This window comes from Leptosomus discolor, unplaced genomic scaffold (assembly GCF_034619465.1).
Source record: "Leptosomus discolor isolate bLepDis1 unplaced genomic scaffold, bLepDis1.hap2 HAP2_SCAFFOLD_104, whole genome shotgun sequence".
Taxonomy (NCBI): Eukaryota; Metazoa; Chordata; class Aves; order Leptosomiformes; family Leptosomidae; genus Leptosomus; species Leptosomus discolor.
The window spans coordinates 199,458-341,228 of NW_028237901.1; the positions used below are offsets into that span (position 1 = coordinate 199,458).

A 141,771-nucleotide genomic window follows, 5' to 3' on the forward strand; every position below is an offset into this window, starting at 1 on the left:
CTGGGGGTGACCGAGGCAGAGACCTGAGCTGTTCCAACAAAGAAGCAGGCGACTGGGACGTGAGTTCATGTTCTCACAGGTCTAGTGGGCTGAAGAGGTATTTGAATTTTCAAATAAACGCAAAAGGAGATTGCTGGCAGTAAAATACACCTACATCATGCAACAAGTTTTTTAAAAAATAAATTTCTTTTCACTCTGGAATAACTGAACCAAAAGATTTCTATAATGAAGAACAAGAACTGGTTGACACTAATTACTGACTAGTCAGTGAATATATTCTTTATTGTCGCACAGCTGAAAAACATTAATGAGCCTTCTAATTTTCAGCGATGTGATGGTTTAATGGAGGACGTGCCGAGACTCAATGGAGCCCTGTTTGCTAGCAGAGGTTTGGGACAGACTGTCACGACATGAAATCCTTGGCAACACAGCAACAGGTCTCACTTAATTTTTAATGACATGCTCTTCCATCTCCAGAAATTTTTTTAAACTGACTTAAAACTCAGATCTGAGTTGCTTGCTTTGTTCTCTAACATATAAAATTAAGCCCCAAGATCAAGAGGATGTCAACAGCACTTTTTAATTTTTTTTTTTTTTAAGTGAATCTTTTGTACCTAATACTCTAAAGGGCGTTTCAAGTGCTGGCACTCTCCAAATCTGCTTTTAAAATGGAAACCACACAGACAGCAAGTGCACAGGATGGCACAAGAACCGAACAAGAACACCTCATCCATTCAATGCATAGAATAAGCTTGCTTATTCTGTGCAAGGAATCCTCTGCCCAGGTGTGCTTGTGTCACCATTTCAGGCAACTGTACTAAATGAACATGAACCTTTCCATAAGACTTAACCATAATATAAAAAAATAAAGCTTGAAAAGTCAGGAGAAGATACGTAATCTACTGCAATGTCTTTTAATGATAGTTGATTTTAAACAAAAATTTCTTTTTTGTTTTTCTTTCTAGTTCTCTTCTTCTATAGAAGAGCACTCCCTCGCGGGCAGCGGCACAGCAGCAGCGGAAGGGAAGTGTCTGCCAGGGGTCACCCAGCGCCCCGGGACCCCCGTGGCTGTGGCACACAGGGCAACGTCACTGCTGGACAAAGCACCCAGGTCATCGTGGGTCATTGTCCCTACTTTTAACGGGTCTGCGTGGCAAGGTTTTGGTAGCGGAGGGGTTACAGAGGTGGCTTCTGTACAAAGCTGCTAGAAGTTTCCCCTGTGTCAGATATAGCCAATGCCAGCTGGCTTTAAGACGGACCCGCCGCTGGCCAAGGCCGAGCCCATCAGCGACAGCGTTTTTCGCCTCTGTGATAACGTATCTAAGAGAGTGAAAAAGCTGTTGTGCAGCAGTAATTGCAGCGAGTGAGGGGAGTGAGAATATGGGAGAGAAACATCCTGCAGGCACCAAGGTCAGTGAAAAAGGAGGGGCAGGAGGTGCTGCAGGCGCCGGAGCAGCGATTCTCCTGCGGCCTGTGGTGAAGACCACGGTGAGGCAGGCTGTCCCTCTGCAGCCCATGGGCGGTGGAGCAGATGACTGCCTACACCCCGTGGAGGACCCCGAACCGGAGTAGGTGGGTGCCTGAATGAGGCTGTGACCCTGTGGGAAGCCTGCACCAGAGCAGGCTCCTGGCAGGACCTGTGGCCTGTGGAGAGAGAGAAGCCCACGCTGGAGCAGGTTTGCTGCTGGTGACCCCGTGAGGGGGCTCACGCTGGAGCAGTCGGTTCCTGAAGGATGGCACCCCATGGAGGAGACCCACGTTGGAGCAGTTTGTGGAGAACTGAACCCGTGGGAAGACTCACGCGGGAGAAGTCATGGAGGACTTTCTCCCGTGAGGGGGACCCCACATTGGAGCAGGGGAAACATGTGAGGAGTCCTCCCCCTGAGGAGGAACGAGTGGCAGAAAACAACAGAGTGATGAGCTGACCCCAACCCCCATTCCCTGTTCCGCCCCTGCACTGCTGGGGGGGGAGAGGAGGGAGAGAAATCGGGATCAAAGTTAAGCCCAGGAAAGAAGGGAGGGGTGAGGGGAAGGTGTTTTAAGATTCTAAACATAGAAAAAATTAATCTCATTATGAAAACTAAGTGGTGCATGACATTGCAAATATGTAACTAAAAAAGTATTTTGTATTTTTAAAAAGGACTCAAAATGTCCTGAACACAAATAGGACAGGACTTCGGACAATCTTTATAAATACAACGACCACCCCAGTTCTCTGAAGTCTTTCATTATGTTGCTGTTTGCGGTCTTTTTCCCTCCATTTGAATGGTCGTTCCCCAGGCTGAATGCCAACAGCCACTTATTAGGTAAAACAAATCAGTACATTTATCTTAAACTTGTCAGTGCTGGAAGGTACCAGCTACCAGGCTTGTGGGAGTCGGCTCCTGGACCTACAAAAATAACCTTTATAAAGTGAGATATGGTTTAGGAAATGGTTAAGCCTTTATTTTCTACTATGCTTTATCCTAATAAACCTAATCCCTGAAAAAAGTCAGGACCTCAAACGCTAATTATTCATTTTGTAAAAATAACAAAGTGCCCAGCACTTTCCCAATGGAGGTGCTGAGGCTGGGCACAGCAGGTTTGGCTCTACTTTGAACCAAGCTTTAAGGAACCTCTCGCGGATGAAATGGCAAGCCACCCACCCTGCAGGAAACGCTCACTCTGCCCGGGCAATGCAGCTGCTGCTTGGCAGAAACACACCACTTCCACACCAAAACGAAACACCGACACCACTCCAACACGGTACACGTCCCCCAACCCAGCAGCTCCGCAGTAGGTGAGCATTAAGTGCGGAAGGGAAGGAGGTGGCACGGGAAACAAGCCTGCCCAAATGGCACAGCAGTGTGGGAGCAGGAGGGATTGGCACGCCATGGGCGATGGGTCAGGGAAAAGGAGGAGGAGGCAGCAGAAATGCGGCCGCTACCCAGTGCCAAAGGTGACCCGTGCCGGGGCTGCGATGCAATGGCCAGTAACCGCATCACGGCACTGGTGCCCGCACTGGATACAGCGGGGCCGAAAGGGAGCAGCTGGGGTGCTGGCCCCAGGCAGGCAGGCAGGGAGGAGCAGGCAGGCAAGGGCTGCAGGGCAGCCCAGCCCAGGGCACCCCACCGGCTGGCTGCCCCCCAGGCTGGCAGTGCTCCCGGGCACAGCGAGGGGCACGGCTGTGCGCCAGCTGGTGCAGCTGCTGGGGTGCGGGGGGACAGGTCCCATCGGCCAGCCAGGCACCGCTCCTGCTGTCTCCAACCCCCGGGTGAGGGGCAGGGCACGTTGGCTGCTTTGGGGCTCCTGCGCCCCCGGGTCACCTCTGCAGTCATATCGAGCCCCCACTCAGTGTTTTGGGAAGAGGGAAATGACAGGGAAGAGGAGAAGCCACGCTGGCGTTCAGCAGCTCTGCTGAGCCATGCCCTCACAGGAGACCTTCACAGGCCCAGAGGAAAGCCAACGCGGTGCTAGAGGCTTACTCGGAGCAGGCTCCCCGTGAGCTCAAGGTTGGAGGAGAAGGAGGACGCAGAGCAGGGGCCAAGCCTGGGCAGCAGGGGAAGGGGTTGGAGGTGCTTACTTCTGAAGTGGCTTTGGAACCCAGCCCTGGGGGTTCCAGGTGCCAGCCCAGGGGGAGCAGGCAAGGGTGGGGCGGGCAGGGAGGCAAAGGGAAGCTTACACCGAAGGCTCACCCTTTTAAAAGTAAACTTAAAACAAAACCCCAACCACAAGCAGCATGCACCGTGGAAATAAAACACCAGCCAACCCGCCCAAATGATGGCCTGCAACTGTCTCTGTGGAGCAGCTCACTGGTGCAGCTGAGGGGAACACTGCTCACCACAAAAGGACGCGAGCTAAAGAGTCTGAAGTAGCCAGCCAGAACCCTTTTGCATTGACTTTTTTTTTCAGATTGTGTGGCTTTCTTCCACAGTCACTTGAAAAAAGGCAGTTGGCTGAAGACTCGTGTCTTAAGCAAAACAGGCCACCTCCTATTGCAGGGCTCACTGCAGCCTTCAGCAGCTGCAGAGGCAGGAACAACAAGAAACCCAGCAAGTCACAGGCCACAGCTACACTTACTGCACTGAAATGTTAACGAGACTCCAGTGATACACTCCTCCAGCCAAAATTCCGGGTCATAAAGCACAGAAGACAGCCACTTCTTGGAGCGAGAACTGCCTTTCCAGACACGAGGCACTAACCTCCCCAGGCGCCAACCAACGGCCACAGCAGGTCTGCCCACAGCCACGCACATCCCCTGGGAAAACCCACCCAGATCAGCCCAGTGCTTTCCTTTGCCTGGAGCTCCTGGAGAGCAGGCAGGAGGTGCCCTCGCTGCATGCTCTGTGCAGCGTCAACACCAAGGAGATGGGCACTGGAGAGCAGCGCCAATCCCCCCACATGAGGTCAGTCACCCCGGGGGTGGATACACTGGGACACCTGCACTCCTAAACCTGGCTCTGCTCCTAGGTGAAGGAGGCAGGACCCACCCAGCCAGAAAGCTTTGTCATCCTTTTGCTCCAAAGCAGCAGTTCTTTTTGCTCCTACGTCTGCTGCCACAACAGGAGAGAGTGCCAAGAACCCCGGGAGGGTGAGCAGAACAAACGTCTGAAATCCCAAACACAGAGGAGGCAGAGGCACTGCCTTGCAGGGCTTCCCCCCAGAGCCATTTCTCAATAGCACGCTTCTCCTCCAGAGCACAGAGCAGGCTGTGAAATGCATCCACCTCTCAGACAGGAGACGAGCGCTTGTCTGCAGAGCAGTACAGAGCACAGCAGCAGCACAATCCAAAACCCACTGACTTTTAGCAGGTTAAAGTAGGGGAGAAATTTTGACAGACTGAATAGTTGCATGACAGCAATGAAAACAGCGGTCCAGAACTGAGGAAGCACTCACATACAGACCCTGAAACATTTTCCACATAGATCAGTAATAGTATTTCTCTTTTTTCTGAAGGCAGCATTTTAAGCATCAGGAAGGAGCTTTTAATGCAGACTAGATTCCTTAGTGCAGTGGTTTAATTTGATCACAGAAGTAGGAGATACAGCTGAAGGAACTTCTGTTTTTGAAGTTTTGAAAAACTCTGTTTTTGGAAACACCACCATCTCTCAAAACTATGCAGATCCACTTAAAATCCTTTTGCGTCTATCAAAATTTGTAATGATTTTGAAAACAGATGTACCGTCTCATTACACAGGTTTCAAGTGTCATCTAGTGGCTATTTTCCACTTTTATTTCAACTTGGTATTTAAAAATAACTTTCCCCCCTTTTTAAATTTTGAAAAGTTTGTTATTTCTATCACTTACTGTTATTTTATTATGCCACTCTGGCTCCTGCAATGGTAAGCAGATGCCCAAGTTTAAGCATTCAGATGGACTGAATCTGAGCCATAAGACAGCTGATTTCAGGACTAAAGAATTAAAAGAGAAAGAGAAAAAAAATCTTATCCATCTTGTCTATAGAAACAAAACAAGGCACAAATGTCAGTTCATGATTTAGAGCTTTTTCAGTACAACTTAATGACTTCTTACAATGAGAAAATTCTGATGCGTTAAAGTCCATAATAAAGTGTATAAAATCCACAGTGCCGTGTCAGGAGGTTTGTGTTTTACACTAACCCAACTGGTGATCTCACACAGGCCCAAAACTTCGATACCCAGCTCAGGTTGGTGATTTACCATATTACTCTCATAATGGGAACAATTAGTTCAGGTCTTCTGTCTCCCACCTCAAATATCCTCTTATTCGCCAAGAATAAGGAACGGAGCTGACCAGGTGCCCAGAAAAATGGCTAAACCTGCACATGCAATGCAGCGTGCCCAAACAGCCATCAGACCTGCACTGCATGCCAGGCAGACATGGCGGGAAACATGCAAAGCACATCAAATCCTGAATCCCATGTGTCACAAAGACATGTAAGTCCATTTATGCTGCAGCCTGCTAGAACTCGGTGACACGACGCGCTGTACGTAAGCCCTACACCAAATTAGAAGCCAGTTACATCCCTCGGTGAGTGTTTGATATTTGACATTTTGCTTTCCCCAGATCACGTCTGTCACGTAACTTTTCATAGGCTGTTACGGAAATTCAACTCTGCAGGCTTCTAAAATTTCCTGCTTGTTTAGGCCATGGAAGTTACACTACATATACAAGAACAAGCCCTTCTTTACACAGGAACTCGCATTAGTAAATCAAAACCAACTCAGCTGCCTCCAGTTCTTATTTCAGTCTCAGAGCTGTTGATTCTCAGTTACCTTAGGCTGCTTCCTCAACACCACGAAGCTCAGAGGATGCCAGGGGAATAAAGCTGTACTGAATGTTGATACTGATTGACAAGCAGCTGAATATGAGTCAGCAGTGTGCCCAGGTGGCCGAAAAAGCCAACAGCATCCTGGCTTGTATTAGGAACAGCGTGGCCAGCAGGAGTAGAGGTGATTGTCCCTGTCTACTTGGCACTGGTCAGGCCACACCTCGAGTGCTGTGTCCAGTTCTGGGCACCTCAATACAAGAAGGACATTGAGGTGCTGGAGAGAGTGCGGAGAAGGGCACAAAGCTGGTGAAGGGCCTAGAGAACAAGTCTTATGGAGAGCAGCTGAGGGAACTGGGGCTGTTTAGTCTTAAGCAAAGGAGGCTGAGGGGAGACCTTACTGCTCTCTACAACTGCCTGAGAGGACACTGTAGAGAGGCAGGTGCTGGTGTCTTCTCACAGGTAATTAATGACAGAACAAGAGGGAACGGGCTCAAGCTGCACCAGGGTAGGTTTAGGCTTGACATTAGGAAAAATTTTTTCACTGAAAGGGTTGTCAGACATTGGAATAGGCTGCCCACAGGGAGGTGGTTGTGTCACCATCCCTTGATTAAAGGTCATTTAGATGTGGTGCTTGGCCATATGGTTTAGGGGTGTCCTTGGTACAGTAGGGTTGATGGTTGGACTCGATGATCTCAAAGGTCTTTTCCAACCTGAATGATTCTATGATTCTAATGTTGGAATTTACAGCCATGACATATGTGGCTGCCAGTGTGTCACAAAACCCAGACTGATTTCAGATGAAAGAAACTACAAAGCTGAAGCCTCACAAGGCAAATCATTCACTACTTCGATTTAGGTTAAACAGATTTATGAGCTTAGAAATAGGACTAAGTTACTGCAATTTGAGTAGCTGAGCTGTACAGCACTTCAGCCTACAGCAAAAGCCAGGTCAAGCACATTTTTGGCTTATGAAAGTCACACGATAGGAGGATTTGAATGCAGAAGATTCAGTGGAGGAGGTTTCTGGAATATACCTACTTTACCTCACCACTGGGACAAGAGTATTCCCTGTGGAAGCTGCAAATACTCAGTTATCAAAACTTTCTGCTGAAACATATCCTTAACCAGTGGTCTGCTGCAAGGTCCATCCCAACAGTGCCAGACTAATGTTCACACCACAACACTCACCAGGTGTCCACATTCCAAAGACCGCCGTGACCACAGAGAGGCCTCCATGTGTGAAAACAATGTGCATGGTGTGTCCCACCACACACCTGGTCATGCACCCAACATGTAATGGCCAGCTCTTCATGCATCTCTGACTACACAAAGGGGGACACAGCAGTAGCTGGCAACTGACTGCAGTGGGCTATCCCACTACAGCCCCCGTTTGAGATACAGGCTTGCAGTGACATTACCCAACCTCAGTGTTCACAACTGAACACACTGTTAAAAGGCTCAGGCACAGAATCAGATGCTGGCCAGACACTGCTTATCCAGCTCACTCTAACATAGAGTTATGTCAACCACCATAGACGTTGGGAGAGGGCAGGTTTAGACCGGATACAAGGAAGAAGTTCTTCACCCTGAGAGTGGTGAGACACTGGCACAGGTTGCCTGAGGAAGCTGTGGCTGCTCCATCCCCGGCAGCGTTCAAGGCCAGGTTGGATGGAGCCTTGAGCAGCCTGGTCTGATGGGAGGTGTCCCTGCCATGGCAGGGGGTTGGAACTAGATGATCTTGAGGTCCCTTCCAACCCAAACCAGCCTATGATTCTAACCCAAGAAAGCTGCTGCCCAGAGTCAAAAGCAAACAAGGACTGCCTGGAGCTCAACATGTACCCTTCACTCCTCAATTTCTGCATGAAGGAAATACAATACTGGATTCACAGAGGCTTAATCTAAGATGGGATTAAAGATAGAAATATCAGCTTGAGTTGGAGGAAAATGAGGAAGCAGGCATCTTCCTGAACAGTGTGGTAGTACTAGATGCCACAGCTAACCAGCACACTCTTGAATCTTGTTACCTACTTTAAGTCACAGGTCACAACCTCAGCAAGGCCACTTTCTTCAGCTGACTACACTGATTCACAGTACGTAGACGATCTGCCCCATGTTATCAATAAACAACTTGCACCCTCTGAGCTCTATAAACTATTACCTCTGGCTTGACAGCAGTAAAATTTACCCACCTTCTTCCTACCAGGACTCCTTGATAAATGGCAACTGCTGCTCAAACCAATGCTAACTAGAGATGAAATACTTGAAGATTTTGAAGTATTCGCCTAACCTCTAGCAAAGAGATTATTCTTGGTGAAGATGTTACAGTCTGGAAGAGCTGCAGGCTGGAGGTGCCCGCCCGAGCCTGAGGACATGGGCTCAGGAACCCCCAGGACCCAGGAGGCCACCGTCTCCATGGAAAACAGAAGCACCACAGAGACCCAAGTAAATGAAAACAGAATGGCCACTCCCAGTGCTCGTCAGGATGCTGCTTCCCCATTTGCTTAGCACCTGCCAACACTTCAAATGTCCTTTTGAAGGGACCAAGTTTAACAAGTGCTGTCAAGCAAGTGGGAACTGCGAGCAAACCTGCCTGTGTATCCCTACAGCTCACAGCAGCCAGCTTCGCTTTCATTTACCAGCTCACTCAGAGCCACTGATGCAACAAACTTCATCCCCTAGTAAAAAGCTTTCTCAGGAGCTGTACGATACCAAAGTATTCCAAACACTTGAGCAACATAACCCTTTGCCTAAGGACCTCACAGCTTAAAGAGTATCTGATACACAAAGCTACACAAAAGAGTAACCAGCCTCCAAATTGGAAAAGGCTCCCAAAGGTGCTAGAGAGCTGAGAACTATCCCAGCTAATCACGTTAGATGTTATGATCCTGGCTATAGTTCAGAATTACACAAACAGAAAATGCAATCCCCTTCCAACTTGTCAGGGGCTTATCCACATGGACTTTGTCTGAAAATCAGAGGGTGATACAAGTATGGGAAGTGCTTTTCACTATCACCTCCTGATGGATCCCAAGTCTTGCCTCCTAACTCCTAAGAGACTTTAATTCTAAGAGGCTGGGGGGGGGCAGGGCCGGACAGGGGGGAGAAAATAACATAGAGGCATCTCATCTGAACACCTGACATGCCCATGCATCCACCAGGATTAGGACAGGTTTCTGCCACCTGCTCCATGCTAGATGGAGAGAGAGGGGGAGATAGGGCTGAGAAGAGAATGGGTTTATCCTGAGTTTCAAAAGAAATTTTCCTCCTTCTTTCTACACAGCTTTCCCTTTGGGTGGAACAGGGTGAGCGCTGAAAGGGCTGATATCCAACTGATAACGCATTTCAAAAGGAAAAACCTAACTTTCATAGGTTAATTCAGCTTATGCCCTCAAATAAAGTCATGGAACCGAATTTCTCATTATGACAAAGCTTGGCATAAGGCATAGTGTTTCCATATGAGCAGAAGTTGCTTTCACTTGGATGTTTACACAGCTTGCACAAGTTTGGAAACTTGGCTGTGAAAAGAGAGTTGAAAACACAGTGGTTATCTCCTCCCTTAGGTGTGCTCCTGGGCCCTTTCAGACCACTCTGAACTACTGGGGACCAGCCTCTTTGCCTTGCCAAGCTCTTCCAAGCCAGCGTATGGGACCTGATCCCACAAGTGAGGAACTGTTCTGCAGAGGAAAGAGGTGGTTGACAGTGCACATGCTTGTCTGTAGAGTGGGCACAGCAGAGCCACAGCATTGCTGTACGTGCTGCTACTGCTACGCAACAACTGCTGAGAGAGAACAGCAAGAGCTCCCGGTTACCCGTGTGGGAACACAGGAACCACGAAACAAGGACCTGCACAGTGGCCATGAACTTACTGAGACCAGGAAGACGCCTGTGCACGCACACCTGAAGCTTGGGAAGACAGGTCCTGAAGGTGTGTACATCAAATTCCAAATCTGTTCATTTTAATGTCCTCCCCAGCCTAAAATAGCTCTGTAATCTTGCTGCAGTACATGATATTTATTTAGTACTACATATACAATATATTGCTGTACAATGAAAAGCTTCTGGGCACTATAAACAGATAACTGTCCACCAGAATAAGGCCAATTTTAATTCCACTTAGCCAATTCTCTTTAATTCTCCAAGCGTTCTCAAAAAGGCCTCCATTGCAAGCAGCTGTAGATCATCAGCACAATCCATAGTCCAACACATTTTGCACTGAAAAAATGTTAACCTAGAGCATGAAATGTTTCGTGCAAATGAAAGTTAATCATCTGATAATACCAGAATACCTGAATGTAGCGATATTGCTTGTTTTCCTGAACATCATTTCTTAATAGTGCATCAAATGGGTAAGAAAAGACACTGTTCTTTTATTTTCAGCCCTGATTCACCCAAGTTTCATCATTCCTTAGAAATACTCATGAAACTAGAAAAAAAAATTAAGCAAAAACATTAAAGCAAAGTCTTCAATAAGGAGAAGCGTACATCCAGCTTCTTGTGGCTAGAGAGAGGGCAGTCAGAGCAAGGCGAGTGAACATGACCATCAGAAAAGCAAGAGCTGAGCAGTCCAGGAACCACAAAGCTGAGCAAAAAAGGAAGGCAGGGGGGCGGAGGTAGAAAGGGAGACAAGGAGACCCAGAAAAGACAACTTGAAATACAAGTGTCAACTAGTCTTCAAAAGCCTTTGTGACTTCTCAAGTGTTTATTCAAAGGAAGGTGTCTTCATGATATGTCTTGCAGCAATCAACCTCTCCAGCAAACACCTTCTGAAGGCTGCCGCGGCAGCTCTGCTCAGCCAAGCACAACGCTGCAGTCCAGTATCACCTTCACGTATCCGAGTGTGCTGTGCCTGCTGTTGTTACAGGCAGCTGGTAACATGCTCCTAAGTCAGAGGAGGTGAGAAAATATCTTCTGTTTGCATATATTCTTCTTAACTGTTACTCATCTCACACCTTAGCCCTTATCGAAGAGCCACACCAATTTAGTGTCCAACCATCCGAGCTGCAGGAATGATTCAGCTAAGAAACAAAGGCAGAAAACAGAGGATGTTGAAAGAGTTCTTTGTACGAAAAGGACAAAATCCTACTGCATTTTGAATCTCCTGTGTGAGCAGTGTGCGTGGCCTTCGCTTCGGCTCTGCTGAACGTTGCACCTCCCAACAGGTCTTTGCCAAATGGAGGGGTACGGCTCTGCATAACTGAGGTCACTGCTCTTTGCCCAGGGCCTGCACAGGGGGATGTTTACCAGCCTTCACCCCAGAACAGCTGACAATGAAGAGGCACCAATACAGAGGGAGCTCAAGGAAAAAGAAAAATAAAGAAAGGCCCTTTCGGTGTTGTTCATCTATCAAGATACTTGCACTATTTATAGGGTAGGTAGAAGACAGAATCTTACAGAGAGAACATCTTAAGACCAGAGGAGATTCCAGGACTGAGTCAACAATTGTATGGTTTCAAATAACAGTCATTATGAACTCCGCAGTTTGGCGTCTAACTCTGAAGCTTCAAGGACTTGCAAGATATTTTTTGGGTTTCAAATAATATAACCATCGGACAGTTACTTTAATTAAAGTCAAGAATTTTAAAATCAAGAATTTAAATGAACATAATTTGAAGAGCTGAATCTTTAATCAGTCACTAGATAGCATGAAACCCAAGAAAAGAGGAGCTGTTAATAGCAGCACCTCTTTGAAGGCTATTTTTATAAACTCTTGTGAATTTTATTACAAATAGCTGATAATCCACACCCCCCCAGCACTCTTATGCTAGGCCTCAGCACACTTAATGTCTCTATCAACTAATCCAACTGCTAACACCAGTACTAAATGAGCCTTTTACTACAATGTAGGGACATCCCAGATGTTCTCTAGCTGGTTTTGAAATCTGAGATAACAAGCAATAAAACAGAGTTATGTTTATGATCCACAAGACAATGTTGAGCAAATCAATTCCGTTACTGTATTTCATTAACATACCTGCATTTGGGGGATTTAAAGGGGAAAGCACAGCCAAGACAAGTAAGTAGGCATGAAATTCTAAGATTGAGAGAGAGTTGCTTTGCATTAATCTCAATGTCATTTAAAAGAAAATGACTAAAGCCATTAATTGTAAGGTATTTCCAGTGTCATACATCTGTTGGTGCATGTCAACTCTTCATACCAGTGCAAAATGCTTCCCACCTGCATGGCAGAACAGTCTTCAAGCTTCATACTGGGAAAAGAATTACAGAGATGTAGTGCAATAATGGTGATTTTGGCCTCAAATATCAGGCAACTCATTTCTATCTCAATATTCTTTTGTTAGTTCACTGAATGGAAAATACAGTGGACTCAGTAGACTTTGAGCACAGAACATATGCAAACACACGGTTTCTATGAGGCAATGTGCATACAAAGTGGGAGATGGAAGGGAATCAAGCTTGCCCACCAATCCTGTCAATGTTATTTCAAATAAACAAGAGCAAGCAAATTTCAGAGCAGTGAAGCAATTCAGAAAACACAGCAACAATGACATCCACAATGAAGCATCTTTAAGTAAAATGAAAATGGTAATGTTTCTATTTGCTTTATTTAAAAAAAGCATCAAAAATGTTTGTTTTCACTTAGCAACTATTTCTGCTTCTTCAGCTCTAATTACTAGCTTGCAGTTACTACTTTATCCAGTGAAGTACAAGTCTGACCTCTAGTGACTGCAATATGCAGATTGAGTGGGATTAACGCCGTAACTTCGCCGCCCCCCCCCCCCAACCCCCCCCTTTTTGACCAATGAAATATTTGAATCCTGATGATTCCTGCTAGCAAGATAAGGCGGGACAGACAAAAATCATGTAAGAAGGTTGGATTCATACCATAAAGAGAAGCTGATCACTGGAGTTTATTAAAGGGGTTCTCACCAAGAATAAAATCAAGCCAGTCCAATTTGGTTTTCTTTGGTACCGTGGAAGCCACATGGTTTGCTAGAGGAAAGCAAACAAACAAAACCCCTGCATCTTACAGGGCTGCACGGAATACTGAAGACAGGCAAACCACCCTAGGTAAGACAGAGACAGTAAATGACAACAACAACCACCCAAACAAAAAGCCAACCAAACAAAAAACCCCAAACATACACACACAGGAAACCCATAAATAAACCCCACCAACCTGCAAGTGGGATTTGCTCTTTCTTAGGATCTGAAAGGAAACACGGAAATTTAAACAGCAAAAAAGGAGATCCGAGGAACTGGATTTTCAAAGGGAGTGTATGTTCAATTTGAGGTTGAATCAACTGGGGAAAAGGAAACCCTCTCTTCACAAATTGTAACTATGTATTGCAAAAGCGAACATTTGGCACCCCGCAGTTACAGGTTAGGGCCAAGAATGTTAAAGCACTATTGGATGAGCCATTTCTTCAGGTGCCCTGCAGATGACTGAGGAAATGGGTCCCCAACGCTGATCCTCTTAACGATCCTCCTCAGGCCATGGAATACACTTGGAAGGCTGAAAAGCCCCCCTGGGAATGGAAAGAGAATCACCTCCACCACGCTGTCAGGTCAGACAGCTTTCTAGCTCGCTGTATGTTAGTTGGGGAAGCAGCCTTTCACACCTCCAAATTATATTCTATGTTCATCTCAGGCACACAGACATGGAAGGTTACACGGTATGATTATTCCATTAGCATGTTGCAAATTCTTGGAATCCAGTGGTTTCTGCTTTCCTTCAGAGTAAAAGATGACAAAACTCCTAAGTGCAGAGGAATGTTTAAAAACCTAAGTTGCATGCATGGGGACAAAAAACCACAAAGTTGAAAAAGCCTCCTTGTCCAGCTTCATTAAAAAGAGGGACACATCAGTAAGCAACCACTGCTCTTGGATGCCTGTGTTATGTGGGTTTTTTTCAGTGGCTCGAATTGGCCCTGTGCAAGCAGGGACTCTCACAGAGAGGCTGCCTTCTCAACAACCCCTCTCCAGTCCCATGTTGTCTCAAAATGGGAGGCACTGCATTTAAATTAAGGAAATAAAGATACTCTATGATTACAAGTCCACAAAGACGTATTTAAAAACAGACTTACAAGAGTGCTAGAACAAAGCTGGTTTTTAAAAGGTAAAAAATAACCCTAGTTGCTCTTGCTGTTTCATCTCAAGAACACAACATTAAAACTATATCATGGTACCAAGTTTTACACACAGATTACATAAACTTGCTATGAATGTATAGATTTGCAGTGCTCTGTGATCTTTGATAATTTTCGTCCAAGTGTGCCTTCAGCTACATTTTCAGTCTTTTCCTTCCTCTTCAGGGACATAGGTTTGGGTCAAGAAAATTCTAGTCCTGGTTTGCAAAGACTCAACTTAATCCAGAATTGCATTTTTGGGAGCTAACTCAGAAGGGGTTTTGCACCTATCAACAGGTCTTAAGTATCTAAGAGAGAAAAAGGAAAACTACAGCTGAAGAAAACTTCCAAACATAAAATGGTTTGGGTTGGAAGGACCTTAAAGATCATCTAGTTCCAACCCCCTGCCATGGGCAGGGGCACCTTCCACTAGACCAGGCTGCTCAAAGTCCTGTCCAACCTGGTCTTGAACACTGCCAGGGAGGGCACTCACAGCTTCTCTGGGCCACAACATGATAGAAGCAGAAAGGCTGATACACCTGACCCTTACTTAAAAGATAGACACTCCTAATGTATATTAAGTTCAAAAACAGGACTAGCACTATGCTCACTGTGAACACTGAAGCTGTAATGTTTGAATGCTTCCAAGAGTACCATAAAATCTTCACAGGTCAAGCCACAGTTCAGGGCCAAATCTCTATGGGATTCTTGGCTGATGAAAACAATTATGAAAAAGAAATATCATCAGCCTCGGTACCGCCGTTTTACCCAGCACATACTTTGCACCAGGAAGTGGTCACATTTAATGGCAACTAAGGATTCATTATTACATCTCAGAAATAAAAATGGATGTCAGAGAAACACATGGAGCAACAGCGGGACCATCTCATCATCTAAATACCTTGATAAAGTGACTACATGCTTAGTACAGACACTGGCAAACACACGTTTATGAAACTGAAGCATCATTTACGTTGTCTCTAAATGACAGGAAGACTATTTACTCCCAAGCATCTCAGGGTGAGTGGACCCTCTGAGTACGCAGGGAAATCTGTAGGGAGTTTGTGGAAATTCTGCCTGGGCCTTAATTTCAACAGAGTCTGTTGAAATTTTTTCCAGCCTAACAAGATTCATCCATCCATCCACCTCCAAGACGCAAAGCAGTGGCAAAGATAGTGTTATGTTGCTGCTGGGGTCTTTTGTGAGTCTTCTTGCTTTGTAAGCTCGCAAAAGAAGAGTTTTAACAGCAGAGCTCAGACATAAAACCAGGCATCATTTGCAATCTAGTCACCCAGTAGTACAACCTGTAAAATTAGCTTCTTCACACGTTCATTGCCTCAGTAAATCCACCCTGACCTTAGGGAGGGCTGGACCTTTGTTTTGCAAATGCTTTCAAAGGACATATTAACAAACCTCACCAACTTGTGATCTGTAGAGGTGTATTCCCCTGTAGCTACTTCAACTCAAACTACAAACCACGTTAACACTTCCTTCAGTTGCGAGACATCAACCATGTATTTTGGTGCCTCTCATTCAGTACAGACCAAGAACAGCCCTCTCCTTCCCACACCAGCTCTTCACTTCCACAGCTTTCCTCACCTTTACCTACCAGCAGGCTGAAGGAGTCATCTAGTGCCCACAGATAATTCCCGCAGCCTCATCCGCTTCTTCAGTCCAGCTGTCAGGGCAAGACACTAGAGGTGTGAACTCTTGAAGTACACGCAGCCCTGACAAGATCCGGGCGGTGAGCCACTGCGTCCCACGTCACTCGCTGTATGTATTACCTCATTAGTATTGTTGTTGTTACCGTTGTTTCTTCTCTCTTCGTGCTGTTCCATTAAAACTGTTCTTATCTCAACCCGCGGGGTTTCACCCTTTTCTCCCCATTCTCCTCCCCACCCCGCCACAGTGGGAGGGGTGAGTGAGCGGCTGCGTGGTGCCTGCTCCCAGCTGGGCCCAAACCATGACGGTCCTTTTTGGTGCCCAACATGGGGCACGAGGGGTTGAGATAATGGCAGATCTGGCCAGAGCACATTGAAAGGTCTGTCATACCCCTCTGTGACGTCAGTTAAATCACCGCTGGTCACGCTGGTTCGGCTGCTCACGCGGCAGTGCTGTGTCAACTCGTACATGCACTGTGTGCTCCCTGTGCTGATGGTCGGGACCTCTGGGAGGGGGATCAAGACTAGCATCTTGCTGCACCGACTGATGTCGACTCAGGATCTGATTGCATCACTGGTCAAGAGGTTAAGCTGGTATTTGTATGTGGCATTGCTGTCATGCCCAGCCCCCAGGCACCTTCTCACAGCATTTGTTACTCATCGCACCCAGCCCACAGGAGGGACAAAGGAGGTCACTTTCTCCCACTCTTCCACCTCCCCTTCCACATTCAGGCTCATTATAGCAGCTTTTGAGAATTCCAAATATCCCTGGGATGCCCAAGCCAGCATGTTCTTGCTGTATCTCCTGAATGTGTCCCAGGGCATTGTTCACGGTTAAACAAACTTTTGCTAAGAACACCACCCAGAGATCTGCCCTGAGGATGGATAATTACGAGTGGCAGGGTGTGTGGGAGAGTACGGGCAAGTGCCTGGGACAGCGGTCACCCCCAGTGTTTTGGGATTTCACCCCTGAACAAATACAGAATCCTGAAAAACTAGTAAAATACTTGGAAAAGGTATGTTGTCACCCTGGCAATTCCAGAGAGACACAAATCACTGCAATATGCTGGGGCCTGGCCCACGCCTACCGAGCCCTTCTCAGCACTGCTCAGTGCCCTCAAAGGGAAGAGAAGGTCTCTGGACCTTCTGAGTAATTTTCACAAGGAGTGACTCTGATGAGGATTAGAGGGGCCCTGCCTCCAGCCAGGGGGAGGAAAGGGACAACCGGGTTTACTGGACTGCGTGGGCCCAATGGCCTGGCACGTCAGACCCACAGGAGTCTAAGGCTCCAGGAGACGCTGGTGCACACTGTACCCTAATGCCATCAAGCTATAGAGGGGCAGAACCCTTTCGTCTTTCTGGAGTGACAGGCGCATCCCAACAGCTAACTGTACTGGAAGCTGACCTGAGTCTAACTGGGAATGACTGGCATAAACACCCCATTGTGACTGGCCCAGAGGCTCCGTGCATCCTTGGCACAGACTGCCTCAGGAGGCGGTATTTCAAGAACCCAAGAGGGTACCTGTGGGCCTTTGGTATAGCTGCCTTGGAGACGGAGGAAGTTGAATAGTTGTCCACCTTGCCCAGTCTCTCGGAGGACCCTTCTGTGGTGGGGCTGCTGAAGGCTGAAGAATAACGGGTGCCAATCGCTACCACAGTGGTACATCGGCAGCAATATTGCACCGACCGAGACTCTCCGATTCCCACCCATGAGCTGATTCATCAACTGGAGAGTCAAGGGGTGATCGGCACAACTCGCTCACCCTTTAACAGCCCCACGTGGCCAGTGTGAAAATCTAATGGAGAGTGGAGACTAACAGTAGACTATGGTGGCCTGAATGAAGTCACGCCACGCCTGAGTGCTGCCATGCCAGCCACGCTAGAACTTCAATCCCAACTGGAGTCAAAGGCAGCCAAGGGGTACGCCACAACTGGTATCGCTCATGCGTTTTTCTCAATCCCTTTGGCAGCAGAGTGCAGGGCACCGTCTGCTTTCACTTGGAGGGGTGTCCAGTACCCCTGGAATCGACTGCCCCAGGGGTGGAAACACAGTCCCACCATTTGCCATGGACGGATTCAGACTACACTGGAACAGGTGAAGCTCCAGAACACCTGCAATACATCGATGACATCATTGTGATGGCCAAACCATCTGGTTCCCGACATCTGGATACCAGCATCTGCACAAAGCACCTCTGACCAGTGCAACTGGCGCAGCAGCTGCCCCTGGGACTCAGCTGGAACCACAACTGGTAGCAGACGCTGTGCTGGGCCATCTCTGTGGCTCACCAGCCCACGCAAGGCATGAAATTGAGCGTCGCTGCAGCGAGGCTCTGACTGATCCCTTCCTGCTGTGCAGGCTACAGCACGTCCATGCATAGATCTGAATCTCAGCTTCCGAAGTTGGACGGTTACCAGAGGGAAATACACTGACCGGGTGCTGCTTTCTCCAAGGCTGTCGGGATTTCCTTTGGAACTTGGGAGGTTTTTTGGGAATAGCTCCCTATTCTAGCTTTCTACTTCCCTCTTTGACAAAGTTAACAGAAAGTATGAAGGTAAATGTCACACGAAGAAAATACTGAAAATGCATTCTTACTGGACTACTCATCCCTGGGATGCCAGCTAGGAATCAGCCTGGGATCCAGCCGAGGAGTTGGAAAAGCCCTCCCGGTGGCCGCATCTGCAACCAAACACCCACGAGAAGTTACCGTCACGTGTTCTGACCCATGAGGCCATAACTGAACAGCAGAACAGAGAAAGGGGCCACATCATGACACAGCACAGGCACGCAGGGCTGCGTTCTCATCCCCGCAGAGGCGCCTGGCTGACTTTGGGCTTTGAGCTGGCAGCTCCCGAAGGTTTAAGGACAAGGCCATGACACACCCGCGCGACCTCTCTGCAGGCCAGCCCTGGAATCCAGCCGGGAAGCTGGACAGCCCTCGCCTGCAACCGTGTCCGTGAATGAACACAGGACAGAGCAGCTCCTGTGAAATGTTTCAATGTGCTGCTTCAGGTCTGAATGCCAGCGAACGCAGCTCAGACACAGGACTGCTCCAGAGCGCTCCTCTTGCCTTCTGCTCAGGTGCCTCTTGCAGATAGTTACCGGCTGCCTGCAGCGGCATGGAGATGTCAGCTCCCTGGAACTCCCAAGGCTCCTAATCAGGCTCCAGCTGAGAAGCTTGATAAGCCAGGCCAAGGCCATCACCTGCAATCCATCAGAGCTCAGAGAAGTTTCCACACACACAGGGGAAGCCCACCCCTGGGAACTGGAGGAAAAAGTGACAACAGACTGTTCCAGGCAGCAGCAGCACTACCCCTGCCTGTTCCTGCAGGCTGGGGACCTGCGGTTCATCCGAGGGGAGCAGGACTGCAGGACTGGAGCAGAAATGCTCCTGTTTTCCCGAGCAGACCTCTCCTGAGCGTGCCCCTCTGGGGTGGCCACGAAGCTGACAGCCAGGATCCAGCCAGGGAGTGGCACAACCACAGCCCTGGGCATGGCTGCAGCCAGCCCGGGGAGAAACGCTGCCGTGGGCTGCTGTCTGGCTCCTGCGGTGCCATGCTCTCACCCGCCCTGGCACACAGCGGGGGCAGGCTGCCCTGGGGCAGGGCACTGTGGCACGGGGCCGGCTGTCCCCACAGGGACTTAGTGCTGGATTTCTTACCCTGCACGGCCGCTCCCACCAGAAAATGCCCCCAAAGCAGCCACAGCCCCTCTACAGCTCCACGCAGGGTGTCTGCCCCCTCTGCCCATCACCACAGTGCCTACCTGGCTTGCCTGGCCCAGCCCAGCTGCTCTCCCAGACTGAGCCTTAGTCTTGGCCCCGCCGCCGCCCCACTGAGGCGCACTGGATGCCACACCGCACTCCTCGGGGCTGGGTGCTGGCCCTCTGCCTGCCTACCTGCTCCCTGTGCTCATCTTGGAGCATCCTGCAGGCTTGCAGGACCACCAGGAGGAGAAGGAGGCGGGTAAGGACCCGGGCCCCACACACTCACACCATGCTGCTACTGGCTGCTGCTGCTGCTGCCGCTGCTGCCGGAGTGTTGCCCACAGCTGGCATGGCACAGCACAGCAGGGCAGGGCTCTGTCACCACAGAGACCTGCCAGGCCCCATGCCCCACCAGGCCCCCTCAGCGTACACCCGGTGCCATTGAGTTACCGAGTCTGCACACTCTTGCGTTTCCTCGTTCTCCGTGCGCGGGGAAGAAGCCGAAGCGGAGAAGGGTGGATGGACCTGTTTTGGGAGGGGTCGTGTCTCTAGTACCTCACCTGTCGTGCCTCTAGGATAGAACTCATGCGTGAATATATTTCAAAACACCTTTCTCTGTCTTTGAGATGAGAGGGAGAGTTATATACCCTGTTTGCTTTCTGGGTTAAGAAATGAAGGAAAACAAGGCCTGTCTTCTCAAGTGTGGCTTCGGGAAACCCACTGGTGAAAGAGCTTGAAAGGCTGGAGTGGATGGTGAGCCTCCGAGGACAGCGATCTGTCTAACTGCAGTGCTGCACTTCAAAGTTAATGGCTGAAATACGTGGCTGAAATCTTTTGTGCTTTTCCTCGGGAGCCAAATGCAGTATGTCTGACCTCACAGGCACGCTGATTCTCCAGATGCCCGCGGGCTATACCCAGGCGGGTCCAGAAGAGCAGTCCAGGGTCACTTCTGCTGTCCCCTCCACGTGGGCACCAGATACGTCAGTGTGCTCAGAGGTGCAGGTCCCGCCCTGCCCAGCGACCGGTAGTTGTTATCACCTGATACAAAACAGTACGTAAGCGCCTTGACTGAGCACCGGTTTGGTATCAGGAAGGGCTGTTGAGGCCTCTTCCATTCAGTACCAAAGCCCGTTACCGGCCTGCAAGTACAGACCAGGCTGTATGAGGGGGCTCCATCTGATGCCTTCGAGTTCAGCTGATGACAAACCCATGACACAGCGCAGCTCTTTCACCTGCAGCCGCTTCGCGTTTTACCGGCAGAAGGTCCTTGGCAGACCCTCGCCTGCCCACGTCCACCTCCAGGCAGCAGCTCCAAAAGGCCCAAAACTCAGCGCACAGTTGCTCGGGGTTCTGCAGCTCTGGTGTCCCGTTGGTCACTATCAGATACATCACCTAGAGAGAACAGAGACACGAGACTCCACCTGTTTCTTTCTTACCCAGAACTGCTCATATAGAGCCCGTTTTTTAAGGTCCAGTCTCCGGTACCAGTTTCTTCCCTGGCAGAGGGTTAGAGATGATTTTTCTATACGTACAAAAAAACCCCTGATGCAGCCACAGCTACTCCAACATCAACATGATCTTGCCTTGACAGCTGATTGCAGTGGCTGACCTGGTTAGTATGAACTCCATCAGCAAAAGCACATTTTGCTTCTCCATGCATCAACACCAGCTTTACTGGCTATTTTAAAGAGTGAATTTGGGTCAGCTGTATTATTTCAAAGGATGATTATATAAAATGCATCCCTGCAGTGCTCACTGCTCCCTAAAGTACAGCTTCCTTAAAACAAACCTAGTCCAGATTTTCACTCTGTTCTAGATAAAAATGGTAACCAGATGAAAAAAACCTAGATCCGTCAGCTTATTCCTTGGACAAACAGAAACATTTGGAATCTCATTTTCTACACAGATGTGTAAGCTGCATACACAAATTTACTATGAAGAAAAAGCATAACTGGGCAGACAGGAGCTACCTCAACTCTGCCTTTCAGCAGTCTCCAAATTCCAGATCAGCAAGTCTACTTAACAGACCTCAGGCCAAGGAATTAGAACAGAATTTTGCAAAACACAGGACGAGCATTATCCGGGACAGTTCACTTGGAACCAAGGTCTCACATGCTGAGAAGCTGGACAGATGAGTTCATTCTGCTTTTGTAAGACATTCTTTAGAAACGCAAGACAAACATTTTGAACTGTTTGCACCTAAATTTGCAGAATATGTCTCAAATATACAGCAATAATAATAGAAATAGATCTAGGAGTCTTCCATAAAAATGTCTGCCATGACAAGAACAGCTCTGCGCTACTGGCATTTAAAGAGACGGTGGCCAAAGGGACTTTGCTCTTATCCTCTTAAACACAGAGGAAAATTTCCAGGCCTAAAAAGGTAAATGAACTATCCTAGAGTAAAAACAATAAAAGGAAGTTTCTCTACTTTTCCCACAACAGAAGTGTCACAAAATCAGTCCTGTCCCGTCCCTCTGCAGCTGCCCTCAGGCACCGGGCACAGCGGTGAGCCGGAGGGCCTGTCCTCACTGCGGTTAAATGGTGCTGCCCCAGGGACGTCCCTTCTCCTGCGGTAAAGGAACACAGCACCCATGTCAGCCTTGGGAATTTTATTCCGGCTCCATTCACCTGGCTGTGAAACAGGAGTGCCAGGACAAAGGGAGCTCTTTCAGCTGCTCCTTTCTTCACAGAACTCCAATCAGCAGAGTCATCTGTAGCTGGGTACTGCACCTTTAAACAGTTCTACAACCACAGAAAAAGGTCTAGGGGAAGCTGAAGCACCTTCTTGCCGTGTCTCTTTTGCTTTCCTGTGATCCAGCTGGCAGAGAAAAACAAGTACAGTACAAAGGAAAGAAGTGTTTGCAGTAGCTGCAAAAGGGCAACAAGCTCATGGATTTCTTTAACGTACCCAGAAACAAGAAGGGATTTGGCATACAGCTGCAGCTGCAGTCTGTGAAAATGAGACCCTAAAGTTATCCAGGGCACCCAGATACATGACAGAACAACATGCAGGTGATTTAGAAGCCTGAAACTGTAGAAGATCCACAGCATTTGGAAAATGGCTACAGTTTTGAAGAAAATTGATGCAGGGTGGTTAATAAATGCAAAAGCAAACAGAAATGCCTAGGATTTGGTTTGTTGGGTTTTCTTAAAACTGAAACTGGGGAGGTCCGACCAGCATTTCAAAGGACATTTATTGCACCAATATTTGTCCCTCAGGCCCCAGGCATACGCCTGGTGGAAGGAAATCACAGTGAGAGAAAACAAACACCATCACAGAAACATCCAGGACACTCTTGGCTGGAAAACGATTCATTCCTGTGAATTTTGCATCAGCTGGGAAGAACCTGAGCACCAGGGGATGCGTTTGCTCTGCACATGGAAAAGCACAAACGCATCGACATTAAGCCTGGCGTTAACTCTACAATTAATGATCCTTTAATGACCTTACAGTATATTTCGGTATTTCAATCCATGTCAGTAACGGAAGCTGCTGCGTGCCTTGCACTATTAAAACAAGCATTCACAAAAATGTGAAAGAGCATGCTTTGGTTTCCAGGCTTCGCAGAACTCCCTGGATGGGGTCTAAATGTGACTATTAAACCCAACAGCTACTGTGTGCCACCAGCTAAAAACCTGACCTGCAAACACAGGTCTTGCTTATCAGCTCTCCTGTTTGGATGCAGCTGAGAGCTCTCGCTGCACTCTGTGATTCCACACACAACAGCAGAGGGATCCTGTCCCTGCTGGGGATGATTCACCTTCATAAAACCAGCTGGGAACTGGGGAACTTCAGGTGATCCATCACAAGCTGTTCCCTGTTCCCAGCTCAGGGGCAACAGCCTCTGCCCAAGACTCCAGGAAGTGAACACAGGTGGGACCAACTCCAGGTGCCTGATTTTAACCTCCTGCAGGTTGACTCAGACACCTGAAGATGCCTTGAAGCTCCAAGTGCTGATCTCAACTCCCGCAGCAGACGAGGCATGTATGAAGAAAAAGAGCATCTCGAATAATCTGGGCAAGGGCAGGAATCGCTGAATGTGAATTTGATCAGAGATAAGAAATCCAGTTCCCTTCCTCACAGTTGACCTGAGGCTTCTCGAGGAGCCCTAATCAACAGTTGAGGTTAAGGAAGCTGGGAATTTTCAGCCTGTAAACCAGGGACACAGGCCTACTGCCACCCTGCCAGCTGTGCTGCACTCAGCTGACTCAGCATCAGGCTGAACCCAAACCTGTTTGCTTCTTCTGAGATAAAAGCCGAACCAAAAAGCTCACCCTGAAACGGGCAGCTCAGATGCAAAACCCAAGCCTAAAGGTGAGCTAAAGCCCAAACCAGAAAGGTCACTCAGACAGGTAGGTCAGATGCAAACCCGAACTCTAAAAGTGAAATAAAAACCAGAACTAAAAAGCTCACCCTGAAACTGGCATCTCCGATGCAAACCCCAAGTCTAAAGGTGAGCTAAAGCCTGAAACAAAAAGCTCACCCTGAACCAGGCAGATCAGACACAAACCTGAACTTTAAATTTGAAGCTAAAACCCGAACCAAAAAACTCCTCCTGTGAGGGAAGGGGCTAAGGAAATCTTGGTGAAAATATTATTGCTTAATGATGATCTAGATTACTGTGTAACCCAAAGAATCAGGCTAATGGATACCGCTTAATATTTTGCTGACTATTGTACAAACTAGTTGAAGCAAGGAATGTTGTGGCCCCGTACAAAAGACAATTCCTGATAAACTCACAGAATCACGAAGATTTATGGCTCCACACAAGGATAGTTCCTGATAAGAACCTGGGGGATGCCTCAAGAACCGACTGAAACCAACCCTACGGTTTGAGCAAGAGCCAAGGAGCAACTGAGTCTGCGCAAGAACAAGGGGTTACTAGCGGTGACGAAGAGGAGCCATCAGCCTTCAAGGGGTTAGTAGCGGTGGCAAAGAGGAGCCATCAGCCTTCATCTCCACGACCCCCCTACCTGCCCCCTCCCCCCCCCCCCCCCCCCCCCCCCGACGACCACCACAAGGAGGCACTGCGCAAGCGCAGTTAGGAGGAGTTTATGGAAACGACCTTTTGGAACTAATTTTAATACAAAGCAGGGACAGGTTATGCCTATGTATAGGTGTATTGGGAAACCTTAGGTATATGTAGCATCTGACCGTTTAAATCAGAGACAAGTTGCCGCGTTGGGGCGCACACGATTTTGGTGGGGCTGCTCCCCGTGCTGCCCAGCGCTGAATACACATACCTACTTTACAGTCTCACAGATTGGGGAGTGCGTTTTCCGCACATCACCTGAAACAGGAAGGTCTGATGCAAACCCAAACTCTAAATTTGAAACTAAAAGCGAAACCAAAAATCTCACTCTGAAACAGGCAGCTCAGGTGCAAACCCAAACCCTCAACGTGGGCTAGAACATGAACCGAAAAGCTCACCCTGAAATAGGAAGTTAAAATCCAAACCTAAACTCTAAACAGAACCCAAACGTGAAATGACATAACCCCCCGCTGCTCCTTTCTGGACCACCAGGCTGCAAGGGATGTTTTTTCCAGCTGAACTGAAGAGCGCATCAGCCTGCTCCTGGTGACACATGGGTGTTGTGTCAGTGCTCGGGAGCATTGGCTCGGCAACAGATTCACAAAAATAAACACAAAATTAAATGAAATAAAATCTAAAGACAAAACTCTGTTTCCACTTGCAGTCTCTCTGATTTGTGTTGCTGAAAGTGATTTTGGAGCTGAGCAATCCGGAAGGTAAAGAGCTTTGCTGCTGTTGGGACTGAAGTAAGGAACAGCCTAAAGCAGAGCCTTCCTGGCACAGGAAGATGTGTCCCCAGAAGAGACACAAGCCCTAACACGGGAACAGACCTGTGTCTGGCTGAAAATTCGCACTCCAAGAATCACAAGCTTCTGCTCCAGGGGCAGCAGAGCACCAGCTCAACTGCGTTGTCGTAATTTTACCCTCCCCAAGAAGGCAGAACATGCGCTATCCTTTAAGGCTGCAGAACGGTAACCAAAGTGGAGAAAGGCTTTGAAATTAAGTCAGGATGGCACTTGCTCAGTCACACTGGGAGCAGGTGCAAGGCAGGGAAGACAGCAAAATGGAGATTATTCCTTACTCACACAGAGCTGACTCGGACTCAAGTCAGTCTTCCGCTTCTCCTCCCTCCAAATCAGGCATGCCCTCAGGCAAGAAGTCCAGATTTTGTAGCCATCTCTGCAGACAAGCAAAAAACGACCCTGGCTCCGCTTTTGCGGTATTTAGGAAATTGCAGAATTCAGCAATTGCAGAATTCCAAGACTTCATTCCCATTTCAGTACCCATCTACATGCATCGGCACAGGATAAACTAAGAATCACAGCGCTTCCAATTTGCTGTGACCCAGCAGACCTCCAGGTTTCCTTTCAGAGCACACGAAGGTACATCTCTCTGGGCATCACGTGGCATCATCATCATCGCCAGATGACTTGGCGAGCTTGTAAGCATCCGAACGGCTGCCAACGCATTGATCCGTAAGGCGGTGGATGAAACGCAGCTGGATCCCACCCTGCGCGCTCCTGCAGGCAAACGTCTGCTCACCACTTAAAAGCCACCGTACGACCCAGCCCACAGAGTGGGCAGCAAAGCCAGGGATTCCCTCGCGCACCTGAAGACCAGAAAAACATTCCCCAAAATAAGATAAGGGCCACGCTCCTTTCAAGTTCGCTGTAACATGTACCAAGTGAGGCAGTAAGATTCCCTTCCCAGCATCACTGACACACACACACGCCCCCAAAGCTACTTGAAAACAGCTTCTGTAACAGAACTGCCGGAAAGCTCAGCTTGAAGTAGCTGAACTCGACGGCCGATGGATTTACAGGTACAGAAGATAAATGCTTGCAGCCTTTAACAACAACGACTTACCACTGCCGTGTTATGGCCACTGAGCAAAATCTGGTCTAGCTTTGTGATTCTTCTGCCCTCAGTAGAGGCAGCAGAGTGATTCTTCTGCCCTGCCGTAGAGTTAGAAAAAGCAAGTAAGAACACGTAACCAGGGACACTGATCCCAGCTTTCATCACAGAACTGCCATCAATCTCTGCATTAAGAGGACAGTTGCTGGAACTAACAAATACACCAGCCACTCTGCAGCATCATCTCGAGAAACCTGCGTGAAGAAATCTACCTGGCCACTGAAAACATGCCTTGTACTTTTCTGCTCAGCACACAGATACTCAGATTTACCCTCGAAACCTTGGCAATTTCTTGAATACCACCGATACTCAAACTGGCTTTCAAATAGCAACAGCTCACGGCACAGTAGCAAATATCCTTAACTTTGCTGCCTTTTGAAATCTTTGCCTTGGGGAAATGTAGCAGCAAACAAATGAGCTACTGGGAAGTTCAGCACACAACCCATCCAAAATTCAGGCTGCAAATTAAGAACCTGATTACAAGTAGGAATCATGCAACCGCTAGGACAGGCTGTCTGACAGATCACCCTCTATAGGTTAAGTCCAAGGGAGAAACTCCTCAGCTGGCAAGTACTCCAAAAATATAGAAATATATAGAAAATACAGAAACCCTTTGGTTATAGAATTTACACACTATTTTTCCTTAGGCGGCCCAATGCTAGACTCTAGCAACAAGAGTAACACCCTAGCTGAAAATCGAGTTTCGAGGAAAATTAGGCCCAGAATGTTAAAATCAAAATACCTACAAAACCCCAGAATACTACACTTAGCCCATACAAAAAGGCTGGGTGCAGTGAGCTCAAACCTCTCCACAGCAACGGCTGAATCAGGCCCAAGCCTCAAACGTTGCTGCTGCAGGACAAGGACACAGTCACCAAACCCAGCGGTGTTCCTGCCGTTCCTGTGTCACTCCTCACCACGTCTAAACCAATATATCCCTAAAACTATGTAAAATCTAAACATAAAATGAGATAGAATCTAAATCTGAAATCTCAGCCTAACATCTAGACATAAAATCTAAACATAAAATTGCATAAAATCTAAATGTTACATCTAGATGTAAAATCTAGACTTCAAAAGTTAAACTTGAAATCTAAATGTAAAATCTAATCCTAAAACATAACCTAAAATCTTGAAGTAAAATACAATCATCATATCTAGAGGGAAAATCAAACTGTAAAATGACATAAAATGTAAACATAAAAACAAAACCTAAAATGATGTAAAATCTAAATGGAAAATAGGACAAAATCTAAATCAAAAATCTAAATCTAAAATCTAGACCTAAAATCTCACTGTAAAGTGGCATAAAATCCTGCTGCTCCTTTCTGTACCTCTGTGACCGCCCTTCGGCTCGGAAACAGATTTGGAAAAATAATCTAAATGGAAAATGACATGAAATCAACAGGTAAATCCTAAACAAAAAAAGGTAAACTCTACATCTAAAATGACAGACTTTCCTCAAACAGTACTTATAACCTATCCAAGTAAGGGGACGCCAATACTTCCAATAGGTTACATAATCCAGCTGTAGGTCTTTGGGCTCAGCTAGAGATCCTGATTCTCCCAAACCTGATTTCCAAAAAGAACGGCAATGAAACACTCTCTTCCCCCACAAAAAAAAACCCACACCAAACCAAAACCTTCCTGCCATCATATTGGCACGCCAGGGCTGTGATCTAACCTGCTTTGAGCCAGCTCTAGAAGCAGAAGGAAAGGTTGCTTCCCAGTCCAGGCACAGCAAGAGCAGGCTGCTCCTGATGGGATGGGGATCTCCGGGCCAGCAGGACCTACCTCAGCACCCCAGTAAGGCAGCAGGGCAGTCCCAGAGGTGGCTACAAGTCCAGATCACCAGGCAAAGCCACGGGGACAAGGCAGGGCCCATACCAAGCCAGGAAGGTAAGTCAGGATCACGGCCAGCCAGCGCAGCCAAGGTCAGACACAGTCCCGCAGGGGCCAGGCAGGCCTACAAGGACAAGACAGACAGACAGACCAACAGCCAGCATGCTGGGGCCGGGAGCAATGAAGACCCACACTCCCACAGCACTGCTCAGGGAGAAGGTTATAGCCTCAGGCTGAGCTTCAATGGAGCTCCTGGGCTGGGGGCAGGCTGGGGGGAGACCCCAGGAGAGGCTGAGCAGGGTCATTAAGGCTGTTCTCGCCCTTGGGGCCCTGGAAGTGAAGGTTCCCCCCAGGGGAGAAAAAGGGTTTTAAATATTCCCATTCCACTATGAGGAAGGCAACTCTACTTGTATCATGGGCACTGGATACTGAACTAAAATCAAACCTATCACCTGGAATCTCCCTCCTACCAATCCCAAGGCACTCGCTTGTCCAACCTCGTTTCCAAATCCTGCAAACTTAGGAGAAGAACCCATATTCCTTCTCGCTTCACCATCAGCATGTGAAGCGGCACTCCTAAAGAAATCACAGGCAGCTCAGTGTCCAAGGAAGGCTTAAACAGGGAATACTTCTTCACCGACCTTTCAGAGTAGCCGGAGGAAACCCACCTGTCACTTTTGAGTGCTCAGGAAACGCGGGATACCTTTACAGTACAGATTAAACATTACTCAGAAAAGGACCACAAGAAAACTGGCTGCATTCATCTTACACGACGGTCCTGGTACCCAGCACTATCTCCTCAATGCACTTGCAGGAAAGTGGATCTTTCCACTAAGCACAGCTGATTGGATAGTCCCCAACTGCCCCTGGAGAGGAACAACCCCAGGCACCAGTATATGCTGGGGGCTGCCTGGCTGGAAAGTGGCTTTGCAGAAAAGGACCTGGGGGACACCAAGTTGAACACGAGGCAGCAACGTGCCCTTGCTGCAAAGGCGGCCAACAGCACCCAGGGCTGCCTTGGGAGGAGTGCTGCTGGCAGGCTGAGGGCAGTGATCCTTCCCCTCTGCACAGCTGTGGAAGCAGAGCTAGAGGCGACTTGGAAATTAGACTTGGATTAACGGTGCAGCAGTGTTCCCCCGCTAAGGAAGGGCACAAAAGCAGAGTGCGGCGGGTACACAAGGAATCCATTCCCCAGGAGCTCCCCAGGCAACCTTGGCTGTTGGCAACATCAGGGGAGCTTGATGTGCTGACTCTGAGAGACAAACGGCACGGCACAGAGGGTGGGGGCGGCCAGGCTCTGCGGTACTGCCCTGGGATGGGAACTGGATGCAGTCCCAGACTCCTGCAAGAGACATACAAAGAGAAAATCATCTTGAGTAAGGAAAGGTCCTCCTCCAGAATACACCCGAGACTCCTCCCAGGTACCTCCCAGTCCTTCGACCTCTGTTTAGGGACCTGAGAGCCCAGGTAGCAACCCCAGACTCCTCCAAGGAACCTACCCAACATCATTTCTCCATTTGCAGACAGATCTCTCCTCCAGGATCAACCCAAGACTCCTCCCAGGCATCTCCCGCAGTCCTTTCACCTCCGCCTTACCACTTCAGATCTCACATAGCAGACCCAGACTATTCCAAGGAAGCTACTTGAGAGCTTTTTTCTGTTTGAAAGGAAACTCTCTCATCCACAAACATCACTAGACTCCTCCCAGATATCTCCTGGACTCCTGTGATCACTGCTTGACGCACCTAAGATCTCACGTAGCAGCCCCAGACCCCTTCAAGGAAGCTACCCGAGAAGTTTTACCTCTTTGGCAGAAAGTTTTCTCCTGCAGGATGCACCCGAGACTCTTCCCAGGCATGTTCCTGGGTCTTCTGACCTCAGCTTTAGGGACCTGAGGTCCCAGGGAGCAGTCCCAGACTCCTGCAAGAGACATACAAAGAGAAAATCATCTTGGGTAAGGAAAGGCCCTCCTCCAGAACACAGTTGAGCCCCTCCCACATGTCCAGCAGGGTTCTTTGCCTTCTGTTTAGGGAGCTGAGATCCCAGGTACCAGCCCCAGACTCCTCCAAGGAACCTACCCGAGATCATTTCTCCCTTTGGGGACAGAGCTCTCCTTCGGGATCCACCCAAGACTCCTCCCAGGTATCTCCCAGAGTCTTTTCACCTACGTTTTAGCACCTGCGATCCCAGGTAGGAGTCCCAGTCTCCTCCAAGTAGGCTACCTAAAATATTTTACCTCTTTTGCACAAAGTTCTCTCCTTCGTGATGCACACAAGACTCCTCCGAGGCATGTTCCCAGGTCTTTTGACCTTAGATTTAGGGACCCGAGGTCCTGGGTGCCAGTCCCAGGCTTCTCTAAGGAAGCTACCCAAGAGGTTTTTTCCTCTTTGGAAGAAAACTCTCTCATCTGCAAAGATCACTAGGCTCCTCCCAGATATCTCCTGGACTTTTTTGATCCCTGTTTTTGGTACCTGAAATCTCACGTATCAGCCACTGACGACTCGAGGAAGCTTCCTGAAAATTTTACCTCTTTTGCAGAAAGCTCCTTCATCTGGGATGCTGCTGAGACTCCACTCAGGCTTGTATTGGGGTATTGTGTCCTCTGTTTTAGAGACCTGATATCCCGAGTACCAAATCCAGGCTCTGTGCTGTAATAGATACTGCTACCAATGCCACAAATTCCCCACTAGCAAGTGTGCCCGGTATTAAAGAAGCAAGTGTGTGTGTACAAATCTCTCTGCCAAGCTATTACAAGTAATTATCAACAATCAATTGCTGTAACAATCACCATTGGCAACAACAGATAACAGGAACACCAAGTGTCTGGATAGTACTACAGTCAATGCAAACTTCTCTCTAAGAAAGCAAATGTACCAGCGCTAGGACAGGATACATTTGGGATAGGTTCCTTCTAGGTCTACATATGGTACACACTGCATGGGAGAGATCCCTGAAGGGGAACCAGCTGTCCCAGAGGTGAGGGGACAAACTGAACCACCCCCAGCAGTAGGCTCAGAGGGGGGTCAAGAAAGCAACAGACAGAGTCTCATGACTTACCCACAATGCTGGGTGAAAATTAAGTCATTTTTCTACCATAGAGACCCCAGAAGGTGTACGACACCACTGCTTTGAGCAGTCAAGCGATGCTGGTAATTCCTGTGGTTCACCGGGGCACATGATGGTATTTTGTTCTCTCAGACCAATTTTTATTTTCCCAGACTGTTTTCCCTTCCTTGCAGTGAGAAAGGCCAATGGCAGTTACCGATCCTTACTTTCTCTTTTTCCACACTATTTTTCACATTTTCAGGTGACCAGTTGCTGTTATAGTCCCTAGTTTTGCACTCATCAATGGTACCTCAAGATGTCTCCTGTTCCTGGGTACCGTTACCGAAATGGATTTGCTGCATTTTCTTCTCTTCTAGTTCGTGCACGGGTGCCGAGAGAAGGCAGCAGAAGGGCACGCTCGTTAAAAACCCTTTTTACTGCCAGCAATGAAGGTGCCTGCTGGCAGGAAGCACAAGAAAGAGCCCCTATTACAGCTCTTTCAATTCTCTGCACTTCTCCAAAACCCCAGCGGATTACTGCCTCAAAACCCCTCACAGCACTCCAGCCACGGTGTCAGAGAGGTCGCAGCGGTGCCAATGGTAGAGCTGGGGAGAAGAACATCTGCGGGTGGATAAATACCTCTTAGTCAAAAAATGGGGTGTGACTGTCAGCCCGCAGCCAGCCTGAGCCCCGCTTCCATCACCATTCCCAGGACAGAGCCTGTGCCCGTGCTGGCTTCGCATAGCAGGTGAAAGACCCCCCTTTTCGGGACACACCGCGACGGCGGGGTAGGCCTTTCAGACCTCGGCAGCCCCGCTGGTGCAGACGGACCGTCACCCCCCACCCCCCATGACCACCCTTCCCCGCCCAGCGCCTCGCCCCTGTCGTACAGAGGCACCTGGGGGGCGAGGGGGGCGAGGGGGGGATCGGCCGCCGCCCCGAGCGTGGACTCACCTCCGCCGTCCCCTCCATCCGCTGCGGGTCGCCGGCGCTCCCCGGACTGCTCCTCACCGCGGCTGGGGTGGCCGCGGCCCTGCGGCCGGGCCGTGCCGGGGCCCCCGCTCGGGCCGGGCCGGCTCCGCGGCGGCTCCCCCCGGCCACGGGCCGCTCCCGGCCGTTGCGCCGCGCTCGAACCTCCTGCCGTTGCCCCGGCAACGCCCAGGCCGCGCCGCGGCTCTCGGAGCGCTGCCGGCTGGCGGCGGGTCCCGCCGCGGCCTGGGCCGGTCCCCGCCGGAGGGGAGCCGCTGCGCGCCGGGGCTGCCCGGGGCTGCGGGCCGGGACGCTGCGGGCAGCTCGCCTCGGCCGGGGCCGGCCGGCTCCAGGGGCGCCCGGGCGGGCGGCAGCCCCGGCGCCTCCGAGGGAGCTGCCCGAGGGGGCTGCTGGCCCTGGAGGAAGGCCCCTGCCCCGGGGCCCGCCCGAGACTCCCTCCCAGGCGCCTCCCGGAGCACTCCGCCCTCTGCTTTAGGGACCCGAGGTCCCAGAGAACAGCCCCCGGCTCCCCCAGGGAAGCTTCTCGAGATGCTGCTTCTCCCCGTCTGGAGACAGCTCGCTCCTTCGGGATCCACCCAAGACTCCTCTCCAGAGGCTCCTCCCCTCTGCTTTAGGGCCCTGAGCTTCTGGCCGATGGGTTCCGATACCCATCCCACTTTTGCTCCCGCAGAGGGAGGCCTCCGTCGGTCTGTCTCGTCTCATTTCAGTTTTCCCCACCCTTAGGAGTCCAGCCGTCTCTGTCTCCGTGGCAGACACAAGGTTAACGTGCCTGGGGGATGTTGTCCCTCTCCCTTTAAGGGTAACGGAGCAGCCCAAGTCCCACCGCTGCTGACCCAAACAGTGTGACCCGTGGGTGGGATAGTGTCCCGGTTGCAATCAACTGAACGGAACCTTTCTGTTTGATCGGTCCATGTATCCAGAAGGGAACTAGTTTGACTTGAGCATTCACACCCCCATTTTAATGCTTGGGTCACCGGACCTATTCTTTGAATTTCAATGGAGTTATTTGACGTGGAACAGCTACAAGTCAAGCTACAATTCCATCTGGGGTGCTTCCTAACAGTTTAATTCCAAGTAATACACCAAGGTGTAATTTGCATATATTCCCAATCTCCTGTTTCTGGTTTTTTCCAAACCCTGGGGACTGTCATGCCCCATGGGTATAAATGACAGTTTCCTTCGGGATCAATCCATTTGTTCGGCCCAGATTTTGAGGCCAAACTAGTTCCCAGCACTGTTGTAAGATTATCACTGTCTCTGGTCCGTATTCACCAACATGTAAGGTCGGAGTTGGTTACCTTCCACAACTTTGACCCCTGTCCTAGTCCTAGCACCATGCTGAAGTTCTTCTTTTCTTTTAATTGCAGTGCTCCATCGCTTTCCCCTAGCATGGCCTGGCAGGTAGCATTTAAACCTGGAGTTAGCATTCCCCATGCTACCGGTTTAGCTGTTGACTTACATAGTGGTAAACAAGCAATTATATTGCTGGTGTTATGGATCCTCCCGAATGACTGGATGAGCTGCAAAATTAATTTCCTTTATATACTGTGAATGTAAAACAAACTGATATTACACTTACGGCATCCATCTTAACAAGGGCTGATTTATAATAACAGCAACGCTGCCAAGTCCACCTCTAAACCATGTCCCTGAGCGCATCAGCATCAGCCTTGCACTGTCTTTTCAGGAAAGTACTTGGAGATTTTATTTCACTGAGTTGTTTTTTTTTTTAACACTGTGTGTTAGAATTTGGCTGCTTGAACTTGCAAAATGCATCAGTTTAACTCAGAACCAAGCAGGGAAGAGGGAGCAGCGTCAATGTGATGCCATAACCTCCTTACACATCACTTCAGGATGGGTTTTTGCGGTGGCAGGATGCTCTCCCCACCCCTGCTCCTGGGTGGCTCAGCACTTGCTGTGATCCCTCCTCCCTGGGCCGCACACCAACCTAGGGCAAGTCGGGTATAGAGTGCAAAAGGCAGCAGCGCTTGGGATTGATTTCATTTAGCAAAATCCATTGATAAACAGTCACTTCGTTCTGCTTTGTGCTGTACGATCAGTTGAATGACAGGATCTGCATGAGGAGCTGAAGACCCTCAGGTGCGTTTTTCAAAATGGTAAAGCTTTGAGGAGCATGCTGTGCAAAGCACTGACACGAGCAGGTGTCCCCATGTCCTTCAGGTGTTGTGAAAAGAAAAGGGTGAACAGTCACAAAAATTCCAGGTTTCACAACTAGGTGGGCTTGTGTAGTTGATGGGGGAGGGTGGGGGGATGGGGGTGGGGACAGGGACATCAGACCTTGGTGGCACCAAACTATTCTCAAACAAAGACAACAGGAGTTTGGAGAGAAGAGATTGGTAAATGTCTGATTTCATATGTAAAGTTAGGAGTGACATCATTTACTTCACTGCAGTTTCTTTGTTGTTATTTTGTATATAAGACCGGGTTTATTTCCCCGAAGGGGTGCTGGCTTTGTGGAGTTACCACCTAGCACACTTTTCTGTGCAGAATTGGAATGAAACAAATATCCTGACTGTGTTTTTCAACTCTTTGCACACCAAGTAAAAGAACGCTGATTTTGGGGACAACAGGACTTACAGTGCTAATACCCTCCCCGCAGCTTTTTGAAAAACACATAGAAGAAAGTGTGACAAATGAGCTCATAGAGACGAGGGGGGAAGAAAATCCACTAGATGAGTAAGAGCTATGTCTGTAGTTGGATAAAGCTGCTCTGAGAGAGAGACATCCATCTTCCCTCCATGGGAGAGTCAAGGCAACGATTAGAAATGAGGAGCTGTAATCAGGTGTCCTTTTTTAACCCCAGTGTCGAAGCTGTCCTTTGAGCATTTCCTAATCCCACTGCAGCTGAAGTGGGTCAGGTACCTCAAAAGCATCTCTTGACTGACCCAGCTGATCTCTGCACTTGTCCATATGTGAAATGGGAAAATGCCCGGTTTGAATAATGGCCTCATTAATGCCTTTAGCCTTAGGGTCTGGATATGGACTGTGACAAACATGAGGAGTTGAACAGACTTTTTAATGGGTCACTCCCTTTTGCTACTAGTGTCTCTGTAGAGATCCTTCATCTGTTAAGTACAGTTCTTGCCTCCTGTTCCACTTGTCTCTCTCTGCTGGTTTCAGCTGGTAGTGAAAAGTCGTGGGTTTTCTCCGTTTTTCCCTTTCTAAAACAAGTGTTCTATGATGTGAAAAAAAAAGCTAATGCTGCCTTTAATTTAATGTTGCCCTGCCCTGTCGGTCCTGTGCTGCTTCTGACTGCAAATGAGCCTCAACACGCAGGACAAGTGGAGGGTGGGAGGTGAAAATTGTGCCTTGCTGTAACTGGAGTTCCGGGGCAGTAACCTGGGCAGCCTCCAAACCAGGTGCCTGGTGTCGTGCTCTGCCTAACTGGGCAGTGAGCTCGCTGAGCCAGATCTGAACACCTCTACAACCAGAGCTTGGCTTGGGCTGCTTTGTATGCTGACTGCTTTAGATAAAACAACCGTGTGTACAGCTGAGCCTCTGGACTATAAAAACTGAACACCGTGTTACGAGCAGGAGGCTCTCCCAGCAGCATTCCCTGCAGATTGGTTCATGTTCTCACACTCTTCCATAAACAAACCCAAGGTAATACTGAATTTACTGCATCAGCTGTGTGATAGGTAGAGACACCGACAATTTAAAGTGTCAAAATCCAATGCGAATTTTATTATATTAGCAAGCGAACAAGAGCAAAGGCAGCGCTGGGCGGCCGGGGAGTCTGCGCTCCGCCAACGGCTCGCAACTTCCCGCCTCGTGTAAGCACATTATATACAGTCTCATTTCCTGCATTCGTGATGTCGCAATCAGGTCGATACTCTGCGCATGTTCCTTCTGTTGCTGGGGGGTCTTTCTCTGCCTCCTGGTGATGGTAAGGATGAAGGCTGAAGGTCTTCCTCGTTGCCCTGTGGGTGGACTTATGCAAGAATGTGACTACTCAACCCCCTCAGCTACGGGTCCTGTTGACTTATGCAAGAATGTCCTTCGGTTGGGCTATCAAGCCTTGGGGGCACATAAATCTTCCATCCATACCTTCCCATACAGGTTTAATGAACAAAGCACAATATGTTACTTATTACAAGCTGTGTTTAACAGCCCGTTTCGTTAGATGTCCTTCCACTAGAAGGCCCTTCCAGAATCAGCAGCAGCAAGCAAATATATTTAACTAAAAGAAGCCGGTGTTAAACTATCTTGTTTAATGTCAGCAGGAAGCTGATGGGAATATCCTTAAATCACAACTGGTATGGAACTGGAAATGGGTCCAAAACTTCTGCTGTGTGACCCTTAGTGGGATTCAGACCTTTTCATTTCCTGGTGATTAGTTCTCCCTGTCCAGAGCAATGCAAATAAGTTGTGTTAAGATGGCAGCAACTTGGATCTTTTCTTCTATCCCCAAATGTTTTTTAAAAGAAGTAGTTGTGGCTTCTAAATTGGGTCAAATTATCTCAAAATCATAATCAGGATTTTTTTTCTCATTTATGTTAATGCTGGGTAGAAGAGCAGAAGCTGATTTGGAAACCTGTAAGCTGAAGGGTGTTTTCCAATAAGTTTCTTTTTTGTGGAGTCTTCAGCATTTTAATTTCTCCCACAGGACTTCTAGGCTGCAGAACCAGCCCCAGGGGCACTATGCAATTACTTCTGCAATTAGCTTGGCTCCCTCTAAGGACATAGATTGCTGTCATACTCAGAAGCTGGTTGAAGCGATGAAGCCATGTGGGGTATTTGAAGATGAGGAAGAACTGAATCGCAGGTGTGATAAATAATTTTGTCCCAAATCAAGTTTTTAAACAAAGTTTCCAATTTATTAAATGAATAGAGATAAGCAAACAGCGCTGGGTGTGCCGGGAGTTTCTGCTCTACCAGGACGCACACCAAGTTCTAAAGGCAGCGTCTTTTATATTCTTGGTGCACTTTTCTCCTATTGGATCCTTTGAAAGTCTCAGGGTCCCATCTTTTGGCGGGCTCTTCTAAGCAGAGGTGACATCCGCTCTAAGCGGGGTTTTTTCTTCTTTTTTTCTTTTCCTTTTCTTTTTCTCTAAAAAGTGGTTACATTGTTCGAAGCGAGAAGAACACTTGTTTATATTCACAAATTCTCAGTTTGATTCAAACATTCATCACAACCATGATATAGGTCGCAGTGACTACAAACTACTTCACACAGGGCACAACAATCACATTTATCACACCATATTCTATTTTGACACAAATCATGCCTATGTTTTCCACAGCAGGTATAACAAGGCTGTAAATCTTGTTAACTTCTTCAGTCTTCTAGGGCAAACTTAATATGAGTTTTCTTTACAGGCTGGTTGTTCTTGGAAAACTGAGTAACTTGGTCAAAGAATGGATGTCAGACCTTGGTGAGAGCAAGGTAAGGATTTTTTATATGTTCTTCTCAAAACAGCTGAAGCTTTTTTGTTTCTTTTAAAGGGCATACTACTGGGATTTATGCTAAAGCTCAACTTTTAACTTTCTTCTGAAGTATTGAGTGGAGCCGTTGTAACTGCCACTGAAATAAGGTATAAAAGATACTTCAGGTGAAGATCTTGAAGTCTTTGGGACACTGATTGAATCTGTGAAGTGGCTCCATCAGTTGACTTGTAGCAGTTCACAAAGCTGAAACAAGGTGTTGTGGGGTGAGGTAGATGGTAAATAGGCACTGATTTGCCCCAAACAGCCTGCAGCACCCAATCTGGTTTGGCATTGTGACAGGAGACTTGCCTTTTGTGTAGCTGCTTCAGGTGTGCCTGCTGCAGGGAAGACTAACAATAGGTCTTGTTTTGGGTAAATTAACGAAAGGAATGCTACATTGGGGTGGGGGGTGTGCTGTGCTTTTTTTCTTTGGTTTTTTGAGTAGCAAGCACTCACTTCAGAAAAATAGCATCAGCCTGTTAGACTAACAGCTCCGCAGGGGAGTGAGAAGACACTGTTTATGAAGGCTGTTGTGGTCTTTCCAGTAACTTGCAGATAGGTCAGTGTGTTTCTTCTATTCTACAGTAAACTCTCTTCTGCCCACAGAATCTTCCCCCTTCAGCAGCAGCAAATGTTGGTGGCAAATATTTACATTCGGGTCTTACAGGCTTGGAGTTCACACTAAAGGTAGAACTTTCATTGTCTAGTCATAGTTCTAACATTTGAAAGCGACTTCCAACAACAACAGAAGAAATGGAATCTCTTTGTTGGTGCTGACATAGATGCTGTTTGTGTTGTTTCCTAGATGTGCGGAAAGATCAGATTTTTTTCAGGCATTGTTTGAAAAACTAAAACATTGGGAGGAAATAAAGAAATCTAAGAGTGAGTAAGCTTTCACCTTGATAGATTGTGCAACTTCTTCAAACAGACTATTCATGTTCAAGACTCGTATTCGTAGTGAATGTCTTATAAGCCAAAACTAAAAAAGAAATTGTTCCTGAGCACCTTCTAAAATACTATTTTATGCAGCATGAAAAGGCTGAAGTCGAGCTTTTGGTTCCTTTCCACGATGACCGTACATCGGATAAGAATCTTGGTGGTACACTTCTCCCCTGCCCATGGTTTGGGAATAAGTCAGCTGCATCAAAAAGCCAGCTTGTCCCTAGGAGCCTTGCTTTAATCTTAGCTGTAGGAAGGGGCTTGGAAATGAGGTAATTGCATGCAGGAAAAGGGAGGGGCAGCCTGAAAAGTGAGGTAGTTGACTGTCAGTGGAAAGGCTTCTGTCAGTACCTCTGCCATGGTGTTCCTCTGGGTGTCCTGCAGGACCTCTGATTCCTTCTCCTCTGGTCACCTTCCTCTCCGGCTGCTCAGCTGGAGGCTTTGCGGCAGGGCCGTGCTGTGGGCTCTGCAGAGTCAGCAGGAGCTGTGCTGTGAGCACACAAACTGCTCTGTGAAATCACCCGCAGGTGCCCATGTGGCGTACTTTGCCCGTACAAGTGAGCCTCGAGAAGTGTTTCTCTTGGCCTGGCCTTCCTCGCGCAGACACGTTGGAAGACTTCATGCGCACAGCTGAGGGGCCTTCCTTTAGAGGACGGTCACCTGCCAACAGACTGGCAGTGGGCTGTGGCACGGCTCTAACAAGCGGTCTGCAGCACTGAAAACTGCCCCGTGAGGTAGCTGATAGCATCTCAGGCACGGTAGAAAGTAAAAATACAGAAGACGTGTACCTTGTCAAATTTTTTACATTTCTCTGGATGTTAACCAGTAGTAAGGCAGCTACAGAAATGTCTCACTTTTCTTCCTCACCACCGAGGTAAGTACCTTGCGGTCTCTGATACTGATGGCTCGTTGTGCACTGTTTGCTCGTTACAATACATGATCAGCCTCCGAATCTCTTGGCTAAATAACTTTTCAAAGCTAGTATTAGTACCGTATTAGTGCTAGCCTGCTTGCAGCTTAGTAACACAATTTTTGGTTCGGGAGCAACTCAGTCTGTTGTCCCAAAAATCAGAGTTCTTTACCCAGTGTGCAATGAGCCAAAAAAACACATGGAGTTGAGATATTTGTTTAATCCATGTCTGCACAGAGATGTGTGCTAGGTGGTAACTCCACAAAGCCAGCACCCATCAGTGATCACAGCGTAAGCATTTACACATGTTGAGCAACTGCTGTCAGTACTTTTGCACTTACTTTCTCAAATGGTTTAGTCCTCTTTATTCTTACTGGTTCTTGCATGGTCTTGTCTTTAAATAAAGACAGTATAAAGTCACGGTGTTGATCTGCTCTCGGCTGAAGTGGACAAAGTATTCTATATCTTGTGAAGCAGGTGCTGCAGATTTGAAGGAATATACTTGGGTATTGAAAGACTACAGGCTGACTGCAATGCATCCATTCTAGGGCGTGGCATTTCCTCCAGCATGCTGCGTTTTCTTGGTGGGGTTTCCTGGGCAATCCTGGTAGCAAGAACATGTCAACTCTATCCCCATGCTTTGGCTTCTACTCTTGCGAACAAGTTTTTCTTGTGTTTTTCAAAATGGTAAGAGCTATTGTTTATTTTAATTTGCATAAAGGAAGTGGGGCGCTTCCACAAAGTGGCTCTTCCTTTTTTTTTCTGGCCAGGTGGCTGAAGCCACCTCTGAGCAGTGAAGAAAGTTTCAACAGGCTGACTGAGTGCTGCCGGCACGTCTTGTCCTTTCTTTCCATGGAGGAGATGGAAGTACAAGGGGAGATGAAGGCAACAGCTCAGGACATGCAGGGACCCACCAGGCCCTCCCTGCTCACCTCTGTGCGGGATCCCAGTGAACCCCGGCAGGCACCATGATGCCAAACCTCCGTCCTCCTTTCCTGCTTTCAGGCTCAGCTCCACTTGTGTGTGGAAGATCTGGGCTGGATCATGGCAGCCCTTCTTGAGGCAGAGGTGACCTCTGCCTGCTCCTGTGCCATGGTCCATGTAAGTAGCCCTTGGGCAACAGGGAAAGCATTGGCCTGTCAGGAGCCAGGGCAGAGTTGCGGTCAGTGCTCAGTGGGGCTGGGGGCTGTGCGGAGCTACAGGGCGGCAGGGAGATGGAGAGGGCATCAGGGAGAGAAAGGCACCCGTCATGAGACAGACCCACCCTCCACCAGGTCCAGTTGCTGGCTCAGCTCACCCAAAGTGTGAGAGCGGGAGGGGGCCCTGTGGGTCTGCACGCACATGCCGGGCATTCCCGAGGAGCGATTCAGGCACCCCTGCATGCCACCGTGTCCCCTTGCTGCTGGCCACAGCCTCCAAAGGGAGCCCTGCCTGTCTGGGTGCTGGGTTTGGGGTCTCTGGGGGTGAGGGGGTGGCCCCTCTGCCCAGTCACTGATCGGGGGCAGCGTGGGCACTGGGGCTGTCAGTGATCCTTTTCCTGGCCTTGCCCCGGCAGAGACAATGTGTCTGGAAGCACTTGGGCTCCTTGGTGGTGCTGCTGGGGCCTCACACTAGGGAATTCCTGGTGACGTCCAGTGAGCTCACAGGGTTGTGCCTGGGCCAGCTTCTCCAAATGCTAAGTGAGGAGAGCGGGCACTTCCCTGCCTTGGTCAGCCAGATCCCCCCCTCCCCTCCCTGCCTGGCCACCGAGATCCCGTGGGGCCATGCCCCATCTCCAGGAGGCAAAGTACTGGGCTGCTGTCACTCCCCAGCCCTGTCCGTCCTCTTCCCCCGTGCCCAAATCTCCGATTACGTCACTTGAGTTGGTGACCAACAGGTCCAGTATCGCATCCCCTCTGGTAGGGCTGTCTACTGCCTGTGATATGGGAAAGTAGAAAATATCTGAAAATATTCTTTTTGAAATATGTGATATGCTTTAGTCTCTGCAATATTAGCTAGCTAGCCTTGTCTTTGGTAAACAAGAGTGTGACCCCCTGCCCTTGGCAGGGCTTAAGTAGGGTCTTTATCACTTGAAGGCCTGCTTCATTGTGCTCAAGTAGGGTCTTGATCACTCGAAGGCCTGCTTCATTATTTTAGGTGAGATGGGGTTGGGGGAGGAATTGTATTTGTGCTACAGATCGTGACCACGGAGGGGGATGTTGCCTTGCTGTGCCTGAACTGCGCACTCTGGAGGATGGGTTCAAAAGGACAATCATGATGAAGACTATCGAGGAACTCTTACTCCCTCTCCAAGACCACGAAAAGACCCCCGAAGGGGAAGACTGAGCCTGCGCAAGGGGGAGGAGATCCAAATTACATCTGAAGTGGGACAGAGTGATAAATATGTAAATATGTAAGTTTTGTTGCTTTAAATAGGACGCAATTACTGCAGCTGGGATGCAGCATTCTGCACCGGACCCTTGCTGCACCCAGCGCTGCAGAGCTGTAATAAACAGACCTGCTTCACCATCAACTTGGATTGCGGAGTTCTTTTGCGGATCACCTGGCTTAAGAAGTTATCCTCAAAGCATTCCAGGAGTCTCCTGGATGGCCTATGACTCGCCCTGCTACTTTCCCAGCAGATGTTGGAGTGACTGAAGTCCCCCAGCAAGACAAGAGCCTGTGAGCGTGAAGCCTCCTGTAGCTGGAGTAAGAAGGCTTTGTCCATAGGCTCCCCTTGATCAGACAGCCTGTAGTGGACACCAACCAAGAGGTTCTCTTTGTTGCTTCAGCCTCTGATTCTTACCCTAATCATGGTGGTTACGGTGGACTTTCAGACTGCCTTCTGTCCCAAGGACAATTCTTGGGCTGGCAGGCAACAGCCAGGGCCACAAGAAGAACGATCGGTTCCTTTTTTCCTCTCAAAACAACCATTCTTGGCATTTGGCCTTGTAAAGGGGCAAACGGGCCACTCTGATACCGGCAGCAGTGCCCTAAGAGTCACTGGGACCTGTGGCAGAAGAGACTGGAGCAGAAAGCCTGGTCCAGGACCTTCCATAGCTTTCCCTCTGCTATTCAACTCTGCCCAGCGCCTCCCGCAGCTGGAGCCAACAAGCCCATTGAAAGTACCAGCCCCTGTGGGGGCCCACTGTGCCCTGGGGCCTGTCCTCTGGCCACCATCAGTGGTACCCAGGTAGCCGCTAGCTTCCAGTTCAGGGCCTGCTGCACCTGGTGCAGCGTGCTGAGGTCCAGAGGGGCTGCAGTGCCCTTTGCTCTGAGCACAACGGCACCTGCTTGATTTTGAGAAGTGCCCACAACACTTGGCTCCTGGCCGCAGGAGACCAGAAACCTCCGTGTGCCAGGCGACCTACGGAGACACCAGAGTTTTTCAAGCTTGTCTGCCAGGGACTCATCTGAGCACAGGTCTTGTGAGGAGGAAAAGGAGAGTAAACCGTCTCCTGTCCCATCCACCCCCTTTACCCACGTGGGTTTCCCACCCACGAGAGTTTTTTCCCATGGCACACCACCCGCATCCCCTGCCCTCCTATCTCACGCCCCCCCCTTCCTCTCCCATCTCAGCCCCTGCTCCACTCCCCCATATTCAGCACTGCCCCCCCCCCCCGTCACCCCTCTACCTCCAGACCCTGGGGCTGCTGCTTGCACCCCCCCACCTGCTCATTGCTCCCCACCCAAACTCTGAAACGCCCCCCACGCTTCCCTGCACCCCGCTCCCATCCCACTCTCCCTCCTGCTGCACTGTGTGTCTGTGCTGGGAACAGCGTTGCTCCCCCAGGGGTGAGTTAGTCCCTGCTGAGCGGCGCTTGCACAGCGCCGGGGCTGTTCTGCCCCCCGCACCCCCGCCAGCGAGCGGGCTGGGGGTGCACCGAAGGTGGGGACAGCTGACCCCGAGTGACCCAAGGGGTGTTCCAGACCGTGTGGTGTCATGTTTGGTGGTAAAACTAGGGGGGAGGTTGGCAGGGGGCTGATGCCTGGGGACTGGCCGGGCATCGGTCAGTTGGTGCTGAGCAGTTGTTTCCATCTGCATCGCTTGTCTGTCTGGGGCTTCATTTTTCTCTGTTTTTTTTTTTTTCCCCCTCCTTTTCCTTATGTGTTATTATTGTTGCTGTCATTATTTCTCTTTAATTATTAAACTGCTTTTATCTTAACCCATGAGTTTTCTCACTTTTGCCCTTCTGATTCCCCCACCCACCCTACCTGGGTGAGGGGGAGTGAGTGAGTGGTTGTGTGGCTTAGTTGCTGGCTGGGGTTAAACCCCAACACCAGGTTACCTGGCTCGTGCTTTAGGGTCTCCATGTTATTCCCACCATCCCGACAGCCCAGCCTTGTCCTTCATCGCTGCTTTATCGTGCCTTTTGCGCCATAAGTAGCAGCACCGAGGCCGTGCAAGCATACCTGTCTGCCAGCCTCTGAGAAGTAACTCTGCCAAAGACAAAGAGCAGAACAGCCATGGCACAGTCTGCTGCAATTCTGCCCCTCAAGGCACCCGGCAGCCTCTCTCTCTCGCCTCTGGCTCTGCCCAGCTGGGCAGGGCAGTGCAGCTGTTGCAGAAACTGCTACACCCTGTGACTCCTTCTCAGGCTGTAGCTTTGCCCTGTGTACGGGCTGCCGAGGCCATCGACTGCCCGGGGGCCAGGCAGCCTGGAGAGCTTTACCCCAAGCCATTCCCTTCCCCTTTGGGCAGCAGCGGTTCTGCCGCTGCTATAGGCAGCCGCCTTCTCAGGGCAAGGGGCTGGGACCACAGGCTGCTGCCCGCTCCCATCAGACCGAGATGCTGGTCCCCGGGCACCTGGTGCAGGGAACGCTGAGGCCCGTTCTGCACTGCCCACGGCTCTGCACGAGAAGAAGGTGTCTGTCACCAGCAGCCACGGGTCACTGTGCCCAGCGACTTGGCAGGTGTCCTGCTGGTTCGAGAAGAGGCGTATTTCTCGCCTCGTAGTCTTGATGCCGAAAACGGTTCGGGGTTCAGCTTACAAAAGTCTTTTGACATCAAAGCAAGATGACAGATTTTTACCAGCGCTGTATTTCAGCTGTGTTGCTCGCTGAAAACAGCCTGCAGGCCAGGGGATACTCAGAGGGGTCTGAAATAAAGAAACTGAGTGTTGAAATGATTGTTTTAAGGAGGTGGATCAGGCAGCCAAGGGAAGCGAGCTGCTCACCTGCTCATCGGCAGGGCAGCCCATCCAGCCCAAGCGTTGCGTGTTGCAGGCAGCAAAGTGCAACTGCCACGGTTGCTGGCAGGAGGGGCAAAGAGAGCAGGGCTGAGACGGAACCTCCAGGGCTCTGCAGGCACCAGCTGAGGACACCTCATCTACCAGCCGCCTCTTTGCCTGCCCTACTTCACGGCTCATCCTTTTGGCCCCCGGAGGGGGTGAGTGCCGTGGCGCAGTGTCCCCTGTGGGAGTGAAGCCTCGTGTGCGTGCAGGGCGGCAGAGCAGAGCACAGGCGGCTCAGAGGCGAGGGAAAGCGCAGCCGCCCCCCCAGAGCCCGAGGTTCACCGGCGTCTCGCCCCCCGGCGGGTCAGCCCCTCGCCTCTGGCCAGCCTGGGGGCGCTGGTTCCTGGTCAACACCGCGGCCCCTCTCACCGAAAGCAGCCTCTCCTCTCCCGCCTTCAGCACGCCGCCGGGGCTGCCTTCCCCCCGCCAGCGTGTGCTGACACGCTGCTCTCCCCCCCCAGCCCCGATGCCGCCTGCAGACCGACACAGCGACCCCCGGGACTGTCTCCGGGGGGAACAAACCCGTGTGAGGGGTTCTCTGCGCGGCTGCTCCTCCCCAGCGAGAGGGGCGGGGGCACGGGCAGGAGCGAGCCCCAGGTCTCCCAGCGGCCGAAGGTGAAGGGCCGAATCGCTCCGGCCCCGCGGGGCCGTGCGGGCCAGGGCCGGGACTGCCGCTGCCCGGACTGCGAGCGGGGCCGGGCAGAGACCGGCAGCCCTGTGCCCCGAGCAGGGCCGGGGCTCGGCGGCTCCGGCGGGGCTGAGGCACCGGCCGTTCCCGCCCAGCTGGGCGCTCGGAAGGGGTCATTAAGGACACAGAGTCATTAGGGACACAGAGTCATTAGGGACACAGAGTCATTAAGGCGACACAACGACCAAGACGACCCTACCCCGCCACCACCAAAGTGCCGACGCCCGCTGCTGTGGCCGGGCCGCCGCGCATGCGCCGTGGCAGCACTGTGCCGCGGGGCGGTGCCTCGCGCTCGCCGCCCCCTCCCGCTCGGGCCGCGCCGCCGCCGCGTGGCCGAAGCGCGGTCCTGCAGCCCCGCGGTCGCGCGCCGGCTCTGGCCCCTGCGCCGCGCCGTCGGGACCGGCGCATGCGCGGTGCCACGGCAGGAGCAGCGTGGCGGCGCGGCGGGCGCGGGTGTCGGCGGCGGCGGCGGCGGCGGCGGGTGAGGGCCGAGGCCAGCGGTGAGGCGAGCGAGCCCCTTGGGCGGGCGCGGGGATGTCTGCTGCCCGCGGGGCGCCCGGGGGTGGCGGCACGGGAAGCGCCGATCCCCCCGCTGCGGCGGCTGCCGGTCCGCGGGAGGCGAGCCGGGCCGGGGCAGCCCCGGGGAGCTGCCGAGAGCGGGGATAAGGGGAAGGAGGCGGACGCCGCCCCCCCTCCCACCCCGGACGCAGACCCCGGGTCGCCAGAGACGCCCCTGAGCGTCCCCGGCCCCGCTCGCCCGTGCAGCTGCCGCCAGCGCCGGCACCTCCCCCGCAGCCTGTCCTGTAGCTCCAGGCCGCCCCTGACGCCGTCATGCCGGCGGCAAGACGACATGGAAAGTGTCTCCAGAAGCCCCTGACGTTCTCTCGTTCCAGGTTCCTGTCCCTGTGTTTTCATTCTTCCCCCTCTGTCCTGTAGCCCGTTCTTGCCTTCGCTGATCTCTGTCTGGCTCCCTGTCCCTGGTCTTTAATTGCTCTGCCTCTTCCCCTTGAGCTCATCGAGTCTTTTTGGTATTTCTGAGTCTCTCTCTGTGCCCCTTACTGACCCCTTTCTTAAATCCTCCCTCTCTGCCCTGTGGCCCGTCGCTGTTCTTTCTTTTTGTCCATCTCTCTCAATCTGGTTCCCTCTCCTTTCGCCCTTTCTGTCCCGTAGCCCATCGCTCATTTTTTTCCCTGTGCCTCATTCACTGTGGCTCCCTTTCCCTATTTTTCAGTGCCCCCTCTCTGCTCTGCAGCCGATTGCTGTTGTGTTGGGTTTACTGGCAAGGTTCCGTTAGCGGCGGGAGGCAGGGGCTGCAGGGGTGGGTTCTGTGAGCAGACACCAGGAGCTGGGCACAGCCACTTCCAGCTCCAGGAAGGATCTGCTGCTGGGCAAAGCTGGGCCCATCAGCAGCGCTGGTGGTGCCTCTCTGATGGCCTGTTTAAGAAGGGCTGAAAAATGCTGCTCAGAGGCTGAGACAGAGGCAGTGTGAGCGTGGAACAGCCCTGCGGACACCAAGGGCAGTGGAGAAGAGGGGGGGAGGTGCTCCAGGCACCAGAGTGGAGATTTTCCTGCAGCCCGTGGTGAAGACCACAGTGACGCAGGTTGTCCCCCTGCAGCCCATGGAGGTCCACGGTGGAGCGGACATGCACCTGCAGCCGTGGAGGAGCCCGCGCTGGAGCAGAGGAGGAGCGTGAGGAGGAAGGAGCAGCAGAGACAACTTGTGCTGAATTGACCGCAGACCCCGCTCCTGTGCCCCTGTGTTGCTCCAGGCGTGGAGGTAGAGAAGTCAGGAGTGAAGGTGAGCCCAGGCGGGGGGAAGGTATTCTTTAGATTTGTTCTGACTTCTCATTATCCTACTCTGGTTTTGATTAACGATAACTCAAACAAAAACAATGCCTAAGTGGAGTCTGTTTTGCCTGTGACAGTAATTGGGGAGTGATCTCTTTGTCCTTCTCTTGACCCGCAAGCTTTTATGTTGCGTTTTCTCCCCCTGCCTTGTTGAGGAGGGGAGTGATAGAGCGGTTTGGTGGGCACCTGGCAGCCAGCCAAGGCCAACCCACCACAATCTCCTCCTATCAGGCTCTCTGTCCCTAGTTTTCGGTCCTGTATTTCTTGTACCCCATTGCTTTTGGAACTTTACCTCTCCGTCCCTATTTTTTTTAAGTCTTGTGTATGTTTCTTGAACCCAGTTGCTTTTTAAATTTTCTTGCTCCCTTTCCCTCTCTCTCTGTTTCCCTGACCTAATTTTAATTTCTTGCCTGTGTTTCTTGTACCCCGTCGTCCTGTACCCCGCCACTTTTCCGTTTGATTTCTACATCTCCCTCTTTCTATCTCCCTGACCCTATGTGTTAGTTCTTGCCTATGTTTCTTTTCCTTTGTCACTTTAGAATTTTTCCCTTTCCCCTTGTCTTGTCTCCATCTTCTTGTCCCGCTGTTCCCTTCCACCTCTCTCTCATAAGTGTTCCTCCATCTCTCTCTCCCTATTTTTTTCCTTAGTCTCTCAGCTCTCCTCTCTCTACACTGTTGTCCTGCTGCCTGTCCCTCCCTTGTTTGCAGTGTCCTGTTTTCTGGCTCCCTGTCCTCCACGTCTTCTCTATGTCCCTCTGTCCTTCCTCCTGCTTTTCCCTTTTCTCCCACTGTCATGGCCAAGAGTGTGCAGTCTTGTGCTGGCGACTGGTTGTACCAAAACCTGAAGAAGGTGGAAGGCTATGTCCCTCCCAGTGTCACCCAGGCTTAGGTCCAGCAGGCTTAGTTAGGTCCAGGGCATGTGGCCCTTAAAAAGGGGAGCAGAGATTTGGAGGAGACCTTGAAAAAGGTCCCTGAAACCTGGCCATGGGGAAGAGTTTGTTCCTTATGTCAGGTATCTTACTCGACTTCATGCCCTTTCAAAATTGCTGTATTTCAGTAATTGAAGAAATTGTTATTCTGCTTGTCTAGGGCAACTAAACTTGTCGTATTGTGCTGCATCCACTGGCCAGCTGAACTGAAGAAGGGTAGAAGTCTTCAAGGGAATTACACTCCTGCAAGCAAGAGTGACTCTGCTAAGTGCTTTTCCCAGAGGAAAAGCAGCAGGATTTTGGTTATTAACTGTTGTGCTTGGCCGCAGCCGGCCAAGCTGTGTCCTGGCTGGAGAACCCCGATGTGCAGAGTGGTGGCACTGGTCTCCCCAGCCCAATGGGGAGAGCAGATGGGATCTGGAGGGGTGAGCTATGGGCAGGGGACACAAATGGAGACAAGCCTTGTCACCTCACTTGGCAGTCTATTAGCTGAACCAAGCGTGACAAATTAGGCTCCACTGTCAGTGGCAGCCAGTGCCACGCTTCAATTTTTATCTTTTCTGCTGGCTTTAGAGGCCATGTCTCTTGATTTCAGTAGAACATCCCCTTGATGGTGCTCTGGGGCGGAGGCTAAACCAAAGTGGTGCCTGTGCTTTTGCCAGGGAGATGCTGGTGCTGAGGTGCCAGGAGGAGGCTGGTTGTTGGTGAGAGCATCTAGCCAGCCTCGGGCTCTGATCTCCCCCCTCCTCCTGGGGCTTGGGGTGCTTTTGGGCTGTCTTCTGTCACTGGCAGCCTGTGTGATAAAGAGTAGCTTTGAAATGAAGAACACGGGGTCCCCCACCTTGGGACTGCTGGGACAGCTGGGACAAGGCTCTGTGCACAGCTGAGGTAGGATGGGGCTTTATTTCCCCTTCATGTGCAACCTCTGTGAGGAGCGATGGGTCAGCCTGACGAGGTGTGAATGCTGTCTTGCTAGAACTGGGCCTTGGTAAAGCACAGCTGCATTTTTAATGTTGAGTTCTGGTTCCTCATTCACTTGCGCAAGGCTGGAACGACCAGATCCCTTTAATTAACTGGTGCTGAAGTAGCTTCCGGAGAACTGAGTGTGGTGGCTCCTCAGTTGTCCCTCAGGGCAGCCATCCAGCCGTCTCTCAGATGCACGCTGGTTATAACCAAATGTTGGCAGCTCTTCTTCACAATGAAATCTGGCCTGGGAGAAGCTAACGATCTCAGCATTGAACTTCTTGATTGAGTGATTGATCCCAACGCTTGCCTAGAACTCAGGGACTCTGATGTCCAGTAGTGTAAGTCCCTACAGGGGCAAAAATAGCCACCATCTTTGCCTATCCAGTGCATACAGCTATTGCATCATTTTCCGGAGCATTCAAGGATAAACAAGTAGCAGGGATGTTATCAGAAGTTAGAGCGTGGTCTTCTAAGTGGAGGAGTTTTTTTAGTGTGACTCTGAGAGATTTCTTGTCTCTGGGACACAGCCTGGATGGGTGTAGGCAGAAGCTGACCTAGAAACCCGAGTGAATCTAGCCCAGCAGAGCCTTTTGGTCCTGGCAGGTCTCCTGGTCAGCGATGCCCTGTGCTGCCCCTTGGACCCACACCAAATGCTACCTGAAAGAATGAGGACACGATGCAAATTGTGCTCCTCTGGAGCGGGCTGTTGGCCTTGCAGGGCCTGCTGGGTCTGCGCTGGGCCACTCTGGGAGATTCAGAGTCTGGCTCCATCGAGACAGCCTGTCATTGTTCCTCAGTAATAGCTTCTTGGGTACAATTTACTGCCCGGCTTGTGGCCAAGCTTTGATAAATGAGCTTTGTCAGAGAGCAGACTTGCAGCTTCACCTCTGGAGCAGAGCTGTCAGGTCTCCTTTTCAAGCGAGCTACCCTGTCTCAGCCTGAATCAGAGGAAGAGTTGTACATTGATGTCAGTGAGAACCTCCCGCCCAGCAGCTCGGTAGGAACGTGTTTGCTGGGTGGCCCTGGGCCGATGGCAGCGCAGTGGCTGCCTCCGAGGCCTGGCGATCAGCTACGGGTGGGATGCAGCGACAGCAGAAGAGGGTTGGTGGGATCCTGTGTGGTCAGTGAGTGTTCACCCTGTGCCAACTGCCTTCCTCCATCCCATTCTTACCTAAGACTTTCTTTTGCAGCTCTAGAGGACAAATTAAATGGAGCTGGGTTTATCAGTTTTGCCAGCGCCTGGAATCCTTTTGATGCCTTTGGCGTGCTCCATCCTGGGATGCAGGCGTGCAGACCTGACCTGCTCTCCGTGCTGGGCACAGCCAGCCTAAGGAGACGCCGTAGCTCAGGCACCTACACATACTGCGGGGACGCTGAGTGCTCACCGGGCTGTTGCTTCCCTGGCCTCCAGCTTGTCTTACCCTTGTTAACAGAGGTTGTTCTGAGGGGGTTATTTAAAATGCTTCCCATGACTTTGGTTGGAGTGCTGCTTGGTTTCCTGATGCTTCTCTCCCTCGGGCTGGCTGGTGTCCTGTTAAAGCTCAGTGCTGCCAGCCTGACAGATGGAAACTCAAGCGGACTTCACCTGGATCTAGCCTTGCTTGGCTTGTGTCAGGCCTCCAAGCACAGTGTTGGTTTCTATTAAAAAAAAAAAAAAAAAGGAAAGCCCCCTTCTGTTACAATACTGCAGAGTTTTAGGTGAGTAGTGCCTGTCGTCCCAAACCCAGCACTGAACTGTGGGGTGCAGGTACCATCAGCACAGTGATGGACACTTGGAAGGCGTACATCTAGGCCCTGGTGCATTTCGTGCTGGACAAGGTGCATTGCATGCAGCTTCTCTTCTGCGAGCAAGCTTGCTCCCTGTGACTGTGGTTTTAGATGGGCTGGGGGTCCAGCACCCTTATTGCCCCATTTGTAGAGGGAGGTCCAAGAGAAACCCGAGGAGGAGAGTGCTTGGGAAGCCGGGGCCGTGTCCACAGGGCACTTCTTGCAGTTTTCTTTGTGCTTATGACTTTACTGCCCTGCTGTAAACACTTAGAGCTGGATTTTCCAAACGCGGCCACTGTTGTCGGGAAGCCAGGAGAGAGAAAGCAGCTTCTCTTGTCGCACGCTCCAAAAGAGAGGCTGGAGGGGGAATAACTCTTTGAGGATGAGCATCCCTTGGGTTGGGCAAAACTGGGTTAGTGAAGTGAGTCTATTAAAGGAAGGTAAAATAGAGGCTGTATAAGCTCCTGCATAGCTGCTGTTTCCAGACACGGTAAAATTAAGCCTTTGTGGTTTTTACCCTCGTATCTTTGGTCTTTCCTTTTCCTGCCCTCCCCCAGGCTCCCTGGTTTCCATCCTGTTTGCCCTGTCTTACAGTCTGGCAAATGCTCATGCTGGAGGATTGAACCCAGTAAAGGAGTGATCCCCTCCGAGGCAGAGTTGTCTGTGGCTGTCATAGCAAGCTTGGACGACACTGAGAAGTTCAAGGACAAGGTGAACCTGTACATCGAGATCAGCTGTACCTACGTCATCCCTGTCCGGGCTGTTGGCATCGGCACCACGATTGTCACCGACGAACGATTTGCTCCGGAGCTCAACTTGGGACCGCACTTCAGGTAGGGTATCTCTCAGCTCCCACTTCTCCCGTGGGCTCAGCAAGGAGGAGTTTGGCTGTAGTCCTTCAGGCTGGTTCTTTAGTGCTCAAGGTCCTGGCTCTGTTTCACTGAAGCCCCAGGGATTCCTTTAGAGACATTTGATGGCCACTTGAAAGTTCTTAGATACCCTCAAAAGCCATCCAGATGGAAAGCAGTTGCTCAATTGTCACTGAATTGTCTTTAGTTATAAACCATTTGTTTTCTCACTCTACCAAATAAAGATTTGGAGGAAAACAGCAGGTCCCAGAAGCCTCCAGCTGGAAAATGCTACATTACAAGTATAAACCTATTTCCCTTTGCAATAGCATTGCTTGCTTTTCCATTCGCTATGGAGTAGCATCTCGCCACAACAGCAAACCTTGGTGGGTAGCTCGTTACCAACCCCTCAGCTAAATGAATGGTGCTGTTTTGTTTCCCTTCTGCCCAGCAGTCCTGGAGGAGCAGCAGAATTTCTTTGCCCTGCATTATGCTTCAGTTCACTCCTCTTTCCCAGCTCCCCTGCCAGGCTGCTCTTTATCAGACGCAGTCGCCCTTCCCTCGTTTCTCCTGCCGGCTTTCCTGGCTGCCTGCACCGCAGCAGCAGCCCGAGGCACAGGCAGGTGAGGTGGCTGCAGGACCAGCTCTGAAAGGGAGAGGGGGAGAAGCCCGCTGAGGTTGGGTGGGATAAATTGGGAGTGTTAATTGAAAGAGCTTCGCTCGAAGGAGGGGATTCACCGATCTTAATGCCTGTGTCTGAAACTGCGCACGTTCTTATAAATGAGAGAAAAATAAGGCTTTTCAAAGTGCTGTTTGCCTTGTGTTGGAGACCTCTTGGGATGAGAAGAATGGTCTTCTCAGTGTCTGTTCCTTTCCCTGGCTGCAAAGAGGGTCCACAGTGCTCTGATACTGAAATTTTGGGGTAGAAAGGAGAGGTTAATCCTACCTTAAGCGTTTAGGATAGATTTGGGGAGGGGGCTAAATATGCACCCACAAGCCATCCACATAAGCAGGGACGTTGCAGGGAGGGTGGTGCTGTGCTCTGTGCAGCCACAAATTTGCTACACAACAGAGGGGACAATGTCAATGGGATCAGTGCCATTGTCTTCTGCCACCCTTCATGTCTTCGCCTGCATACTGGGTTTGGAGTTGTTGCCATCGCTGTTGGCTGTGGAGCTGCCACTGGATGAGCTGAGATGGGACCCAGGTAACACCTCAGATAAGTTGGGCTTTCCCAGAGCCAAAAATTCTGCATCTACCCAAAGCTTCTCCAAACTTTTAGCTGTTGCTGTCCGCAACATAAACCATTTCATACTGAGCTGGTACACATCATTTTTACCAGTCTGTTTCAAAGACTAGTTTGTTCTGTGCTGTCACTTCTGTGTTTGTATTTAGCTGCTTGTGGCAGACAGGCGTTTTGTCAGCCTCATATTCTGTACCTTTCAAAAAACCCCAGTCGCTGTTCCAGAAACATTTCCTGGCTGTGCTCAGATTTATAGAGGGTAAAAGAATTGCTCCAGACTAGCCTGCAATTAGTGTTTCTCTATCTGAAGGAATCAATTTCCATTGAATATCCATTTTGGCTTATATCGGCTCCAGTTATTCATCCCTTGTTGTTGCTTCATTCCCCCTCAGCAGCTAGACCCGGTCCTGCTGCTGTGTTCGTACTGGGGAAGCTTCTGTTGATGGTGTGTTCTCATAGTGCTTTTGTGTTCCTAAAACACGAAACCAGCTGCACCGTTCAGGCAAAGGGTGCTGTGTTGGGGGCGATGAGAGTTGGATGCTCCCTGAGGGGTGGGGGGATGAGAGGGCTAACATGGGTGCCAGGGCAGGGGCCTCACCAGCGAGGCCAGTGGTGCCCAGGTCACCAGATGAGTCCATACACCCTGCAGCTTCCCAATAGTATCTTCAAAGGAAGCCACCTGAGGCAGCAGCTCCCCAGGGGGAGGTGAGATGGCAATGAAGCTGTTCCTCCATCCCCGTGCAGCCAGGACAAGGCCAGCTGAGCATCCGATGCAGTGAGAGCTGCAGGAAGCACCTTGGAGAAATGCTCTGATTATTGAGCACCAAAGGCTGGTGATGCTCTGTCCACAGCAACTGAGGTGGTGATCTTCAGGAAGCTTTTCCTTGCTGTAGGCAGAGAGACCAGCTGCTGGATGGTGATAAACTTAGGGGCAGCCAAGGTCTGACGTTTGCTGAAGCTTTGATCTGGGTCAGCCTTTTTGGAGGTGATTTTATTGCTGAGCGTGCCGTCAGAGAACGCCGTCAGGGTGCTGAAGCGGGGCAGCCGCTGGGAGACAGCAGCTCCCGTGACGTTTTCCCTCTCTGCTTCTCTCCTAGCCTGGATCCCTGTCGTTACCGCTTCAAGATAACGAACAAAGGGCGATGCACCCATCAGCTCTACTGGACAACGGAAGGTTTTGCCCCGTTTCGCCAGCGTGATCGCCCCCCTGCCAGCAGTAAGGCCAAGGGCAGCAGCTCCTCCCAGAGGCCCCAGCCTGCCTGCCCTGTGTTTAAGCTTCGACCGCTGAGGGCAGAGCTGATGCCGGGCAAGACCGTGGAGATGATGCTGGAAGGCTCCTCCAGCACTCCCCAGGTGAGGTCCCTCACGAGGGCTGTCCCTTCCCCATCAGATCACCTCCCCTGGGACTTCTTCTGCGGCCCCTTGACATTTGCCTGCGAAAATGAGCAAGTGCTTTCAAGAAACTGTTTTAAGGCCACAAGTTACCGTGGCAGCCCCAGTGGCTTTCCTTGCTGGCCACTGTCAGTTGCTAAGGCTTTTTTGTGTTGCCATAGCTACCATAAACCCAATTTGCTGATAGCAGAACGCGGGCTGAAGGAAGTATTGCTGCTTCAGGGGCCAATGGCAGGTTACAAGGTGTTGTGTGCTGAGGCAGGAAAGGAGGGCAGAGAAAGTAAGTTCACTGAGACGATGAATACAGGCAGAAAGTAAATTAAAAACTGCCAAGTAATGTATCTGGGGGAGCAGTGAGTAAAACCACCTGCGAAGGGAGGGAGTGTCTGGGAGCAGCATCATTTTTCCTCTGTAGACAAACGTGGGCAGAGGGCTTGTCCAGCGCTGAGTCCTGGAGGAGAAAAACGAACACAGGGTGTCAGCTCTCATGATCGGAGTGGCGTTCGTCCACATGGGAAACAGTGCCCAGGGATCATTATAGTTGACAGTTTGACTTTTGACAATATTTCCGTAAGAGCCTGCCCCAGTGTCCCAAGGGCAGTCGGGTCTTGCAGCACCCTTGGGTGGCAGCTCAGAGGGGAACATGTCAGCAGGGTCCCTGGGTGCCCTTCTTCCCAGGGGAACCCAGCTCTGCGGAGAAGCTGCCAGCTGACCCTCGTGTGCATTCCCTGGCTTCAGGACCACTGGGCACAGATGTTTAAGCAAATGTGAGATAAATCTGCATTAAGCTTCTGCTGATACTGGTGTTTTGAAAGGTGTCTTAAAGAGTTACCTTAGGGGTAGCTTGAGGCAGACTTGATTACTCCCCTGGGTGCCTGCGATGGGACTGTCCCTGTGCAGTTCTGAGCCCAGAGGTTTTGCTGAAGAGGGGAAAAAGGTACCAGAAAGAAAATAAAGTGATCAGGGCACTGGTGAGGGTGTCTTGCCTGGAAGGCCAAAAGGGGATCTGTGAGCTCAGCTGTGGCTACCTGGCTCCTGCAGTCAAAGCCAAGACCATGGGAGCAGACTTTCCACCTTCCTGAGGCCTTGAGAACTTAATACTCTGCAGGTTGGCCAGAAGCCCAACTCCCTGCATTGCACATGCAACACAGATTATTTTGAAGTCTGTAGGCTCTGAGGAGGAGCTATGTTGTGGTGTTGTACCAGAGGGAAGAGTGAGGAATGAAGGGAAGACTTTGAGGAAGTGAAACCATGAGAAATCAGGAAAAAGTCTTGAATGCAAAAGCATCCCACTTAAGCAGAGGGTTTTTATGTAAAGTGCAAGACAAGTCTTTCCTGGGGAGACTTCTTTTAAAACCGGCTCTAGGAGGGCGCAGTACGTCCTAGGAAGGAGTGATCCCTTTACCTGAAGGCTGGCTGGCTATTGGACTGATTTTTTTTTCCCAAGGATGCTTTCCACTCGGCTTCCAAGGAGGGTTTGCTGCCGTTGGCCCTTCTGTCACCTCTTTCTCTTAATATAGTTCCAGACTTTTTTCTAATTAGTTCCTACAGCTTTCTGTAAGCCTTATGCTTGGCAACAGGACAAACCAAACCAATAATCCTTTGGGGCAGGGGTTATCACAGCTGTAGGCAACACGTCACTCGCGAGTGCCGTTTGTGGCTGTTGGGGTGTAGCATTACGGGCGTTTGAGGGCAGAATAAATAGGACGCTGCACAAAGAGAAAAGGGGGCAATTGAGGAGACCAGGGACTGTAACTGTGTGGCAGTAACACGGCCCGTGGCTGGGTGGCCAGCAAATGCAGGGTGTTTTCTGGACCCTCTGGGTGATGCGTGACTCTTGCTGCAGGTGGTGAAGGAGCAACTGCTGTGTCACGCCGTCGTGGGGAGCGAGGCAGGGAAGGCACAGATAATGCAAGTGGATGTCACGTGTGAGTTTGTTGCTCCCGTTCTGCAACTGTCCTCCAGAGAAATCGCCTTCCGGATGGAGAAGGTAAGTCTCTGGGTTGCATCCTGGCATTCAGTAGCATGGCTGAGGACTGGAAGCCTGTGGGGCGTGTGTGCTGGTGTTCAAAGGAGGAAGTTAAGCAGCTTCTCCAAGTCCATGGGGCTTTGGCTGTTGGTTTGAGCGGGATGAAGCTTTTGCCGTTAGCCCTGAGATCGTCATTTTGCTCCTCTGGGGTCGGGGACAGTCTCAGTAGCTCTGTTCTGCCCTTCTTGATGTGGAAACAGAATTGAGCTGCTGAGCCAAGGGCACGGGGTGAGATGATGTGTGGGGACCCACAAGAACAGCGTGGGCTTTGCACAGCTACCTCGAATGCTGGGGCTGCAGGTGGGAGAGCAGATCGCTGCAGCTGAGAGATGCTAAACCCCCTCCTGCCCTTTCTGAGGTGCTTTGTAAAGTAAGTGAGGTTGTTTTTAGAGATGGGACTGGTTTTCTTAACTTCACCGAAGTAAAACTGAGATTACAGCTGCTCAGAGATCATGGCGGGGATCATGGCCACTTCTAGAGAGCCACCAGTTTCTGTACTTGGTATAAAGGGGAGGTTTTTGAGGATCCTCGGGGGCACGGTGATGTCTTAACACCGATTCTGTAGGGAAGCTGAGACAGACTGAGATTCCTGTCAGCTCCTCAGTCTGATGAGGCAAAACTGTCATCCCTTGTCCCTCTTTGCCTTCTCTGCTGTTGGTATGGATGGTAGCTCTTTGCATTTCCCCAAGCCTTACTTTCTTCAAAGGACCTGCAGATGTCCTTCAGCTGCAGTGATGATAACACCAACGCAAAGCAGGTGCCCTTTGGTCTTCTGATCCTGACTCCTGCATCATCTTTTCCTCTCCCATGAGGTGTCAAAAAAGAGAAGATATTTCATTATTTAGTTCCTGTGTTTTCAGGTCTCTCCTCTGGTTCCCAGGCTTTCAGAGAAGCATGAATTCCTGTGAGCAGGCAGTTCAGCTTTTAATAAGAAGCTTCTCAGCCACCCCTGATGTCTTGCCTGTGGTCTGCTTGATGCCACGCGCTCCGATTTTTCAAGTGCTGTGACACTGCAGCTGTTTGATATCAGGACATCCAGAACTGGTTTCCCAAACACTGTTCAGTTTATGTAAACCATGCAGGAAGCCCAGAGCAATGCATAAACAGGAAGAAATAGCTTAGGTTGAGCTTAGCTTTGAGGCTACAGACACCTTGTCGCTGTAGCAGGGGCAGCAGGAGACACGTTGCAAGCGGACTGTAGAGGTTTCTAGCTGGCTGTATGTGCCTTGAAGTGTTCAAAGCTAACCTTGGGCTACTGCAGGCTCTCCACTATGGGCCAAATCCTGCTTGCTTTTCTCCTCTGACTAACATCACTGCTTTTGTGAGGCTACTAGAACCGATAAGGTTGTAAGAAATGACTGTCTGTGAGTGAAGATCGTCTTGTGCCATTGTGCCCAAGAGAGCATACAAAACTGGAGACAAACGGTCTGGGTTCACTTTCTGGTTTTGATCTTGTTCAGGCAGCTGCCTCCTCTCAGCGTCCTGTTCCCTCGTCTGTATGCAAGACTGTTTCCCTGTCCCCTGGGGGATGCTGTGGTTTCTGAACATGAAAAACATCCGATATACTTAGAGAAGAACCTTCTTGAAGGGTAGAAACTAATAAAAATAGTAAAGAGAGATGTATGCACCTTTGAGGTTGAAAACTTTGAAATGCATCGGAAGGGGAAGGAGATCCATGGCCACTTCAGGTTATTTTTCCCTTGTCTCCTGTTTCTGTAGCAACCCAATGTTGTCCTGACTCTTCAGTACAAGCCTCTCTTTAAAAAACGTCTCCTCCCTGCCGCTCAGCATTGTCCTGGCCTTAGGGCAACCCTTCTTAATCTGCGAGGTGGACCAGCAGCCCCTCCCTGCAGACGTTCAGGTGAGCAGCCACCGACCTTCCTGCTGGGGGCGTTTGCAGAGGGAGGAACGTGGTGGTGCGTTTGTGGGGGGAGGTCCTCTAGCAGACAAATTTATTCCTTAGAGTCAGCAGTAGACTCGCCTGAACTAAATCAGGTTTGAAATGAGCTGCTGAAGGAAACAAAATATACCTGAATTGGGAAGATTCGTCCTGGCTCTGAGACATGAGAAGGGAACAGACAGCTAGGTCTGGGCAAGCCGTGTGGTAAAGGTGTCTGCTGGAAACCATCCCAGCTCTCCAGCAGCCGTCCTCAGATAACCTCCAGAGCAGCTTGCTCTCCAAGGGCAGCCCTGCTTTCAGGAAGGCTGAGGACGCTTCTCCAGCTGCTGCCTGGCACCTGCCCCACTGTCAGTAGAAGCTGTTGGACATGGACTCTGCTAAACACGTGTTGTTGTGGGCATGGCCGCCACTTCTGTGCTGTGCCAGTGAGTAGCCCCTGCAAGGGCGAGGCAGCGACGCTGTGTCACTTGTGCTGTGAGGTGAAGGAGTTCCTCTAGAGGCAGGGCAAAAGGCCCTGGCGTGCCAGAGTGCTGATCTGGTTGTGTATTTAGTGTATAGCTTCTGTGGGTCCAGAACTCAGTAGAACAATATTTATTTCCCTCTTGTATTAGTGCAGAGCACAGTGACGTGAGCCTGAGAGAGTCTCAGACGAGAGTCTCATGGTGCTTGCGGTCAGGCGCACACTGTGCAGAAAATAAGAGATGAACTGAGAAGCCTGAGCTGGGGGTCACACTTTGAACATTGGCGTGTTTTGTGCTATCAGACCCTGGGACTTCATCACCCTGCTGGTTAATACTCTTCATCTCCTTACAGCCCATCAAGCTGGAGATAAGGGAGGAACTTCATCTGTCTATCAGGTTTAACCCTGCTTATGAAGAAGACTTGAGTATCTGGGTAGTGGAGAAGGTTCTGAAGATCAAGTTCCTTGAGCATCCTTGTGAGGAGCTGGTCACCGTTTGGGGAGAAGTCTGCTTCCCGAATCTCCGTATCCAGACTGTGGCCCTGGACTTTGGCTGCATCTTGAATGACACTGAAGATGTGCGTTACGTCGAGATGACCAACTGCAGCCCGCTTCTCGTCCGGTACCACTGGTCGTTCCTGCCAGACGGCCACGTGAGGCAGATGAGGTACGTGCACCTTCGCTCTCTCCTTGAAGCAATTCTTCCTGATCTCCTGGTTGTAACTTGCGAAGCCCAAGGCTGTTTGCCTGGGATGTGACAAATCGCTTTCAACTCTCCCTTGTGGAAATAACACCTATGGGCTGTGGTCAGGCTAGATGCTCGGGGGAGAGTTGATCTCCACCGGTGTGACTCTTGGAAGCAGACAACGTTCTGCAGCCAAGCTGGGACTGTAAAACACTGCCAACGCTTCTCACATAGCCCATGACCCAGAGTCCTGCTCTTTTTCTGGAGCTACAAAGCTGTGCTTAGGCACTTGGACACGCAGATATAGAGCATGACCTCGTGTCCTTCCCTGCCGACCCTGTGTGTTGTCACCTCATGCTAAGAGCCTACACAGGCACTGCCACCAGAATGATGTGCTGCTGTCCCAGTCTCTTGCTGCTGCTTTGCTGTAGCCCCTGTGCTGGTTCCCTGAGAGGGAAAGCTGGTGTGGAAAGCTGCTTTCTCAGACCTTTGTGGCCTGAGGCAAGCGCCACCTCGGTGAAGTGAGTTTTTGTCTGTCGAATTGCACGTCACGTTCACAAAACAGCTACTTAGTGTTTTACAGTGAAGGGGCAGGTTCTGCTGCGGCTGTAGGTACAGCTGTAGATGTTGGTGGGAGCACTTGTCTGGACATACTTGGGAATCCCCAGGGCCATCCAGAGTAAGTCCGTGGTTTCCAAGCCTGAGAGCGATCTTGCAGTCGTGCTGGAGCACACCTATAAACACATTTCTAGCAGTTCCTCCCGCTGTGGCCTCTCTGCATAGTACAAAAGTTGTCTGGGCAATTTTAATTACAGTAGCAAATGGGTTTTCCATAATGCCCCAGGAAACCGAGCAAAGTTAACTATTGTGCCTTGAAGTGCTGCTATTATGAATAATAGAGATCATCAATAAAGAGTTTTGTTTAGGGAATTGGGATTTGGCTCAGAGGAGATGACCTATTGGGAACTGGAGATTAGCTGTGGCTATGAGGAGGGCTTGGGGGAGAAGACCTGGGCACTCGGGTAGCCCATGCACAGCTAGGTCTTACCAAGCAGGCTTTAGCGTGGCCCTTGATGCATGGCACCTTCCAGAACAGACCCTGAAAGGAAAGTCTGCAAAAGCAGGTGGAGGGAGATGGGCAGGGAAGGAGGAGCAGGACTGTGTGTGGTTTGGCAGCAGCAGGGAAGCGGTTTGCTTGGTGTAACAGAGAAGTGGCCTCTTATTTCTCAGAGGTGAAGTATCTTGGAGCAAGGACTGGGTGCCAGGCAGGCTTCGCCTCTGAGGTGGCAGTCCGGCTGCCCTGAACGGCTGATGGCGAGGCTGTGTACTTGTGAACAGAGACAGTGGGGAGCTGAAGCGAGGGCGAGACGGAAATTTGCTCCCTGTTCCACCCAGACAGGCGGAAAAGTAACTAAAATGATTGCCAAGGAGGGGTTTGGAGCCAGGCGTAAGCGAGCACATGTTGTCAGCAAGTCTGTATGAAAGACGTGAGCCTGGATACTGGGTGGGGCCCAGTGGTGCTTTATTAGGACAGAGGTTGGGGGGTGATGATGTCCTATTTGTAACATGTCTGCAAGCTTCTTCCTTCTCCGCCTTCACCTTCAGCATGGTGACCATCACCATGCACCCTCCATCTCTGTGCCTCTTCCAGCATGGTGCTGCTCTTTTCCCAGCTGGCTTGCTGGCAAGTCAGCCAGCCTGCCCAGGCCTGGGCATGGCACCTTCTGGTTGATGACTGCACGGTTGAGACGGCTTCTGCTGCCCCAGAGCTTCTGACCACTGGTTATGCTGTCATGCGCCTGGAGGACTTTTACCCAGGCCATTGCAATGGAGGTTGGAGTCCAGAACAGCCGCATGGGAATCGCTTTGACTATTGCATTTGGGTTTTCTGAGGCTCAGCCTCCTCCTTTGCACAAGGGTGACAGACCCTGAGAGCTGTCATTTGCCTCAGTGGACTGGGGAGCAGCCCCTGGGGGGTTGGAGGAGCAGATTGAGGGTAGGGGAGGCAAAGGGGAAAGCGCTGCTTGGGTGAAAAGCACTGCGCATCCCACCCAAGGTGCCGTCAGGCAGCTGGCTGTCTCCCTGGCAGGTGACTTCTTGCTCTGCCAGTGGTGTTCAGCTGACAAACCTGGGGAGCAGCCGCCTTCTCTCGTTGCTTTCTGACCATCTTCATTGCCCAAGGACGCAGCGGGAACCCGAGGTGCGCTTGCACTGCCAACAGCGTCCTTCTCCCTAGAAATGCCGTTCCGCCTGTGCTGCTTGGATGGCTGGTGCTTTAATTCCCTCTGGGCAGGAGGCTGCAGCTCCAGGCCCACCTCTGCAGAGCTTTACTCTTTGAGACAAAATGTGGATTTTTGCGGTGGTGGTGTTTGTGGGAGCTGCTCGTTGTCGTAGCCTGGCTGAGGCAGAGCGAGAGTATCAACTGGGGAACTGCTGCTGTTGCTTCCGCTCATCTTTTTGGTGGAGCACTGAGCAGGGAAGCCATTGGATGAAATCTGGGTGGCAGGATGGGCTGTTTACTCCTGCTGGTTTGCTGTCCTGCTGTCACTGCATGTGGCAATGATGAATGAGTAAGGTGACATAATTTTCCAGACCTCTCTTCTCTCTAACTTCTCCAGCTGTTTCTCAGCCGTCATTCTTTTCCTGCTTCCTGCAAGCTGTGCACCAAACAGCTTTCCCTAGGGGGAAATTCATCCGAACGCACTGGCATTGTCCTGCCCAAGAGTGCCATCTGTAGGAGCGCTGTGCTCTTTCCTGGTGCATCCCTGTCTTCACAGGGTGGCTGAGAAATCTGTAAACTCTTAGGAGAAGAGGCTCAAGCCAAATTTGAGTCCAGGTGCCAAATGGTCACATGTTTTGGGGTGTAAATGTGCACTGGGGAGTTTTGTGCTGATTCCTTCTAGTCCAAGGAGCCTCCTAGTGCAGAGGTGATGGAAAGCCCAGCTTTCCTGCCGGTGCCATCATCAGCCCTGAGCTGGCTGCTGCCGAGACAGGGATTTGCAGCAAAAACCCTTGCAGAGAACAGGGATTTTGTCCTGCGTAAGGCTGGACACTCACAAGACAGCGAAACTGATGCTTGTCCTTCTGTACAGCCGCTCTTTCCCCTCGAGAGGCTGGTATTGGGGTGGTGGCTGGACAGTGTGGGGTTTGGGTGGATTTCAGATCCCTTGCTGCTTACTGGCTGGTTTAAGGCAGACAAGGAGAGCACCAGTCAGGGAGATTGTTTCCCAAAACATCATCACAAATGTCTTTTTCAGAAAGGGTGGGATCTGCCCGGCATGTGCCAGTGCTCTGTTTTCCTGTTGTATCACTGAGGAGGCAGGAGACTATCCCAGTGTGGAGCAGAAGCGATGCTTGCTGCTCCTCTCAAAGCCAAGTGGCCAAAGCCAGTGTTTTGGTTCCCAAATCGTTTCTTTGCCCGCAGCCCCAGCTCCCCGTGCTCTAGGTGAGGAGCCTCTCCATGCTGTGATGAACTCTGTTAAATGTTTAAAAAAAAAAAATCCTCTCCCATCCAGCTGGCCCATCTCTTCATCCCTGAAAACAGCCACAGCGTGAAGAACTGCTGTTCTGCTGACCTTGTAGCTGCCCAGGAGACAGGCGACGCTCTGCAGGGGCAAGCGAACGCCTTCGTCCCCTCCAGTCCTGCTTTGATTTTCCACGGGGACGGTGCCGAGGTCTTGCTCGGGGTCCCCTGGGGGGTCCCAGCAGCAGGCACAGGGAAGGCTGCAGAGGAGCTCAGCTGGGCCAAGCCTTGTTCTTGTGTGCAGCTGCAGGAAGGACAGGTCAGGTGGGACCTCTCAGGTTAGGAAGAGCAGAGCCTCTAATCCAAACATGAAAACCAGCCTTAAATAATTAGCTACAAAGCTAAAGAGAAATCCTCATTTGGGAGCACATCATTGAAGGCACCGAATTCCCAGCTGGGAATGAAGCAGCCAGGTTGCTGTAGAACATCTGCCTTGTTTGGCTGGGGGGGGAACACTTGCAGATAGGCACGGTGCCAGGCAGGCAAGGTTCGAGTGTGTCCATCCATTTGGCGTTAGAAATACAAACAGAGTTACTGTGAGTGCCTGCTGTGATGTGCACCAGGGAATGTAACCTGAGTCACCTGGGAATGTTTGAAAATGTGAAACCATTTACTTTTACTGGCAGATGTTGGGCAGGCTATGAACAGCTTGTTTTAGGAAGGAACAGAGCTGAGTTTGAACTGCTTTGCTTGAATCATTTGCCACATTGGTCCTCAAATGGTTTGTGTTTAGAAACTGCTGGGGAGGGAATTGCGCCATCGGCAAGTGCCACATGGGCTATAACCTAATTTCAGCAGAGCTGCTGCCCTTTTAGCTCGAGGTGCAGTTAGAGCTGTTGTTTTGTGACCAGGGAATACCTGCAGCCCAGCAGGGAGCTACATCTTGTCATCATGTATGGGTTAAAACTGACCAGAGCTTCCTTCCCCAAAGTGCTGATCGCTGCTGCTTTGGTGCTCATCAGGGGTCAACGGGCTGTTTCACTGTGAGTCTCTGCCTGGAGCTGCTCGATGTGTCTTTCCACGTTGCCTTGTGTGTGCGAGGGTGTCCCGTGCGGGGCTCTGTGGGCGCCCCTGGGCAGTGCTGGGCTCTGTCAGGGTTGGGGCACAGTGGGCTGCGGGCTCCATCCCTGCTCCTGCCGGATGGTGCTTGGAGAAAGCCACGGGGATCCGCTTGCTGGTACCGACCTGAAGCTGCGGGTCATTGTCAGGGGCAATATTCAGGATAAATGCCGAGGAGAGCTGCAGAATCTGTCGCTTTGGCCTGCTGGGCGGGGGAGGCCCAGTCCATGGCCGTGGGTGCTTTCAGGAGGGCACTGGTGGCTCTGCACTAGCTCATCGCTGTCCGGATCTGCCCCTTTGGGTCTCTGTCTCAGCTTTTTGCACGGTTTGAGTGTCTCTTCCTTTCCTGCTGTGTTTTTTACCTCTCCACAAGGTGTTCACCGCTGTCCTCTTCCATTTCTCCTTGCAACCAGCTGCCTGCACCACCGCTATACCAGCGTCATCCCTGGGCAGCCCCAAGCGTTGACCTGCTCCATGCTGGTTTCTGCTGGGTCAGACCCATTGCTGAGCTCACACCACCAGTGCCCGCCCAGGAGCCCCATCCTGCTGGGGGGTCTGTGCAGGCTCCCCTCCCTCCCACTGCAAGTCCGTGATCAAAATGACATTATTTTCCAGGTTCAGTCCTCCAACACCTAAATTTTTCGTCAAACCCCAACCACCGAAGGAGGAGAGAGCCTGGTCAGAGCGCTCAGCGTCTGCAGAGAGCAGCTCCAATGGTGGAGGTGTGGAGGAGCCAGCCAAAGCCCTGGGAGCAGTGGGGGATCCTGCCCGAGAGCCAGCAGATGCAGACCACTCCCCAGAAGCGAAGGTACGTTTTCCTGTACACCTGCCGCTTGCGTTGCCTCCCCAGCTTCCACTGACAAGCCGTGCTCGTGCCAACCTCCCTTTCTGCTGCCCCGCTGTTGCGTACCCTGAGAGCGGGCTGGGCAGCAGGGCCAGCAGCTGGACACGGGGCTGCTAGGGAGGGAGAAATGGAGTAGTTTTGCTTGGAGAAGCCCAGTCAGATCCTACTGACCTATGTTGAGTTTGGGATTTTTTTTCAGGGTGGTTTGTTGTTTTTTTTTTTTTTTTTTTTTTTACCATGTAAAATGAGGCTTTTATCTGTGTTGTGATGTGAAGGCTTCCAGTTTCCTTCCTGTATCAAGCTGTGCCAAGTACTGCCACCTTGTTCTGCATCGTGTGGGGCAGAGGCTGCTCCTGGGGCAATAAAAAAGGATGTAAGAAAGCACAGGAGGTTCTGAAAGTGCCAGTGTCGGCACTAAGTTCAAGCAGAGGGGTTGTACCTGCTTACATCCAAATATCAGTCATTTTGACGTTATAGCTCTGCACGTTTTTTCTGACATAGGAGAAATGATACCCTGTAAGCATCAAGAATAGTGTGGCTGAATGTTTTCAGATAGAAGTATGAAATCATCTTGATTTCCTGCTTTGTTGCCAGATGTGCACAAATAAACCAGGGAAATTCAAGTGGATATGGCTTAGTGGGATCCAGAATTCTTTCAAGGGATGCATCTGGATTGCAGCTTCATCTGCTTGTGTCACTGCATCAAGGCAATATCCACACAACACCTCTGGGGTGGTGGGAGACCATAGGCCTAGGAAAGATGTGGGGTAGCATCTTTGGGAATACGCACTTGGCAAAGCTTTGTTGGGTTGGAAAATGTGGAGACGACAGAAAGAGCACTGAAGCATGAGAAATCTCAGCCCTCCCCAGTGTTTTATCTGCTGGGGAGATGTAGCCTCTGATTAGGTCTAAGGAAGTCCCGTAAATATTCTTGCAGATTCTGCCGATGTCAAGGCCCCAGCCCAAAGCACTTCTTGAAGCAGGGGTTCTTAAACTTCAAGAGCCATCACAAAGCCCTCGTTTATAAATAGGGCTCAGAAGCCCAGGAACAAGGTTGCTTTTGCAAAATGACATCTCTGAGGTTAAACACCAGCTCTCAGCTGCTGCAAGACAGAAAAACATCTTGGCTGCCTTCTTCAGGAAGGTGTCGTTCGAGAAGAATGACCCAGGGGAGATCCTCAGCCCTCCAGCAGCAATGAGTGTGCGAGATGAAACTTAAGCACTATCTGAAATTGGATGGTTGTGCCAAGGACTTATTTTCCTGATTTTGATACTTCTCCCTTGCAGCTGTGTTCCTGTGTTTGTCGTGGAGAACCTGACCTGTCCACGTGGGGGATTCTCAGTGTGTCCTTGGGCAGGAGTGACCAAAGCTGGGCTGGCGTGAGGGTGCAAAATGGCCTTGAGGTCTTTGCCAGGACTGAGTGCTGGGTGCCTCCAGCTTCCTCGTGCAGCTTGTGCGTAGGAAGCGCAGATGGAGCCCGTGTGTCATCTGTGGGTGGACTTGACCCATACCCAGCTGATGGCATGGACAGACCCGTACTTGATTTGCACCCAGGTCCCATCTCAGCTGCTCCTGGCTTGATGAGGTGGTGGAGCTTGCAGCAGAGAGGTCTCACCCAGACCAGCCAGCTGCATGCTACAGCCCATGACGCTTGTTTTCCAGATGCTGCCATCAGGTGCTGCGGAGCCTCAGAGCCTGGTGGGGATCAAGAAACTGATGCCGTTGGTGGAGGCAGAGCCCCTGCCCTTGGGAATGGAGGAGGTAAGTGGGAATCTGTATTGCTTCCGTGTTTCCAGTGTGGCAAGCAGTTATGTAGCCGCCACTCCCACTGGTGGCCCTCAGCGCCGCTCACGGAACAGCCTCACAGCCCTCCAAGCACCTTGCACAGCACCGCTGAAGCAACTGGTCGTTGGAGAGGCCACGCGGGACATGTCGTGGGGCTGACCGAGGGTGTCACCTGCGCAGCAGCTACGGAGGGCGTTGTTCATCTTGCTACTAATCAAGTGGTTGACGGGAAATTTCTGCAGTAGCTTTGCTGTAGCGTCTTGAGAGAGAGCAGCGTGCAACTGGGAGAGAGTGAAAAGCATCAGGAGTCAGATGAGGTGGGCTGCAGTCCTGCCCCTGGCCCCAGGGGCTCTCACCTCCGAATCTCATGGTTTTCTAAAGGCAGTAAAAGGTGGTTTTAAAGGCAAGTTCTGCAGTGGAGAGAATTTCTTGCTGCCAGGAGACGTCCCAAATTACTTTAATGTAGTGTATTAATTAGGGAGTATGGGAGAAGATTGTTCCCATGGTCCCTCCACTGGTAAGTGGAACGGATGCAGGATGAGGTTCGGATGATTTTGCCTGTGTTGAGGAAGAGGCCCTTCCAGCCATGTCTGTACTTTGCTCCAAGCTGTGGCTGCTCTTCCGCATCAATTTCCATGCTCGACATCTCGATCTCTCCTCCCCTCCCTCCAGGTGTTCGACATCCTGCCGCTGTACGGCGTGCTGCAGCCAGGCGAGAGCCAGCGGGTCACATTCACCTTCTTCGGCCACGCAAACATCGTTGCCCGTGTCATGGCGCTGTGCAGGGTGGAGGGAGGCCCGACCTACGAGGTGGCGCTGAGCGGGGAGGCTTCGGTCATCAACTACCTCCTAGACACCGCAGAGATTGACTGCGGGCTGCAGGTACTGCGCGCTTCTCTTGGCCAAGGTCCTGGTCTTGAGACCATCACTGGCGGATTGCTGCCCACCTAGGCCTAGGGCTCACTTCCCCTTCCCAGCTTCTTTTTTGTTTTGGCTCTGTGCCTTGGAAGTACAACCTTTGAGTGGTACGTCCTTCCTCCAAGCTGGTTTTTAATGGCTATCTCCACCCTCCCCAAAGCTGGGAATTGCTCCTCTTCAAGGTAACTAATGCTGCTTCATGAGGCAGGCAGGATCCCAGGGGTGATCTCCAGAGGGACGTGCCCAGAGGCATTCATCTGCTGATCCACTCCTAAAGCCTGAGGTCCCAGGAGATGCTTTCTTTCAATGCTTTTGATTAATCAACAGAATGAACCAGGGAGGAAGTTAACTTGGGCTTCCCAGTCACTGTAGCTGGAGAGCGTGTCCCAGAATAGTCCCCACTTCTCTTCAGTTACAACCCCCCGGATGTTTCCAGCTGTTGGCCCATGCATGTGTTGCACTGTCTCCCCTTTTGCTGTCGCTGCAAGCTCCGCAAGTACTTGTATGTGGGTGCCTTTTCTTCTGCAGTGTCTTGATGCCACCTCCTTTGGTTCAGGTGGGCGTCAGATGACACCTTAAAGGGCAGAGAACTTGTATCCTCTTTGGTTCCTTTTTACTGATCTTCATGGGGTTGGCATTGCCCCTCTGCATGCTGCCAGAAGTGTTTGTTCCTGTGTAGGGCTCAGAGGCCCCCTGTGGCTGTGGGTTCCCCATGTCAACCAGGGAGAGTCAAGTGCCTGAACCTCCTCAGTCTCTGCTTCTCTCCTGTGTTGTGTTCATTCGCTCTCACCCCAATGAAAGCAGGAGATCCCCAGTATCAGGCCGTGTCTTCAGCCTCCCACTCCTCCGTCCTCTCTTTAGATGTTTAACAAAGTCACCGAAGCGGAGGTCACCCTGCAGAACAGCGGGAAGGTGGGATTCACCTACGTGGTGCCAAACCCTAGCGCAGCCACCGCAGAGAGCCCTCTGCCCGGCGTGCCCCTGGTCGTGCCCAGCGCGGTGAGTACGGAGGTGGTACAAATGATTAACCCTGGCCCTGTGTCAGGCTGCCCAGGAGAGGGTTGTAGCGGAAAAAGGGAGAAAACAAAAGGAAAACCAACCAAACCCCACAAAAGCCGCCAGGAGAGAGGCAGGGCTGTAAGCAATGGCTGCTGGGGGCAGAGTAGGCCAAGTGGGCACAGTCCTAATCGACTCCCTTAATGGCCTCTGCTGGCGAGTGGCCCTGCCGTCACACAGCAACTGCCAGCGGGAGGCTCGACTGCTCCGGTGCCTCCCTGGGCCCCAGCTGCTGAGCGCTCTGCTGGTGCTGGCACCGGAGCCGGAAGGTTCAGGCCCTGTTGAGGGTCACCTCACGGGGCTGTGTGATGGATGGGATTTGCTCCTGCCTGTAACCAACACTGCCTGCCCTCTGCCAGCACTAGCCAGGCGAGACCTAAACGCTTCCTTGCTCGGGCATGAAGCTCTTTTGCCAGAAATCCTGACAGCCCCAGTACCGCTCCCTCCCTCCTCCAGCCTCACTGCTCTGCGGCAGCTTTGTGGGGCAGCGAGGGGGCCAGGAAGCAGCAGGGCTGGAACAGGGCGGGGAGGAGTTTGCAGCATCCCGCCAGCCCAGCTTCAGTCCGGCGTGGATGTCTGGGCTGGAGCAGCCATCCTAGCTATGTCCCTCTGTTGCAACGGGAAGGGGAAGCCAAATGGCTTTCACACCTCCTCACGCTGGCCCCCACAAGGGAGGACACACGGACACCCTCTTCCCGCGAGCTCCTACAAACACAGCTCTGCCTGGGCCCGCGCAGTCAGCGATGTAACAGCACCATCGGTGCTGGCAGCTCGGCGGGGCTCGCTCTCGCTGCGCTGTGTTGTGGGCTGGAGTAAGGGCTCAGGGAACCGAGTGGCAGGATCTGTCCCACTCAGCAGCTTGTCCCTGCAGCGGGGAGGGGAGCGGGGAGCCGAGGGTCCAGCCCTGCGTGCAGAGCGTGAGCCAGGGAAAGCTGCAGCTGTGTCCTGTCACCCGGAGCCGTGTTGCTGTCTGCTTGCATATGCTCTCAACCCGGCTGGTGTGAGCCCAGCCCGGGGCTTGGACAGACCTTCTGGAAGCCCGGAGAAGAGGTGCCCTTCCCGGCAACACCTTCTTCCCTAGGTCTCGTCCTAGTCTCTACTCCTGTGTTTCCAGGGATGTCTGTTTTCAGGTCAGCATGAGTCTGGAAAGGCTTGTGCACCCTTGGTGTAACCGCCCAGGCAGGAGATGTTTGGTTGGGATTATTAATAAGGGGCCAGGCCCCTCGACACCAGCCTGGGAGCCACTGATGTGCTGTGAAAGGAGCTGCCAGCCCTGCTGAGAGTGTGGGCACTGCACTCGTCTTCCATAGCGGCTGGTACAAGAGCTTTTATTTACTCGGTCTGGCTCTTGCTAGCAGAGGGTAAACACCATCAGAGAAGAGCTGTGCTCGTGCTGAGCCACGCGCAGTCTGTTGGTCTGCCGTGTGGGAGTGCCTCCCTACAAGCCCTCTGAAGGACATCCTGCATCCTGGGGTAGGAGACTTCAGCTTTTGGATACCGGAAAGCTAGAAAGTGATGTTATCTGACATTTTCTTCTATAAGGGAACCCATCTCCTCTTCTCACTGGGTCTATTGTCTGAACCATCCCTCCCCAAACCCTATTTGGTGCATTCCCTCCCTCTTCTCTCACGCTCTGCAGTGTTACATTGAACCTGGCAAGGAGCAAGTGCTGAAAGTCTGTTACCTGCCGGGAGTGCCTGGAGTCTTCTGCAGGACTTTCCAGATCCGAGTGGGTCACCTGGAGCCACAAGAAATTTCCCTGAAAGGAGAGGGGATCTTTCCCAGGATCTGCTTGAACCTGCCCAGGAACATCAAAGGTGAGCACTGCCTGTCTGCTCCCCAGGAAGGTCCCCTGGCTTTTCCCCCATGTCGTACACCCACAGGGCAGCTCACACCCACCTCCACCGAGGCTGGAGGTTTCAGGGCTGTCAGACCAACACTCAACCCTCTGGTTGCTTCCTGAGTTTCTAGAAGCCCCTGTGGGCTTCGCCCCGGGAACCATCATGCAGAGCTTGCCAGCGTATCTGTCGGAGGCCTGGAGAGATGATGGCTAGACAGAAGTGCTTGGGAAAGCTGTAATACAGGCTGGCAGGGATTTGGGCAGGGATGGATTTGCATCATGTTGTAGGGGATGAGATGTTCCTGTGGGGAGGAAGATGGGTGGGAGGGAACATCAGGATTGATAGAGGAAAAGCAGCATTCACTTTCCATACATTGTGTGAAGAGTGTGTTTCTGGGAGAGGCCAGCATCGGGGAAAGTGGGGCTTCCCAGCTTCACTGGGAATGGTGCTGTGCCCATGCTGCTATTTGTGGATGTTTTCTTCCTTCAGGAAATGAAAAATACGAAAAGGTCCTCAAGGAGGTGACAGAAAAGATGGAGAAAGATGGACAGAGAGATGAAGCAGTTGCTCTGAAGGAGGCTGTGGCTGCAGAGCCACCCATGGACGACTCTGGCACTGTGGTGAGAATGGCTGCTGCCCCATTTGGCACATGCCACCCTGTCCCTGTGTCATCTGATCCCCTTGCACCCTGCTCAGGCTTCCTGATGCCCTGCTGGCACTTGGGACCTCCCTGCCCACACCTGGCCATGATCATGCATCAGCTCTGCGTTGCCCCAGGGGCTGCTCACCTGTTCCTTCTGTAGATCATGAGCTTCCTGACTACCCCAGGGAGATCCTGAAGACCATGCTCGAGTGATTGCATTTCTGGTACTTTGTGATGGGCATGTAGGTCATCACTGGGGTGTTGGTTGCTCGCCACCCAAGCCCTGCCAGGTTTACGGGGCTTAATAGCAGCAGCCTGGCTGGCTGGGACTGTGCTGTCAGTGCTCATCCCCAAGGGGCACCAGCTTTATTGCGATTCCCTTTTCAAGAGAGCTTTTGTCCCAGCCAGGCTTTGGTGGCAGCTGGGGGCAGGCAAATACTTGGAGCTCTGGAAGGTTCCTGACTTTGTCTGTCTGTCTGGACAGGTCAGCCTTCATAACAGTGACTGGGCAGGCAAAGATGCTGGAGTTCGTTTCCCTTGAGATGAGGTCCTGACTAAGAGAGCAGGAGGTGTCACAGACACTGAGCAATGAGACAGGAGGACCCCATCACCCGTCTTGACAAGAGCAGGGTGGGTCCTCTTTCAGAGACAAGCCTGTGCCTTGGGAAGGACCTTTGTTAACCAGCCCTTGTCTTGCCTTTCCTCAGCTGGACACTCGTCTGCAGATGGAGATGGAGCAGGTGCTGATAGAGAAACACGCCCTGGAGCAGCAAAAAGCTCTTTCCTCTGGTCCTCTGGAGGCCGCTGCCTTTGACCAACATGCTCGTCGGAGGCTTCTCAGGTTAGTAGGGACTCCTGTACCCTATGTCCAGATGCCCCAAGGGTAACACCCAGCAGTGCACCCCTGCTCCTGAGAGCTCTTTGTGTCTGCAGAGCTGGGAGTAGCTGGGGACTTCAGAAAGGGTCTGATCCTGATGGCTTTGACATTTGAACAGTGAGCAGCTGAGTGTCCTCACGTGCACAGTGCCACCCTGAGCTTTGGAGGTGCTCAACTCCCCACAGATGCTGGGTTCTGTTCTTAGAGCTGAGGGGGCCCAGTGCAGACCATCAAGCCCTTCCTGACAGCCCAGATGCCATCCCTGCTGAGCAGCTCTGGAAGAGGCGACTCAAAGCTGGTGTCTTTGTTCCAACTAACAGACCACACTAAGTACAAAGAGCAGGGAATCACATGGGTTGACAAACCCTAAATCAGGTGGCTTGGATGCTTGTGGGACTTCAGGGCTTACCTAGGTAACTTGGCCCTTCCCTTTGCTCCTTCGTGATGAGGCACGGGCACGGTAGGCTTCAGTTCAGGAAGAAGCTGGTCTGCAAACCAGATCATTTAGATGCTTTTCTGAGTGGGATTGCTCTGGAAAAGGCCCTTCCCGTGAATCTTGTAGGTGTTGATTTACCGGTGCTCCTCTGGGGGCAGATCTGGCTGCAGAGCAGTGAAGATTTCCTGTGCAGGCAAATCTTGTTACAAAGTCCTGAAGTAATTTCAGGCTTGGGCTGTGCACCAGGCTTAGCAGTGTCACTGAGACCAGTGGACGCCCAGTGGACTTACCTACTGTGGCTTTTCATAGCAGAGAAGCTGTGACCAGTGTCCATTTTAAACTAATTTTATTTTGAGGTCCCATTGGTAGCTGATGAAACCTGGGACCCACATTCCCTGTGACTCACCAAAGCCTTATTACCAGGTGGTCAGGCCTTGGGTTTCACAGGCTTGAATTGAGTTTTTACAACGGCGGATACAAAACTATCCACTTTATTTGCATCTTCCTTGGAAATGTAGCCAGGCTGTCCTTGTTCCTCCTTTCAGAGCTGAGCTGCCCGAGTACATCCTGGACTTTGGCTACGTCATTCTCTGTAGCGTCTGCACGCACATGGTGAAGATCACCAACACCGGGCGGTTCCCTGTGTCCTTCCATGCTGATGGACAGGTCCTGCGTGACACAGGTAACCAGGGCTGGAGAGACTTTGTGTGCACTTGAAGGAGCTGTCTCTGACAGATTACCTTCAGCCACTGGACATGGGGCGGGTTTTAAGTGCTTGTTTGTGTAGGTTTTTTTCCTCCTGGGGACCCTCTGCCTGGTGCTTTAGAGCCTGAGTTCTCCTGGCCAGCAGTGCTCAGAGACCTGGCCTGCCTGTGGCTGCCCTCACACTTCGTTGCAGGGGCTGGATGGGCTGATCACCTTGGTCACCTCTCAGTATCTTCTGCTCTTGGCTACCGTGAGCATCATCTGAGTTTCTTTGTGCACTCTGTGGGCTTGTGTTGCAAACAGATGGACCCTCCGTGGTTTGGAAGTGCTTTGTTTGGAGTTCATAATGTCGCAGCACTTCTGTTCAGCCTTTGTTGAGAAAACAGCCTGTGGGGTCCTCTGTTGTATCGAAATAGGCTCCTGAAACAGGCTCCCATCACATGGTGACTCGCTGTGTCTGAAGGGTGGTCAGGTGTCTCCTCTAAGCTGTTTTCCAGGGAGCACCACAGCATGGAGGAATCTCAGTTGGGAATTCTCCTTTGGAGAGGTCTGTGCATCCTCCCCTGGGATGCCTGATGAAGGAATTGCTGGAGCTTCTCAGCTGATACATTTCCTTTTTACCGTGTGGGCCTTGGACTCTGGCTGTGAAAACCCTTTGTCCTTGTGCAGTGACAAGGGAGAAAGAGTGGCAGGCTCCTCCAGAGATGCAAAGGGGTCCTTCACAGAGCTGCTGGCCAGACACCCAGATGGCCTTCACGTGCTTGTGACACATCTCATGTTGCTTGTGTATCTCAGCTGCTTTATCTCCATCTGTTCAAGGTTTCAGCGTGGAGCTGGACCATGCGAAGCACCTGCCCTGCTGCGAGACGGAAACATTCCAAGTGCGCTTTGATCCACAGAGCGCCAACCTGCCACTGGGAGAGGTGGATGTGCTCCTGCCCATCAAGGTACCCCTCGATGCTTCCTCACCTCCGCATGCCTGCACCACCTTTCGGGGCAGGCAGGAGGTCTGGGAGAGCAGCAGATGTCACCTGGGCTCTGAGCTGGATGTTTTGTCCTTCACTAGGTAGCAGGAGGCCCCACATTTCACGTCCGCCTTCGTGCCACCATGGCTGTGCCATCCCTCTGCCTCTCCCGGGACAGACTGGAGTTCTCTGCTGTCCAGTGTGGGCAGTGTCAGGAAGAAACCATCCAGCTCCACAATCAGCTCCAGGTCCCCTGTAAATGGTTCATCACCATGAATGAGCCTGTTCAGAAGGTAAAGCACAGACAGCACGTAACACCAGACTTCTTGGTTGGGTTTTCTTTGCCTCTCTGGCACTTTCTGCCCCTGTGGCTGCCTGAGCACTTGGGCTACGCCTTGTTTAGGAAGCTTTTGAGGGCACAGAGGAAGGCTGGTTCACCTCGACCTGTTCACTAGCTGATGCTTCACTGCTCTGCCATCTTCACCCATTCTTCCTTCTCCTCCGAGGACAGTGCCTCCCCCTCTGCCTGCCCTGCCTACATGTTTCCCCTCCAGTTCTAGGCCAGTGGTGGCCATGGCTGGTTTGGATGTGGGTGCCAAGGGTCTGTCCTCACAGACCAAGGAGACCTCACACAACTGTGTTTTGTGCTCAGGTGGACAAACACTTGCCAGCGAGCACGCGTCAGAAGCTGCTCCAGCAGTTGCAGTCCAAGCCCTGTGTCTTTGAGGTGCTGCCCTCGGCTGGAACCCTCGCTCCAGGGCAGCGATGCAACGTGCGAGTGAGGTTTTCACCCACGGAAGAGGTGAGATTGGCGGATCTGGCAGGGCAGTGTGGTAACAAGAGCCCAGCGCAGGGAGCAGGAGATGAGCTCTGCCTCCCTGTGGAGCTTTCTGCAAGTGCCGTACCCACTGTGCCTCAGTTTCCCCTGCAGTGCACTCTTCTGAGAAGTGCTTTGAAATTCCCATGGGGAGCTTGCACAGAGAGCATCAGGGCACTGCAGTGTGGCTGCCTCTGGGTGCATGGGGGGAAAAATCTGCCTGTTTCCCCTCATCTTCCCCCCTGCATGGGCGTATTTGCAGGGTGCAGCACCCTGGTGCAGAGCAGCTGGCACGTTTGCAGGGGATAACCCTGGAAGAGGCAACGTAGGCTCATCCTGCTGCTGGTACCAGCAGACAAAACAGCCACCAGACACCTTCCTGGGCACAGCAGGACAGTCCCCTGTAGCAGTGTGCTGCCAGCAGCTCCTGTGTCTCTGGCCCAGCCTGCCTGCACGTTCCCAGGCAGTTCGGGAGGCGGCATCAACGCCGGAGCGTTCCCAAAGGCAGTTTGCATGTGGCCACCGTGACTTGGAAACTGGCAGGGTGTAACAGTGTGGACACAAGTGCTCCCATGCCTGGGAATAGTCCCAGGGGTGTTTAGATGGCTAATAGCAGTGTAACCATCTTGTCTCTGGCTTTGACCAGAGCCAAACACTGAGCAGAGAAGACGACCCTTATTTCTAGCCAGTGAGAGCTCATCTGCCTCTCATGTAGCTGCTGTTTGCCTGACACAGCAGTGCCAGGACTGCGTCTGGGCAGCACAGCCCTGAGGACCTTTCTCCTGAGCATTGCACTCCCTCGTGTGAGGTGAAAACATCTGATAGTCCATTTAAATCTGTCTGATACCCAAATATCCAGTTACGCATCACAGCAGGATTCATCCCAGTTACTCAGAGCCAGCATGCAGATGCTGTAGCCCCTGCTCTGTTTTCCCTTCACCTTAGAGGTACTGGTGACACCCTGACCTTGGTGCAAGGGTTGCATTTGAGGCCCTGTCACCTGGGACTTCATGAAGGAGCTTTCTGCGCTTCTCTCTTTTCAGAAGTCCTACAGAAGTGAGCTGAGGAGTAACGTTTGCCAGAGCAGCCAGCACCTCCACCTGCAGGTCTCAGGGCAGGGGCTGGAGCCCCAGCTGGAGTTCAGCCCCCCAGTGCTGGAGCTGGGACCGTTGCTGCCATACAGCCGTGGGGCGGAGGGGACAGTGGTGGTGAAGAACCCGTACGAGTTGCCCATTGAGTTTTACTCGCTGGAGAACGATCAGCAGTACCTTGCTGAGGAGCAGGTGAGCGGGAAGGCCTGGTCCCCCTGTGCGTGCTCCCGTAGCTCTTCACAGCACTCCAGCATTCCCAGGCTCGCGCCAGGGCGATGGAGGCAGTCCCCAGGGCAGAGCCTGGTGGCATTTCAGGGTTAGGCAGCTCTGCCCGCGGGCTGTGAAGGCGCTTGGATAGTCCGTGTTGTTGGGAGGAAGGAACGAGGGAGAAGATGGGTTGGTGTGTGAATCTGTTCATGGGATGAAGGTCCAGAAATGCACTCCGTCTGTGGTTTCTCTTCCCCACGTGCACAGATCCTGCGGCTGCTGAAGGACTACGATTGCCACAACACCTTGTTGTTGCCTCTGCGCACCCCGGGTGAGAAGCTGCCCCTGGAGGTGCTGGAGTACTATCAGGACCAGAAGAGGCTGCAGGATGAGCAGGAGCAGTCCAAGGCTGGCAAACCAGCAGACCAGGACAATGGTGAGGGTTTGGCATTGGCTGTGCTGAATGTAGGCACAGCAAGGAGTCCAGCCCACGTACCCTGAGCTCTCCATGGGAAGCTCGTGCTTTTAGCAGCCGCCCGTTCCCCAGCTTGGTAGAGGAATTACCGGGTGAAAGTCTGTGGCTCACGCCTCCTTTACCAGCCCTGAGTGCAGCCAAAGCAAGCTCCTATCTGCCTGCCACGCACTGGAGAAATAACCAGTATGTCCCCTTGTGTCCCTCAGCCGTGAAGGGTAGGACTGGATGAGTTCTTCAGCCAGTAGGACCAGGTCTAATATCGCTAACTGTTTTATATTTGCTCGTTCCCAGCAACAAAAGCACAAGCTCAACGTTCCCATGAGGGGAGAGACAGCCTGGACAGGCTTCTCAGTGCCTCAGGAGTCTCCCTTCTTGGGAAATTTTCGGTCTTTTGCGTGTGGCCTTGCGAAGTGGCAAATAGCAAAGAGCAGATTGCTTGGCCATGTTCACCCTCTTCTTCCCTCTCCGTGTCCTTCCTCTTCAGCAAACTCTGAAGGTGTCCAGTCTCTGTCAGAACAAGGAGGAAAGCACTCTGCTGGGATCGTTCACACCATCTCATCCCATAGCTCAGTCGTTCTCTCCTCCGTTTTTGATGAAAGCCAGTCCAAGAAGGTGGATTCTCAGTCTGCATGTGGAGAAGAGGAGGAGGAAGGTGTTGAGAAAAGATGCAGGACAGGTAATCCTCTGTTGTGGCAAAAGGGCCTCAGTGGAGAACTTCAGTGTCACCTCCATCACTTCACTGCAGCCTGGGGCCATCTTCACTCCTGTAGGCCCTGAATCTGTTCTTCTATGCAAAGGCTGTAGGATCCCAAGAAATCTGGGCCAGGGACAAGTGAGAGGCCAGGGAGGTTTTCCATTTGGCTTTGCCAAATGAGCACCTTTGCCCCCAGGAGCTGCTGGGATCAGGATGATGCTGTTCCTTTTCCTAGGCAGGGCAGCACGCTCTGTCCTGCGGGACGCTGCAAGCTGAAGGGGCTTTCTGTGACCTCCTAAGGGCAATGGTGGGAGCTCTTTGTAAATGCTGTTACGGTGAATTCAGAGCCCAGCCACATCTCCTGGTGTAATATTCCTAAAGCACCCAGCTCTTGGATAACTGCTTGATCCTCAAATGGAGCCTCTCCTTGGAACTGTGTGAAATGTCCAGTTCTCCCTGTCCCCCTGCCCGCACTCAGCAGGACCCGGGACCAAACTCCCATGAGGACCATGTTGCCAGTTCATGGAAGGAGATGTGGCCCAGTCCTTTTAGGTATTGCTGGATGCTCGTTCTTTCCTCTTTCTGCCGTCCCATTTACTATACTGTGAACAGGCACCTTCACCAGTGTCTAGGGCAGACCCTGGCCTGCACAAGCCTAGAGGAAGGGCATGGTGAGACCTCAGGTGTGACCTTGGTTTCATCAGAGTCTCTTCACCTGGGATCTGAGGGGACAGGGAGGATGGTCAGGGTCACAGGTAGACAGGAGGCTGACTTTTCTATCCGGTTCTGCACAGCAGAGCATCGGCAAAGCACCGCCAGCAGCCAGGAGGCCGCAGGAGAACTGGGTGACAGCCCTGTCTGTAGGGCCATCGCCTGCCACGTCGGCATCGATACCTTTGCAGAAGGGCACGCAGCCCGAAACCGCAGAGGGATTGTCGTCATTGTCCATGGGGCACCCCTGGCAGGTACGTGAGCCGCAGCCCTTGGCTGCAAGGAGCGGGGGAGCAGGAGGGAGATGTCCTGGTGGACCATGGGGCTTGGCTGACCAGCTGAAGTGAAGCAAGGTAAGCCCCAGTTCTGCTGGCACATGAAACTGCCCGAGGCCTTCGCCTAGCTGGTGCAAGTGGTGTGGCTCATCTTGTGTCTGTACAGTCAGGCTCTCGTTCCCCCAGACAGGGTGCTCGTGTCCCTGTTGCTTGGGACCACACTGCCTAGTGTCCGTGTTGCCTCGTGGGAGCAGCCCTTAGCCTGTACTGACCCCTAAACCGCGCCTGGATGTTGCCTGAGGCAATGCCAGCCAGCACAGGCTAACACGAGCGGTCTGAATGGTGGTGGGACAGGGCTCGAAACGTCACCCTGGGCCCAGGGTTGAGGTCACCGCGAGGGGCAAAGTCCTCAGCTGAACATGAGGTGGAGATGATGCACCTGGCTCTAGAGGACAACACTTTTAACCATGTTCAAGCTGCCTCCTTCGTGGTTATCCCTGAAAGGACACTTGCCTTCTGACCAGCCTTGAGACTCTGAAAACCTCTTTGGGAGATTTTCAGAGCCTGTCCCTGAAAATGCCTCACATGCAAGTGTCGCCAACCAGTCCTCCTCTCTCTCAAGGCAAGACGTCAGCAGCAGTCGCCCTGTCCAAACACTACGGCGCTGCCTGCTTGTCCGTGGTGATGGAAGCCATCTCGGACGGGAGCAGCTCAGCAGGGCTCCGTGCCCGGGAGCTGTGCATCAGGGCTGCCATCGAGCAGAGCTGCAAGGAGTCAGAGGATGCCGGTAAGGAGAAATGCTGGACGCAGAACAGCTCTTCAGAAACCTGCCATGACCATCCACTTGTGCCTGCTCCAGGGAAGGAAGTTTGACAGCTCTTGGGTGTCTTAGGGAACATGGATGGGTGCAGCACGTAGAAATGCAAAGCTGTTTCATAAAGCGTCTCTGGTTATTAAAAAGAAAAAAAAAATCTCTATTTTAAGGGCTCAGACAGGGGCGCTGTTACTGCCTCTGGGCTTCTTGGCCCATGTTCCTTTTTCTAGGAGCAGCGAAGCACACTTGTATCTTTCTGAGTTTTTAATATTTCCTCAAAGCTGAATCCAGCGTGCTTCTCATGGGCATCAGGCAGAACTGCTGCCCACTTTAACAAGGGAAGAAGCCCTCTGAAGTGGCTCATTAAGCACTAGATGACTGACTTTGAGTGTGGCTTCACAAACATGAGAGGAAGGGAAGAATAACCTCCCAGAGGAGTTTCAGATGAGACACACGCTGCAGAGGAGCACTTTTCTCCAGAGGTTTTCCTGTACATGCTCTCAGGTCACGCAGCTCGTGTATGTGGTGCTGCTCTCCATGTGAGACCGGCAACTTTTAGGAAACTTTATTGAGTGGTTGGTGCCCACCCTGAGCTCTGCAGGGTGAGGCCAGACCCTGGCTTTGGTGGGGGAAGTTTTGTGTTGCTCAGCTTTGAACCTGGTTGGGTTGGGAGCTGGTGGAAGGAAGAAGGGTCTAGGTTCTGGGTGGGATTATCCCCTGCAGAGGATTTAGCTCCAGTGGAGATGAGTGCTGCAGCTGGGGCAGGGCTGTGTGTTACAGTCTCCATGTGAGAATGCAGGATGGGTGCAAACGATGGTCCTGGAGGAGGAATCCTTGATTTGATCCATAGGGGAGCGACTGTGCGGTGTCACCTGTGTGCGCATTTCGTAGGAGGGACCCAGGGCTGTGCATGAAAAACTCCCTGGTTTTAAAATCCAGTCTCAGATGCTGTGCTTGATTGTGCTAACAAGAGGAGCAGAGAAAGAGCTGCTTCTGGAGGGCAGCGCTGCTAATGCCCGGCAGGCTGGGGGACGAGTGCCGTGTCCCTGCCAGGGCGAAGGGCTGTGCCGTTGGGGTGGAAGGTGCCTGCTCGCTCCCCGCTGAGCCGTCTGTCCTCTCTGCAGGTCAAAATGCAGAGGTGTCCCTCGGCCTGCGGTTCAGTGCAGAGGCCAGGCGCGGCTCAGACCTGAGCCGGCCCAGCTCTGGGGACACAGTCAGCCTGCGGTCCGTCCGTTCCCGAGGCTGGGCGAACGCTGCCCCGGGCAGGAGGAAGACCCATGGCCACACATCCCCATCGCTGAAGCAGCATTCAATGGATCCAGCAGGCTCCCAGGTGAAGCACGATCCACGCTGGTTAATGCCCGGGACTTTTCTGTTGCCTGTGGGAAGTGAAGGGGCTGCTTACAGAGCCCGGTGCGGGCGCATAGAGTGCAGAGCCAGCTGGGCGGGCTGGGTATGGCTTGGGGTGGCAACAAAACCCCGTGTTCTGGCAGAAGAACTCTACTGGGTCTTAACAGTTTGTTGGCAAAGTGCAGCCCTGGCTAACGTGGCTGCAGGCAGTGGGCAGAGCTGCAGGGTGCTGTGGCGGGGGCTTGCAAGCTTGGGTCTCTGCTGGCCAAGGGATGTACCCTCCGGGGTGTCCCCTAGAACTGTTGGCCTGCCGTTTTGTTCTTGTCTCCCACTAGTGAGAAACCCCAGTTGCAAGCCCAATGGTTGGAATTGTTCAGGCGTTTCCAAAGTGGTTTATTTTTCCTGTGGTGTTCAACATTGCAGGGCTCGTCCAGTTCTCGTCTCGGTTCTCCCCTTCCCTGTGTTCCTGCACAGCGACGGCTGAGCATCACCGGCAGCACAGAAGGAGAGCTGGGCTTTATGAGCTGCGTGCTGCCTGAGGACCTGCTGGTGGCCATCCTCTCTGAAAGGCTGCAGGTACGTGGGGTGGGGGCAAATGATACGTTCCTGCTACAGAGAGACAGGCAGTGAGGAACAATTCGGAGAGGAGGAGGTCTGTAGCTGCTGTTGGAGGGGTCCCGGGCTGTGTGCAGGGATCCTTGGGTGAAGCTGCAGATGCCGTAAGCTGGCAGAGCACGGGGAAAGATCAGAGCTTGTCTGAGCTGACGGCTGGTGTCCTTTGACCTTGGGGTTTACTGCCTCGCTGAGAGCCCAGTGCGTGCAATAGCTGACTTTCTCTCCTTTTCGACTTGATTCACAGCTGAGTGACTGCTACCAGGGCATGGTGTTTGATGGCCTGGAGACCCTCTTTGCACACAACATGGCATCTGCTCTCCTCTGCCTGCTCAAAGCTGTCAGAAATGGGCCGTATATCTATTTTGTGAACGTGTTCCAGGATTATGCTTCTCTGAAAGCCAGGGAGACAGCTGCAAAAGAGCAGGAAGGTGAGACTTCTCATTTTTGTACCTCTCAATCTTCTCTCAAGCTCTCAACCTTATCTGTGTGTATTTGGGCTACCGTCAGAGCTTGTAAGAAATGTTTTTATTAATCCTTCCTCCTTCTGCCTCAGTATAGCCAGTACTCAGCTCCCAGCTGCTTAAAATACAGCAGAGCTGAGGCTGTAAGCCTTGCCTTAGTCTCTAACATTAAAGCTTGGGCACAAGTGCAAGCTGCTGTGGCTCAGTACCTGGCCACCGGCCAGCTGTCCACAGCGCTGGTGCACGTGAGCCAGGTAAGGCCTGGGAACTCGCTGAGCAGCGACAGTTTGGGGGATTATCTGGATTTTGGAGTGGGGATATGCACTCCCCAGTATCTCCTGGTAGGGCGATAGGCTGGGTCAGGACAGAGTTGTGACTCCTTGCGGGTCACCTGGAACATCAGGCTTCACTTGCAGTCGCTAATGGTTTCTCCTCTGCTCTGTGCTGAAGGACGGGAGCAGGAAGAAGCTGCCAGGAGGCAGAAAACACATCTCTGGGAGATGGATGAGGAGGAGTACGATGCCCTCACTGAGGAGCAGAAAACTCAGTTTAATAACAATATCCGACAAGTCCAGCGTGAGAGGAAGAAGAGGTCTGTAAGCCTTCCATGGGTGATTCCCCAGGATAGTGTCCCCGAAGGGTTTCCCTGCTCCAGAGACCTTGGTGGAGCTCAGAGGGGTTACAGAGCAAAGGCCAAAAGTGTCCGTTATAGGCAGCACAAAGATGGCCAGTTCCACCTCCCTGGTTCCCAACAGAGGAAAGACCTTCCTCTGGTGAGATGAGAACATCTTCTCTCTATTTTAGCGGTGAGCCCTCCGACTTAGACGCTACCTGCAAGGAGCTCGTCTCTGTGCTTGGCTTGCCGCTGCACTTACGAGTGTCTCTGAGTTAATGATGTTGATTCTCATCATCGTCATCCCCCCGTCACCAAACCAGAGGGGTTGTGGTGTGGGTTGGTGTGAGGCGTAGCTGTGCTGGCTTGGTTCAGATACCAGTCCTGCCATAGATGAAGCCCTTGCAGTGCTGGTCTCCCAGGGTTCTCCTTACTGAGTGACACCAGCCATAAAAGCGAGTGTCTCTGGGGCTCACCTTCAGCTCCAGCAGCAGGTGAGCCTGGGAGAAGCTCTGATCCAGCAAAGCAGCCGTGTTCAGGAGGATGGGTAGGATAAGGGTAAGCCTGTATTAATCCCCACCTAAAACTCGGGGAGGGACTTGCTTAAAGCAAGCATTTCAGCACTTGCAGTGCCAGCTGAAGCTTGTTTCCCTGGGAGGGTATCACTAGGGCTGCTTCAGATTGTGATTTCCAGGACAGGCAGCACAAGTCACAGCTGGGTTGCAGCAGGAAATCTGGTGGTTCAGACCAGAGGAGGGGAGTTGCTGCAGCCTTTGTTTTCCAATGGATATGGTTATTCTCACTAAGGAGTGGGCTATGCCCGGGGAGAAGGGCTGGATAAGCCAAGTAAATGTTGGTGCAGGAATAAGTAAGTGCAAGTGATTTGTGATCTGGTTTACACTGGGAAATCGAGAGGGCTTCAGGCATCAGTGCGGAATGACGGTGGATCAGACTTCAGCAGTGTGCTGTAGGTGTCCGGGTGGACCTTCTTGAGAAGCAGCACAATTTGGACCTTATGACAGCAAAGCCTAGATTTGGCTGGCCCTGGAGGTCCCCTCCCACCTTTCCTCACTTTGGATGTTCCCAGCCTCCCCAGGTTGAGGGAAGTCCATGGAGATGATCTAATGGTTCTGTCGACAGCCTCAGGGTCGATGGATGAAGTGCAGAACCAGCTGGGGTTACAGCAAACCCAGATTTCTGGTGGTCTCTCAGGGTTGTTTTCTGTTTGTCGTTCTGAAGGGAGCTGGAGCAGCTGGCTTGAGAGCTTGAGGAAAAGCACCGGCAGGAGCTAGAACGCTTGAAGGAGGAAGAAGAGCTGAAGCAGAAGTTTAGGCAGGGGACGAGAGAGCTTGGAAAAGACAAAGATAAAGCTTCAGGGAAGAAAAGCCGGCCTGGAGTCAGGCAGGTAGGTGGCTGTGTTTATAGATGAGTAAAAGCCCTGGGGACCTTCCAGCTGAGCTGTGCCATTCCCGGGAAGCCAGCAGCCACAAGCAGTGCTGGGGATGAGTACCTGGCCCTGAGGAACATGTGGGGCTGTACTGGGAAACAACAGCTGGTGCTTGATCACGCTGCTGCTTCACCCAGGGTGTTTTCCCATGGCTTTGTTGGTAGAGCTGCTCTTCTAGGATCATGCTGCCTTTGAGTCATGGCTTCACGTAACTCCATCCATTCACTGTGAAGCTCTAGATAGTTTTAGGCCAGCATTTCTGCCCACTCTGCATGTGACTTACACCACTGAGACACGATCAGTCTGGGATGTGGTGTCTTTTCCTCCAGGTCTGGCAGGAGATCCCACCAGGCCTTAGGTGTTTGTTAGCAGCCAGACTTCCCAAAGTGTCAGGGATGCTCAGCACACCAGAAATGAGCCCAGAGGGACTGCACAGGAGTAGGGATGTGTCTTAAGCTCCCTGTTTGGGTTGGGAAGCTGTTCTGTTTCTCAGCTGGTTTGCAGGACTCCTCATCAGCCTGATGCTGGAGGGTTTGGTTTCGGTTGAGCTAAACTGGGTACCAGCTGCGTTCTGAATTGGGATTTGTAGAGAACCTAGCACAGATCCTGGATGAGGCTTGGGGTGCTATTGCAAAGCTCATCACTGTCCTACTGCAGCTACCCCGTGGTGTTCCCCAGGGGTCAGCACTGGGTCCAGTCTTATTCAACATACTCATCAACGCCCTGGCTGAAGGGACACAGTGCACCCTCAGCCAGTTTGCTGACGATACAAACTGGGAGGAGTGGCTGACACGCCAGAGGGCTGTGCTGCCGTTAAGTGAGACCTGGACAAGCTGGAGAGCTGGACAGAGAGGAGCCTCGGGAGGTTCAACAAGGGCAAGTGTAGGGTTCTGCACTTGGGGAGGAATAACCCCCTGCACCAGTAGAGGCTGGGGGTCGACCTGCTGGAGGGCAGCTCTGTGGAGAAGACCGGGGAGTTGTAGACAAGAAGTTGGCCATGAGCCAGCCATGTGCCCTTGTGGGTGCATTAAGAGGAGTGTGGCCAGCAGGTCGAGGGAGGGTCTCTTGCCCCTCTACTCTGCCCTGGTGAGGCCACATCTGGAGTGTGTGTGTCCAGTTCCGGGGCACCCAGTTGAAGAGGCACTACTGGAGAGAGTCCAGCAGAGGGCTACTAAGATGCTTAGGGGGCTGAGAGACCTGGGGCTCTTTAGCCTGCAGAAGACTGAGAGCGGACCTTATCAATGCTTGTAAGTACCTAAAGGGCAGGTGTCAAGAGGATGGGGCCAGGCTTTTCTCAGTGACGGGACAAGGGGCAACGGGCACAAACTGGAGCACTGGAAGTTCCGCTTGAACATGAGGAAAAAATTCTTTACTCTGAGGGTGGCAGAGCCCTGGAACAGGCTGCCCAGAGGGATTGTGGAGTCTCCTTCCCTGGAGATATTCAAAACCCACCTGGACACGGTCCCGTGCAACCTGCTCTGGGTGAACTTGCTTTAGCAGGGGGTTGGACTAGATGATCTCCAGAGGGCCCTTTCAACCCCTTCCACTCTGTGATTCTATGGTTTATGTCAGTGCTTTGAAATGCTCACTGCTTTTTTCCTGCTTCTCCTGCCCAGAGTGTGAACACGTCCGCCAGCAGCACCAGGGTGTCCACCAGCAACCGTCTGGATGCCACCAAGGGGGTAGACAGGAAGGGATCTGTAAAGGAGGACTCAGACTCTGCAGGTGACAAGGAAGATACGAAAAAGCAGAACAAGGTTCCCCTGATGGAGGCCTGCCCAGCAGCGGTTGTGCAACCCTGAGACCCAGAACAGGGGGAAACCAAAGACGAGGCTCAGAGTGACAGTGAGAAGAACTTGACCCTGAGGTTTGAGATGTATGAGGCATCGCAGAAGGATGTCACGCACATTTTGTCATCCTGGGACAGGGTTCAGGGTATCCTGCTGTCCCCTCTGAGTCGAGAGGAAGTGCGGCACCAAGCAGAAGACCAGCGCCAGCGTTTATCCTGCCACAGGAACTGGAAGAGCAGAGAGAAGGAGTGGCTGGAGAAGGAGCGGCTGAAGAAACTCAAGGCTCTTGAGGACACCAAGTTATCTCTGCTGGAAGGGGAAGGTGCAGCAGAAGGGTCAGCCAGAGGCCAGGGTGTCAGAGTGTCCTGCTTGGACATCCAGGTGCTGAGCTCAGCAAATGTCACTAAGACGATCTTGGAGAGTGGCAAGCTGCCGGCAGCAGAGCAGGTAAAGCCCTGTGAGGCTCAGATGCTGAGCCTGCCGTGGTCTGGGCCCTAGTGCATTGTGTCCCACCAGGTGACAATGGCACAGAGCCTTGTCCAGGCCACTGGTGATGTTCCATGACAGCTCCACAGCAGTCACGTGGCTGTGGAGGTTCTCACCGTCCCTCAGATGGGTGGAAAGAGGGAGTGCTCTCTATTCAAGCACCCTGTCTGTTCAGAGAGTTTCCCAGTCTGTAAACCATTAAAGATGGCCCCAGGGCAGGGCAGCTCATGGTCACGGTTTCCTTCAGCTGAGTCACTCAGAGGAGAGATTTCTCTCTGTAGGTCCTGGCACTGCTCTGGAGCCTGCCCACCCCTCTGGGCAAAAAAAAAAGCACCGCGCTCCATAGAAATAAAAAAAAAAACATGGCCAAAAGTTTAGTGTCTTTAAGGAAGTGTGAGGATGAAGGTGGTGGAAGTATAAAAAGGGTTTTCTCTTACGCTTTTAGATCCTGGATGACCTGGGACTGGGTCCTTCAGGGCCTCCCATTCCACCTACCACTTTTTACTCTGTGATCCCCTACCCGGAGAAGCGGATGGCCCCTGCAGCCGGAGAAGCCCTCAAGCACTTCATCTTTGTTGTGCCCAGAGGTGTCCCTGCGGAAGAAGAAAGGAAGGATCCAGAAAGTCTTGTGGATGCCCCCGTTGTGCCTGCAGTGAAGGTGCCAGGGCGGGGGCCAGACTGGATGGGGGGCAGGTGGGGTGGAAAAGGATTAGTGTGGAGGGGCAGTGAAGACATGATGGGGCTCCATGTCTGCAGGCAACCCTTGTGTCTGTCCAAAAGAGACAGGGCAGTTCTGTAAGATGAGAGAAAAAAACCCCAACACCTAAACCCCTCAACTTCCCTTGAGGAGAGGGTGCTGGGCAAGGAGGGGTCCTGGGCAGGGAGAGGTGTCGTAGGCAAAACAAAGTCTGATAAGGAAGACCAAGTCCACAGGCAGATGTGGTGGGGTATTTAGTCTCTCTCCTGTTGAACCAAGCTGCAGCTTTCTTTCCAGGGTAGGAATGTCTCGGGGCAGGTCTCAGTCTCACCTCTCTCCCTCGGTGCAAAGATGCCGGAGGAGCAGGTCACGCCAACGAGGGGCCGATGGAGGAAGCAGAAAGCCGCGGGCAGCCAGGAGGCTGCGAGGGAGAAGCAGAGCTCTGGCCAGGGCAGGAGAGGTCTCCAGTGGCCAGAAACAGGAGCACCCACACCTTCCCCCAAGGCGTACCAAAGTGATGTGGACACACTCCCATCCATGGGGAGGTCTGTCAGGTGAGCTGTGAGGGAGGAGGTGATCCCTCTGCTTTACGGCCGTCTTGCCAAATGAAGTCCAGTGTCCCCAGCTCTGCAGGGACCCTCTGCCAGTCCCTCCATGGGATGGCCAGTCCATGACCCTCCTCCTTGCTCATTTGCTCGTTAGCAATGTCTGAAACCTCCTTTTTAGTTGCCAGGCTGAGCAGCTGCCAGTAGATAGTGCCTGCCCGCGGCGAGGTGGAACTGACGGTCCACTTCAGCTCCACGGTGACGGGCCAGTTTGATCAGACCCTGCATTTTGAGATCTTGGGGACAAGGCGCCTGTACCAGCTGCACTGCAGGGGCACCTGCCTATATCCCACCATCAGCCAGGACCTGCGGTCAGGCTGGCCTGAGGGAGCCTCCCACACTGCTCCCCCCTGAACTCAGAGCCAGGGCTGCCCCTTGTACCCCAGTGACCTTCTGGCTTGGGCAGAGCGCGCTGCCTGAGCCGCCCAGCATCTCTTCCCGTGCTTAGAGCTGGGAACCGGTGTTGGTACCTCAGCACCCATAAGGGTTATGGCTTTCTGACCAGGTTTTCTACTTAGAGCATCTCATGACTCCTCATTCCTCATTTTCTCTGCCCAGGCTGGTGTTTCCTTGCTGGAGGAAGAGCAAGGCAGATGATGACATCATCTTCAAGCAGTATGTCATGAACACGGGCGTCTTCCACTTTGGACCACTGCTGTGTGGGGAGTCAAGAGACCGGTACGTGCTTCCTGCACTGAGTGAGCATGCTGATGCGCTGCCTGCCCAGAGTGAGATGTTGGGATGGGCTCTCCAGAGCCTTGTGCTTTCGTGGACACGCTTGGGGACACGCTGCCCTGGTGGCACAATTCAGGGCAGGCCCAGGCAGAGACCTGGGAGATACATGAGGCTGAAGGACCATGGATGTGTGAACTTGAGCAGATAGCAGGCACATGAGTCTTGGACGACCTGGGGAGAGATGGAGCTGATCTTGCTGCCTGGTGGGTGCCTTGGTGGCCACAGCCACATGCTGCTTCCGGCCTGAAGGTGACTTGGGGCAGCTTGTGTCCCACCCCACCACGTCTCAGCTTCACTACCTGTGAAATGAACTTTGTGGGGCTTCTTTAAAGTGCTTTGAGCTCTAGGGGTAGACTGAATTATTCTGCTGATGGCTTTGTAAGTTGCTCATTAATCTGTAATATTAGTAAGACTTTGTGATTTGACCTGCCAATATGAGTGTGGGCAAGGGGGAAACCTGCAGAGGAATAAAAATGGGAATTGCATTTTCCTGCTGGATAAAACCTGCCTAAAAAATTTGTCATAGTATCTGCTGGCATAATTCTGGTTTTAACATCACTTTTTGGGGTTTTTTAATATTAGAAATGAAGTTCTTGTCTCCCTGGGAGCTCTGGAGAACTAATGGTATTTTGACAATCCAAGGAGATTAAATCAAAACAGTTTAAAAAACAAAAGAGGATCTTTAGCCAGGGTGATGAGTGGTCTAGGATTTCTGTTTGGTTTTTTAACCCTTTAACTCCAAATTCTGTTCCACACCTGAGAGAAGGGACATTTGTTAAATTTAGCATTCCTCTTGGGAATGAATCCCTTCTGTTTCCTTCCCTCAGACTTTGAGCTAATCCATAAAATATGAGGCAGTGTCATGACTTTTGAAAGAGAGAAGCTTAGCTATTTTTGAAACCTCTTTTCAAAAGCATTTCTTTATACCCTGCAGGGAAGGAAGCCCAACAAAGAAGGGGGAAGAACCCATGTGCTTGGCGTACTTTTATTTTTCCAGGCGCCTTTGAATTTATATTTTGTGAAACACTCTTTAAGGGGCCTGTGCATCGTCACTCTCCTGGGATGGAGGCACCAAGTATAGGGGCGGGCATCAAAGTGACATCGGGATGAAGACCCGTACCCCGGAACGTGCCCCTGCAAGGGATCCTTTTTCTTAGCCTGCTTGTTAGACCGTGGCCTTCCAGCGCAGGCTCTCGCTGCCTGGACACGGGGCTTTCCTCGATGTGTGATAAAGGCAACGGTCTCCTCTGCAGCTTTTTCCCCTTTTATGGAAAGGTACAAGGCGCTGCACTCTCCCAGCAACTGCAAGAAGCTGACCATCCTCAACGTCACCCCCTTCGAAGCAGCAGTGCGTTTCTTCTTTGAACGGGATCACAAAGCGGGCACGTTCCTTTTAGACCCCCCCAGCATGAGGGTGAAACCTAACGAGCATCAGGTAGGAGACGGGCAGGTAGGGCAGGCACCAGCAGAAGTGCCCAGGAGCCGTTCTCCCTGCTCACCGAATGTTCTTCTGGTGTTTGTTTTGCAGGGACGGGGCTAGCAGCTGAGTGTTTGGGCGTACCCCACTTCGGCCGGCCTCGTGGAAGACAACCTCATCTGCTGCGTTCAGGAGAACCCCGAGCCAGTGGTCTTCTGCCTGTGCTGCCAGGGGGTGCAGGTGGAGCTGGGGGTCAGCCCCAAGCAGGTGCATTTCAACAAGCTGCTTCTGCACAGGTCAGTCATCCCGTGGTCCCTCTGCTGGGGACAAGAGCTGTCGGCAAGCTCCTCCTCAGCGGCCGCTCAGGTTGGGGGTTGGGCTAGCGCCTCTTTCTCCCAGTGGTTCCCAGTCTCTTGCTCACCATTCCTTGCTGGCTTGGATATCCCGTGACAGCCACCAGCTCTGTAGCCCCCCGGCGATCCTGTGTGATGAGCATCCCGATGCATTTGCATCTTGTCTGCTGGCTCAGAGAGCAATCCAGTTGCTCCTCCTTATCTCCCGTCTGTCGGATACACTTCTAACACCAAGCTCTCCCCCAAGGACCTCACCTCTCAGGCCTGTGGCAAAGAGAAAACATTTAACTGCAGTTTCAGATGCGTGGATAGGGCTGCTCCAAGTTGCATTTGGTGGCAAGGCTAGCATGACCGTCACACGACTGGTGCTGCCTGTCTTTGTGTCTCTGCAGGAGGGACAGCAAGACCCCGGTCCTGAGAAACAGCACCCCACTGCCCGTGGCCTGGCGGCTCGGTGGGCTGGAAAACCTTGGAGAGGACTTCTCTGTGTCACAAGACAAGGGCACCGTTAGTCCCTGCACAGAGTTTGTGGTGTATCTGTATTTCAAGGCCACGAAGGCTCTCAGCGTTAAGAAGATGATCCAACTAGAGGTGAGAGGGACTGTGCCCTCCCTGGCAGAGCAGGGCAGTGACCAGCCCTGTGCTCTTAGGGATGGAGTCTGTGCTTGAAGGTTACCCTGCAAAGAGGGCAAAAGGATGAGCCTTCATGAGATTCCTTTCTACCCCCGTTGCCAGGGGGTCCAGGCCCATAGCAGCAGGGGACTCACTGAAGGGTAAAGTTTTGGAAACTCAGTGACAACTCAGGTGCTCCTATAGCTGAGCTTCATGGGGCAAGTATGCTGTGGAGTCAGGAAGAGGTGTACCTGACGGCCACAAGGGTGCTCTGCCCCCAGCTGCTGCTGCCTCTGGGTTCGCCAGAACACACAGCGCATCCCTGAGCATCCACGTTGCCCCAGATGACCAGGTGCAGCCTCTGCGGGGCTTACCCTGCGTTATGAGGCTGCGTCCCGAGCCCGTACTACAAGCGCCTTGCTGCTGTGCGTGGTTGAATTGGTTGTCCAGACTTGGGCGTGCTCCCTGCACCCATCCTGGGGTCCATCTGGGGCTCTTAACACAGAGCAGCAAACTCTCACCCTGGGGTTTGGTTCGCTGTGGTTCAGGGGCTGCCTTTCAGTGGGGATGCTGGGTGATTAAGAGGAGAGGGGTGGTTGTCAATGCCACCTGCTCTGGGACACCTTGCCCTTCTTGTGGTCGTTTTGACATCGCTGTGCCTCCCAGGATGCTTTGGCAGCAGGTTCCCCGCTGTAGGAGTGCGGAGTTGGGCTGACAGTGTTTCTTACTGCAGCAGAATCGCGCTGGGTCAGCCCGTGAGATGAACAGGTTAGCAAAGCCTGGGAGTCCGCAAATGCTTGTGAAGCAGGGGAGGCCATGGTGGAAGCAGCCAGCAGAGACAAGAACTTGTATGTGGTCTACCAAAAGCATTTAGGAGAATGGTCTAAGCAGTGTTTGTTTCTTGCTGCCTCCAGGTTTCAGATGCAGAAAACGTCCCGGGGGTTTGTTCAGGTTGAAAATATCCAGATCGTTGCGGAGGCTTATGATGTTGCTCTGAGCATCGACATTCCTCAAGGTCAGTGGATGCCTCCAAAACAAATTGCTGTGGCAGGTGGGCAGCCAAAGCGCTTGGGACGGGACGGGACGGGATGGCATGCAAGCGTGGCATGGATACATAAAGCACACGTCCTGCAAGCTGCAGGGAGTAAAGCACTGTCAGGGCACAGCCAGCCCTGCATCTGTCACCTCTGAAGTGTGGAACTTCCTGTGCAGATTTATTTGGGGGCTTTGAAACAACAGTGATGTCAACCAGCAGTAGGCAGCTCCTGAAGGCTCAGCACGGCAATAAAGTTGTTGGATCTGTGCTTGGAAGCAAGGAGATGGAAGCCAAGCTCCTTAGCTGCTAAACCCTGTGGATATTCTCCGAGTAAGGAGAGAAGGGGCAGCAAAGTAGCCAGAGAAAACTTCCGAGAACGGAAACTTGCTGAGAAGGGTTTTGTGCCGCCTGAGATCTCCAAATATGTATCTTGTCACTCGGTGTAGTCTGCAGCAGCTCACAAATATTCACCGTTTCTTACCTCGCTCTGTGGGTTTTCTGCAGGTACAGATGGCAGGGTGGAGTTTGGAGTCGTTAAGGTCCTGGATGATGTGAAGCAAGTGCTGACTCTGAAGAACAAAGGGAAGTACGACATTGCATACAGGTGGGTCCAGCTGCCTGGTCTGTGAACACGTGGTGCCACCATCTGCCCAGGCCTGCGTTCTCCTTCTGTCCATGGCTGGAGGCTGTTGCTGTGCTGACTGCCTCATGGTCTGGGTCAATACAAAACCTGGGCTCTCGAACCTCAGATGTTTTGATAGAGAATCCAGCTGCACACCAGCATTTCTTCGCAGCTCAGCGGGAACCAGGAGGAGAGACTCTGACATTTAAGCCACTCACTGCTGAGATTCATTGCCTTTCTTTGAGGGTCAGCTCTTATCTCTTTATGAGACTCTTTAAAGGAGAGAATGAAAAAATTTGGTGTTCAGGTTAGCTTGCAATGCTCGGGATTGTCCGCACTCTGTGTCAAGATGTGGGATTCCCCAAGCAGAGCTGGACTCTTTCTCTTTTTATTTTTTCTGATGGTCCTGTGCAAAGTGCTGGCTGTGCTGGTGCCACCTGTACTTTTAACTGCAGACATCTTCGTTCCTTCCCTTTCTTCCCAGTTTTGGGCTGGAAACTGCAGATACCAACATACCCGACTTGGCATTGCACTTCACTATCCAGCCGTGGAAGGGTGTGCTGACTGCCTCCGGGCGCCCTGTGCAGGTCCAGCTGCTCTTCCACCCCAAGATGGAAATGAATGTTGAGGACAAACCCATCCTGCACTTCCAGGTGAGCTGTCTGGGCCAGGCAGTGTTAGCACACCATGGCTTGGGAGTGTAAGCAGGGTATGTCTTCTGGAAGGAAGGCTCTAGCTGGGGAATCCTCTCTCATACATATACAACAAGGTCTTTCAGAAACCATTTGTGACACTTCCTAAGTGGAGCTGAAAATCTGGCTCTGGGGAAGGCTGGTGGGGGCTTGAGGTGGCATCGGGGGACAGAGAGAGAGGCTGGCCTCTGTCCTATTGACCAACCCCTCCTCCGGTTGCAGGTGGTTGAGCCCAGCCTCTGTGAAGGAGGCGAGACCATCGCCGTCATCCCAGTGAGGGTGTCAGCGAAAGCTGTGTTCAGCAAGTACAGCATTTACCCTGCCTCGCTCATCAGCTTCGGTGCCATGACGCACGATACCAGGAAAACCTGCACCTTCACGCTGGAGAACAAAGGCATCCTGGACTTCAAATTCTTTATCTACAAAGCAGACCAGGATGCAGCTCTGTTGCCAAGGAAGAGGTGAGAGAAGACCTGCACCATCCTTCCTGCCTGAGATGGCACCACAGCATGGCTGGTGTGTGACAGGCAGCCAGGACACCTGGGTGGTTGTCCATTGGTGTCACTGGCTTGTGAACAGGGAGCAGAAAAATGCCTCTGCATCCCCGTGTGTAGGACAAAGCCGGTGATGCAGCCGGTCTGTTGATAAGCTACAGCCATAGGTTGATGCAGGCAGCCCTCTGGAAGCAGGAGGACTTTCCTCCATGGGGAGGAAGGCCAGCTTTGGCCTTGGAGAAAGGCAGGGGAGCTCAGCATGACGGATGTTTCTGCTTTCTCCTCTCAGTTCACGTCAGATGACAACTGCCCACTCCCACGAGAGCGAAAATGTAAAGGAAATGACTCCCTCAGTCAAGCAAAGCAAGCCGTCGCTGCGGAAGGACGCAAACCCCTTCATGCAGGTGGGCGGCTCCTGCTCCCCAACACGTGCTGCTGCAGGTGGTGTGGGAGGATGCCGCTGTGCCCAGGATCACCACGGGATGGGATGTGGTCTTGCGCGACGGAGGTCCATCATCTCCCAGCAGAGGCAGGAGCTGCTCAGTCCCACTGACAGTCCCACGCTTTGGCTCAGACCTGGAGTTGTGGGGTCAAGAGAGGGGGGCAGGTCCTGTGTTTGGTAGCTGCTAACCCAAATAGGTCTGTGGGTACCACAGATGCAGAACATCCCTGTTTGAACTCCCAGTCTGTAGATGTCAGATGATCTTGCTTGTTCTTCTTCCCAGCCCCCTTGATCTTCTTCCATCATTTCTCACAGTTATTTCTGCTCTCCTGTTTAACCCCTGGAGGTTTAAGGATCCCAGCTACCTCCTTCAGCCTTTCCACGCAAACTCTTCTCTGTGCCACTCGGGACAAGCCTACACCTCCTGCCAGCTTGTTCATGTCATCCTGGGGCTGCCTCTGGGCTGGGGAGTCATCCCTCCCTGCCCTGGGGCCAGCGCCTTGGGCCCAGCTGAGGGCCAGGGAGTGGCATACTCCTTGCTGGGGATGCCAAAGGTGAGACTGTGAGACATCAGCCTCTCCTGGGACTCTTTCTGCAGGCTCACGTCACTCTAGGCATGTTTACGGTGTCTCCTGGCTTTGGCTCCATCCCTCCTGGGGGCCAGCAGATGATCGCGGTGGATTGCTACCCAGAGCTGCTGGGGACGTTTAAGGAGCACCTGTCCATCGATATCAGCAACAGAGACCCCAAGGACAATCCCCTTAGCATCCCCTATGCCCTGTTGGCCGAGTCCTGTCTCCCAGGTACATCCTGTCCAGAGGTTCCCATGGCCAGCCCTGCTGATGATCAGCACCTAAACTTGCTGCTTGGATAGAGAGGCACCCTGACCCCGAAGTCCTCTCTTAAAAACCTCAAAGGTTCCAGTCCTTTTCAAGCCCAGCAGTGGGAAGAGGCTGGGAGGGATGCATGGAAAGAGGAAAGGAAAGCAATACCCTTTAAGACTGAGGGCAACCGAGCGCCAGCCTCACAGCCACCTCCCCCACCCAGGGTTGGGTTTTGCAGTGACCTGGGCTGAAAGGGCTTATCAAGCCTTCTGAGAGGCCAGTGGGGTCAGCAGGAAGGCTTCTCCATCCTCAGCCCTCCCTCTGGTCTGCTCGCAGCATTCGTGGTTGACAACATAGAGTCCATCTTTGAGGAGCATCGAATCTGCAGCAACATCAACCTCTGCCAGGTCCTGCAGACAGTTCAGGACAAGGGCGTGTTCATCACAGATGAGAACAAGTTTGTCTTCACCAATGTTCTGGTTGGGCACCGGGCCACAGCCCGCTTCAAGATCCGCAATGTGGGCAAAGTCACCTGTCACGTGGTCCTCTTAATCAAACCCATCCGTGGCAAGGTAAGAACAAGAGGCCGAGGTGACTGCTGCCAAAGGCTGTGTGGGAGCCAGCCTTGTTCCCCAGATTTGTTGCTTCGTCTTGCCCGGACCCGTCCAGCTCAGTGCAGGTCAAGCTACAGGGGAGAGCAGCGATGCTGGGGTGACAGTTGGGTTGAATTCAGCATATCTCAAGCGAGGTTTTGGCTCACGCCTCTGGGTCCGGTGGGAGACCTGAACCCTTCTGAACATCTCTTGGAAGCACACTCAGAGCGGGGCTTTTGCTGGACTGATGTGCCGGGGCTCAAAGCAGATGATTTCCTCAGGCTCCCTGGTGTTTTCCTTCTCTTTAAAGGCCATTTCTAGGTTATTTGCAGGGTTTTCCGTGCAGTCCCCACCTCCCTGCCCAGCGCTCAAAGCAAGCTTCTGCACTCCTGGGCTTTATGGCAGCTCCCTGTGCAAGGTCAGCACCACTCTGGAGTCTCCCCCTGAGATGGAAGGAGCCTGTCCAGGGAAGCAGCAGGGAAGACATGCTGTCTGGGGCTGTTCCCCATGATGCATGTATGAGCAAGACTGCATCACGTTGAAGGGTGTTTCTCCCTAACGCCTCTCTGTGGGTTCCCCCGAGCTTAACAGTCGCATCAGTGGTGTTTTCAAGGTGGATCCCGTTCGGATGTGCGTGCCCAGCCACTCCCACGCCTTCGCTACGGTGACCTTCACTCCGCAAACGATGCAGAACTACCAGTGCACCTTTGAGGCTTCCCTTGATGTCCAGGCAAGGTAAGTCACCCCGGGAGATCTTGGGGGGGACCTTTCTGATAGCTGCCTCTCCTCTAGAATCATGTAGACCTCTCGTTAACGCTCTCTTAGTAGCCCTAGGGAGGGTACTTGACATTAGATAGTATAGGAAGCTTTAACCCCTAGGCATAGCAGAGCAGAAAAGTGAAGAGTCATAATTTAGCCTATATGAGTAATGGCGAGGACAGGCAGCCAACTGGAAGTTACTGAATCATAAAAAAAAGGGAGATGTGCAACAGCTGAGCTGGGGCTTTCCAAGGGCAAAGGGTCAGGTGAAGCAGTTTCTGTGCCAGCAAGTCAGTGTGCGTTATTTCCTCCTTGTCCCTGTGCTCCTGTGTGATACCTGGGGTACAGGAAGATCTTTTCTGTTAAAGGAGTGATCAGACCCCTTTGAGAGGAGCCCAGTTCCTCTGTCCTGGGACCTGTGTTTGTACCGGGGCTCTGACCTGCTCTTCCCCAACCCTTTGGTCACTGACTTGGGCCAAGATAAGTCAGTCTGCTGCCCTAATAGGCAATTCATTTTTTTAGTCTCCTTGGAAATAACCTTTACTGACGGTGTTCTTTATTTGCTTTTCCCTTCCTGCTTTTCTGCTGTTTTCGTGCTGTGCTTGTGCTTTTTGCATGTGTCTCATATCACCGCAGCCAGTGAATTTGCCATGTCTCATCTGTTGCGTCATTATTCACCTGCTGCACTGCATGTTTCTATTAAGTTAAATGATTTTTAGCTGTTTTTCTGGAAGATTTCAGAGCAACTTCCTCTTGTGCATGGCCCTGACCTGACTGAGGGGAGAGGTGTGAGGGGGAGTTGTGTCGTGGGGTACGGGAGCACCAGCCAGGGAGACCGCAGCGAGTGGCCCTTGCTTCGTTGCTTGCCGAGTGGGGAAGGGGTTAGTGCCAGCCATAGTGGTTTCTCCTCTGTCTTCTGCAGCCCTGCAGCAATTAAAGCACAAAGCCTGACCTTCGATGTCAGTGGAGAGGGGAATCTGCCTCGGGTGACGGTCCTGCGCCCGGTCCTTCACAATAAGAGAGGGAACCCTCTGCTGCTCTTCAAGAAGCTGTTGCTGGGCGCTTCAGAAAACCTCCCTCTGGTCCTTCGCAACGGTGGCATCGTACCTGTCCAGGTGAGGACCTGCTGCGGAATGCTCTGGTCTGGGCACAAGTGCTTGTGCCATGGAGGAAAGGTCCCAGAAAACATGGCAGACCTGGGAACAGGTCTCAGAAATTCAGTTTAAGCAAATGACTGACTTCTACTTTCCAGAAAGGGAATTCCTCTTGGAAATGTGATTTTCTGACTGGTCTAGCCTTTATTGGTTAAAGACAACACAGGGAAGTTGGTGGGGTATTTTTCTCCCTGTCTCCTCATGTTTTGGTTCTCATGTGGGCCTGTGTGGTGTCCTAGTTAGATTAGATTGTATTTGATCTCATTTTACTACATCTTTGTTAAACTCAGTTGTGGTTTAATTACATTCTGCTAGTTACTTTTAGTACTTTCTGTCCTGTTTGGTTATATTTTAATTGTATCCCAGTGCCTCTGAACACTTTTTTTTTCCTGTTTGATTTCACTTAAACCTCGTGCCAAAAGCTGTGTTGGAAGCAGGGCAGCGTGCCGGGTTCCCCGTGCTGGAGCAGCAGCGGTGCGGTGTCAGTCCCTGTGCCATCCTGTACCCGCACCAGTGTGGTCATGCTCTGTGTTCCCTTTTTTCAGTTGATGATAGACCTGTTGGATGAAGGGGGAGTTTTCTTCTTGAAAGCCAGGCCCACCACACACTGCATTTACCAAGCTGTGGGCGTGAAGGAGGACTCTCCTGGCAAAGGTAAAGTCATTAACCATGAAGCGTGGTCATCCATGCAGGGAAATGTGTGTCCTGCTCTTGGCTTGGCCAAGCAGCAGCCAAGTGTCAGACATAGTTTCTGTCCTGGGGCTCTCTGTACCCCTAGTTTTGCACGTGGACTTTTACAAGATTTTCTCCTAGCAAGTTGTAGGAAGCTTTTCTGTTCTTCTGGACACGGTGGGTTGAGTTGTGGGGCCTATCACCACTTCAGCAGACTGTCTGAGGTCTTCGCTGCATGTGGGAAGTTACCAGCCTGAACAGAGGCAGCCTTTGAGCCCACAGCAAGCCAACAGAAGCCAGAACCACTCTGACTCAGCTTTGCGTATGGCAGGAGCTGGCTGGATGCAGTTTGAGTGAGAGCTGGGTGTTAACCTGAGGTTAAGACACTTCAGCAGTGAAATGCGTGGTGGTGTCACAGTCTCGTGACCATAGGAGGAGGGTCTGGATCTGTGGGTGGGAGAACGTCCGCTTAGAGGCAGCTGGGTTTCAACCTTTTATTCCTCTTACACCCCATGGCAGTATTTCCTCTGCACACTGTATCACTTGTCTCTGATTTCCGTTGCTGTGCAGAGAGGAAGCCTCACACTGCTTGCCTGGTCCTGCATCACGGGAAATTAGCGGAGTTTGACGAGCTTTTCAAACCCACCGTGGCCCAGCGTGTGGAAGGGAAGGTCCACCTGTCAGTGGTGGACAACCCCTACGAAGAGACCGACATTCAGCTCGTGGGTGAAGGCTACAAGGATGACTTCACGCTAGATAACATCCATGGACTAGTGGCAGACAGCAAGGAGGAGAACACAGAGGGCAATCTGGAGGAAGATATAATTGAGGGTAAGAGAGGAGAGACTGCCAAGATGGAGCAAGGAATAGGAAAATCCACATTTCTGCTCACTTTGTGGCAGTGCAGGTGTGGTCTAGACTTAGTGGACAGATCCCGTTGCCTTTTGTAGCCTGCAGAGCAGCCACGCAAGGGAAGAGCACAAGGGAAGAGCCTCTGTCAAGGGAGAAGCTTGCAGGCTAGCAGGGAAGGGTCCGAGATCCCAGCGTTCAGCTGAGTATCTCTAAAAGAAGGTCTGCCAGCCCATGGTGTACTATGAAGACCAAGTCTGATAATTTGTGTCCTCTCTATAACCAGGACTGTGCTGTTGCCCACGAGACCGGGTGGTCTGTGAGGGTGCCAGCCATGTGCACAGAGGCGATGCCTGTGGTACTGCATGTCCCTCTGCACAGCCACAGCCACGTGTTTAGGGACGTGTCAGGGTGTTGCCCTGAAAGTGGTAGGGTGGGGACCTGCCTCTCTCAGAGGGAGGAAGGCTTGGAGCAAGGAAGGGTTGGACATACGTGTGTCTGTGTGCATGAGGGGTCGGGACGGAGCTCACCGCACACTGAGATCCCTTGCTCTTGTTCTTAACAGCTGCCAGAGTGGATCACATCCAGTTTGGGGACTGTCATGTTGGGACGCCCTACCCCGTGACCTTCGCGATCACCAACCGCAGCAGGGTGGAGGGGATGCGGTTTGAGTGGCTGGCAGACGTCCCGTTTCACTTCTCCCCCCAGGTGAGCTTGGGTGGCTCTGCCTTTCCCCGCTGCTCAAGCCCTGCCCGGTGGGTTTCCGGCAGCGAGCAGGGAGTCGCCAGTGCCATGCGGGAGGTGCGGTCCCTGGCGCTGCTGGGCAGGGCTGTCAGCCCTGCACAAAGGGCTCTGTGTCACGGGAGGCGGCAGCTTTCCTTTGTACTTTTCTCTATCAAACCTCAGACAAATGCAGAGTAAGATGCAGATTCCTGGCGCAGCTGCTCACCATATCAGTCCCTTTGCTGTCAGTCGTGCCCTTGCCAGTGATTCCAGTTTGGTCTTGGCTCTCTGGTTCTCCCTACGTGGGACACCTCCATGCTGGCCGTGCTAAGGACATCACAGTGACCTTGAAATCGGATGTTGCTGTCACCTTCAAAAGGCACCCTGTGAAGTGTACGGTGGCTAGGATCTCCTTCCTGCTGCCTCCAGAGCAGGTTACCGACTGGGACGACCGCTTGCGCACCATCAAGTGGGTGGACACCACGAGGGGCCCAGCAGCCAGGTGGCCTGTCAAGAAGAAGGTAAGAAGCCCAACAGCAAAAGCTAACGGAGCTTCCGCAAAACCAACTGCCAACGGCAGCAGACCATCTGCAGCTCCTGCTCCCTCCTGATGTTTAATCCACCCGGGAGGGTAACCAGCCGTGCGTTTTAGGGGAGGGGTGGGCGCACAGTGACCCGATACGCTCATGCAAGATGGGGAAGTCTATTTGGCGAGAGGTGTTTTAGGCACATGCAAACTGTTGGGCTCTGCCAAAAGCTGAAGTGTTGCAGCCTGTGTTGAATGGGAGGCCACGTCTTGTGGTAACACATTTTATGGTGTTAAGATCTCTTCATCTCATTCGGTGCCATTTCACCAAGAAGGAGTTAAAACCACTGTGCTCTGTCTCTTGGTTTGAAGTAGAGGGCAACACCAGCACTCTCTAGGTGCTGGCTAGCCCACCAGCACATTGTGGGTGAGCTCTGAGCCCTGCCTATGCTGATACCAGAGACTTTGCTGGTGGTCTCTGTATCATGTGGGCTATCTCCTTACGGAGCAGCCCAGGCACTGTATGGCAGCCGTACAGGAGTCTGGAGAAGTATCATCTTCAGAAACTCTCACTTTTACTATCATTATTGCCCAACACCCTTTTCTTGGGTGATGATTCTTCCCCAGTTTCTGAACCATTGTAAGACCTATAAACCAAACTTCTTCCCCATCAGAACCTCAGCAGTCAGAGACTTTCCTAGTGAGTTCATTCCCATCCCAAAATGCCCAGCCCCAGCCACCACCAGTGTAGCTGTTGGCCCCCACAAGACATGTGGAAAGTGCTTTCTCCGAAGACAAGAAGGAATAGGTGCTTTCTAGCTTTGTTCATTCTTGGGGTTCTCCATTCACAGAGCTCCAGCAGGGAAACTTAATCCTAATTTAGAGCCCTGCTGGCTTTATAGGGGGGGCCAGGCAGCAGCAATGATACCCAGTCATCGTCCCCATGGGCATATGGTGGCGATTGCTTTGATCAGTAGGTAGAAAAAAGCTATAGTGGAAGGGTCAAATTTTGTCCCCTTTCTGGGGAAATAAATGGGAATGGTCCTTTCTAGACCCTGTATGTGGCTGATTTTGGAGGCCAAGAGACTCCCTGCTCAGGCTGGCTTTCTGGGCTCTGCTTAGTGATTCTTCCCTCTCCTGTTTGGAGGTGATCGAGACAGTCCCAGAACCAGCTCACGCTGTCCTGGAGAAGAGCAGCTGCGAGGTGGAGCTTCGCCTCAGCACTGTTGTTGACTATGCCGAGTTCCAGCTGGATACGGACACGATTCAGTTCAAGGAGACCTTGCTCTTCCAGACGAGGACATTCACGTGAGTGCTGGAGGCCGGGCAGGGACCTGTGAGTGGGAGTAGGAACTGCCTTTGCCATGAGGTGACCCAGTGTCTGCTTCCCCAGAGTTGTGCTGTGCTCTCTGGTGGCTTCTACTTTTCCTTCTGCTCATGGTCCTGTGCTGCTCAGCCACTTAATAAACCTCTTCTAATTTCTAACAGGCTGATCAGCCTTGGAGGGGGGTGCTGCTGCCTGCTGGGTATGAGGTTGCAGCTTTCGCCCATCTTCTGGCACGTCCTGGGGGCCTGGAGATCTCCCACATGGACCCGAGTCCCTTCTAGGGCCTTATGTTCAGTCTCGCCTGCTGTTCTTCCTTTTAAACAAATCGTTTATCGTTTCGTCTTTTCTAAGTAGTGGCTGAGTGCTGGGGCCCACATACCTGCCCACAAAGCCAATCTCCTGCTTGCCTATCTCCTTGCACAGCCTTGCAGCCTCTCTCTGCAAGCATCGAGCAGCAAATCCAACAGGATTGCACTCCCCACCACGGAGGCAGCGGAGGTGAAACAAAGTCTTTTCCCAGTGTCTCCGCACCCGCTTCTACCTAGGCTGGATGATCATCTTCCTTTGCCCCTGTATGCTGGTTGTTTCTGCTGCCTCTCCGGGGCCGGCTGTCCCCAGCTCTGCACTCCCACCCACCCCATCAGAGCTATTCCCACGGCTATCCAGCAGAAGCAGGAGTTGAAAAGTGAGCAAACCTGGACTTCTCCTACCTGCAGAGCATGCGGCTCTCAAAGTCCCCCACGTACACAGGGGAGAACTTCATCTGGAAGAGCTGCTCCTGTCCTGCAGGGATGGTGCCGCTGCAGGGCTCGACAGAGAACGGTGGGGTGGCACCGACGGTGTTCAGAGATGAGCTCGGGGAGGAAGAGACCAGCTCCAGAGTGCTGCCCAGCTGGCTTGAACAACGGCTAGACTGGAGCTTCAGAGAGGCACTAGAAGTGGAGGAGAGGAAATTCCCTGCAGTAAGGAAGAGGTTATAGTAGGACACCACCTTTCAAGGGGAAAATCCTCTGTTTCCAGCACCCCTGCCTCCCGCTGCAGGTGGACAGAAGGGAGCTGGGGTGCACTTGGAGCATCTCTGGCCAAGTGCTTTCAGCAGGACTCCCCCCAATGAAGAGCAGGAGAGGGGTCAGTTTGCATTTTGCTTCTGCGTTACTGCTTGATAAATCCTAAACCAGGAAGTCCTGGGGAGAGGTGTGAAAGTGAGAAGACAGACAGAAGGGAGAACAGGGTGGGGGCAGCAAACACAGTGAAAAGGCCCAGCAGAGACCCAGAGAACTGCTCGAATCAAAACCCACCGCTGAACCTCACCCTGTATAGACACTCAGATGACAGACAGGAAGGTTATGTCTCTGTTAGCAAAGTAAATGGGCCCAGGACTGAATCCTGCTGCTTCACTCCAAGCTGTTAAACTCTTTCCAGCTCCAGGAGTGGGGAGCTAGGTGCAAACTTCTGCAGAATGCTTCCTGGCCAAATGGTCATTCCCAAACCATGTCCAGGAACTAACAGCAGAGATGTCTGTGTTACAGCATCTGGGAAAATTCCTGGGTGCTGTTTCACGTCCCAGTACAGCCAGCCTCAGCGCTTGGCATTAAGGACAGTGTGAAGTCCTGCTCCCCTGGGGCCTACAGCATTGAATTGTGCTTCTTGTGTACGGTGGAGAGAAGGCTTTGGGGAACAACACTGCTCTGCCCTGCACATTCTTGCCTGCCTTCCTCTTTGCCAAGCTTTCGTAACTAATGACCAGACAGCTGATGGCACAGCCCAGCAGACTGGCTTCAGCCCGAGTGTGCCTGGTGCTGGGGAAGAGCCAACACCAGGACCTGGAGGGAGACAAGCACATTCAGAGCATCAGGGACTTCGGCTGAGGTCTCCCATCTTGACCATCAGACAAGCTGCCTGCGCTAGGAAACACAAGGGTTGACAGCGCTCCTCGCTCCTTTGTCCCTTTGAAGAGCATCCTTGGGACGTCCTTGTTGCCTTGAAATAGCAGTCAGACAGGTTCAGTGAAGGCTGCAACCACAACAGAGAACACCATCTTCCAAAGGCATCTTACTGGACTTGATTTTACCATTTTCACTTACCGTTTTACTATTTTCACTTACCATCTTGCCATTTTAACTGCAAGTGTTTGGCTACTTTCTTTGCTAATCCCTTTGTTGGTAGCCATTAATTTTTAGCCACCTGAGACAAACAGGGCCCCTAGAAAGCAGGTGAGATGTTTGTGCTCCCAGTGTTGTTCCCCTATGCCAAATAACTCCTTCCAGATGGTGTCCAGGACTGCCAGTGCCTGATGTCTGCTACAGGACCAAGGCAGTAACATCCCAACGCCACCTTAGTAGTCCTTTTTGCTTTGCGTTCCCAGGACCTTCATGGTGATGAACCCGACTGATTCCGTGTATTCCTTCCAGTGGACTTGCCAAGACCCTGAAGCTCCCCCAGAATGGGTGGCTTTCTTCTGCCTCACAGGGAGAGGTCAGATCCAGCCAGGGAAGAAAGCAGAGGTGGGTGCAGAAAGTTAAGAAGGTAGATCCAGAACACATGTATGCCAGTTTTAACACCAGCTATGTATGCACTGACTGGGCATCTCAGCTCGCTGTGAGCTTGCCAAGACCATGAAGAAACCTTTGACTGCAGTGTAACTGAACTGGCAGATGAACTGTTGTCACCCTGTACCCCACTTCTGCCAGGTCTTGGGGCTATGAGAGGCACAGCAGCCTATCTCTGAGCCCGCAGCAACATAAGGTGGAGGTTCCTGGGGTTTCTTGGTGGTATAGGCTGCACTCCCCTCCCTTTACCCTGCCAAGGGCAGCAGTTATCCTCCATTTGCCTCTTTCTCCCACAGATGAAGTTTGAATTCATCCCCCAGCACCTGGATATCACAGAATCATTCTGGGTCTTCACAATCCCTGAGCAGAGCGTTTCAGTCCCGTTCCTCTTGGTGGGCAACACCACTGACCCGCTGGTGACTTTGGACAGATCCCACCTGAACTTCCACTTGGTGTTAACTGGTGAGCACCGTGGTTGTACCTTACACCCTCACATGGGGACCGTTCCAGGGACCCAGCAGTCCTGTTTTTCCAGCTGGCTCCACCAAGGAAGCTGGAAATGGAAACAGGCACTTGTGAGCAGATCATCCAGCTCCTGGCACCCAAGTGTACGAGGGAGAGGAAGGGGAAAGGAGGAAGGCGTGTGGTTGGGGCTGTTTCCAAGAGGGGGTTTGGGGGTGATGCAGGGGAGCCCAGGGGGTCAGAAGTGCATTTCCGTGTTGGCATCCTGAGCGTGCCGTGCTGCAGGCAACGCTCCTCGCTGCAAATTGCCTGCTGGGCTCAGCCAGCAGGCAGGCACGCAGCAGGCAGTGGTGGTCTGGCGGCCAGAGGAACAAAAGGTTTTCAGCAGCTTCTTTGTCTGCTCCCCAGGGCACAAGGTACAGCGGACTGTCTATATGATCAACCGTGAGAAGGAAGCCTTCAGCTTTGCTTCCAGAAAAAGTTCTCTCTTCTCAGCGGGATGCAACGCCTCTGTGAAAATAAGAGCCCCTGGAAGGCTCCATCGCTCCTCATTCAAGGTAACAGGGCTCACAGGCCAGATTGCCTCAAACGTAGTACTCAACGTTGCACTGTCATTTTGCTTTTGAGGCTTTCTCCCCTCCTCGGTCACCAGGTGGCTCTCAGCAATAGCATACATCTGCCTTGTTTTGTTCCTCCCCGATGGGGACGCCTTGAAACTGCAGGTCTCTCCATAAAGTGGCTGTGTTGGGGTTACCCCGGTCTTCTAGGCCCCCTTCCTGGAGAAATTTAGGCTTTGGATCTTCTAGTTTTGATGATAAAAGCATGTTTGAGGGTTTTAACCCTGTGACCCCCTGAGCCAGCAGCCCTAAGTGTGCGAGGTCTCCTCTCCTCTCTGTTCCACCACACATGGTCTATACAAAGCTACCAAGAGCAGCAAAGCACAGAAGCAGCACTGCAGCCCATTGTGAGGGACAGCAACAGGCTTACACAACTGGCTCTGTTTTGCAGGATCACCTGTCAGAAAACAGATGCTCTTCTCTTGTAAACGGCAGCCATGACTTGCGAGCAGACGTGATCATGAGTTCACACAGTGTAACAGATCACTAGCTCATTTTCTGGTCCACCATGGATGTCCCTGTGCCCACTCAGAGCCTGTCTGGGTGTAAGGAGAATGTGTTAGCTCTGGGCAGCTTTGCTGTGGCTTAAAAGATGCTGAATTTTGGCTTGCCGCAGGCTGCGAGATAAGAGAGCACCCTGCATCAGCTACTGGGCCTCACCTGAGAAGTGGTAATTCCTTAAATCTCTGCAGTTTGGCTGTATTTGATCATGTGCCCAGAAGTTACCCACAAAAATTACAAAGATGCGGTTTGGTGGCACCCGCATGGTACCGCTGTCATGGGAGGTGGATGATTCCTTTTTGCAAAGAGGATGTTACCCCTGCCATGTAGATCGGAGAGATCGGGGAGCTCCACGAGTGCCCTCCTCTGTGTTTGGGACAGAAGTGGGGTCTCAACCCAGTGCTGCCCTGTAGCATGTGGGCAGGGCAGGGAGGTCAGCATTGGCTCAGGATTTGCTGCCGTGTTGTTGTATCCTCTGCTGTTCCATTGCATGGAATCATCATACCCTGACCAGGGCTCACCAGGGCTTGCTCCACAGCAGAAAGCCCTGGAAGGGCAGAGCGCTGCTCCTGGTTTCTCCCAGGCCTGGGATCTCACCACAGCCGTTGCCCAGATGCTCTCCCGCAGAGCCAGCACTGTTTGGCCAAGAAAGCAAAGAGGCAGTGAATGGAGCAAAAAGGGTCTTCTCTCCCCAGGTTTCCCATTACAGTCGTCTTCACACCGACACTAGAAGGAGAGGCAGTCTTCAACCTCAAGTGCGATGTCAAGAGGAAGACCCAGCCCCTCTGCCTGATTATCAAGGCCACCGGCTATAGCATGACCGTGTCTGTCAGGAGTGAGGACAGCAACGACCCTGTCACCAAGCTCAGCACGGAGAAGGTCAACGTCATTGATTTCAAGGAGGTGAGCAGTTCCCTGAACCATTTGCCCCACGAAGCCCTGCCAGGTTGGGCCTTAACCAGGAGCTTTGCCACTACATTTGCACAAGAGGGAATGCTTTTCTTCATTTATGGGTCTCTAGAGGGAGGGAGGTGGATTTTTCACATTGGCCATTAGCTGAATGGGAAAGATGCAGGAGCACGTTAGGAAGAAGCACTTGCTGGGCCAGCTGACGCTGCGTGTGCTCCAGCCCTTGGTCCTCGCCGCCTTCTCCCCGCAGGTACAGCTGAACGAGAACATCAAGCGCATCTTCAGCATCCGCAACAGCAGCAAGTTCAGCTTCCCCTTCTCGTGGGAACTGAGCGGCCCTGCAGCCCGTAAGCAGGTCCTTACCGTCACCCCTCGCACGGGCACCGTGCGGGCGGAGAGGAAAGCAGAGACACAGCTGGCTTTTCACCCCCAGAAGATGTGCTCTTTAGAGGGCGTAGAGCTGAAGCTGCAGGTGAGGCACCAGCGTTTCGTACAGGACTTTCACCTTCCCTCTGCAGCAGCTTGGCAGCAGGAGCCCAGAGCCAGGGGTGAGCTCTATCACTACAGAGCCTGAATGAGGTAGAGAGGCTCCTGCTGCCAAAATAGCAAGCCTGACAGCTTCTGAATGGAGTATTTTACTAAGTGCTTATCCAGGACCACTTTGGGAAGCAGTTTTGTGGCAGGACATATCCCCCAGGCCCTCTCTGCCACTAGTTTGGAGGGGGGGGTGTGTGCACCCCCCACCCCCACCCCCCCCCAAAGTAGATGTGCGTGGGGATGGAGCTGTGTCTCCTTGCCAGGCCCCTCCTGAGTCGGGTCCCACAGCTCAGAAAGGTCTTGCCAGCACGTGGCTGCGCAAAGCAGGGATGTGACTCTCCAAAAACCTTTTCCTCTCAGACCAAGCCTTCCCCTTTCTATTTCTGTTCTGGGGTCCTTTGGCACTTGCTTTTTGTTATTGTCACTGCAGCCAGCTGTCCCTCATCCTCTTCCTCGGCCACCTCTGGTGTTTGCAGTTGTCGTTCCCATCTCTTCAGCTGCCTCACACTTTCTTTCACCCCACCAGATCAACAAGGGTCCCACGTTTACCTGTGTATTCCTGGCCACCGTGGTAGTGCCCCCCGTCCACTTCTCCACCACCAGACTCAACTTTGGAGCCTGCTTCGTCTACCATGCTGGGATGGGACCTGCCCAGCAGACCGTTGTCATCACAAACAAGGCAGACAAGGATGTGAGGTAGGCCTTCTCCGCGCAGTCCTTCAGCCCTTGCCTGGCATGTGCCTGCTCCATGTCCTCATGACCACTGTGGGCGAAATCGTGAGGATGCAGGGAGAGGAGACAGGAGAGCCCTAAGCAGCGCTGATGTCATCTGAGCACACACAGCCTTGTGACACCTCTGCTCCTCTTTGCTCTGCTTTCTGTCAGCTTGAACTGCTTGTTCACCAGCACTACGCACCTGGAGGTGGACTTCCCAGGGTCCATCCTACGCCCGGGAGGGACAGTGGAGGTGCCCATCACTTTCTATCCCAGAGAGGTTGCATCTTACCACGAGCTCGTCCCTTTTGAAATCAATGGGCTTTGTCAGCAGACTGTTGAGGTCCGAGGAAAGGGCACAGAAATGAAGGTGAGATGAAATCCAAATCCCAAAACTCCAGGTGGCAGGCAGCCAGCATGGCTTTCTCAGTTTTCCTCATCTCTTCCCTAGCCTACCATGTTTTGGTTTTCTGCCACCCTCGTGGCAGAAAACCTGTTCTCCTCCTTTCCTTTGGCTTTACATTAATCCCTCCTGCCTCAGGTTGATGTTGTGGAACCACCAGGAAAGAAGGTGAAGGTGAGAGCCCTCTCCATCAGACAGACGGTGAAGAAGATTGCCACCATAGCAAACAACAGTGCTGTCCCAATCACTTTTAAGCTCAGTCTTATGTCCACCACGCCAGAGCTGCAAGAAGCTGGGGTAAGGCCTCTTCCTTCACTGGAGAGCACTTTGGTATGCCTGCAGGGATGTCTGCAGGTAGCTATGAGCTGCTCTGGGCAGGAGCTAGGAGATAATTACAGTTGTGTGCTGTCCTGGCTGCCTGTATGCTGTCCTGTCCTCCCTGCTGGGGCTGCTCTACCAGCAGAGACTTGCAATACAAATGTCTCATCTGAGCTGGGTGTCAGAACTCCCCTAAGAGCCAGGAGTGAGGGGAGGTACAATTCCTCTCATCTGTTTTAGACACGTACATTAGGACGTGGCCGTGTATATTAGATACGGAAAGGTAATCTTTAGAGACCAAGAGTTACAGCTCTCTTGGAGCTCATGTGAAATTACTTTGGAAGACACGGTCCAGCTCACCGTGGCCAGATGGACACGTCACAGGAACACGTACCTTGGTGCCTAGGGGTGCGTACCAGGGAGTGAGTAGCGTTGGGCCAACGTTGATGGGGACAGAACAGGAACTGGAAGACCCGAGGGAGGATTCATAGCTCAGTTGCTAGATGAAGCAGTCTCCACTCCTTTCTTTGGGCACGTTCTCTGCTTGAACCCCACCAGCAAACTAAGTCTGAAGCCCAAAGGAGACACCTGTAAAGTGGAGGTGACCTTCTCCCCAAAGCGTCGCATCCAGCTGTTCAACGAGGAAGTGGCGTTGGAGTGCAACGGCCTGATGCGCTCCCTCTTCATGGTGCGGGGGTCCTGCCAGGGCATCTGTGTGAGCTTGGACCAGGAACACCTCAGCTTTGGAGCGGTGGTGCAGCAGAGCTACACATCCCGGTGCATCGTCATGCAGAACACAGGTGACATAGGAGTCAAGTAATGCAAAACTCCGTCTTTTCTGAGGGCTGAGAGCTTGGAGGGGGGTTGGATGGAGCTGTAGCTTGCCCAGATAGTTCCCCTCTGCTTTTCCATCCCACTGGGGAGTCGTGCAGCCAAGGCTGTGCCATTAGGCCCTGGAAGTTAGGAAGGGATACACCAAAAGCATGTTCACAGATGGGTGCAGTTGAGTCCTGCCCAGCCTGAAGCCTTACTGCCAGGTGGCTCAGCATCGTGCCTGAGATCTGATGGAAAAGCCCACGAGAGAATTAGAAACAGCGCGCTGTGTTTGCAGCCTCCCAGTTGCTAACCCTTCGTGCCTGTCCTTGTGCTTTCCTTGGCAAGGTTTAAGTGGGACGCCGAGAGCTTCAAGCCAGATTTCTCCATCAGCCCCACAAAGGGTTACATCTCTCCAGGAATGGATGTCCCCTTCACTGTGACCTTCCGCCCCTCTAAGCTGAGCCGTGCTATCCAGTGCGAGGGCCTGCGGTGCTTCATCCAGGGCAGTCAGCCGCTCCGGCTTACGCTGGCAGAGTGCTGCATGGAGACCCCTGTGACCAAAGAGGTAACCAGAGCAAAGTCAGGATGGGTCCCCCGCCTGCCCCACCATTTTCACCACATCCCTCCCAGGGCAGGCTGTTTCCGTGCATAGACTCACTCCTGACTGTTGTCCTGCCTGGGTATCCCAGAGAGCTGAGAAAACTGCTGGGCAGGATTCCCAAAATTTCTGAGCCCTGTAATTGCCGTCCTGCCCTGTTAAATGCACCGCTCCTCCAGTGGGCGCCCCAGCTGTCCTGGCTCTGCGTTGCAGCAGCCTTGCTACGGGGACACCCTGCAGGGCTCTTCTGAGACCCTCCCCACAGAGCCACCCAGCTATAGCCACAGGATTGCACCCGCAGCCCCACTTTTCCTCCTTTTCGGGGCAGGGGAGGGCATCCAGCACTAGGAGTGGGCAAGGCAACTGCATCCCGCCCCTGGGGCACAGGGATGCAGCATGGATGCACCTGGCTCTCACAGGCATTCCAGGAGGGTGCAGCTGGGAGGTGTTGGCTCTTGCTCCCAAATGAGAGCCCAGAGCTGCTCTTCAGCCTGCCCCCAAAGGGACTGTGCAGCTGCAGGTCTTGTCCTGTGCAGGAGAATTTCCGTCCAGGACTCCCCACTTTCTTTCTCCCCTCCTTGGGAGGCAGCAGGCCCCTTCACCCAGCATGCAAAAGACTTATTCCCCTCCCTTCTTTAAGAACAACCAACTTGATTTACTCCAAAAGCTATGGCCCAAATCGATATTTTGCCTATGACAAGGAAAAGCTGCTCCTTGTGCTCTGGGTCCTGGCATGGATTCTGGTCAGTCTGAGAAGAGTGGAAAGGGTTCCTCAGTATGACCAAGCAGCCTCTGTGCTCCTCTGTTGCAGACACTGACTTTCGTGTGCGATGTGCACGAGCAGCACAGCCAGACCGTCCTCCTGTCCAACCCGAGCAACAAGGCCCGGACCGTGCAGCCTGTCATTGAGGGGGAACACTGGAAGGGGCCTGAAATTTTCCATCTGGAGGCCAATCAACAAAAAAAGCCCTACAGGATCACCTACAAGCCCCTAACCATGAGCTCTGTGAATAACAAGCATCAGGTATGTGAGCTGTGCCTCAGCATGCCGACCCTCATCCTCACCCTGCTTTGGGCAGGAGGTTGGACGAGGTGACCTACAGAGGTCCTGTCCAAGCTGAAGTTGTCCTGTGAGCTATGTTGGAAGCTGGGTTTCTTGGCAGCTGGAGGCCAGGCATAGGGAAAGCGCAGGTGGGAAGTCTGGACTGACCACTAAACGTATTGGAGCAGCGAACCTAAAAAGCCAGGCTTTCTGAAGGTGCAGGCAATGAAGTTTGGTCTGTGCAGCTCCTGGTCCCTGCCCATGCAGCCCAGGGGGGCTCGGAGACCCCCGTGCTCAACCCTGTGAGCTGCACAGGCTCCCCAAGCCCTGGGCACGACCATTTCTGCCAGACCTGCCCTCGCAGGTTCCCTTTGCAGCATGCAGGGAACAAGGCGGGGGAAGCTGCCCTGCCATTTCTCAGTGCCCCCCTGGCCATGGGCAGTCAGGTGGGAAATGACACAGAGATCTCTTGACCTCCCCTTCAGTCATACAGGCCCTTTGGAAAGAGCCCTTCCTGCAGGTCTAAATCTGGGCGGATGGGGTGTGACTGGCCCCTCTGTTTTCATGGGCACTATTTCTGAGACATGCCAGGGACAAGCTTTTCAGTCCAGGGGTTCAATTCAGAACAGCTCTGGGGTGCTGGAGGTGGGTGTCAGGCACCTGCCCCTTGTCCTTTTCCAGCTGACCCTCTACTAAGCCAGAATTTAGGCCAGGGCAAGAGTGGAGGCTAGAGGCTTCTGGGCTCAGTCTCCAGGGTGCTCAGCAGATCTGCGCCCTGTAGGGTTGCATATGCTCATATCTCTTTCATGTAGAGCCCTGCATGAAGTGCCCTGCAGTTTTCAGCTGCTCTGGAGGCAGAGGAGATGCCCCAGGGCAGGTGGCTGTGACCCACTGGCACCATACTGGCTATGAGCTTTTCGGGGCCCACCCTGGCTGGTGGGACCTTGCCATGCCAGCTCGCAGGCTGCGCTCTTGGCCAGAGTGTTGGGGCTAATCCCAGCACTGCCAGGGCAGTCGAGCTCAGCCGGGACGGCCACCTCCTTGCCACGGCTGTCCCTGCACGAGCGCAGGGCTGGCAGCCGATGTGCCCAGGTTAGTAAGGCTAGTAAAGGAGTGTTGGGATGGGCAGAGCAGCTCTGCTGCAGGGCCAGCGTTTCCTTGCTTTGCCCAGCCGTGCTGCCTCTGTGTCCTATAGCTGTGCTGGCCCGAGCAGGTACAATGTTGCCATCTCCAGCCATGCAGGATGGGCATGCACAGGACTGCAGTCACAGCTCTGCCAGCTGGACTTGCTCAAAGCTGCTCAAGTGACAGCCTGAGACTTGGGACACTCTGGGTGTGCTTGAAAGCCAGTAACCGGTCTGGACAGAGAGCAGGAGAGCTCACTTACCCTGTTTCTTGTCTCTAGGGCTCCATCTTCTTCCCATTGCCGGATGGGACAGGCTTGTACTACCTCCTGCAAGGGACTGCTGAGGCCCCAAAGTGTTCAGGGACCATTTTCCGGCAGGTCCCGTGTAGGACTTCCTACACTGAGCTCATCCCCGTCTCCAACTGGCTGAACAAACCACAGAGGTGAGTCCAGCCCTGGAAGTCTTGTCCCATCAGCAATCCATGCAGCAGCACGAGGAAAGGCTTCCCACTGCCTGGAAGCTCCTTCCTGTAAGCTTTTCACTCTGCTGGGCTGTTTCTGGCCGCAGGTGTCTGGGATCACACTACCCATGTTCTGCCTATGCAGACCCATCCTGGAGGGGATGAGAGCTGGCTCCCTCTGCTTGAGGCATTGAGGATGAGAGAGGCTGTGTTGTACCCCGATACGAGAGGCGTCCTCTGAGAGTCCTTCCTGTTGGCCATCACTGCACGCTTCTCACCCACAGGTTCCTCGTGGTAGTGGACATTCTCAAACCAGAAAACCTGGAAAGCAGTTCTGTGCTGCAGGGACTGGAATATGTCGATGTGCCAGGCTCTGCTAAGAAGGACTACAAGCTCACGTTCCGCTCCTACAAGGAAGGAGTTTTTAACACAATGGTAAGCGTGGACATGGGGCTGTGGGGCTCTTCAAGGAGCTGTTGGCTCACTGAGAAGCTACACGCCTGTTTTCATACCCCCACTGGTGGGTCTGTAGGTGTCCTAGGTGGGTACTGAACAGCAGGCATCTCCCCACACACCCACTCAGGTGTCCGTCTCTGTGAGGGTCCCACTGGGGACTGCAAAGCCCAGGTGGGTCAGGGCATTGGTGAGCTGGACGCAATGGGCGATGGGGAGGCTACGACGTGGAAACACCACACGTGCTTTGTTTTCCCTGGTCTTGCGCTCTGCCTGGGCGGCTGCTTACAGCTGTTCTTGGAAGTCGGGCGCTGAGCCCAGGGGGTTCTTGGGGCTGGCTGGGTACAGCTGGTGTCTTTTTGTGTGCAGAATGACCAGCGCTTCCCTTTTTCTCTGATTCAGGTGACCTTCCTCAACGAGGTGACCAAGGAGTACTTGTTCTACATGGTGACTTTCAAGGCCACCGCTTCGGGACCCATCAGCACTGTTGAAATGACCACCGCTGTTTGACAGAGAGCGTCTTCCACCGTCAAGGTGGACAACCCTCTGCCTGTCCCAGTGACGTTTGCCGTAGATTGCAAGGTGTCTGACGTCAGCGTTCCCCAGCATTTCACAGTTCCTGTGTAGTGAGAGGTAGGTACAAAGCTCATCCAGTAGGCTCTCCTCTCCCTGAAGCCTTTCTGGGAGTGGGTGTTCTTGAAGGGTGATGCCCTACATGAACCATCTGGGACTGCTTTCCAAGTGTGACAGCTCCCACCTGCTCATAATCTGGAGGGGAAGCAGCATGTGAGAACATCCCTAGTGGGAATTGCCCTGTGCTGGTGAAGTCTACCATGCTACCCCTTGTGATATGCTCCCCTCAGGCCTCGCATGGCCGGTCCTTGTGCCACATGCGCCTTATTTAGTGTGGGTATGTTCAAACACTGGCAGGGTGTTTGCAGCCTGGATTGATAGGAGGCGTTGTGTGCCCTGGGGACAGTGGGGGCATTTTAGGGTGAGAAGCTTCTGGGATAGTGCTGGAGGGTTCTCAGATGTTGGGAATGGTCCCCCAAGTGAACCGTTCCCTAGATGCAGCGAGGCTCTGCACCAGAGAGAGGGAGTTGGAGTGAGGGCTGGTGCTGGGTTCCTTCCAGCACTGTGTGAGCGCCCCAGGGACCAGTTTCCGCCATCCCAGCCCTGGCCTCCCCGCCTCTGCCTGACCCAGTGGCTTTTCCCTTCGTTCCTCCCAGGCTGACCTCATCTTTGAGTACCAGCCCCTGAAAATGGGTGAGAGCACCGGACGCCTGGTGCTCCAGAGCAGCGACTTGGGCTCCTTCTACTACAACCTGCACCTGAAAGCCACTGTGAGCAGGCTGGAGAAGCCCCTCTACTTCTGCACCACGCTGGGCTCTAGCCAGACCATCACCACCAAAATCATGAATTACACCCAGCAGAAGACAGACTACCTCCTCCAGGTGACTCCAGCCTGCCCAGGGCTCTTGCTGGGAGGCAGCTCATGTGGCCAGCATCAGCCCTCTCCATGGAGGGATCGTGTCCCTCCGGCTCGGCCTGGCATAGCCAGTGTGGCTGTGTGAGCCCAGGGCACTTCCTACCGACGCTGGGCTTGTCCCCAGCTGGACTGTCCTCACTTGCAGACCACTCTCTGCTGCCCTTGTTGGAGCTGCTCTTGGAGGTTCCATGGTAGCTGGACTTCCACCCTCAACCCCAGCTCTGGCAGGAAGGTCTTCTGAGGTCTGGGTGCAGGGTTGTCCCTGCTGGGCACGTTTGGACAGTCCTTATGGCCATTCACCAGGGGGGTGGGGACGGGTGATAGCAGCATGATAGCAGGGGACTCTCCGTCTCTTCCTGAGGTGCTGGCTGTGCTTTTGTGACCTGTCCCCCTCTCTGGTCTCTTCTCTCCCCTGTGCAGACCGACTGCGCTGACTTCCAGACAGAGGAAACCGTCACCGTGGCCCCCGCCAGCCCAGGGGGCTCGGAAGTGAGCATGGAGGTGACCTACGAGCCCTGCCAGCTGGGCGAAACCAGGGCCACACTGAAGCTCTCTCCTCCCTGCTGGAGGAGGATTACAGCATCCCCCTCTTCGGCCTCGCCCTCCCACCCAAGCCCCAGGGCCCCTTCCCCATCGAGGCTGGAGGCAGCACCTCCATCCCCTTCAAAAACATCTTCCCGCAGCCCATGGCCTTCCAGTACACGGTGGAGCACCCGGCCTTCACAGTCAGGGCCGCCAAGAGCTTGCGCTCCAAGAAGACCACCATCATCAGCGTCTCCTTCGAGGGTGGCCCGGCCCACGTCCCCACCCAGCTGGTGGTCTCCTGCCCCGGGGGGGCTGGCATCTGCTGGGTGTACTACCTCCGCGGCCTCCCCGCTCCCAGGTGACCCTCAGGCTGCCTTCGTCAGCGAACCGAGGGGGAGCAGCGACCTCCGCAGCGGTCGGTCGGGAATAAACCCCGTGGGGCTGCTGAGGGAGCTCCCTGCCAGGGAGCAGCCGGAGCAACGAGGTGGGTGGCTGCCCACCTTCATGTGGGACAGCACAGAGACAGTTCCCACAATGGCCAGAGAGGAAGACACCTCTCAGGAGCCTGAAGAAGGACAATCGGCAAAGGAGAAGGAGGAGACGGAGGAACAACATCACCCCTCATGCCATGAGAGCCGTCGCCCGTGCTCACACAAGCATCATCGTCCAGTGCAGCGCAGTGGGCACACAGGGGAACAGCGTGGGGCCCTGGCATGTCTATCTGCTGAAGGCATGGGACGAGGCCCAGGCGTGACAGCCCACTGAAGGACGACACTGGAGCACATGGAGGTGGATCCACCTCCAGAAGAACCATGGCCGTGGGTCCACCTGCCACAGCCATCACCTGGCAGTACCCCAGCCACCCGGGCTCCTTTGCATGACATGGTGCCAACAGCATCGCAGGAGCGCCCAGCTGGCTCCCCACCAGCAGCCCAGCCTCTGCCCCTTCACCACGGGACGATAATCAACGACAAAAGAATAAAAATGCTTTCAGCCTCTCTTATTTGGCACTTTGGCGACTGCGTCTACACTCCTGTCACCCGTCCTTATCTCTGTCATCAAGTAAGGGGCTCTTTTGGAAAACTTGACATTTCCAGGCCCACCTTCGTGCTTTGGCGGTGCCTTACATCCTGGGGCTTTTAGGCTGTCACATCAATAATTTTATACCAGGTGGGGTTTTTTAATGGAGTAAAAGTATCCTAATGAAGGCACTGAACACTATGAATTGCTTGTTCCCAAATTATCAGTCTCACTTCAGTGTCAGGTAAAATTATGGAGGTCATTCTGGGAGTTACTGAAAAACACTTGAGAGACAACACCCTCTTTGGCGGTAGCAACACATGTTCACAAGGGAAAAGCCCTGTTTAACTGAACACAAACGCTATGCACTTCCACAGGCTCACCTGCCACCTCTCCCAGCAATAAACAGTACTTTTGTTAATTGTCAAGGGTTGTGTGGGCTCACTTCCCCCATCACTGCCCCCTCGTGAAGCGGTGCCATCTCTTCTGCACCGAGCCCCAAAGGGAGAGGGGAGGAGAGGCCCTGGCTTCCATCAAGCTGCTCCCTTCCCCACATGGCAAGGGACACCCACAACCTTGCCGAAGGTGGCCTGTCCCACTACCACCCAGGCCCTTCCTTCAGACGGTCATCAGCATCAGACCCACCACTGACCTCAGGCACACCACCACCAGCAGCTGCCCCGCGGGGGGCGATTTGTCCTGCTGAGCACAAGGCAGCGATCCTCCCACCGTGCAGTCCCCTTCTCCTGCCCACGCCTCACCCAGCTGGATGCCCTCGCAGGCTGCGCCATGGGCCTTGCGACAGGCAGAGTAAATGCCAGGCGCTGCTGTCCCCTTGTCCCCCTAGGACAGTCACCTCTGCAAAGCAAGGCTCATGTTGGGCCTGGCACAACTTGTTCTCGGTGAAGCTGTGCTGGGTGTTCAGGGATGTCACCTTGTCCTGTAATAAAGAATGGCTAACTGCCTTTTAGAAAACTGGCTTTTAGAAAAGTGCTGCTGACCAGCCTTTAGAGATAGGGAGGGAGGCTGATTTGTACTGACCCTTATGCATGGATCCATTGCGGCCTAACTAACACACACTCTAAAGATAAGAACAAAGCAGAATGCGCCAAGCGAAGGACACCAGGTGGCATCCTCCGATCAGACTGTGGGGCTCAAGGAACACAAAGGACTGAGCAGGAGAGAGGGAGAGCAGCGAGCAAGAGCTGGTTCTGTGAATTGGAAAAGACCTAGGATGGTTCAGGGCATGCGCCACAGGGCAAGTTCAAAAGTTCAGCCCTGAGGAAGACTTGACCTTCATCCCCAACGACCACCAAGGACCCCCGACAGGGGCATAGATTGGGCAGACTGAGGCGGGACTGTGAGAGGAACTTATGTTAATGAATTCCTGGAAATAATAAGAATAACCCAACCTTTTCTTAGAAATGTAATGAATAAACATGAAAGCTGTAAATACAAGACAAGAATCCTAACGCTTGAGTGCGCACGTATGGAAGGAGCCATCCCCCGTGCTGCCCGGTGCCACAATAAACAATCCCTGCTGAATAACACTGTTGTTAGTGAGTTTTCTCGGCTTCAGTACCTTTTCAGTTACTGTGGGTATTTTCATAGGGTCACAGAAAACTGTTTCGCATGACGTGAAATGTAAAGGAAGGGCATTCAAAGGCGGTACTAATGGACTGAATGGTTAGTCTCAGAGGTTAAAAATAGCTGTTTATTTTTAACAATGAGTGCCCCAGAGGTAATCACGCCAGTGAGTCTGGGAATGAATGCTTTTTAAAACAATAACCAATAAATCGAGAACGTCTTAGAAAGAGGAGATGATTTCCTTCCAGGGCAGGCAAAGCTGCATCGAATGTGTTCTTGAAATCTCCATTCCAGGGCCCAAACCCTCCATCTTAGGGCCCGAGCCCACCTTTTAACGGTCCAAACCCAAGTTTTAAGGGTCCAAATGCCTAATTCAGGGCCCGAATCTGCTTTTCTGTGGCCCAAACCATCCTTCTTCGGATAAAAATACACACTTCAGGGCCCAAAACCTCCTTTTCAGTGCCCAAACCCTCATTTTAGTGTCCAAACCCTCCTTTTTAGGGTGCAAATCCCCAGTTCAGGGCCCAAACCCTCCTTTTTAGGGCCCAAGTCATCCTATTTTCACGTCCAAATCCCCACTTCAGGTTCCAAACCCTCTTTTTCGGGTTCAAATCCCCATTTCAGGGCACAAATGCTCCTTTCTAGGGCCCAAACCCTCCTTTCCAGGGTCCAAACCCTCTTTTTTTAGGGTCCAAATACCCATTTCAGGGTCCAAACCCTCCATTTCCATGTCCACACTCTCCTTTATAGGGCACAAATGCTCAGTTTTTAAGGTCGAAATCTCCATTCCCCAAAACCCTTTTTCTTAGGGCCCAAACCCACCTTTTAAGGGTTTAAATGCCTAATTCAGGGCACAAATCTGCTTATTTGTGTCCCAAACCATCCTTTTTAGGATAAAAATACCCACTTCAGGGCCCAAACCCTCCTTTTTATTGCACAAAACCTCCCTTTTCGGGTCCAAATCCCCACTTCAGAGACCAAACTCTCCATTTTAGGGCCCAAAGCCTCCTTCTTAGGGTCCAAATGCCCACTACAGGGCCCAAACCCTCCTTTCCAGGGTCCAAACCCTCCTTTTTTAGGGTCCAAATCCCCATTTCAGTGCCCAAACCCTCATTTTTAGGGTGCAAATCCCCATTTCAGTGCCCAAAGCCTCTTTTTAGAAACCAAACCCTTATTTTTAGGTTCCAAATCCCCACTTCAGGGCCCAAACCAACCTTTTTAAGGCCCAAAACCTCCTTTTTAGGGTGCAAATCCCCATTTAAGGGCCATTACACTCCTTTTTAGGGTCCAAACCCTCCTTTTTAGTGTTCAAATCCCAATTTCAGGCTTCAAGCCCTCCTTTTTTTGGGGCTAAATCCCCATTTCAGGGCAAACCCCCTCTTTTTTACAAACCAAACTTTCCTTCTTAGGGTGCAAATCCCCACTTCAGGGCACAAATGCGCCTTTTTAGGTTCCAAACCCTCCTTTTTAGGGTGCAAATACCCACTTCAGGGCCCAAACCTTCTTTTTAGGGTCCAAATCTTCACTTCAGTGCTCCATTTTAGGGCCCAAAGCCTCCTTTTTAGGGCCCAAACCCTCCTTTTTAGGGTGCAAATCCCCACTTCAGGGCCCAAACCTTCCTTTTTAAGGCCTAAGTAGTCCTTTTTTTAGGTCCAAATCCCCAATTCACGCTCCAAACCCTCATTTCTAGGGTCCAACCCCCCCTTTTTAGGGTCCAAATCCCCTTTTCAGGGCCCATACCCTCCTTCTCAGGGTCCCATTCCCCACTTCAGGGCCCAAACCCTCCTATTTATGGCCCAAGTCGTCCTATTTTTACGTCAAAATCCCCACTTCATGCTCCAAATCCTCCTTTTTAGGGTCCAAATCCCCATTTCAGTGAGAAACCCTCCTTTACAGGCTCCAAAACCTCCTTTTTAGGGTCCAAAGCACCACTTCAGTGTCCAAACCTTCCTTTTTAGGGTCAAACCCCTGCTTTTTAGGGTCCAAACCCTCCTTTTTAGGGTCCAAATCCTCCTTTTTAGGGTCCAAATCCCCATTTCAGTGAGAAACCCTCCTTTTCAGGCTCCAAAACCTCCTTTTTAGGGTCCAAAGCACCACTTCAGTGTCCAAACCTTCCTTTTTAGGGTCAAACCCCTGCTTTTTAGGGTCCAAACCCTCCTTTTTAGGGTCCAAACCCTCCTTTTTAGGGTGCAAATCCCCATTTCAGCGCCCAAACCCTCCCTTTTAGGGCCCAAGTAGTCCTTTTTTAGGTCCAAATCCCCAATTCACGCTCCAAACCCTCCTTTCTAGGGTCCAAACCCTCATTTTTAGGGCCCAATTCCCCATTTCAGGGCACAAACCGTCCTTTTTAGTGCCCAAACCCTCCTTTTTAGGGTGCAAATCCCCATTTCAGACTTCAAGCCCTCCTTTTTAGGGTCCAAATCTTAATTTCAGCGTCCAAACCCTCCTTTTTACAAACCAAACCCTCTTTCTTAGGGTCCAAATCCCCACTTAAGGGTCCAAATCCTCCTTTTTAGGGCCCAAACCCACCTTTTAATGGTCCAAACCCAACTTTTAAGGGCCCAAATACCTAATTCAGTGCCCAAATCTGCTTTTTTGTGTCCCAAACCATCCTTTTTCGGATAAAAATACCCATTTCAGGGCCCAAACCCTCATTTTAGTGCCCAAACCCTTCTTTTTAGGCCTTAAATATTCCTTTTTAGGGTGCAAATCCCCATTTCAGGGCCCAAACTCTCCATTTTAGGGTCCAAATCCTCCTTTTTAGGGTTCAAATACCTCCTTTTTAGGGCCCAAACCCTTGTTTTTAGGGTGCAAATCCCCAATTCACGCTCCAAACCCTCTTATTTTGGATCCAGATACCTCCTTTTTAGGGCCCCAGCGAGCTGCATCATGCACAGCCGCTATTGGAGACCTGCACAATTCCTTGGGCAGGTTTCAGGAGAGTGGGTCAAGAGGCAGATTTCAAGGAGCACTCGATAGAAAAGGAGTTTTGCTTTTCTCAGGGTATTTTCCATTCCTTTTCCGTTTCCAGAAGCAGTGATAGCAGCCATTCTCCAGCTGCCATCCGTCCAGTTTGTCTCTTAAGGAGGTCTGGACAGCTCGGAAAAGCACTCTTGTGCAGGTCCATCCATGTGTGGACAATCTTGCTCCACACTGCTCCCCAACCCTGCCATTGCTGTCTGCAGCGTTGGCTCTGGGAGTGGAAAATCTCTGTCCACGTGACACAGCCTGGGTACAGACCCCTCCCAGAGCAGCTCGTAGTGCCACAGTCTGCCCAGGAGTTGGTTTTGATCCCCTCATCTTGCCACTTACCCCAGAAACAGACAAATACACACACCCAGAGGGGTGCAGGGTGGACTGCTCTTGGCCTTGAAGACGAGATCCTTGAACATCCACCTCTTCTCTCCAGGGCCATATGCCTTGGGATTCTTCCCGGCAGGTCCTGCCACAGGCCCAAGTCTGCTCTCAGGATCTTGAACACCACTTCCTCACACTTGCTGCAGCCAAGGCTGCCCCTGACTTTGATGCCCCAGACCAGCTCTCTCCTTTGCAAGCCTGAAGTCCCAGAGGGAGCCTCACCTCACTGGTTCCTCAGTCACTTGTGCCGGGAAATGGTCACCAATGTTCTCCAAACACCTCCTGGATGACTTGTGCCTTGCTCGGTTGCCTCTCCAGCAGGTATCAGGTAGCTCAAGTCTCCCGTGAGGACCAGGACCTGCAGAAGCCCAGAGGCTGGTGAGCAGTGGCCCAAAGTCCAGCTGGAGGCACAGCCCAGGGGTCAATGCCTGTCCAGTTCAGTTTAACGTCTTCCTTGATGCTCTGGGCTGTGGGGCAGAGCGAACCCTCAGCGAGCATGCAGCCGCCCCAGAGCTGGGAGGAGCGGCTGACTGCAAAGAGGGAGCGTTGCTTCTGTGGCTCTCAAAGGAGGCTGCAGCTTCTGAACCGCTGGGGAGCTGGGAAATACCTCCGCCAAGGCCGACCTTTTCCCATCGCTCTGAGGGGTTGGGACATTGGCTCAGGCTTGGCTAGAAAAGAGACGGAGGCATTAGGGCTCAGCCAAAGTCATGGCACAACCCCAGACAGGTTCCCAAGAACAAGATCCCTGACACCTCCCCGCAGCCCACGTTGAAAAACCCCTCTCACTGCTCTAATGGCTTTTCAAAACCAGTTTGAAAGGAGCAAAACCGGCTCAAAAATACTGAGAGCCAAGCAAGAAAGACAGAAGAAAAAGAAGCGCTACTGTATTGTCCATATTCCCACCCTCTCTGTCAGGAAAGGGAAAGTCCCACGGCCTGTGGGAAGCTTTCAGGGGCGGGCCCTGTGTGAACCTGCGTTTCTTGGGCCTCTCGGCGCACGTCGGCTCCTTTCACCTTTCGAGCCAGGGAAAATGTTCCAGTTTGGCCATCAAAGTTTTGCCTATCCTGCCTGGAGAGCCAGGACACTTGTGTCACACCCCAGCCAGTGCTGGGGGAAGACAGAGGGAGGTTGTGTGGCTGGACCTCGGCTGGGCTCAAAGGGCAGCCCAGTCCCTGAGCTGGCAGGACAGCACAGGCTGCAGTTAGACCCAAGCTCCCCGACACGACGGGGCGTTCAGACCCAGTGGGCGGAGGTTCTCACGGAGCTCCCTGAGGAGGGCAGAGTGCTGGGGAGAGGGGAGCAGGCTTCATTTTCCGCACTGCCAGGGCAGCGCCCAAAACATCCTTCCCTTAGCCTCTGGTATCCCGTGTCCTGAGCTGCAAACAGGGTGGGGCTTCCCTCAGGAACCCTTCAGGTGTCTGTGTGATTGCCCCAAGAGTGTCAGCACCTACAAAGACAGACCCTGGTTGCCCTCTGGGCACTGCCAATGGAATCAGTATTTCCAAGACAGGCCCCGCAAGGAGCATCTGGGGAACTACAGGCCTGTCAGCCTGACCTTGGTGCTGGGGAAGACACTAAAAATGAGGCTTTGGAGCCTGGAAGTGAGACTTTGCAAAGGAAATCCGACCCTTTGGAGCCAAACATGAGGCCTTGGGAGCTCAAACTGAGGCTTTGAGCCCTAAAAGAGGTCCCTGGACCCTCCCAATGAGGGTTTGGGCACTCACGATGCATCTTGGACCCTAAAAATGCCTGGCAAGATCCCCAAAATGAGGCTTTGGACCTTGAAAGTGAGACTTTGCAAAGTAAACCTGACCTTTTAGACCCTAAATATTAGGCTTTGGAGACTAAAATAAAGCTTTAATAGCAAAAATGAAGACACTGGAAAGTAAAACTGAGCCTGCGGTCACCATCATTTAGGCTTTGGACCTTGGAAATGAGGCTTTGGGGTGTCAAAATGAGACTTTGGAGCATCAAAACGACGCTCAAGGTCCTTCAAATGAATCTTTGTTCCTTTAAAAGCGTAAACCCTGGAAGGTAGAAATGAGGCTTTGGAGCCTAACACTGAGGGTCTGGAGAATAAAACGCAGCTGTGGGAACCGAGAAGATGCTGTGAGTGTGAAAGATAGCCTTGGACCTAAATATGAGGATTTTGGCACTAAATTCACACTTTCCAACCTAAAAATGGGTCTTTGGATGGCTGAAAATGAGAATTTGGACATGGAGAAACTGAGGCTTTGAGTCCTAAGTGGGGAGTTGCCCCTTCAAAGGAGGATCTGGAGCATAAAAACGAGGCTTTCACCCCTAGAATCTCAGCTATGGACCCTAAAACTGAGGCTTTGGGACCACAAACTATCAGCTGGCTGCACTCATTCCACAAGTTTTCCAAATTAATTACCAGCCGTGTGCTAGAAGATTGTTTTTCACAGTTTCTTTTAGGAACTGAAAAAAAAAAAAAAAAAAAATCTCAGAAAGATTAAAGTCACAAATGAGCTTTGCAAGTTTCACCCCACGGCCGAACACATTTTGTACCCCGTCAAGACAGCCGACTGCGCAGCTTGGTTGCTTGGTTTCACAGGGAAAAGGGGATGTGACAGCTCCAGCAGCCAGGGGCTACCTTTACAGTTGGGAAGCGTCGCCATTTGCCTCGCCGTTCTTTTGGCACGAACCCCAGTGTTCTGGGCCTGAAAAGGAGCAACGTCTCCACCACCCCAGGGTAACCCCCGCTCCCTCCTTTTCCAAAGCCTCTGCTGTTTCCATGGCGCTCCGCTGGCACTGTGCAGCTCAGCCTTTGGCTCCGGTTCCGTTGGGGCTGCAGCTGCTGAAACCACCCCCGCTGCGCCCCTGGGCAAGGGTTTGTCTCCCCCAGATCAGGTCCCCCGTCCTCCCCACTGCACGGCCTCATGGCCGCTGGCTCTGGTGCAGAGAGGGGACGGCGGGTAGGGGGGGTCTCTGGGCCACACGGTGGGTTTCTGCCCCAGCCAGAGAGAAGAGCAGCAGCACTGCCTTTGTCCCTGGGAGCCGAGGGGCAGAGGAGGCGTCGGGGCCGCCCAGCAGCTGTGTCCAGCACATGGCCACCAAGGGCAGGGAGAGCCCCCTGGGCCTCCTGGGCACACGGGGCTGCCTCGGGGCCAGCCCCCCAAAGGCCTTCCTCCGAAGGATGCTGGGCAGAGGGGCGGCAGGCAGGGCTGCGGCAGGCGGGGCTGCGCAGGGGGGGGGACCCCGTGTCACAGTGCCCACACCCGGCAACGCAGCAGTCACAATGCTGCGGGGCAGGATAAAAGGAGTGTGCCCCCCATGTCCTGCTGCCAGACTGCCCAGCTTCGCCCTCGGGACAGAGCTGGCTTGGGGCAGCCCCAAGACATCTCAGAGGAAGGCCAGGAGGAGCCCCTGGAATTGCTTGGAGGGAGGAAGCCTGGAGGCTGGAGGAGGCTCCTGGAGTTTCTCAGCTGCAGGGCCAGCTCCAGGGAAGCCCGTGCATCTGCCCCAGCAGTGGCCATCCGCCTTCTCCATGGCCTTTCCTGAGCAGGCAGAGGACACCACCAACAACCACATGCTGGCTCAACACCACCTCCGACGTCTCCGACAGCCCTGGCTGGACCACCTTCCTCCAGGAGCTCCCCGACCTCTCTGAGCACGCGGTGGAGGGCAGCTGCTGCAAGGAGAGCCTGGCGGAGGTGATGTTGGGGGATGCTGACCCCTTCTGGGGGGTGCCGGCCAGCCCCTTGCAGGACCCCAAGGGGGAGCAGGGTGGGGTGGTGGCAGATCTCCCCACCTGCCTGCCGCTGAGTCCCCTGGAGGCTTTCAAGGAGAGCGCTCTGGAGAGTTCTCCCAAGACTGCAGAGGACTGTCCTGTGGGGAGTCCCCAGAAGAACCCCCTGAAGTGTCCCCTGGAGATTCCCTGGCTGAGCCCCCTGTGCTTCCCACTGCTCAGTCCCCTGACCAGCTGCCCAGCAGCCCCCCAGCGTGATCCGCTCTGCATGGCCCAGCAGCTGGAGAAGGTGCCGCAGCGGCAGCCCCAGGAGGCTGTGAGCCACTTGCCGCTGATGCCGGCTGTCATCTCCGGCCAGGCACTGCCCAGAGCGGGAGAGGCAGGCGGCAAGCAGGCCAAGCGCCCTGCGCCAGCCGACGCGTCCGAGATGCAAGAGAGCTGCCCGCAGGACGACAACCCACCCGAGAAGAAGAGGAAGATGGCGGCGGCATGCCAGGAGGACAAACACTCAAAAGCCCTGTGCGAGGGGCAGCCGGGCAGTGGCGGCGTGGCAGTGGGCAGCAAGCAGCAGGCAGGCAGCAGCAGGCAACAAGAGGGCGGCATCAAGCGCAGGGCATCTGAGGACACCACTGCGCCCACCTTGGGGCCCAAGAGACCCAGAATCCCTGGGGACACCCAGGAGCCAAGCGCCCCGTGCCCATCTCACTCACCGCTGACCAAGAAGGACAAAGCGCCGGGGAAGCCGAGGACGCCCTGCACTGACCTGAAGGCGCGCTGGCTGGCCTCCATCCGGACTTTCCACCTGCTGCGGGAAAGAGTGAATACGACGGGGCCAGTGCGTCAACTGCCCCATCCGGAGCCCCAGGCCAGACCCCAGGTGCCCCCCCGAGTCCCCCAGTCCCTGACGGTGGCCCCAAGATGCCCCAGCATGCAGCCAGCTGCCTCCAAGCCCCCAGCTGATGGCAAGAAGGAGACGGCACCAGCGGTGGCACTGAGCGGCAAGGAGCGCACCAGGGAGGCTGCCGAACACAAGCAGCCCAGCTGGCTGCGCCTGTCACCCGTGGAGGGGCAAAACCCATGGAAGCCGCCACAGCTGCTGCGCCCTCCCGCAGCTCCATACTGCCCCTGGGGCCCTGGGGAGTACCCCTTGGCTAAGCCAACCCCGCTGGAGGAGCAGGAGGAGTCGGTGCCCATCACACCCGAGCAGCGGCCCGAGCGGGAGCGCAGAAAGAAGCTGGCCCAGGAGGAGCGGGAGCGAGCGGCTCTGCAGATGTCACAGGGCCGGACGCAGTTCTTTCTGCAGAGGCAGATCGACATGGAGATATCTGACAATTACGGCTACTCATTAGACACGGATACTGGACCAATCCACCCGCCACCTGTGTGCAGAGAGGACCTTGGATGGTGTTGACGAAAGGTCGCCATCACGACAAACTTACCTACACAGTGCTAGAGAAGCCGGCACTTCTTTATGGCAGCACTGGGAAGCACGGGGGATAGCTCCTCCTAACGTGCCTCAAAGTTACATTAAAAATTCAGCATTTTATATCCTTTTTCTGCAAAGTCATGGTCTTTAACATATTTTAACATAAGCATGCATGTTACGCCTGCTATTCATTTTGACATTTATGATGATTGGTCCACCCTATTAACTAACTTCGTTAATATTCCTATACTAATATAATCATTGGTTATCTTACTGATCAAGATCTCTGATATGCAAATTAGGATGGGGAGGACGTGAGGGTCTTCACCTTAACATTCCTTAGTTTCTAGGGTTTCATCACATAAGATGACACATCAAGAATGTGCACTTTCACTCCCTGTACCTGTCTCCCTGCCTCCCTGTTCTACGTTTTGGACAATGTCACAATCCACAGCAGCTTTAGCTTTGACCTTCTTCGTAAGGCCTGCGGCTGCTGTCTCTGAGCGTCAGTGAGGTTTTGTATATTTCTTACCGTAATGTAAACTGATTGAATTAACACAAAACTTTAGTTATTCATTAAAGCAATTAAGTTGTTCATTAAAAGCAATTAGTTATCAATGAAAAGTAATTATCTATTCAAAATTGAAACCTGATTGTAACAATGGGAGACCTGACCCCACCTGCCCCATCCCCAGCCCTCTCCCAGGTCCCTCGTTCTGTCCCAACCCGTTAAAGAGTTGGATGTTTGCTTGGCAGCGTCTCTCTCCGCCTGCGGTCATTTGGGCAGCGGGTGGGGGAGTGGCACCCCCACAGGAATGAGATACTGACAACGTCAACCACCCTCTCTTGATAAAGGCCCTGTGCTGTTTGCAGTCCTTGTCTTCTGCTGCGGGGGGGACGGCCTGCCTCACCGTGGTCTTCACCACGGGCTGTGGGGCAATCTCTGCTCCAGCACCTGGAGCACCCCAGCACCTCCTCCCCCTCCTGCTTCACTGACCTTGGTGGATGCAGAAAAGTTTCTCTCACACCTTCTCACTCCTCCCTCTCGCTGCAATTGATGCTGCCCAGTAACTTTTTCCCCTCTTAAAGATGTTCTCCCTGAGGCGCCACCACTGTCACTTAGGGGCTGAGCCTTGGCCACGGGGGAGGCTTCCAGCAGCTTCTCACGGAAGCCACCCCTGTAGCCCCCCACTACCAAAACCTTGCCCCGCAAACCCATCACAGCTCTGCTCAGCCGTAACTAAAAGATCCCTGTATTATTATCGACACACTTTCCAGCGCAAATCCAAAACACAGCCCCACACCAGCTAGTAGTGGAGAAAATTAACTCCATCCCAGCCAAAACCAGCATGGCTCCCCAGTAGAAGAGGGTTTTGATGCCGGGACAAATGACAACTGACCAGCTTGGCAGAGTGCGGGTGCCTTTTCATGCCCTGAGGTGTCTCAGGAGGGACAGGCTGGGCAAAGCTTCTCCTCCCCTCTGGGTGCTGTGGTGCAGCAGGGCAGCTGGGGCTTGGTTGCAAGGACAGCCTGGGCCCGGCTGTGCTGTTCTGCAGGCAGCAGCAAAGGCCAGGAGTGACGCTGTCTGCTCAGCACACTCGAGGTGGTCCCTATGGCAAGGACACCATGGAACTGGGCTTGTTGTTCCAACTTTATGAAAAGATTTATTAAAATTGGCCATTTTTCCAGGGGCCGTGTTATTAAACAAGCTAACTGGACAAAAAGTCGGTGTCTGTCACACAGACGGGCACGTGAGCACCTTGTGTGATCGAGTGTGAGGCCTTAAAAGGCACAGGGAAACCACGCAGGGGTGTCCCTCTCCAGAGACAGCCAACTCAAGGTGAGATAAACTGGCTCTGGGGCAGAACCGAGGGTCCCAACTCTTCTTCACAGTCGGGGGCTAAGGCTGGATCCAGCTGCACCCAGACTCCTCTCAGAGAGGATGTTTAGAAAGCAAAGGGGGTCCAGTCTGAACCCCGTCAGTTGGCAGCAGGAACTCCGCAGACCCTTTACAGCAACCCCACACACGCTGGCAGCGGGAGTCCTTCACCCCATGGCACGCTGCAAGCTGGAGCCCCTGCCTGGCAGCTCCGCTCCCTGGGAACCATCACCCTCCAGAGTGCCAAGACGACAGCTCCTGGTCACAGGCCCTGAGAGCAGCTTCCTCTGACCGTCCCTCGCTACACACGGACGGAACAGCCCTGGCTTCTCCCATGCCCATCTCCACGCTCGGCAGGAGCCGTTCACCCACCCTGCCAGCCGGCCTTGCTGCCTGAAAAACCTGTGCCATGCTGCTCAAGGCCACCACAACTGTCACACTGCGGCTGTCCCCACACCGCTCTTCCTCATTCTGAGTGACGTTGCCCATTTCTGTGTACTCCCACCTGTGTGCAGCCAGTTGTTGCCTTCTATCTCACAAGAATTTTGGAAAAAATCACACTTCTTTTTCCTGAATTCCTGTTCTGGGCTCACTAACATACGGGCCCAGAGTCCTATGACTCTGGCTGGTAAAGTCCAAAGCAATATAGAGTTGTGCACAGATGAAAAATACCCAATGGTTCAGCTTGTTTCAGTCGTTTAAGGCAAGGCTTTTAACTGGAACACAGTCGAGACAATTTAAAACTAGTGCTAACCTGCACGCCCTCCTTGACTGGCACCTCTTGTTTTATGAGTTCTTCGCATTTTGTTCCATCCTTGGCAGTACATATCAAGATTTTGTCTAAAAGAAACAAGATCAGTCACAAATAGGCAGAAACCCAGACATCCACATACATGGTGCCCACACAGTAACATTACTGTTTTCCTACACCCAAAGCTACTAAGGATTAACTGAACACAACCATCTCTTGTCACCTGTTGTCACAAGAGGCACGTGCTGCTTCGGTGTCGATTTTACAGGCTGTTACCAATGAGAAAATGGAAGCGTGTTTTATTGTAGGAGGAAACCCTGAACCAGAAACTTATTTCAGGGCCTCATTTGCCTCTCTAGGCACCCACACGGTGAACAGCCCAGGAAACAGCACTGGAGTGAGCAGCAAAGCAAATCCCGGACAACCCAGGGGCTCCCCTAACTACACAAGTCCCTCTCTCCTTTTCATCCCTGAGGTCCCAAAGCAGCAGGGCAGAAGCAAGGAGGGTACTCATGTGCTCAGGTTGTACCAGGGAGGAGAGGGCAAAACCAGCCTGGCAGCCACATTAGTAACAAGGATTCCGCTCTGAACTGGAGTAATCCGTGCTCAAGTCCAGCACGGATCCAGACACAAAACTGAGGGGGTCAGTGAACCCCAGGGGCCACAACCGCTGCACCTTCTTCCCTCGCCTCATCGATGAATTGTTATCCAGACTCCTCCACCTCACCCCGGCTCAGACACCTGCAGGCTGGCTCAGGGCTGGCGGGAGGGAACTGGCGACCCTGGGGGCAGCAGCAGGAGCCGCTCTGACCCTGGTTGTGGGGCTGTCCCTGGGGCTGAGCACTCGGGCCCAGGTCTGGTGAACTGAGCCCTGGCGGGGCCTGTGGGCCCTGCGGTCTCCAGGTCCCTTCCCCAGGCCCGGCCACGCTGGGAGTTACCTGCTTCTGCACCTGCAGCACCCCTGGGCCTGGGCTTGGTGTGGGCCTGTCCCTGTCCCTGTCCCTGTCCCTGCCCCCCGCTCGCCTTCGGGAAGGGCCGTTTTGCAGGAGCGGAGGCTGCGGCAGCACAGGGTGGGGCACAGCTCTGCCCGCCCTCGGTCCACTCGGGGGCCTGGGCCGGCGCAGGGAGGGAGGGGGACAAGAGCAGAGCTGCCCTGGGCTTGCTCTGGATTGTCGAGTCTTTCCCAAAAGGCGGCTCTGCCTGTGCTCCAGCCACAGCCCTGGGCAGGAGGAGCTGTGTGACGGCAGCCGCTGGCATCAGCCAGGCCCTGCCCCGTCACACTGCCCGTGCTGAGCCCAGCGCCTGGGGCCTTCCTCAGGCCTCGCCTTCCCCCGGGCCATGGGGAAGAGAGACACCCTGTCCTGGCGTGGCCCAGGGCAGCCTCCTGTGGCCAGCAGGAAGGACACAGCCTGCCCCGCTCTCCCCACGGGGCTGGCCACTGTCCTTGGCTCCTGTCCCCGTGTCTCCCTGGTGCTGGCAGGCCCCCGCAGGACTTCAGGGCCGAGGACAGGCCGGGGCGCCAGGGGCTCCTGGGGCTCCAGGCAGCTTTGGGCTTCTCTGAAGCTGAGGGGTGGCTGCCCCTTTGCCTCTGCAGCTGCAGTTATTTGCTGCCCCTTCCTCACACGGTTTATTTCCCCCAGAGTGAGCCCCGGGGGTTGCTGTGACATGCGGAAAAAAAAACTTTACGACCTGAAAGGTTATAAAGTAGGTATGTTTATTGCGCGCAGATGCACAGGGGATCACTCCACCACAAACGTGCATGCCCATCGTGGCCGCTTTTCCAGTATTTATACAATTAAAACACTACATATTCCAGAGACACCTATACGTATTCACGATCTATCCCCGAAAAGGCAGTTCCTTCCAGTCACTCCATTTCCATAATCTCCGCCTTGGACCCCTCCTTGGTGCGCTTGCGCAGTCCCTCCAGGTGGTCGTGAACAGGGGTCTTCAGGGATGAAGGCCATAGGTCTTCCTCGCTGTGTACTTTTCACCTCTCCCCTGAAATCTCTAATTTGGCTGAGCTTGCAGTCCCAGACCGGTTTCGGTCTGATCTGTCCTTGCGTGCACATCTGGCTACCTCCCTTTTGTTATTGTTTGAAGATGGATGTTAGCTAGCCCTCCTTAGCCCTTATCTCCTCCTGCCTTTGACAACTTTGAACCATGAATTACATCCTTGGTTTCATCTTTTCTGTTTCCCCTTATCAGCTTCTTTCTCCAGCATTCCGGGCCTTCTTCTCAGGCCGTTTGCAGGGGTTAGTAATTAATTGCCTACTTGCATGTATGTTAGTTCTGGGAAAGCAGGTTTTAATAGTTTTAGCGTTTTCTATGTAGCTCTCTATTAATATTTTTGATATATATTCGGTTAGAAAGTATATTTTCTATACGGCCCCCTATCACCTGTGTCAGTCTGCAGGCGGCATCGGGGCTGGGGGAGGGAGAGCAGTGGGTGAGCACACACTGGGGGGGGGGGGAAGGCAGTCCCGGCGGCATGCTGAAGGAGGGAGAGGAGAGGCTGCTTTTGGTGAGAGGGGCCGCGGTGTTGACCAGGAACCAGCGCCCCCAGGCTGGCCAGAGGCAAGGGGCTGACCCCCCGGAAGGCGAGACGCTGGTGACCCTCGGGCTCTGTGGGGGCAGCTGCGCCTTCCCTTGCCTCTGAGCCGCCTGTGCTCTGCTCTGCCGCCCTGCACGCATACGAGGCTTCACTCCCACAGGGGACACTGCGCCACGGCACTCACCCCCTCCGGGGGCCAAAAGGATGAGCCGTGAAGCAGGGCAGGCAAAGAGGCGGCTGGTAGATGAGGTGTCCTCAGCTGGTGCCTGCAGAGCCCTGGAGGTTCCGTCTCAGCCCTGCTCTCCTTGCCCCTCCTGCCAGCAACCGTGGCAGTTGCACTTTGCTGCCTGCAACACGCAACACTTGGGCTGGATGGGCTGCCCTGCCAATGAGCAGGTGAGCAGCTCGCTTCCCTTGGCTGCCTGATCCACCTCCTTAAAACAATCACTTCAACACGCAGTTTCTTTATTTCAGACCCCTCTGAGTATCCCCTGGCCTGCAGGCTGTTTTCAGCGAGCAACACAGCTGAAATACAGCGCTGGTAAAAATCTGTCATCTTGCTTTGATGTCAAAAGACTTTTGTAAGTTGAACCCCCAACTCTTTCGGCATCAAGACTACGGGGTGAGAAATACGCCTCTTCTCAAACCAGCAGGACACCTGCCAAGTCGCTGGGCACAGTGACCCGTGGCTGCTGGTGACAGACACCTTCTTCTCGTGCAGAGCCGTGGGCAGTGCAGAACGGGCCTCAGCGTTCCCTGCACCAGGTGCCCAGGGACCAGCATCTCAGTCTGATGGGAGCGGGCAGCAGCCTGTGGTCCCAGCCCCTTGCCCTGAGAAGGCGGCTGCCTGTAGTAGCGGCAGAACCGCTGCTGCCCAAAGGGGAAGGGAATGGCTTGGGGTAAAGCTCTCCAGGCTGCCTGGCCCCCGGGCAGTCGATGGCCTCGGCAGCCTGTACACAAGGCAAAGCTACAGCCTGAGAAGGAGTCACAGGCTGTAGCAGTTTCTGCAACAGCTGCACTGCCCTGCCCAGCTGGGCAGAGCCAGAGGCGAGAGAGAGAGGCTGCCAGGTGCCTTGAGGGGCAGAATTGCAGCAGACTGTGCCATGGCTGTTCTGCTCTTTGTCTTTGGCAGAGTTACTTCCCAGAGGCTGGCAGACAGGTATGCTTGCGCAGCCTCAGTGCTGCTGCTTATGGCGCAAAAGGCACGATAAAGCAGCGATGAAGGACAAGGCTGGGCTGTCGGGATGGTGGGAATAACATGGAGACCCTAAAGCATGAGCCAGGTAGGGCTTGCGAGTAACCTGGTGTTGGGGTTTAACCCCAGCCAGCAGCTAAGCCACACAACCACTCACTCACTCCCCCTCACCAGGTAGGGTGGGTGGGGGAATCAAAAGGGCAAAAGTGAGAAAACTCATGGGTTAAGATAAAAGCAGTTTAATAATTAAAGAGAAATAATGCCAGCAACAATAATAACTCATAAGGAAAAGGAGGAAAAAAAAAAAACAGAAAAATGAAACCCCAGACAGACAAGCGATACAGATGGAAACAACTGCTCAGCACCAACTGACCGATGCCCGGCCAGTTCCCAGGCAGCAGTCCCCTGCCAACCTCCCCCCTAGTTTTACCACCAAACATGACACCACACGGTCTGGAACACCCCTTGGGTCACTCGGGGTCAGCTGTCCCCACCTTCGGTGCACCCCCAGCCCGCTCGCTGGCGGGGGTGCGGGGGGCAGAACAGCCCCGGCGCTGTGCAAGCGCCGCTCAGCAGGGACTAACTCACCCCTGGGGGAGCAATGCTGTTCCCAGCACAGACACACAGCGCAGCAGGAGGGAGAGTGGGATGGGAGCGGGGTGCAGGGAAGCGTGGGGGCGTTTCAGAGTTTGGGTGGGGAGCAATGGGCAGGTGGGAGGGTGCAGGCAGCAGCCCCAGGGTCTGGAGTAGAGGGGTGACGGGGGGGGGGGGGGCAGTGCTGAATATGGGGGAGTGGAGCAGGGGCTGAGATGGGAGAGGAAGGGGGGGGCGTGAGATAGGAGGGCAGGGGATGCGGGTGGTGTGCCATGGGAAAAAACTCTCGTGAGTGGGAAACCCACATGGGTAAAGGGAGTGGATGGGACAGGAGACAGACACCGGGGGAGGGGGGGAGACACAGACACCAAGGGGGTAGGTAAGTGTGGGTGGAAATGTGTATGCCTAGGGATGACCTGCTCCAGGGGGTCCACCTGGGGCAATCCACAGCAGATAATCCACACTGGGGTGACCCAGCAATGCCCCTCAAACTGCCTGTGTTTCACCCCAATTTTTTCTCAAATTGGGGGAAGGGGGGGTTCTTTTCCAAAATACTCAGTTTAGGCTATTTTTGGGCACTTTTCCACAATGTAAAAATTGGTGATTTTTGCATGAAAATGTTGGGTTGTTTTTTTTTTTTTTTCCTTTCTGGCTTCACTAATCCAGGCAGATTTGGCTTTCCCAGGAATCCCAAATTGTGCTGGCTTTTTTTCTCCCCATTGCAGACCCAGAATCAGGGGGTTTGGGGTATTTTCATACCATGGCTCTGGAGTTGTAATCCCCGGCCTTCTGAAGACCTTCTGTTGGCCTTGGAGCAGAGAGTACGTGAGCTCTCCTCTTTGAATTGTCCTGCTTCCTCTGAAGGTGTGACTATTGCCGGGAGGCTGAGAGGTGGCGAGACCTTTCTTGGTGGAAGTGTCTCTGCTTTTTGCTTGGACTTCCTTTATTCTTCTAACTTCTTCCTCACCATTTCCGGAACTTCAAGGACAGTGGCTTTGGCATACCTGATCAGTTCTGCATCCAGCTGCTGAACTCTGGAGATCCCTTTCTGGATGCTCTCCTTGGCAATCTCGCAGCTCACTCGTGAAACAGCAGCAGCGTTTTGCAGTGGTTGCAACACGGGCAGCTTTCTCTCTTGCTTGCTTCTGGGCTCTGCCGTTCTGATGCCCTGGGTGATCCTTGTCCTGTCACACCCTGAAGCTTCAGGATATTGGAAAACTGACAGCGAAAGTCCTGCTCAAACTGAGAGCTTACAAAGGATGATGAGGTGGAACTAATGCTTTCAACAGCCTCTTTGGTCATTTTGTGAATAGAAGACTGCAAAGACGCTCTGTTGGAAGCTGCTACTTCCACCTCCCTCTATCTCTTCTCTGGATTTGCCCGCTCGGGCGGCTCTTCCAGCAACGAGCTCCAACAGCTTCTGCCTGGCTGCTGGCCCTGGCTCAGCTGCTTCAGACGTGCTGGATACCAAACGCTCTCCAAAGCTCTCCAACACAGTCACCACAATCTCTTGAACCACCAGTCTAATTTCATCACGGCAATCTGCAGGATAAGTGTCCAACGGCTCTGTCCCTCTGGCACTGGCAAACAACCCTCTGCTGACCTCATGGGGAGCCCTCCTTAAGACGTGGACAGACTGATCCAGCGCCTTCACCCGCTCCAGCCCTTCTTGGACCACGGTCTCCGCCGTCTCTCTAAGCTCCTGGTCTGCTGCCAGCGTAGCCCGCAGCAGCACAGGCGGTGTGCTGCTAGGCACTTCTTCCCCAGCACACTTTGGAGAGTAAACTGAGGAACAGTTGATGAATGAGTGTGTTCCTTCACCTCGGTTTGCTCTCCTTTTCCTCCTCACAAGACCTGTGCTCAGATGAGTCCCTGGTAGACAAGCTTGAAAAACTCTGGTGTCTCCATAGGTCGCCTGGCACACGGAGGTTTCTGGTCTCCTGCGGCCAGGAGCCAAGTGTTGTAGGCACTTCTCAAAATCAAGCAGGTGCCATTGAGCTCAGAGCAAAGGGCACTGCAGCCCCTCTGGACCTCAGCACGCTGCACCAGGTGCCGCGCGCCCTGAACTGGAAGCTAGCGGCTACCTGGGTACCGGTGATCATGACCAGAGGACAGGCCCCAGGGCACGGTGGGCCCCCACAGGGGCTGGTACTTCCAACGGGCTTGTTGGCTCTAGCTGCAGGAGGCGCTGGGCAGAGCTGAATAGTGGAGGGAAAGCCATGGAAGGTCCTGGACCAGGCTTTCTGCTCCAGTCTCTTCTGCCACAGGTCCCAGCGACTCTCAGGGAACTGCTGCCTGTATCAGAGTGGCCCGTTTGCCCCTTTTCGAGGCCAAATGCCAAGAATGGTTGTTTTGAGAGGAAAAAAGGAACCAATCCTTTTCCTTGTGGCCCTGGCTGCTGTCTGCCAGCCCAAGAATTGTCCTTGGGACAGAAGGCAGTCTGAAAGTCCACCGTAACCACCATGATTAGTGTAAGAATCAGAGGCCGAAGCAACAAAGAGAACCTCTTGGTTGGTGTCCACTACAGGCTGTCTGATCAAGGGGAGCCTATGGACAAAGCCTTCTTACTCCAGCTACAGGAGGCTTCCTGCTTGCAGGCTCTTGTCTTGCTGGGGGACTTCAATCACTCCAACATCTGCTGGGAAGGTAGCAGGGAGAGCCATAGGCCATCCAGGAGACTCCTGGAACTCATTGAGGATAACTTCTTAAGCCAGGCAGTAGACAGCCCTACCAGAAGGGATGCGATACTGGACCTGTTGGTCACCAACTCAAGTGAGCTAATCGGAGATTTGGGCATGGGGGAAGAGGACGGACAGGGCTGGGGAGTGACAGCAGCCCAGTACTTTGCCTCCTGGAGATGGGGCATGGCCCCACGGGATCTCGGTGGCCAGGCAGGGAGGGGAGGGGGGGATCTGGCTGACCAAGGCAGGGAAGTGCCCGCTCTCCTCACCTAGCATTTGGAGAAGCTGGCCCAGGCACAACCCTGTGAGCTCACTGGACGTCACCAGGAATTCCCTAGTGTGAGGCCCCAGCAGCCCCACCAAGGAACCCAAGTGCTTCCAGACACATTGTCTCTGCCGGGGCAAGGCCAGGAAAAGGATCACTGACAGCCCCAGTGCCCACGCTGCCCCCGATCAGCGACTGGGCAGAGGGGCCACCCCCTCACCCCCAGAGACTCCAAACCCAGCACCCACACAGGCAGGGCTCCCTTTGGAGGCTGTGGCCAGCAGCGAGGGGACACAGTGGCATGCAGGGGTGCCTGAATCGCTCCTCGGGAATGCCCAGCATGTGGGTGCAGACCCACAGGGCCCCCTCCCGCTCTCACACTTTGGGTGAGCTGAGCCAGCAACTGGACCTGATGGAGGGTGGGTCTGTCTCATGACGGGTGCCTTTCTCTCCCTGATGCCCTCTCCATCTCCCTGCCACCCTGTAGCTCCGCACAGCCCCCAGCCCCACTGAGCACTGACCACAACTCTGCCCTGGCTCCTGACAGGCCAACGCTTTCCCTGTTGTCCAAGGGCTACTTACATCGACCATGGCACAAAAGCAGGCAGAGGTCACCTCTGCCTCAAGAAGGGCTGCCATGATCCAGCCCAGATCTTCCACACACAAGTGGAGCTGAGCCTGAAAGCAGGAAAGGAGGACAGAGGTTTGGCATCATGGTGCCTGCCGGGGTTCACTGGGATCCCACGCAGAGGTGAGCAGGGAGGGCCTGGTGGGTCCCTGCACATCCTGAGCTGTTGCCTTCATCTCCCCTTGTACTTCCATCTCCTCCATGGAAAGAAAGGACAAGACGTGCCAGCAGCACTCAGTCAGCCTGTCTCTACTGTTGCCCCGCTTCCCATCCCTCTCCCATCCGCAGTGTCTGGTTTCCCTGCTGCCTGTCCCCCACCTCTTCTCTATCTGCCTCCTGCTTTTTCTCTTCTCTTGTCTCCTGCTGTCCTGCTGTGTTTGGACACCGAGCCTTGTAGCCGACTCGGTGCCAGGATTTGTTCTGAGCAGGAATGAGTAAACTTTTCCTGTGCCCCTGGATGGCTTTCAAGCCCCTGGGTGCAGAGCCTGTGGCTATGGGCAGGTGCCATGGAGGGGCCAGTGTGCTTTTGCCAGGCCCTTGTTCCTGATGGACTCCATCTGGAGCTGGGGCAGGTGTGGCCAGTGAGGCTGACGGTAGGGCTGGCCCTGCTGTGGGCTATGAAGGGGACTGCCTGGGCATGCCCAACTGCAGGAACTGGCTGAGGAGTCAAACAAAGGGGCTTCCACAAGGAGATGCCTCCAGCAAGGAGCAGCCGGTCCCCGTGTGTGGTGCGTTGACCCTGGCCAAAATGCTAGGTGCCCACCAAAGCCACTCTATCACTCCCCCTCCTTAACTAGACAGGAGAGAGGAGAGGGAAAAAAAACCCAACAACAGGCTTGTGGGGTTGAGATAAGGACAGGGAGATCACTCAGCATTTACCGTCACGGGCAAAACAGACTCAGCTGAAGGGAAATGTAGTTTATTACCAATTAACTCATAGAGGAGTAATGAGAAATAAAACCAAATCTTAAAACACCTTCCCCCCACCCCTCCCTCCTTTCCCGGGCATAACTTTGATCCCGATTTTTCTCCCTCCTCCCCTCCAGTGGCACAGGGGGGAAAACAGGGGATGGGGGTTAGGGTCAGTTCATCACACTGTTGTTTTCTGCTGCTTCTTCCTCCTCAGGGGGAGGATTTCTCACACTTTTCCCCTGCTCTAATGTGGGGTCCCCCTCACGGGAGAAGGTCCTCTGTGACTTCTCCAGCCCGAGTCTTCCCACAGGTTCAGTCCTTCATGAACTGCCTCAACAAGGGTCTCCTTCATGGTGTGCAGTCCTTCAGGAACCGACTGCTCCAGCGTGAGCCCCCCTCACGGGGTCTCTAGCAGCAAACCTGCTCCAGCATGGACTTCTCTCTCTCCACAGGCCACAGGTCCTGCCAGGAGCCTGCTCCGGTGCAGGCTTCCCATGGGGTCACAGCTTCCTTCAGGTATCCACCTACTCTGATGTGGGGGCCCTCCACGGGGTATAGGCAGTCATCTGCTCCACCGCCCATGGGCTGCAGGGTGACAACCTGCTTCACCATGGTCTTCACCACACGTTGCAGGGGAATCGCTGCTCCGACACCTGGAGCATCTCCTCCTCCCCTTCTTCACTGACCTTGGTGTCTGCAGGATGTTTCTCTCACATATTCTCACTCCTCTCACTCACTGCAACTACTGCTGCACAACAACTTTTTCACTCTCTTAAATATGTTATCACAGAGGCGAAAAACACTATTGCTGATTGGCTCGGCCTTGGCCAGCGGTGGGTCCATCTTAAAGCCAGCTTGCATTGGCTATATCCAACATAGGGGAAACTTCTAGCAACTTCATACAGAACCCCCCCGCTACCAAAACCTTGCCACACAGACCCACTACACCGCGGCAAGGAAGGAGCCATCCCCAACAGAGCACCCGACCGGCACACGACACCAGGACGTTGCTGCCTCCATCTGCCACACACTTGAACTGCTGCGTGTCCAGGAAACATCATGGGAGAGCTGCATTGAGTCACCCACTGCCTACTCCTAAGGTCAGGCAGCTGGCACTGTGGAGGAGGAAGGGGCAGAGACAGAGAGATAAGCTTTGGGGTGGTGGAGGTCTGCCATTGGCGCCAGGAGCCATGTGTCACCTCACATGGGTCCCGGCCCATCCCTCCCACAGTTTTCCAGATCTCTGCCTGCCTCCTTGCCTGTCCCTGCCTCTGTCTGCCTTTCAGGCTTTCTCGTTCCCCAAAGCTTTTCTGTCTTCTGCTAGCATTGCTCTGTAAACTGTCACCTTGTACCTTTCCTTTCTGTCTCCCCACCAGCTTACTTCATTCTTCCTCATTGCTTGTGAAAATGGCATTTCCAAGTCTCCCTCAAAATTTTCTCTTTGTGTCTCCATTTATCCGGGTCCGTGTTCGTGTGGCTTATGTCTTCCTGCACATCTTCACCTTCATGACCTTTATTTAATATCTTCACTTATTTAGTTTGCTGACCCTATTTCTCTCCCCTGCCATGCTCTGTTCTTAATCCTTCCTTCAAAATTTCCTTTTTATCTGCCTATTTTAATTTGGTATTGCTTCCATTTTGTTTGTTTTATAGATAAAGGAAAGCACATAATTTTTGATAATAATATTGCTGTTGTATTTAATGAGCTACTTTCCTACACAGTTTCATAGGGCATCTATCTTTTTTCCTACCTACACACCAAAAAAATAATTTTTTTTTCTTTAGGAGTCCCTATCCCGTCACATTGCTGATGCAATTAATGTAGCTACAGTAAAAGAGCAGGAATATTTGTTTCTGGTACAGGTGGCTTTCTCCATTTGGCAATTTGCACCCCATAAACTGAAGGCAGCTGAGAAAACTCCTTGCTGCTACTCCAGCCACCTTTATGTGTTGTGGTGGTTGGCCCTGCCCCTTTCCCAGGTGATTGCAGGAAGGGTGGTGGGCGGGTCCTGGGGTATATGAGCCCCGGACTCTGCTTAGGGAGCTCATTCTGCTCTGGGCCTTCTCTGATGTCAGTGCTCTGCTGGACCTTCAGGTAATGGCAGGTTTTGACCTCTCTAAAATATTTGGGCGGATATGTTTTGATGTTTAAAGAAGCAGAGAACTCTGTCTGAGGTAAGAGCTTCAGGATTGGTTAAGGTTCAGCTGCATTTAGCTCAGAAAGTATGCTTATATACAGGTTTTTTTTTTTTAGGTCAATAATTTTGTTTTGAGTCTTCTGGGCTGGCAAGAGGGCTTAATAGTGTACTTTTTTTTTTTTTTTTAGTGTAATCTAGGTGTATCATGCTTTTTTGGAACTCCTGACTTTATTGAAGATGAAACTATCAAGCTATACAACTATTTGTTGTATACTGTGTTAATCGTTGTTATCTTCACTCTGTAATAGGACTGATGGTGAGGTTAGCTAACAGGGGTTAGGGTGAACATCTTGTATGCATCTGTGAGATGACAAATTATGCGATTTCTCAGAAGCGTAATGGTAGTTTTCCGTCTTCTGGCATTTTAGGTGCTACAAGCGATGATGGCTACAGTATCCGAGGCTGAAATTGGAGCAGATGAGAGGAAGGCCACGTTCCTTTCGAGCAGGAGAATGTTGTGGACGAAGTCTGTGTTGATACTTACTGCTGGTACCAGTTCTGTGCAGATGAAGAAGAACCTGGTAACTGAGGAACATCCTGGATGGCTGATGCGGTATTTTGTTGAGGATGGATTCAGAGCCTCAGCCCTCTGAAAGCTAAGTGGAGGGACTGGTGTTTGGGAGGGGGCTCTGGGAGGAGGGAACAAGGTTGGGAGCTGTAGGGAGGGGTTTCAAAATTAGTGTAGGGGAGAGGGCTGTCCAGGACCTGTCCCCTTTGGGCAGGTAAAGGGAGCGGGTTGCTCTTGGCACAATACTAGCTTGTGCCAGGCAGGACTCTTCCAGCCTGTAGCTGTGTACCTTGTGTAGCATGTCTTCTGTGTATCAGACCTTTCTCGGGTCTCGATGTCCTTGTTGCTCTTTGTGCTCAAGGAGCACTTCACGTGCCTCGGGCGCCATTCCTAGGGTCTCGAATGCCCATACTTGTCAGCATGGTGCTGCTCAGGCGTGTCTTTTCTTGTGTAACAAGCTTAAAGCTCGGATAGGTCTCATGTCTCGGAAGTTTCCAGTCGGTGTGGTTTGGTGTCATTGTTCTGGGCCATGTCAGCATCTCTGATTTTGAGTGGTCCACTTCAGAGTAAGTAGCTGTATAGCCAGCAAGCAAGGAGAGTTATTTCTGTACTGCTATGCAGAGACATGGCAGGTGACCAGATGTTTTTAGTGGCAGGCTGTATTTGGCCTCTAGATGGCATTCCTAAATGGAAATGAGACCTCTGGAATTGTTAAGCTTTTGATAGCACCTGGGCAATTTGTTTGATATTGCTTTTTTGGATACAGAGGAACGAGCTGTGTGCTAAAGGGCGATGAAGGAGAGGCAAGTGGAGGGATGGAAGAAGGTGTGTTGGCAAGTATTGTCAGAGGGGAGATGTGACCGGTGGTTGCCTGATTAGCTTATAGGTTTCAAGGTTTTTTATTTTGAAGGTACAAAGCAATGAGCAAAGTGGGATGGGAGAGGAGAATAATGATTAGTGGGCTGAAGTAGCAGTTATTTTTTAGGCATCTCATTGTCAATGAAGTTATAAGCATCCCTTGTTTGTGTTTTACAGGTGGTACACAAGCCTTAATGTAGCAACCAGTAAAGGGCAGAGGCAGGGCTGGTGAGCAGGTGAGGTAAAGGAGCAGGAGATGGGAATCAATGGGGCCCAGCTGTGGTTTGGGCAGTATCTCGGTGTGTGTTATTTTCTTTTTTTTTTTCAGGTGATGCAGTTCTACAGCCTTAGAGGGGTGAAGCTTCATGCTGACAGCCGGTCCGAGCGGGCAAGGTAGTTGTTGGATGAGTTGGTGTCTAAGAGCAAAGTATCCTGCAGAAACTCAGTGAAGTGTTTCTCTTCAGTTTTGCAACTGTGCTCAGGCTGCTTGTGGAATTGGATGAGCATTTGAGATGAGCTGGTGTAGTAGCAAGGAGGCTCACGAGGCCAGTGATTTCTTGTAAGCTCAACAGTAATCTTACGTCTCTGGGTATCTCGGGTGCCACAAGCAATGATGGCTGCAGCATCCAACACTGCAATCAGAGCAGGTGAACAGAACACCGTGGTGCTTCCAATGAAGGGGGTGTTGTGGCAGAGGTTGGTGTTGGCTGATGTGATGATT

The 141,771-nt window shown here is 52.7% G+C and overlaps 1 pseudogene; it reads left to right on the forward strand.

Moving 5' to 3' along the window:
• Positions 1-50,303: 50,303 nt before the first annotated feature.
• Positions 50,304-115,290, forward strand: LOC147412472 (axonemal central pair apparatus protein HYDIN-like; annotated as a pseudogene).
• The last annotated feature ends 26,481 nt before the right edge of the window (positions 115,291-141,771 follow it).